At 45.7% G+C, this 144,179-nt stretch overlaps 2 protein-coding genes across 5 annotated transcripts in view; one reads left to right on the top strand and one right to left on the bottom strand.

The window, feature by feature from the left end:
• Positions 1-30,308: 30,308 nt before the first annotated feature.
• On the top strand, positions 30,309-73,319 carry CLIC6 (CLIC family member 6). Its single transcript, XM_027118387.1, has 6 exons — positions 30,309-31,643; positions 63,063-63,172; positions 64,039-64,164; positions 64,767-64,873; positions 65,434-65,615; positions 71,185-73,319. The coding sequence occupies exons 1-6, from the start codon at positions 30,309-30,311 to the stop codon at positions 71,344-71,346; spliced, it is 2,022 nt and encodes a 673-aa protein (XP_026974188.1). The 3' UTR covers positions 71,347-73,319.
• Positions 73,320-142,781: 69,462 nt separating this feature from the next.
• RUNX1 (RUNX family transcription factor 1) overlaps positions 142,782-144,179 on the bottom strand; it is a 244,355-nt gene continuing 242,957 nt past the window's right edge. For all 4 annotated transcript variants that reach the window (XM_027100709.1, XM_027100727.1, XM_027100736.1 and 1 more), the window contains one exon: positions 142,782-143,622. In XM_027100709.1, coding sequence (XP_026956510.1) covers positions 143,147-143,622 — 476 coding nt within the window. In that variant the 3' untranslated portion in view covers positions 142,782-143,146. The remainder of the gene's footprint in view (positions 143,623-144,179) is intronic.

Below are 144,179 nucleotides of genomic sequence, written 5' to 3'. Positions count from 1 at the left end.
GAAACCTTCCCAAACTTCTGTTTTCAAAATGTTCTCTCCCTAGCACACGTCCCTGACAGTGGTTACTTTCTCACTCATTGTTAGTTGTTGCCTTGACCATGAAGGTGCAGGTTAAGTTTGTTGATTGATTTATTTAAAACTCCCGCCAAGGCTCAGACTTCATAAATCGGCTGGTTGTTGCTCATACCTGGAGTGGAGAAGTGACAGCCCACCCTGTTCTGGTCCACCTCTGCTTACTTCCTTGGAAATATCTTCATGCCATTGTGTAGTGGGCACCTTTGTCCATTTTCACGAGGATTTGTTTAGTTAAAAACTAGATGAGATAGTCTGCAAATTCTTTTAATGGGAATTTGGGATCTTCAATAACAGCAAAATTCTGGAACAAGGAAGGTGTGAGGAGTGGCATCAACCCATGCCACCTGGAGCCCCAGATGTCCCATCGGGGTGCCTGGTGCACCCCCATGACACCTGCCATTCTGGTTCCTGCAGTGAGAGCGAGCTGGGTCAACCCCCATAGCAGATCGACAGACCATAATTTCCTTTCTTTCTTCCTTCCTTTTTCCTTCCTTCCTTCCTTCCTTCCGTCCTTCCCTCCTTCCTTCCTTCCTTCCTTCTGTCCTTCCCTCCTTCCTTCCTTCCTTCCTCTCTTTCTTTCTTGATAGAAACTAATAAAACAGAAGTCCTAATATTTTTCACACACCCCAGTGAGTGCCTTGAACCAGAAGGGCAAATAAACAGAAATGGACAAGACTCACCCAGGACAGCTCTCTCCACCTGGACTCTCTCTCTTTGACCCAGGATTGTGACCTTTGACCATGGGGCTTACTGGGCTTTACTGAGTTCTTCCCCCTTCACCCTCCCAGCTCATCACTGGGGTCCGAAACACAGGTTAGTATCCAAAGATCACTTCAAATTCAAAAGGCCAAAATAGAAGTCCTCACCTTTCTCAACGAACCTGCTCATCCTACTCTGCTCTCTTTTAATTTGTACCCTGCAGTCTGCCCGGTCAGCAGGGAAGAAACCAGGAATCCCACAGACTGCTCCCTCTGCCTTACACACGCACACACACACACACACACACACACACACCCCAACTGACCCGTCCCCCACTCCAGACCACCAATCACCAAGTCCTGTCCACTCTTCTGCTGAATCGTCATGTCGTATGATTAAAGTATTATGAACTTTAGTTAATAATAATGCATCAATATTGACTCATCAGTAGTAACAAATGTACCTCACCAGCACAAGATGTTAGCAAGGGGGGAAACTGTGTTGTTGGAGGGGCTGGGGTGATGAAATGATAAAAGGGAACTGTCTGTACTTTCTGCTCAACTTTTCTGTAAACCTAAAACTCGTCTGAAAAAATATTAATTAAAAAAATGCCTAATAATATGGCCACAAAACACCTGATTTAAAGCAAGAAAGCCAAGTAAACTTGACAGAACACAAGTTGCAAATTGTACCTCTCTGGGATAATATTGGAGAACATACGTCAAAGGAATGATTCGGTCTTAGAGTAGCTAATGGTGAGGGGGTTTCTCCCTCCTTAAACCGTGAGAGAACAAATTCCTCTGTCTATGGGGGCCGCTCCTAGCAAGTTGCAGGGTAAGGGAGGGGCAGCAAGCCGTGGAAACACTGCCACCTAGTGCTAGAAGACAGACTTTCAAAAACTTGGATTACAGCTTCGCACTGGTCAGACTCTGTGATGTTATCACTAACACTGGGAAAGGGCCCACATCGCTCTATAAAAGCTGGGAGAAAGAAGAAATGAGAGAAGGGCAAAAGAACATGAGAAGGAGAGGGAGGGATGGGATGCCCACGTGGTCAGATCCCTAGCATTTTCCATCAAACAGACTGACATTGGCAGAAGGATCAGATCTGGAGAACCCAGAAGGCTCCTACACAGATAAGAGTGTTGGCAAAGGCACTGCAGAATCTGTCTGCTTAAAAACATCTCTGCCACGTAATGTTGCCCATATGCTCCTATCGATGTCGATTCCCACAGGATGCAGAAGGTACAGCCAAAAGGCATGGCTACCCTTCATTCAGTGGGTCTCTAGTGAGCACCTTGTGCACCAGGCAATCCTGGGGGCGCTTGGGGGTATGTTATACCCAGAGACTTCCCATGTCATCTGGAAATAAGCAGCCTTCTAGCCCTCCTTCCTGGGTACCAAGAGATGTTTCCCTTTGACTTTAAAAGGGGGAGCAGGAATGGAAACTTTTGTGGGAGGTTCTGTAGCTCAAGGAGGGGACCCCAGGGCTCCTGGCTGAGAGAAAGTGCAGAGCGACGCCAATTACCAGGTGCAGGAGAGACCCGCGGAGTAAGAAGCAGGGAGGCTGCGAAGACAAGCGTTAGCCACGCCCTGACTTTGCTTCGGGCTGCCAGCATCCCCTGGTGAAACATTTTAGCTGGTGAATGGGTGGCCCATTCTAGGCCGCTTGGCTTTAACGGAGGAAACTTCCTATGATGAAGGCACTCCAGGCAGTGTTTCAGCCTCTGATGCTCCTTCCCAGATTATCGCGTATATCAGTTTCCGAGGGCTGCTGAAATAAGATACCACATACTGGTAGGCTTACAAAGTCACAGATGTACTTTCTCACAGTTCTGGAGGCCAGAAATCAAGGTGTCAGCAGGGCCATGCTCCTTCTGAAAGCTCTAGGGGAACATTCTTCCTTGCCTCTTCCAGCTTCTGGTGACTCCAGGCACTCCTTGGCTTGTGGCAACATCACTCCAATCTCCGTCTCCATCTTTACATGGCCTTCTCTTCTGTGTGTCTCTGTCTCTAAATCTCCCTCTCCTACAAAAACACCAGTCATTGGATGAGGGGCCCCTAACCAATACTCCCTCACCTTAACTTGATTACATCTGCAAAGACCCTGTTTCCAAATAGGGTCACATTCACAGGGACTGAGACTTAGGACTTCAACATGCATTTTTTGGGAGGGGGGGTCACCCACAACACCCTGCCTGAGTTGCTTTATAGAATAATCCACCAGGACCGACATCCTTTCCCTTTGTGCCAGAGCTGCATTTGGTTTGGTGTGTCTGTGACTTTGGGCTCCTTTTAGTTAAGGGGGATCTCTGCTCTGCTGTTTCTGCCCCAATAAAGGGCCAGCTGTTGGAAGTCTGCTTGTCTGCAGCCTGTTCTATAGCTCTCCTGATACATCATTGATAACCAGAATGGCTATCCCCCTCAGTCTGGGGAAAAAAGAGAAGGCTGTGTCACCCTATCTGAATCTAGAAGATTAGGACTCTACTCTTATGACCTCATTTTACTTTATCTCCTAAAAGACCTATCTTCAAACACAGTCACCTTGCAGGTAAGTGCTTCAATATATGAATTTTGGGGTGGGACACAGTTCAGTCCAGAGCATAGACTGTAAGCTTTTTGAGGGCTGGGACTGTGCCTCATTCATCACTGAGCTCCTGGTACAATAAATGGCAATAAATACTGACTGACGTACTTACTTACTGAATGAATGAGTGAATGAAATGAGGAGACTGTCAGATGGTGCTGGCTAGCTTCCTCCTAACGCCTCTGTGAGGTGGTGTGGCTGTTGTGATAGATCTCATTCATCTATTCCAACCCGCTTCCACTGGGTTTTCCTTTTCTGCAGAGGCTGGAGAGGCTAAAACTGAATTTGCCAGCCTGCCTTGCAAACAAGACTCCAGACATGATTCTGGAGCTGCAGAGGAGCTGCAGCCAGGAGAGACTTGAATTTGGAATGGAATTAAATGCACAGAGAGGCACAGTCGGGGGCATCTATTTATTTCTCTCTTTATTTGCCCGTGCAGATCTAATAGGTGTGGAGGGACCACTTCAGGTGTTCTGTCACTGCAAGCAGAGGTTCCCGGGCTGTGCAGCCTCCTGATTCCGGAGCTTTCTGCCGGATGTAGAAGAGGCAGCTCCCCTGGCGGGTTAGTTCTCTGAGTCATTCCTGGGAGCCTCATCTGCCGCCTGCTTCTCTGGCCCTTCTGAAGGTTTTGTAAGCACATAAATCTGATATTAGATCTATTTCTGCTTAAAATAACTAGACTGGTTCCTACAGCTGCAAGGGGATGCTGAAAGAGATGGGAACACTCACACCTCTTCCACAGGTGAGACTTGGAAAGATGAACAGCTATACAAAGCTTAGAGGTTGTAAGGGCCTCCCCTGGTGTCTGAACCCAGGTATGACCCCAGTGAAGAAGAGGCAGGACAGTGTAGGGGAGCATGTTTACACAGTGCTGTGGTCCCTGAAGACACAGTAGACGGGAGGATAAGTCAGTGAAGGGAAGACAACAGCATGAGGATGAGAAACCGTCAGAGGATAAGTGACCACAGGGCCTTTCAGGTTAGCAAGCTGACTTAGTAGGGATGGAATGTGAGGGCCTGCAGTATCACAGGAACCAGGGCTTGGAACGAAGCATCCCTCTGGGCCAGGCAGAGGCCTTGGGTTTTAGTGAGAGGCCTGGTGACATTTGCTCTGGCTTTCAGTTGGAATACTGGTGTAGTTTTTTGTGTTTCTGAGTTTCCCCAGGAGCTGGTGGGTGGGAGTGGTATGATCTTGCTGGAATATGGGGCCTGGCAGCCCTCTTTCAGAGACACACAGCTTGGAAATTCCCAGAGACCAGCAGTTGTGGGCTGAAGAGCACCGACCCCTACCCAGACCTTGGAAGAATTCACGGTGCTCTACCTGCAGGTTCAAGGACATAGAGAATGGATTCTGAAGCAGAACGTTCAAACCACCAGTACCAACTGGGAGCTGATGTAATAGGTCACAACACCTGAGGGCAGGTGTACTTGACTGTTCCCCTGATGGGGGAAGCTCAGGAGTTCTGTCACCCTCTGATGGCCCTAGGCCAGAAACCTCAGTTGCAGCTGCAACAGAACTCAAATGACCCTGAGTGTGAGAAGGGAGATGACCCCGGTTACGGTGCATCAGGGATTGGTGAAGGTAACCTCCTACAACACTGTATTGAGTTACTGGGGCCACCATGAGATTTCTAAGACTATGGTGATCATAGTGTTAACGCTGATGAAACTGGTGTTGTGATGCAAGTTTGAAAAAAATGAAGTAATAGCTTTTGACAAAGCACAATTTCTTCCCATCAGAAAATGAGTACCTAAGACAGGACTTATTGAATTGGATCCAGTGACCACATATGCCTGACTTACTGGACATACATGCTAAACACTCTGACTCCTGGGCTTAACCGGACTTACTGAGTTGGACTTTCTGGGGATATGCATTTATAAGAATCTAAGATGATTTGAATCACACTAAAATCTGGAAGTCACCAGTCTTAGGCATTCTGGTCATCAGAATAATACGATGACCAGATATTTTAATACCTGTCTCAAGCTGTTTTCCAAGGGATCTGAGGAATGATGGAATGGGCCCGGGCAGTCTTAACTAACTGTTTCCTCCAGGTTCTCCAGTGGGTCAGCTGTGTAGGACAGGAAGCACATCAGTCCTTACAGCCACACACCTGTCCACGAGCAACAGTACACCTTACGCTATCAGAGATCTTAGGGGAGGTATGTATGCATGTACTTATACCCCACCTTATTCCAATGGGATTTAAGATGTTGGGTTTATCACAGTAGATTGTATAAACTTCATTTAAAAAGAATAAAATCTCTGACCTACTTTTCTTTCCTTCCTTTTTCTCCCAATACCTTCATTTTGGATTTCTAGCTCCAGAATTCTGAGAAAATAAATTTCTGTGTTTCTTTTAACAGCAGTCACATATACCTAATATGTATCATTTTAACCATGGGTAAGTATACAGTCCACTGGCAGTAACTGCTTGCACGATCATCACCATCGTCTACACCTAAGTCTTTTCCCTCATCCCCAGCGTAAACTCTGTTACCATTAAACAATAAATCTCTCTCTCCCTCTTCCCCCAGCCCCTGATAACAGCTATTGTCCTTCCTGTCTCTGTGAATTTGACTCTTCTAGATACCTCATATAAGTGGAATCACACAATATTTCCAGCTGAAGCAACCAGGCATGATCCCTCCTTCCTCCACCTTCTATTCTGTTCAGGCCCTCAGCGGATTGGGAGACATCCGCCCACACTGGGGAGAGCCATTTTCGTTAAGAGTCCACCAATTCAAACGCTAAGCATCTGGAAAGCCCTTCACAGACACACCCAGAAATAACATTTAATCTGGGCAGCCCATGGCGAGTCTACCCACACATAAGATTAACCATCACAAGGACTCAAATTCTCCAACACTTAAAAAAATTTTTTTTTTATTGAAGTATAGTTGATTTACAATGTTTCAGGTGTACAGCAAAGTGATTCAGTTATATATACATACATATATATTCTTTTCCATGATCAGTTATTACAAGATACTAAATATAGTTCCCTGTGCTATACAGTAGGTCTTTGTTGTTTATCTATTTTATATACAGTAGTGTATATCTGTTAATCCCAAATCCTTGACTGTCACATCCAATCCATTGCTCTGTCCTGCCAATCCTTCCTTTGTCTGATTCCTTCCCACTGAGAGCACTCATTATTTAAGTCTGTGTAAGGTGGTTACCATAGGTAGCCTGGATGCTGGGGGTGACAATCACTCTTGGGGGTCTACATTGTAAACTCACCACATAACAGATGAGGGGGCTGTCTGTAGGTCCTCTATGGGGACAGGATCACCTCCCTCTTGAGACCTGTGTAAACCTTGGGGCTTCAGAATTTAAGAGAAAGCTGTGTAATATTTAAAACAGCCATAGAAAGAGACTGTGACCAGTATGGAGTCTAGGGGAAAAAAGAGAGGTGGTCAGGAATTGGAAGGTGCAAGCGTCTCGGCACCCAGGGCTGTGCAGCCAATGCCATGTCATCAGATGCCCCTTACGACCCGTGATAAACGCCTGTCTGTGCTCTGGTCCATGTTCACCAAGCAACCTGCTGATTCCTAGTCAGCACCCCAAGTACCTGGATGGAAGAAAAGCGGCGCCTTGAATGGTAGCCTGGAGTGTCCCAGGATGCTGCTGCAAAAGTCCATTGCTGAGATGATGATTCAAGATAAAAAAGCACCCCGAGGACTGGAGAGCAGATGTGGGACTTGCAGCAAGGTGTGGTCCCTGCCCACGATGGGCAGAGCTCGTTGATGGGATCCCAAAGCCATCAGCCACCTGCCTGCTCGGCCACCGTATCACCCCCATGGCGATATTTGATGACGCGAATCCCCACTTGCCCTGCATCAGGTCCTGATTCCTCACAAAGTCCAAGGGCCTCCAAGCCTCGGCCTGAACTGGGATTGAACCCAAAGACCCACAGACCTGAACTTAGTATTAAAGTCACAGAATCAACGATCTTTCTGTCTCTGTTGCAAGTCTTGGGAGTCAGAGGCAGTCACTAGAGCCACTGGCCTTGGGTCTTTCCCTGCCCTCACCCCTTACCCCCATCTTCCCTCAGCTGAGGCTGCCTATTCGCCTTGCCTGTGAGTGCAGTTTCCTGGGCAACCCAGAGGGGTCCTCAAACTTACTGACCCCCTGGTTGGTCCCCAGCTGGGAGGGAGCCCTGGGGTAGAGCCCATCACCTGTGCTGCAGGAAATGGACGTGGCTGGCTGCACAAGGAAACACAAATGGTGCAATGACACCTCAGCTGTAGTCCGCAAGCCCAGAGCCCTCAGGCCCATTCTGGGCGGGGATCTGCAGGGGCGGCAGGGATCTGCAGGGGCAGCAGGGTGTTGGTGGAGGCTGAAGGCCATGGTGAGTGAGGAGTTTCAGAAAAAACTCCAGCAATGGAAGATGAAGGGCTGGAAAGGCAGGTGGATGGACAATAGGAGACCTGAGGTTGAGGGCTTTGGACTTCCTTCTGCAGGCGCAGAGAGGAGCTGGGCAGATCTCCGAGGGGGAGGCGCTGAGTGCGGCTTCCCCAGCTCTGAACTGTGGTCTCTGCTGTGGTTGTTTCTTCCCCATCTCATCTCCCAGCTGCCTCTTGAATTTGTTTTGTTGTGAAATGTATCTTAGACATGAGAGAGCATAAAATATCTATGTCTGGATTCATGAATAATCAAAGAAGTATCCATGTAGCTACCACCCAAGCTAGAAGCTTAGAAGCTCCAGGGTACCCTCCTCTGTGTACCCACCTCCTACCCCAGAGGTGACCTCTATTCACAAGGCATAGACAAGGGGTGGGGACTGGACAGCATGGGGGAGGGTGGGGGCATGTGTAGCTAAAGGCCATCCTAGGAAAAGGATGACTTTCTTTTAGGCTTTTTGCTGATGGTCCCAGCATAAACCTGGCCAGGCACACCAAAACCTTTGGCCCCTGGGTGCTCACTTGTCTGGGGTGGCAGATGTGGGAGGTGTGTTCTGTGCCTGCCCCACATGGGTCAGTGGAAAAGAAGAGCCACCAATGGATGATTTCAAGACTTCAGGGGGGACAGGAATAGGAAGCAGAGTGCCCTGTGTCAGGATGCTGTTGGCCGTAAATAACAGAAAGCCCAGCGCAGACTGGCTTAGACAAGTGGCTTATTTACTGGCTCACCTAACTGCAAGTCAGACCTCCATGTCCCATGGTTCTCTTGGTTCTGCCCTTCTGCGCGATGGATGCCATGTTCTAGGTCTCACCTCCAGGCACAACAGCATTCGGAGGACCAGAAGGGCGTTTCCTCCTGTGGTTTTTTTCTAAGAGCAAAGGAATTTCCCCAGAGGCACCCCCCTTCCCCTGGCAAAATGGGTCTAATGGGTCCACCGCTGAACTAATCTTTGGTGCTTGAGTTCCAGAATTCAACTTTAATGGGGGGATGGGACCACCATGACCAGCTTAGATGAATGAGACTCTGCCTTGGACTGGAGGCCGCCATAACCATAGCCTGACTGTTACCCCTGGGAATTTATCCAGATGTTGGTGAGCACACTGGACTTCCCTTCAGATGCAAGATAGGGGGTTCAGGTCCATTTTAGGTTGCAAATGCTACTACAAAAGAATTGTGCATACATTCATTTATTTATCCTCGAAGACCATTTCCGTGGAGGAGCTTATAAAACCTCCCAAGCAAACAAAGCTGGTTGATAGGACAGATCAAACTCTCATACCCTCTCCTTTGAAGAGCTCTTCCTGTGATAGTTTGATAATACTCAAAGGAAAGCATCACGTTACCGTGATATCCATAACTAGATGGTTGCCCTAGGTGTTGGAATCCAGAGATAATGGTCAAAGTACACTACCACTAAGAAATTCAGGGGTTTAGAAATAGACTAGGAAAAGAGGAATCTCTAGGGGAATCCTAGAAGTCCTCTCCTCACTTGCAGGTCTCACCCAGCGTGAGGAACAGGTGTTATCTATTGATAAATATGAGTGTATTTTACTATTTTCTCCCTCTTGCTTTTTTCATTTAATATGATTTTCTGGAAGTCATTCCATAGCGGCATAGGAACTATTCCTCTTTCATTTCCACATCGTGTACCTGGGCTCCAGTTTATTCAACCAGTTTCTAACTTATTCAACCACTTCCCTATCGATGGACATTCGGGTTGTTTCCAGCCTTTTGCTCTTAAAAGCAATGCTTCTGTGAATGGCTGTGTGCATGTATCTCAGTTGCATTTTGTCAGTATACCTTTGGGAAAGATTCCTAGAAGTGGGATTGCTGGGCATATATATGCATATATATATATATTTGCATATATAAATTTGCTAGGTAATGCCAAATCCTCCTCTGTAGAGTTAGATCATTTGAATCACATGGTTTTATCTCTCTCTCTCTCTCTCTTGTGCTGTTAAACCATGTTGAAGCTCTATGTTGAGCTTATTGTCAAAGTGTCCCACTGAGTTAGAAAAACAAAACAACCCATCTCCTCCCTGCCCTGCCCCCTTCCCCCCCAATGTGTCTCCTTTACTTTCACACAGAACACGTCACTTCTGACACTTCTGGTCACCAAGTAGGTGGGTTTTTTCTCCCACACCAAGCATTTCTGTGATGCCAGCTGTGTCCTACACTTGAACTCAGTCCTGACACTACTGGAGAGAGTGTCAGATCCCACAGATTAGGGGCTCAGTCCCACAAAACTCCCCTCCGCCCACTTCAGATGCCAATAGCAAGACCACGTTGTCACCTGCGCTAGTGACCTAGCGGCTGTGAATCAGAGGTTCCCACGACCACCTCCTCGGGTTCACTTAATTTGTTAGAGCAGCTCACAGAACTCAGGAAACCAGTTTACTTATGTTTACTGATTTATTATAAAAGGATATGATAAAGGACACAGATGAGCACCCGGAGGGAAGAGAGGTGTAGGGCCAGGTGTCGGGGGAGGGGCACAGAGCTTCCACCCCTCTCCCTGGCACCCCCACACGCTCGCCAGCTCGGAAGCTCTCCGAACCCCTTACTGCTGGGACTTTATGGAGGCTTCATCATGTGGGCATGATTAACCATTAACTCCATTTTCAGCCCTTCTCCCTTCTGAAGAGAATGGAAGGCGGGGCTGAAAATTCCAAGCGTCTCATCATGGCTTGTTCTTTGTGGTGGCCAGCCCCCATCCAGGAGCTGTCCAGGAGCCCACCTATAGTTGCTTCCTTAGAACCAAAGACACTCTTATTACCCAGGAAATGACAAGGGTTTCAGGAGCTCTGAGCCAGGAGACCAGTATGTATATATACAGGTAATTTTTCCCCTATTACCTCACACCCACTTAAGAAAAAAATTACATTGACAGAACTAAGCTTTTAGTTCCCATTACAGGTTCTATTCAATGTGTCTGTGTATTGGAGTCTTTATTAAGCATGAAAACAAGCCAATTTGGCTACTTAGTGATCAGGCACTTACAAAGGTACCCTAATGCCCTGTTTCCAGTATTGATGGCTGTCTATTTCAGCATCATTAAAACTATCGCACTTTGAAAGTATTTCAATGAAAAAAGTTCATGCTGTCTGCTGGGGGAAGGATTCTGGTGTTAGAGTATCCCCTGATGGCATTACATGTCCCTCAGGTCTTCTAGAAAAGGGAAGCTCCCTCTTGCACTGGACGTTGAATCTCCTTCTGCAGCAAGTCCACTTTTTGTTTACTCCCATGGGTCCAGCCAGGACTCTGGATCCTCTTTGCCTCACAACACCTCCAAAGAGAGCCGGCCGAGGTGCAGCCCCTGGAAATGTGGGAAGGGTTTTGATTCCATTTATCTGGGCGTGGTGGAGGCATGCCAGCCTGTCTGATAACAGACAGGTGCGTCATAAATTCCATGGGCTAACCCCCTAATTTGGGGAATTTGGGCCCCATGATCTGGGGCTTTTGGTAGCAAGTCGAGGCTTCAAATTCCTTTGAAGATTGATCACCTGCCAAAAATCCCCTTATAAGTGAACGTGTCCCAAAAGGAGGGCTTGCACACCTCAGATACATGATCCACCTTCTTCATGAGCCGGTGGCCTCTAAAAAGGCTTGTGAAGGGATGGGGTGGCAGCAGTGGAAGAAAACAGGAACCTTGAGCTCTCAGAGCCTATGGGTACCAGGGAGGGATCAGGTGATCGAGTCATTCAAAAGCTTCCCTGTAGAAATAAACGCAGGTCAGTTCTGGAACAAAACAAGATTCATTGAAACCAGACCACTGTTTGGCTTCAGGAAAGATTAAAGGGAAGGTTGAGCCTTTTCAAAGAAATAGGGTGCACATCTGCTGTGTAAATTTCACAGGAAGTGAATAACAGCCCGTGTGATGTTTTGAGAAAGATGCCACTGATTTATTAAGAAGAAAGGTCATCAGAAAAATCCAGTCTTTGCAAATAAAGTTCAGAAAGGATAGACATTTGGAAATCTGAATTGCTAACCTCTTTTAAAAATAATTAATTAAATATTAGTTTTGAAGTGGCAACAATAATTTTTAATATTATCAGTTTTAAACATAATAAATTGAATGCAGGGGAATCAGTAGTCAAAGCCATACTAAGAAAGTATTCAGAGAAACGACTCACTCCCACCCTCACTCCCTCCTCTAGTAACTATATATTGTTATTTTTCCTGCCTTGAGACCACAGCCAGCCCTGGGAATGTGGGAAAGGAAAGAAGAGAAGGGCCTGATGAACAGACAATCCTTTGCAGCTCTGGCCAGGAGGCGGCACCTTTAATCTGGGCTCCTTTCCCCTCAGAGGGGGCAGAGGGGTCCCCTTAATTAAGTGCAGAGCAGAGCCTCCAGGCAAAGCAGAGGGCGGCCCTGGGACCGAGATGGAGCCAGACCCAGGCCAACTGTTGAAAACCAACCTCATTTGTACACTTGCTTCAAGTCCACATTTGCTGAAAAAGTTCCTGAGGGAAGAAGTTCAATTTGGGGAGGGTAGAAACCTTTGGTCTAAAAAAAAACTTTAATGCGTCGGAAGAAAATAAGCAGCCTCCCAAATCATCCCATTTCAGAGCGCACACTATCAAATGGGCTATCGCCAAAGCCAACAGTTTTTAATGGAACGGCCCCTATAAGCGCAAAACAAGTTTTTTGAGCCTGTACTCCCGATATCCTAATTTATGTAAATATATTAATTTAAAAATTTAACCACAAATTTGTATATTTATTTTATTCATAGATTTTATATATTAGTTACAGAATGTTACATTATAAGACATACACAAAAAGCAGGTATTAAGAGCATTAAGGGAATTCCCTGGCGGTCCAGTGGTTAGGACTTGGGGGCTTTCATTTTGGAAGGCTCAGGTTCAATCCCTGGTCAGGGAACTAAGATCCCTGCAAGCCGGAAGAGTGTTAATACCCAAAAAAAGTCTCAATATGTGCTTGTATTTACTTCCTTCGCCTCTAGGGTGTGGACACCCCACCCGCTTTGGGACCCCTTGACCCTGGAGGTGGGGGGATGGTGAGACGCGCCTTCATCTCTCTGTTCCAGACTCACAGGGAGGAGGGAGAAGCGGGGACAGGGCTTATGTTGATTGACAGTCTATCATGAGTCAGCACATCATCAACTCATTTTTATCCTGGATCCAGGGATTAGTGTCTCACTTATCAGACAAGGCTCCCAGGTGGGTGCTGTGTCATGCAGCCTCCACAAGCTGGACCAGGGTACGACCCCTGAGCAAACCTACTCCAGGGAGTCAGGAAGCTGAAACCAGGACTTAGAGTCCAGCACAGGGACATGCTAACTTATTTTATTTTGTTTATTTTTCTGCTGGGAGATTCTTTAAAGCATTGTTTTCTTTCTTTTGCTTTTTGAAGGTAGCCACTTCAGAGAGCGCTATTCCTCCATCTTCGTCCCACGGGACACTTGTTGTGACTTGTCCACAAGTTGCTTTGTTCGGGTCATCTGTTTAGCACAGGGTTTCCCATCGTGAGCACTGCTGGCATTTGGGGCTGGATCAGTCTTTGATGTAGGGGGCTCTTGTTCCTTGTAGGATGTTCAGGCGCATCCCTGGTCTCTACCCACTAGATGCCAGTGGTACCCCCGCAAGCTGGGACAACCAAAAATGCCTCCAGATTTGACCAAATGTCCCCCTCAGTTGAGAACTACTGGTGGAAAATCAGCCCCACAATTGGGTTGTTCCTTTCCAGAAACCCCTACCCCGCTACCCTTTGTTATGGAGCCCAGTGCAACCGTCCTACCCTTCGAGATTGGAGCCCCCACTTTCCAGGAAGCAGTTGCATGAGATCTGAGAGAGTGGTGGCCAGTGCCCTCTCCTGGGCCACAGCCACGTCCTCCTAACTCACCTCCTGCAAGTGCTTGCTCCAGATGCATAGCAGTTCTTATCACCCCTCAGTGGACAACGCTTTGGGGAGCCTCAGTGCTCTTCAGATAGCCCAGACTTTCTGACTGGCTCATGGGGTTCTTCTACGCTTGGTGTTTGCCTGCACCTTAAGGGAGATCCCCCTTTACAGCCCGCCTCCCTGAGCCCGTCCACGCTTTGCTCCATCCTCCCTGAGATGACTTTTTCCTGACATAGTTCTTGCCCTGGGATTTTTCCATGCTCTTTCATCTGCTGAATGCTATCTCCCACCTTTTTACTTTTTTTTTTCTCTCTCCTTTCCTTTCCTTTCCTTTTTGCCAGCTAAACTTCTATTCTTTTTTCAGGTGTTCCTTAGACCTGACCAAGACTCACTCCACATCTATCCAGCCCCATGTCAGGGCAGGGCGCTGCTCCTATGTGTTCCTAGCAGGCGGCCCTCTCCTAACAGAACATTTGCTGTCCCCGTGTTGTAATTGCTTGGCTAATTGTTTGAGGACTCCTGGGAGTGCGGCTCCATTAGGGCAAAGGCTATGTGCCTTTGTCACCCCTGTATCCCCGCGCCCAGCACAGTGGCTGGCACACCAGCAGGTCTTAGGGCATGCATGCACTGGACGGTGGCTGGCACCAGGTCCATGCCTCCCAAATATTAGGAAGTGTTAAGTTCATAGGATTAAGTTTACAGACTCTGGAGCCAGGCTGTCTAGGTGCGTCGCTGGACTGCGCTGTTTTCCAACTGGGTGCCCTTGGGCAAAGTACTTACCCTCTCTATTCCACAGCGCCTTCGTCTTTTGTGTAGGGTGGTAATAACAGTATTTACCTTAAGAATTATTATAAGCACCATATGAGTTAATATAAGTTATATGCTTAAAACAGTGTCTGGCAGAACTTCAGCGCTAAATAAGAGTTTGCTGTTAGAGTTTCTGAACACTTACTATAAGTCACCCACACTAAAGGGATAAGAGTTTTGATCTGAGGGAGACGGTAGGTGATTGGGAGGAAGATAGGGGGAGAGACAGGGTAGGCTCTGGAGTCCTCATGTCAGAAAAGGAGGAAACCAAGAGCCTGGAATTCTCAAGAATAACATCAGGACCTCGGAGAGGAGGGAGAAGAGGGGGGAAGGATTCCAGAAACTCACTCATTTTACAAGAATTTATGGTCTGTTAATTTTGGGTCCAGGAAAGAAGACTGAAACTCTCTTTGCTGATTCCTCCCCTGTTTGGCCCTCCCTCCCCCGGACTCACATGAGGAAGCATCTCCGGATACCTAATCACCATTTATCACAATGTTTCCATGAGAAAAATGCCTCTCAAGTTCCTCCCTTCTGACTTGTCAACACATCCATTAGAAAAGAGGGGGCTGCAGGTTATACAAAACCAGGGTGGTTTCTTGTTATCAAGCATTTGGCTGAAATGGAAAATTTAAATCTGCCTTGGGGGGTATTTCTAACTCTCCATATTTATGCCATTGGAGAGTTCACCAAAATCTGAAATCTTTTTTTGTTTTTAATTGAAATGTAGTTGTACAATATTACAAAACCCAAATCCTTCATCCACGTTTTCAGTTTTGCATTCACAGGTCTGGAGCCATAGAGAAATCACCTGGTGTGGTGTCAAGTCTGGGTTTTGGTGTCTAGAGGGGAAACGACTTCAAACTCCTGAGCAAGGTTATCACCACTTGAGGAGAAGCCGAGAATAGGAACATGTTCTTGATTCTTGATCCTGCGTCCATCAGCTCACACTGGCATTTACTGATTATTTGAGCTCAAGCAGTTGGGAATGCAATGGAAACAGCCAGATTATTTGGAAGCTGTTGAGTTAATTTGGCTGTTTAAACAATTACATCAGGCAGGCAGCTGGGCAGGCAGATTGGATATATTTGCCTGACAACTGTGCAAGGCACCTGGGACAAGGCAAGGGCGAAGGTGGCCTGTTGTAGAGGTTCCGAGGGTCACCTGTGCTGTCTGAGAGACCTGGGTTGGACCACTGACTCTGCTGCTTTCCAGAGTTATTTGTTACCCTGAATCTCAATCTGCTTATCTTTAAAATGGGGATGATAGTTTCAGGTACCTTGTAGAGCTCTGAAAGGATGGAGCGAGATAAGCCACCTGCAGAGTTGAGCACATTCATGCATTAGTTATTAATGTTACTGCCTCTGTTTTGTTCTCCAGCAGATGGAATGATCCTATCAGGGGAGAGAACTGATTAGCAAAAGCCGCCTGATGAGCCATTTTGGTTGGAACAATAGCTCTCAGGGAATAGGCAGATTGGGTGAGGAATGAAACAGAGAGATGGCTAAATCGCTTTATATGATAGATTATCGGGGATTTGGGAGTTAAGTGTAAGCCAGCTAAGGTGGAGAGGGAGAGTGGGACCCCTGTTACAGGTATAACCAATGAAAATTCTTGGGGCTGGGAATGGACTAAGGGCCTTAAGAATCTGTATGTCTACTGTTCAAGATTTTGGCATTTTTTTCTTCTCGTGGTTCTGATGTAACTAACCCCCAATCCACTACCCATCATTAGCCCTAAATCTTAAGTAGACACCTCCCACACCATGGAGCCATGTGTTCTAGATTGCCAGGACAATCTCATGGTTTACACTTGTAGCCTCAGCATAACACTTTCACTTTCAAAAGTGTCCAAGTTTGGACTATCGATTATGTCCCAATTATGCCAACTAAATACCTTCTGTGAGGAGGTATGTTTGAAAAACTAAGGCAAAGAGGCTGGGCTCACCTGCGCTGAGATGAGGAAGAGAGGGGGGAGAAGCAGGTAGAGATGGGACGGGGGTGGGGCAGACACAGGGGCTCGGAGCCAGAGGGGACCACGTGAGATGGGGCAGAGGCAAAGGGAGAGATGCTGAGTTGCCCTTCATGCTCAGATGGGGCTTCCAGCCACCTACCTCTTTAGGGAGAGCTGGAAGACAGGGGATATTCATGAAACTAGCACATGGGTTATTTTTGCAGCATTTTTAGGTAAATTAACATACACACTGAAATACAAAAATTCTATCAGCGCTCGAAAATCTCCCGTGCCCTTTGTCGGCAATTCCCGACTCTACGCCCTGCCCTTAGCCAACCACTATCTGTTTTCGGCTTGGATAAATAGTTTTGTGTAAAAGGAATCATGCAGTTTGTAGCCTTTTGAGTCTGGCTTCTTCCAGTTTTCATCATGCATTTGAGATTCATCCATGTTGTTGCATATTTCAGTAGCTTATGTCTTTCTATTACCGAGAAGTGTTTCATGGTATGTATGTGCTGGTTTCTTTACCCATTGCTCAGTTCAAGGACATTTAGGCTGTTTTCATTAACTGTATAATTTTTAGAAATCAATGCATCTGTGTAACTCATATCCCTGTTGAGGAGAAGCCAGGAATAGGAACATTTTAAGATAGACGTATAGGTTTCATTTAAAATACCACTGCGAAACAAATTCTGGTTCAAGGGTTCTTAACCATTTCTGAGCTATGTATCCCTTTGCTACTCTGGGGAACTCTTCTTTGAATATTGTTTTTAATGTATAAAATAAAATGCAGGGCTTCCCTGGTGGCACAGTGGTTGAGAATCCACCTGCTAATGCAGGGGACACGGGTTCGAGCCCTGGTCTGGGAAGATGCCACATGCCGCAGAGAAACTAGGCCCGTGAGCCACTGTGCTCCGCAACAAGAGAGGCTGCGATGGTGAGAGGCCCGCGCACCGCGATGAAGAGTGGCCCTCGCTCGCCGCAACTGGAGACAGCCCTCGCGCAGAAACGAAGACCCAACACAGCCAAAAATAAATAAATAAATTTATTCATAAATAAATAAATTAATTAATTAAATGCATAGGATTATCAAAGAAAGCCAATTACACTGAAATTCAGTTATCAATTATTAAGAAGAAATGTGTGCTTAAGAAGAAATATAAGAAGCAATGAAGGAATACATGTGTTTCTTTATGAACACATCAAATAAAATCCAGAGGCAGAGCTAATAACTACTGAAATTTTGAAGCAGTGAGGAGCACATGTGACACTTCAAGTCACGTCTGGAATGAGATCTAAAAATATCTGTGATTTTAATTGGGGACAGAGTCACAGATACAATTATTGCCATTTCCCTCTCCTTCATAATTGAAGGAAATGCTAAATTTCAATTTGATTTTCGTGAATATAACAATAGGCATTTTCCCTAGGAACCTCCTGAATTGTATCTCTGGGGACTTGGATTGCGGCACCATACTATAATTAGATCATCCAACTCATTTTGCTGCTACCACCTCAGAAAGGGGAGGAGGGCAACTCCTTTTTGCCAACTTCCACGTCCACAGAGATAGAGCCACAGTCTTTCTCTCTGCTGACTCAACTCTGCTGTTGATTAGTGTATAACCTGCTTATTTCCAGCAGGTACATGATCCCTGGTCTTTTCTGTGACTTCAGAAACTGTTCAGCTTACTAACAGCCATCTAACAATTATGCCTTCAAATCCCATGACAGAAACTTGAACAAAGCCCCCAAAGTCCTCAGGTAGGTGAAACATCTAACTTTATCTCGACCTAGGAGAACTGCCACCTGCATTTATAGCCGTGTGCACACACTTAGAGTAAAAGCAGGGAAAAAAAGGCAAGAAAAGTTTAGCCGGAGTAGAAAAATACAACCCATATTTTGTGAGCTCTGAGTTTCTATTGAAACATGAGCCAGTTTGATTCTGGGAAAATTCAACTTCCTGGTTTCAAGACAGGCTTACAAAAGAGCTTTCAAGTTTTACATGTATCAAATGCTTCTGCACTCACCCAACAGGATTTTTTAAAAATGTAATGAATATAAGTGCACCAGAGACATACAGACCAGTAATGCCTTAAAAAACCAATTAGACTTATAAGGAGAAATAAATATATATGAAAAAATCTCCAAGTCTTTTTCTCAATCCTCCAAAACAATCTAGGAATTTTCCCCCTTGCTACCATGTGCCTAAATTACTTTTAGGCTTACCAAGTTCCTTATTTACTCCTTCACTATAAAAACTCACATGGTTCAAATATACCTTATTATATTCTTTAGACAAAAGTCCCACCTAGGTTAACTTCAAGGAACTGTCAAAGATTCTCCACCTGAAAAATAGCTTTCTCACTTGATCTTGGGTACCTGTAAAATTTTAATGGGTGCAAAGCTTTTATTTCTCAAATAGAAATAGGACTTAATGTGCAAATATTCTCTGGAGTGGTAGTTCATTGATCCAAGTTCCCTTGAAGGTATAGATGTTTGATCCTTAGAGCAGTCTTTCTAAACCTGAAAGAGCACGAGACATTCCTGCAGAATCTATGGAACAGACACCAGGGAGTCAAGTCTGACTGATTGGAAAAATCATTTCTGGAGATGAGACTTAGGAAGTCTTTCTTTCTGACCTACTCTCCTGTCATTCTGATGCACAGCTGGGGTTGGACACCATTGCCTTAGTGGACTGAAGGTCTAACGAAGATGCCTTACCTTTGTGTGTCCACAGTTTATGGGTTCTGTTCACACATATGTCTTTTTTAGTCCCAAATAACCTTGCAAGAGCAGGACAGCAATCACTTCCCAAAAGTCAGGTTGGGAAGCCAAGGACTGAAAATGTTAAGGATTGCATCCAAAGACACCCAGATGCCCAGTGCAAGGAAAAGAGGGGGAAGGAAGGGCTGGGTCTGCCTTTGGATTGTTTTGAAATTTTGTTTAAAGGCAAAATCCTATATATTCATAAATGTCATGAGTGGCATCTGTGAAATCAGGGACTTAAATATGAAGTGCAGTTTTTAAAAAAGCTGGCTTTTGCTTACACATGTAGTTGGGAGCCTTCCAGAGGGGTGCCGCGCTGGATGTTAAGGGTGTGTTTCTTTCATTTTTCTTGGTGAGAGAAGCTGCCATCTACGTGTCAGCAGAGGAAGGGCTGGTCACTTATCTTGGACTCACCAAAAGACAGGTGCAGGGGGGTTGCCCTGGGTTACTGAGGAAGGGTAGAGTTGGGCTGTTTTTGTTTTGAGGGTAAAGAAGAATTTAGCCCACCCTAGGGGATGTAGAGTGGTGCTGGACTGCACCCTAACCTCAGGCTCTCGGGACCAGCTTGGGCCCTGGGTAGGGGAAGGGAGTGAAACCTGCTTGGGGTGGAACTGAGGGGGGACTTGCTGAGAGCTGTGATGTGGGAACTCCCCTGGGGGGAACTTGGAGTCTAGGAATATTGTTGTTGACCCGCGAAGCTTTAGCCCCTGGGGCTGTGTGGGGACTGGTATCAGGCGTCCCTGCAGAGGGGAGAAGGGCCCCTGGCTTGAGCATCAGCATTTGGTGAAGATGGGAAACCAGAAGAGTGTCTCACCCCTTTGGCATGAGGAAACTTCCGGGGTTCTTGGGCAAATCAAATGAGGGAGAGAGGCCCAAGAGGAAGATACCCGACTTCCTTTCAATGAGGCAAGTGAGTCTGTGAAAAGGAAGAAGAGGTGGCTGCATTTCAATGTTGACTTTATAGACAGTTCACATCCACCTGGGCAGGAACTGCAGAGTAACATTGCTAGTTAAAACACATTTGATGGCTCACTGACTGACCGAGGAGGACATTTGCTCCCTAAGAAAAAGCACTGGCTGTGCAAACAATCTGAAAACATTCGGTGGACTTGGATGGCAAGTCAAGCCAGTTCAGTCAAAATAGCATCATTCATATAACACACCACTATCAAGAGTCTCCTGTATGCCAGGAGCTGTTCTAGGTGCTGACGAGGCACCAGGAGATGAGAGGTAGGCTCCCTGCCCTCTTGGAGCTTCCTGTCTAGGGGGGGAGACAGAAGTCCAACAAATAGAACAGAGCTGAGTAAGAGAATGAGAGAGGGAGGGAAGGGGGGGAAGCTCTTTTGCACAGGACAATCAGGGAAGGTGACCTTGAGGAGGTGACTTCAGCAGAGATGTGAAAGAAGTCAGAGAGTGAGCTATGGAGAGACGGGCGTAGAGAGTTTCAGGCAGGGGGCCTGGTTTAGATCATGTGGGACAGTGATGGGGAACAGTGAGGCAGGAGACAGAGGTCATAGAAAGACTGGGAGATAACACCAGTTTACATAGACCTTCAGAGCTTCTAGAAGAGCTTCAGATTTAGCCCTACGTGTAAAGTGAAGCCATTGGAGGGATTTGAGGGGAGTGGTATTATCCAGTTAACATTTTTAAAGGGTGACTCAAATTGCCAAGTTGAGAATTCACCTGAGAGACAATCCTGGAATCAGGGAGAAGTGTTAGGAGGCTACTGTAGTGGTCCACGCTAGAGATGGAGGTGGTCCGAACTATCACGTGATGAAGGTGAAACCAATTCATTCTTTCATTGACATACAGACAACAAATTTCCATGGGGCTCCTACAACTAATAATCTCTGTTAACACCAAAACACTGACTATAAGAATTACAAATAATAATTAATTTTTAATTATTTAAAATTAATTTGCAAATATTAATTTTCAAATAATAATGGTTAAGTGGAGATGTTCATGAGGCTTTAGTCTGTGTCGGGCATCCTTCTAAGTGCAGTTGATTCTTGTTATTCTCGGTAGTTCTATAAAGTTGCTGTGAACACTGAATTAGCAAATACAGAGCCGTTGATCCTGGAGAAACACAGGGTTAGGTCCCTGCAAGTCTTTGGTCACAGCTCTTTCATCAACTGATCAATATATAACCTTGTTTAATGTGTGTTTCTTTCTAAAACACATTATTGTGCCTGAGCAAATCTTATTTAATGCATATATTTTCTCCAGCACATCTGTAGCCTTCTTACAAGTAAGAACACTAGACAGCACGTCAGCACTGCGCTTGGGGGCCATTTTAAACAGTGATGTCAGCAAAAAAGTGCAAAAACCTTGGCATTGAATAGACTGTGAAAAAGACACTTGTTTACAGCATGAGAGCTGAAATAAGGCAGAGTGCAGCCTTATTCAACTTCAGGTGGATGTGTATTAGATCATTGTAATTGTACACCTTAAACTTACACAATGTTATATGTCAATGATATCTCAGTAAAGCAGGGAAAAGAAGTGGAGCACACAATCTTATGTCATGACTGTCATGACATGGGAACCTACGCGTTGGGCGACTATTTTTTTGTTTTTTTTGCTGCTTAGCACATGTCTGCAGATGCCCACAAAAACCCCTGGAGTATTGATTTTGGGGTTACCAATATTTACAATGTAAATGGGGTTACAAATGCATACCAATAAAAAGATTTTTATCAAATCTTTGAATCTTCAAAGAATGCAGGTTGACTATGCTTTATACCCATTGACTCATAACATCCCTGCTAGTGGGAAAGAGGCACAGAGGGGTGAAGTAAGGCACAGAGGGGTGAAGTAACTCGCCCCAGTTACTCAGCAGCTTGTAAGAAAGAAGCCAGATTACACTCAGGTGCCCTGTGCTCCCCAAAACTCCACCTGCTCTTTTGACATGTTAAGAGCGCCAGGCACCACGGAGGCCTCCCCATCACTTGTTCTTCAAATTCTCCTGCCAAGAATATCTCTGGCATTGGCATCTTTCCAGAACATCTTTTTATTGTCTTTAGGGCTGCAGTGCAGGGTCTGGGGAAGGCACCGGGGCCTCTCATCACTGCTCACGGTGGGACAATTGTTAACAAGCTGAAGAACAGGACCTCAGATTCTGGGGCTACCAGTGGAAATAAATAAACAACAATAAAAGGAAAGCCAATTGAAAAGAGAACAAAATTTAGCAGCAGTATTTGGAAGGCTGGCAGCGGCGGAGCTGGGATTTGGGCGGTAGCCGTCATGGTCAACCTGCGTGATGGCTGTGACCCAAAGCCAGCCGTCTGCACAGAGACGGAGGCAGGCTCCCAAGACAGAGCTCGAGGTAAAAGTGGAGCCCAATCTCACTTATATGAGGAATCTAAAAAAGCGAACTCAGAGAAACAGAGAGTAGGTTGGTGGTTGCCAGGGGCTGGGGGTGAGGGAAACGGGGAGGTGTTGGTCAAAGGGTACTTTCAGTTATAAGATGAAAATGTTCTTCAGACCTAATGTACAGCGTGGTGATTATAATTAACAATACCGTATTGTTATACTTCAAAGCTGCTAAAAGAGTAGATCTTAAATGTTCCCACCATACCAGAAAACAGTAGTTATATGAGAGAATAGCAGGGTTAAGTAACCTCACTGTCGTAATCATTTCACAATATGGATGTGCATTAGATCATTGTAAGTGTACACCTTAAACTTACACAATGTTATATGTCAATGATATCTCAGTAAAGCAGGGAAAAGAAGTGGAGCACACAATCTTACGTCATGACTGTCAGGGATTATTAGCATGACTGTTATCTTCTTTTTTTTTTTTTTTGGCTGTGCTGGCAGCTTGCGGGATCTAAGTTCTCCGACCAGGGCTCGAACCAGTGTCGCCTGCAGTGGAAGCACGGAGTCCTAACCACTGGACTGCCAGGGAAGTCCCATGACTGTTATTTTTCTACAAGGTCCAAAAGTGATCCAGCTGTCCTCATGGGAAATATTTCAGAAGAAAAGCCATATTACAGAGTCAGTTTTTCACAACTCTTAATTTGATCCAGTTCAATTCCATGTTATTTCACTCTGTGGCATCCCCTGTTTCTACTGCAGGACAGTGACCACCTCCCAGGGTTGTTGAGAGTGTTAAATGATTTAAAAAGTAATACCTATGTGTTGAGAGCTTTCTTAATAGTGGCAAAATGCAAAACATTCTATTTACAAGAGGGAGCTGGACAGAACAACCTTTAAGGTCCTTTCAATATTTAATATTCTAAGAGAGGGTGAGATCTTTACTGAGCACTTGTTGTGGATATGACATGTGCTTATCCAGCAGAGCACACCTGCATAGAAAGTGTCAGGTGGAAGTTTAAGTGCTATCCCCAGGGACAGGGGATCTCTTCCCTTCCAGGGCCCTTTTGTCTCAGCGTTGGGATCTACTCATTGCCTTTCTTCTGTTTGACTCCATTGACGAGGAGTCTGCTCCCTGCCATTCCTGAGAAACCAACTTTAAATGAACAAGAACTTTGATCTTATTTCTGGCAACCACACCAGCAATAGACTTATGGAAGAATTTGAAACCTAATTTAGACTGCAGTAAAGAAAGAATAAAGAGGATAAATTACTGGGCCACGTAAATTTCTAATCTATGCAATTATGCCTTATTTTCAAGATGGGTTATTATAATATATAAGAAATAGTTACGTATAATTTGTTTACGTTAGGTTACTCTACCTGAAATATTTACATTTGGGGTTTTGCCTCAATAATATTGTGCTAATTAGTAAGTAAATATGATAAAATAAAGCCAAATATCTTTATCGTTTTTTCCCCAACATGCACAGTCATCAGTCTGCTTTTAAGATTTTTGTTCCTTGTTGCCAGGCATATAGGGCTCTTTATTTTCTTTCTTTCCTCCCTCCCTCCCTCCCTCCTCCCCTCCTTCCTTCCCTCTCTCCCTCTCTCTGTCTTCCTTCCTTCCTTCCTTTTTTCTTTCGTTCAATCCATAAGTCATTTTCTTGGTTCATTTGAGATGAAGAAGTAAACCTTATCAATAACTGAAGCTTGACTTCCCTCTTTGCTTTTAATGTAATCATTTGTTTCTAATGTGTTCTGGATTAAGACACCAGAAAATAGGTTAGATTGAATTTAGAATAAAGTCGTGGGCTCTGAATGAGAGTTCTGTTGCTCATCCTTGAGGAAAACACTCACGCTTTAAGAAGCCAACTCAGTTATATTGTTTTTGGCTCTGGGAGACCTTCTTTGCTCAATTCCTGATTCCAAGCTTTGTTCTGCTCTGATTAGTGACTTCTAAATACGTGAGGTGTTAGATCATAGATTACAGAGCTTGAGTGTTGAAGGAACCCAAGATCATTTCATCCAAGATGATGCCCATCAAATGAAAGGGATTTCCCAAGGTCACTGAACTCATAACTCACCCATTAAACATATGCATCCCCAGGGAGAATGTGCCAACAGGGCTGAGGCTCTCACCCAGGCAGACCCTCCTTTTCAGCCCTTATCTCCTTCAAGTCCAATCAGATTAAACCCAACCAAATTATAAAGGAAAATCCAGATGTTAGTAGTATTTTGGAGTGTAAAAATCATGAGCTAGATGATTTTTTTAAACTGTGTTAAATCAATAAATTTCAAACATTTGACTCCAAGTTTTTAAGAAATGTATTTCAATATATGAGCAGCAAAAATATTTTTACAAAGCATGGCCTTGGCATATTTGGGCTTAGAGGGTGTAGTTAAGGATCTTCAGAGTAAACAAATGTATAATCAAAGTTATTGATGAAGCATGGCGTGGTACACCAGCAAGAACCAGCGTGAATATGAAAAACTCTGTAGTTTAGTAAGCTTTTTCCACTCTGCAGAATTACACAGCAGGGAAGGAACCTTGTTTTGTTTACGTTTATTTTTACAACACTAGCTGAGGCTGTGTCACAAGAAATGTCCTCAGAAAAAGTTTGTGTGGTGGTGGATGAATGGATAAATGACGGGTGGGTGGATAGAAGGATGATGGATGGATAGATTTGGTGATGGATAGGAGGATGGATGGGTAGATTTTCTCAGTTCTGTGAGTAAAATGGAGATAGCTTCTCTAGATGACAGTTTTCATGACTACATCACATAGAGATGATAACCCAGTTTTGAGATGTGGTACATACTTTCTTTGTGGACCTGTAGTTACAGGTAGAAGGAAAAAAACAAAGGATTGGAAAGTCTAACAATGGCCAGCTTGTGTTTCTCCTGGCTGCTTAGAACTTACCTAGCTCCTGGCAGGTGACAGGTATTTTCTGGGTATTTAGGGACAAGACATACTCCAGTGCATCCTTTCTCTTTAGCTTCACCTATCGTTATCTTTTTTTTTTTTTTTTTTTTTTTGCGGTACGCGGGCCTCTCACCGTTGTGGCCTCTCCCAGTGCGGAGCACAGGCTCCGGATGCGCAGGCTCAGTGGCAACGGCTCACGGGCCCAGCCGCTCCGTGGCATGTGGGATCTTCCCGGACCGGGGCACGAACCCGTGTCCCCTACATCGGCAGGCGGACTCTCAACCACTGCGCCACCAGGGAAGCCCCATTTTCATTTTTTAAAAATTGAAGTATAGCTGATTTGCAATGTTGTGTCAGTTTCTGGTGTACAGCAGAGTTGATTCAGTTATATATATATATATATATATATATATATATATATATATATATACACGTATATGTATACATATATATTCTTTTTCATATTCTTTTCCATTATGGTTTGTTACAGAATATTGACTATAGTTCCCTGTGCTATACAGTAGGACATTGTTGTTCATCTACATCTATTTTATACACAGTAGCTTGTATCTGCTAATCCCAAACTCCTAATTTATCCCTTCCCCCCTTTCCCCCTTGGTAACCATAAGTTTGTTTTCTATGTCTGTGAGTCTGTTTCTGTTTTGTAAATAAGTTCATTTGTACCATATTTTAGATTCCACATATAAGTGATATCATATGATATTTGTCTTTCTCTTTCTGACTTACTTCACTTAGTATGATAATCTCTAGGTCCATCCATGTTGCTGCAAATGGCATTATTTCCTTCTTTTTTATGGCTGTGTATCTGATAAATTTTTTTCTGATAAATTTTTTCCGTTTCTGGTAAGGAATAGAAGTTTAGAAAATATGTCACAGACATTATCAAATATCCCACGACAAAATTGCCCCTAGCCGAAACCCAGCGTTCAAGATTAAGCTCTGTTCCGTCAGGTCAGCATCCATCACCATAGATTACAGGGTTCTGGAGGACTGGAGAGAAGAGATCACAAACTCAGGGTTTAAAAGACTTAAAAGAAACCCAACTTTCTAAAACTTGTAGGGAGCAAATACAGGAGATTGGACATTTTTAGAAAAACACCAACATGCTAAGAAAAAACTTTACAGATAGAGGTGAAAGGTTTAAAATTGACTTTCAGTCTTAATTTCTGGTATTGTTTCCATCTCCCCCAGGGTTGTTACTGATGCTGCTGGTGTCAGAAGGAAAGGAAACAGAATAAGAAGCTCAGACTACAGTCTCCAGGACCCAGAAACCAGCTTGGCAGGAGGGTTCCATACCCTTCCTCCCCTGCCCTTCTCCCTGGGCTGAACGTGTTCTATCAACATTCCTTCCAGGTTATGGGCTACCTTTCCAGAAAGGCTTTCAGCAGGTGGTTTGTCATAAAAATTTGGGGACTCCTCCCTCTGCCCCTCCTTCTCCTCCTTCACCCCTCCCTCCTCCTCTTTTTCTTGCTTTTTAAAATCTCTTCTATCATCCAAAAAGCATTTGTTCAAAATCTAGTTTGTTTTGGGAACAGTGCAAAATCACATGGAAAGAAAACAGAAGAAACGCTCACTAGCTAGATGAGTTCGTGGTGGAGTGACCATATAATTCACTGTCCAAACTAGGACACTTTCGAGAGTGGCAGGGGACGCTCTTATGATCATGCTGCCGAGACAGAAGGCATAACCTGGACCATCCCATGCTAAGTGGGACAAAGTGTCACCCTAGTTCTCCATGGCTCTTCCAGCCCTGTAATACACCGTTCTGTCAATATGTGACCGCTCTGTCCCCTGGGACAAGTACAACAGGGAGGCTGTAATGTTAACAAGAAGAAGCACTGTGCTGAGTATGACACATATGTTCTCTGATTTAAAACGCACAATTACAATGATCCTATTATAACACTGACTGTTCCAGATGAAAAACTTACTCAAGATCACACAGTTAATACGTGATAAAGTGGGATTTAAGTCAGGCAATGTGACCAGAGAACCTACTCGTTTCACACGACATTATTTGTGTTGGTTTGTGTGATGTTCTTATCGGCTTGCAAGACGCTCTATCCATGCACAATCCCTGCCTCCTAGTTGAGGACTATTCTGTGCCGATATCCTTCTCTTAACTGAACTATACCTTTACAGATAACAGCAAAGCCAGGTTTGGGGCCATTCTTAGGTGGGGAGGAAGAGCTTGAAGAGAAATCAGTGCAAGGGGGACTTCTGTTTGGCCATAAGTGCAGCCAGTGATCTGAATGTTCTAGACACATCATCATCCCAAGGGCTCTTCTGAAAGGAGCAGAGATCTGCCAGAGAAAGAGGGGATCTCTGTGGAAATGCGTCTGTTTGTTCTGGGAAAACAGCAAAAACAACAAACCTTTAAAACATTTATTTATAAGCCTTTGAGAGATTTTCTTTGTAATCCTCGAGTTACCCTGCTTCATGTTTCCTCGTAAAATATGGTAGGAAAACTCTAAAATCAACTTAATTATCAGCAGTTTTGACTCCCATCCCTGAATTTGTCACCTCTGTTCAACCCTCCTTGGTATTTAAATAGCTAATCTGGTGCTGGCTGCCCAGTCAACACTGTGCAAATCTCCAAGTGACTTCACAGTGACCTTCGCAACTCGATTTATTTGGTATTTCCTTTGTGTTCCTTTATAGCAATTGACCGGCCTTTGCTAATTATTAAAAGTATTTGCTGAAGTATTCACCACCGTCAGTAGATAAGAATTTCTGGGAACAGCCTGTCTTGTGACATTAGCTTGTCCCCCAAAGTATAAAACCAACTGAGAAAAGTCTTTTTTGAAAACTGGTTCACGTTGATCTATACATATATGAAAGCACGCATGCATTCATTCATTCAGCATATATTTATTGAGAGCCTACTATGTGCCTGGTCCTGTTCTAGGCAGTAACACACAAAAACTCCTGGCTTCACAGAACTGCCATCCTAGTGGGGTGGGATGAGGGAGACAGATAATGAGTACGTAGAATATATTACATGTCAGATGGAGATACCTGCTATGGAGAAAAATAAGGCAGAAGACGGTGACTGAGAATAGGAGCTGTGTTTTAAAATAGAGTGTCATACATCCATGTTCATTGCAGCTTTACTCACATGCGTCCCCTGCACTGGAAGGCGGACTCTTAACCACTGAACCACCAGGGAAGCCCCCCCCCCTTTTCTAAGGCTGAATAATATTCCATTGTAAGTACTGGGTTGGCCAAAAAGATCGTTCGGGTTTTTGTGAGATGTTATGGAAAACCCCGAACGAACTTTTTGGCCAATCCAATACCTACCATGTTTGTTTCATCCACTCCTCCACGGAAGAACATTCAGGTTGTTTCCATGTCTTGAGACATCCTGGTGATTGGCCAAATGTGTGACTCACACACTGTGATTGGCCCTATCACAGATGCTCCCTGATTTTTTAGTGATAATAGAACCCTCTGTGGACATGATAGACAAATGAGTCTCAGGGCAGTATCAAAGCTTTTGAGAGCCTGACAAGTTCAATCAGTCTTGATCTGGGAACCCTGCTGGCTCACATTTAGGCTGTGCCACCCTGGGCAACCAGCCCCTTACTGTCACCCACATGATCCAGCCTGACACATACACTGACTACATAATTTTCATCATAACTTCTTCTCCTTCTCCTTCTCCCCCTCCTCCCCCCTCCCCTCCCCTCCCCTTCTTCTCCTTCTCCTTCTCCTCCTTCTCCTCCTCCTTCTTCTTCTTTCTTCTTCTTCTTCTTCTTCTAAGAGGAAAGGTCTGTGATCCTGGGAGATTTCTAATCCAGTGATTTCCATAGCTCCCTTTCTTCAAATCTTCCATTTTCGTCTCCCCACCTTCAGCTCCCCAAGCCCTTAACACACAACTTTAAGGCGAAAGCCTTGAACATGGGTTTAGAAAATCTAGGAGAATCAGAAAGATAAGCAGGTTCTTGGCATCTTCAGGGACCAGGGAGATGCAGAATATAACCCCAGAGGGCAGAACCCCCAGTACTTGTCATGGAGAGAGTACAGGACCCATCCCTGGTCCAAGAAGGTCACCTGGCTCCACTTGCTCCTATATCGGGGCCTCTGGAACTTCTCAGCAGGGCCCTGGAGAAATTGGAAGGAGGCCGTGTGGCCTCCCCTTCTTTCTTTCAGGATTTACCCCTCTTGCTCTAGGACACTGAGGCACTACAGGGGCATCTGCAGTTGCACAGCTGCTGAGCTTAACGCCTGACCCTGGGAAGGTGGGAATTAGGTGTTTGGGTGTCGTGTGTGTTTGGGGGTGATTTTAATGGCTCTGGAACTTGAAGCCGTTCCAGAAAACACCGAAGCGGTCAGTAGAATCAGGATCTTTTCACTGAAACCCACAAAGGTCACAAGAAAGACTGTCATTGGCCAGGCTCTCAGGCCACTCAAATAGGCAGAGAAGAGGGGATGCAAACCCCGCCCAAGTCCCAGTGGGGATGGAGTTGGCACCGGGGACTTCTGGTCAACCCCTGGACAGAGGGCCAGGCATTTCAAAGGGTGCAGCAGCTAAGCAACCTCCCCAGCAGCGCACTGCGCCTCCGCGAGCGCGTTTCCAGGGAACCAAGGTCGGAATTAGGGTCCAGGTGGGAATCAGGCGCGCAACCAGCGAGAAGCACGAGCGGAGGAGGAATAGCCCAGAGAGCTTAAGCCCGGGAGAAGGGGCGCAGCGTTTTGGAGCGGGAGGATTTCGCCCCGCGCGCCCAGCGTACCGCCCAGGCGCCTCCAGAGTCCCGGGCAGGGGGTCCTCTCGCAGCTGGCGCAGCGGCCCCTGGCACCGCGCCCTTCGCCCAGCGCCACCTGGCTACTCAGCAGCGTCCAGGAAGGGTCTCTGGTCAAAGACAGGGATCTGCGGCCATGACCGAGGTCGCGGAGCCGGACGGGGGCTCCCCGGGTCCCCAGAGCCAGCCCGAGGGCTCGGCGCTTCAGGCGGAGAGACGGGGCGAGCCGGGGGCTTCCGGCCCTGAGGCGCAGAGGCAGGAGGCGAGAGAGGGCGCCGCGGAGGCGCCGAGGGGCGGGGGACCAGGCGCAGCCGCGACGGCCGAGGTGACGGAAGGAGAAGGGCCTGGGCCGGACGGAGGGCGCGCGGGCGAGGTGGCGCCGGACGCAGGCGGTGGCCCGGGGGCTGAGACGCGGGGCGCGAGCGGAGAGCAGGGCGAGGCCGAGGCGGAGAAGGGCTCCCGGGAGGGAGAGGAGCGGGCGAGCGGCGCGGAGCTGGCGGAGGAGGCGAGCCCGGGGTGCGGCGCGCAGGGCGAGGCCCCGGGGGAGGCCCCGGGGGAGGCTCAGGTGGAGCCTGGGGATCCCGCGGCCCCCGGGGCGAAGGAAGAGGCGGAGAGCGGGCCGGAGGAGCCGGGAGGCAGCGCGCCTGGGCCGGCGGGGGCCCGCATGGACGCCGACGGGCTGACGGGGGACAGCACGGCCGCCGAGGCGCCGGCGGGGGACAGCACGGTCACCGAGGGACCGGCGGGGGACAGCACGGTCGCCGAGGGGCCAGCGGGGGACAGCACGGTCGCCGAGGGGCTGGCGGGGGACAGCATGGTCCCCGAAGGACCGGCGGGGCTCCGCGTGGACGCCGAGGGGCCGACGGGGGTCAGCACTGTCGCCGAGGGGCCGGCGGGGGTCAGCACGGATGTCGGGGGGCCGACGGGAGAGGCGCACAGGGCCCAGGGTGAGCCCCGGGATGGAGGGGACAGCAGCCCGCAGACCCAGGCCGAGGCGACTGAGGCCGCAGCGTCGGAGAGCGCGGAGTGCAGCCCTGGGGAGCTTGCGGGGGAGCCTCCGGGTGCAGCGGCGGGGGCCGCGGAAGAGACAGGGGGCCGGGAGGAAGAGGAGTCGCAGGAAGCGGCTCCCGGGGGCGCGAGGGCAGATGCTGGCGAGGACGAGGACCAGGGTGCGCCCCTGGGGCAGAGAGAGGAGGCAGAGGAGGAGAGGCGAGAGCGGAGTACAGAGGGGCCAGGCGAGGAGGCCACAGCCGGGGGCCCGGACGAGCCCCTCGACGGCAGCGCGGATGGGGAGGTGGCCCAGCCGACGGAGGCCCGGGAACCCGAGGCCGAGCTGAGCAACCACCTGGCGGAGGGGGGCAGCACCGAGCGCGGCGACGAGACCGCGCCGGTGAACGGTGGCCAGGAGGACGGCGAGGTGTCCGAGGAGGGGGCCCCGGGACAGGAGCACGACATCACCCTCTTCGTGAAGGTAAATCTGGCTTCTTGCAACTCCCAGGACGCCCCCTCCCATCCTTAGTCTTGGTCTGTTGAGATCTGATCCCAGAGGGATGCGCAGGGATGAAGCTCTTGGCGCCCTGATGGTCACCGAGCACTTCTATCCGCGGGGTGGGGGTGGGGGGTGCGGGTGGGGGGAGAGGCGGGACAGCTTGGGTTTCAGGGAGAAGAGGTAAAGGAGCGTTACAAAGAAGAACCGAGGGTTTGGAAGCAAAAAGTTTGGGGTGAGAGTGGTGGGAGATGGGGATGCGGGTTCAGCGTCCCCCTGTCCTTTGTACTGAAAATCCTAACTAGCCCTTCTAGTCAGGAGGTTATTAAAGAATTCACTTTAAAAAACAAAAACAAAACCCCACCCAGCCCTGCTGATGTTCAAAGCAATTTCTGCCAAAGGAAACGTTAATACCTAAAGTGAATAAATGCAAACAGGTAGGTTGTCATGTGAGAAGTTATCTCCGGACTCAAACCTCAGAGACCCAGAGCGGGCCCAAATTTTCAGCTCCAGAAAGGTCTTCCATTTCTGTAGAATTGATAAGGTATGTTTGGGAGGAAAGTGGAAGTTTATTTAAATACTGTAATATTTATTGAACATTTAACATTTACTTTGGAAGAATGCAAGATGCTGACGACTTGAACATCGTCTGCCTTTATGTCCTAGTTTCAGCCTTACTTCAAAGGTTCAAAGAGGACAAGGATTCTGTAGAGACACAAGTGAGGAAGTTTTAGGTTGAAATAAACATTCCTACAAGACATCACAAATGAGGAACTAGGTTCCGGGGGCAGCTCACAGGAGGATCTTTGTTGAAAAAGCCCTTCCCAAAGACCTTTGGCCAGATGGGGAAAACAGCAGATAATAAGGTCAAGAATGTGCATTGTATGTTGAATCGTAATCCTTCCAAAATACTTTCAGGCTTATAGAGGCCGCTTATGACCTAAACCTCCTTGGGAGAAATATAAGCAAATTTTAATAAGCCAAAAAAAAAAAAAAAAAAAAAAAAACCAGTTCCCAAAGTGATTAAGATCAGAATTTCAGGAATTCTTTGGGTGGCAAGAGAGTTTGGGAAGAACAGCCTTGCGTTTCTTCACTGTGCTGTTCTGAGCAAATTTTAAGATGCTGAGACATTTTACGATTATGTATTGGGACATAACCTGAGGGTACAATCCCTAGGAGGGTCACTGGGAGCCAGAAGACTTCAGGGAAGTTAGGGGAGGGGGAAATCCGAGCACAGTGTTGCTGTGTGTGCCCCAAATCTGCTCCTTGGTTTAAGAAATTTCCCCTTGTTCTGGTCGCCTGACTACATAATTCCAGCCTCTTGTTACAGCTTGGAAACACAGCTTCCTGATAGTCTTTCTGCTTCCATCCTCGGCTCCCTCGAATCTAGTCCCTTGGTCATAGCCAGTGAGCTAAGAAAGAAAAGATCTGATCATTTTGTTTCCTAGTATAATCTTCAGTTGTTTATTACAGACTTTCAGATAAATCCACACTCCTTAGCCAGGTCACAAGGCTATCCGCGATGTGATTCCTGTCTAGTTGGCACTGCCTGAGTATCCCTCCCATCCAGCTTTGCTACCCATGGTACCGCTATGCCAGCTTTGTTAGACTACTTACTGGTCATAGAGGGAACCACATTCTTTTCGGCCTGGAAATTTTGCATGTGCTGTACCTGAATCGAGTTTCCTTCCCTTCAACCCTCCCGGTCTTCCCTGCCTGGCTCTCTGCTATGTGTCCAAGATTCAGCATGGCCATCATCTCCTCTGGGGAGACTTTTCTAACCCCAATTTGGGTTGGGTATCCCTCTGTCTAAGCTCCACTCACACATGGCACTACCTTCTGCGTGCTGTCTCCAACGTGGAGCACAGGTCTGGAACGTGAAGGTGTGTGTGAACGGGTGGCTGCCTGTGTGAGATAGTAGACTGTAGTGATCAACAGCAGAGTTTAGAGCCAGTGGGTCTGGGACCAAATCCTGGCTCTGCTCCTTTCTTGCTGTGTGACCTTGGGCAAGTTACTTGATCTTTCTGTGCCTTTGTTGCTTATGGGTAAAACAGGAACAATCATAGTTCCTACTCCATGAGTTTGTGGGGCATTCAAAATTAGGGTTGTATAAAACACTCAGAACAGTACCTGACTTGAAATAAGCCTGCTATAAATGTGACTTCTTATTGTTACATCTGCTCAGCTCTGATAAACTTTCATTGATTTTGCACAGGAATAATCCCTTTCCCATTCCATCCCTGCCATTTTATTTATATATTTATTTCTGGCAAATATCTCTAGTTTCCTAATTACCTCCATTTTCTGGGGAAAAGAATATTATGAAAGGTAAAAACAAGTTGTTTTCTCAGACTCTGCTCAGTAGTTTGTGAAGGCAGAGGCAAGGGGGCATGTCGTGGACTGCTTAACCAGAATGTTTGACTCTGATGATTGGTTTGGTGCTCAGTTGTTGTTTTCCTTTCTTTAAGGAAACAAATGGATCTCCAAACAGTGAAATTGGTTTTCAAGCAATTACTGCTTGATACAGCTTCTGAGGGTCACCTAGGATGTGCCCCGTAGGATTGTTAAGGCATATCTCACTTTCTTCTTCTTCTTTTTTTCGTTTTTTGGCCATGCCACACTGCATGCGGGATCTTAGTTCCCTGACCAGGGATCGAACCCGTGCCCCCTGCATTGGAAGCATGGGGTCTTAACCACTGGACCACCAGGGAAGTCCTTACTTTCTTCTTATCCTTCTAATCATTCCCTTGAAAAACAAAAGATCCCAAATCAAGCAAAAACCCTTTAGACTATTTTAGCTCTTCAGTTTGTAATACTCGATTTAAAATCCTTAATTTAGTTCAGAATAGGATTTCTTTGCCAGATTTAACCTTCTCTAGGTTCCTTCTTTGGGCTCCACTTTATCTGGACGCTGTATTCCATAATGGACGTCTGACCTCCTGGGTTTTGTAAACATGTCAGGCAAGTGTGTCTTGGTGGGTTTTTGATTCCATGATTGATGTGTAAAACTGTTCTTTAAGGAGAGAACATTCTCCTAGGCTTCATATGACAGCCTACTAAACACAATTATTAAAATTAACTAGCCCTCATTCTATTTGGAAACTTTTAACTTTTACATTTCTTCCTGTTTAAAAAAATAAATGTATTGGTTACAAATAAATGTATTGGTTACCAGAAAGTAATGACATACGACCCAGTAAAATGTAATAATAAAATCTGCTTCTAATTTTAGCCACCTGGTGGTTTATGTTCCCCATCTTTGTGAGAATTGTCATTTTATTAGTCATTTTGTTTTATTCTATACGTATGCAAGAATGTATTCTTGGATGTAAAAGCCAGGAATGTATAGAACAGGCCACAGGAAAGCCTCCTTGAATTACTGTATGGTAAATGAATTGCTGACTATGCTAATTTTTAGTTCTGTTTTCTCAAAGAAGTGTTCATTATTTACCATCTAATTATACGGCAACCCTGCAATATATTTAGTAAGAAAGATTCTTTTCTTCTTTGTTCGTGAAAAGGAAGGAGGACAACATAATAACACACCAACATAGTAACAACAAACGACAAACAAAATACTAACACCATAGCGTAAGGTTAGGACTTCAGCAGCTGTGGCGGTTTAGTCGCCAAGGAAGTCTCACTTACAGGTTCGGTTCATCTAATACTTTGAGGCAGTGTCTAGGGATGGGATAGTCTGAGATATGGATTTTCTGGCAAATTCAAATGACTTAAAAAATCTTAATGTGACCAGTGAATAATCCTGGGCCAGACTCTAAGAAATTCTTAAATTACGTTTCGGAGATCATTCATATAAACCACTAATACACAGCTAACGCTGAGCTTGAAAACTTGCATTTGCTATCACATTTGGGTTCTCCAGGGAGGTGAAACTGAGGACGGAACAAAGTAGAACTTGAGAAAGACATGGCCTTTGAGGATAACCAGCAAGGACCTACTACTGTACAGCACAGGGAACTCTGCTCAGTGTTATGTGGCAGCCTGGACGGGACGGGAGTCTGGGGGAGAATGGCTACATGTATATGTATGGCTGAGTCGCTTTGCTGTGCACCTGAAACTATCACAGCGTTGTTAATCGACTATACTCTAATATTAAAAAAAAAAAAAAAAAGACAAGCCTTTGAATGAGCATTGTCACCTGGAGATGCCTCCCCTCCCCAAATAAATAAGTAAATAAATCAAGCCTCCCAAGCATTGTCATATCACATGGGGGGATGGGAGTGGGGCGGGGGTCTGTGGGGACCAACATCTGAGGCGCTCCTGGTGGGTCAGAAGGCTGCAGCTGTCTGTGCATCTTCAGCCAGGTGTGAGCAGGCTGAGACCTGCTCTGTGAGGTTGGTCTCTGAAGAGCTTGAAAGGGAGATGTTATTTTCATAACTAAGTATGAATTATGTGTTTAGAAGGGAAATGAGCAAAAATGCACTTCAGGGACTTTAATGTTTCCCCCCAAATGACATTTTTTTGTCATTTGTTTTCTGAGTGTCAACACCACTTACTTACAAATGACGTCTATGAAATCATACAAGGTTCGTTGGGGTGGAAACCAAGGTGGAACATCATGCTTTGCTAACTTCTTACGCACACGTGTGCGCACAGTGCATGCGCATGAGATCCACAGGGTGTCCTTACTGCCTGGCATGGTGGTGGGCTCGTGGGAGGTCCTTAGTCAGTGATTTTTGGTAATGGTAGGTAAATAACCAGATGGATGGATGATTGGCTCAAGGTGACTTGGCTAGTGAGAAGCTGGACTCAAGCCCCGTTCCCCACTGCCCCAGTCTAGTGTCCCTTGTGGAAGAGCCAGAGACACTCTTCTCCCTGAAGATGTCATAGTCTGGCACAGGGTCTGGTACATAATGGGCATCCTGGTAATGCTGGTAGGAAGAGAAGATGGGATCAAGGATGAGTAGGACGCTATGAGAGTATATATAGGATGACCTGCACATACAGTGGTGGTCACTAAAGAGTTATTGATTCAGTTGTATTTGGGGAGACACAGAGAGTGGGACCCTTTGATAATCCCAGCACAAATTCTTCAAGATTTTCTAAAATAGGCTGGCTTTGCGCTAGCCATTTTCTGAGCTCCTTTGATATTCAGCAAAGAAAAGTTTTCTCTGAGAGTTGGGGAGGTGGATGCTTAAATCTCCTAAGCTTCTCCTTTTCCATCATTGATTTTCTCTGCTCTTTTTCTGACAGAGTGATGATTTGTAAACTGGGGTCTGTATCTGGGCAAAGTTGAGGGAGATATCTTCTAAAATATTTCAACTTTTATTTTACTGTTTTCTTCTACTTTATTTCAAAAGTTGAGTAAATTAAATTTTTTAAAAATTGAAATAAAATAGAGGTTAAAGATATTTATGCACAGTTTGGTCATTCATGTAATCCATGAGATTCTTTTGTAAAATGTACTTTTTTAAAAGAAAAAACAATATATTAGGATAAGAAAAACTTATAAAACAATACAATGTGATGAAAAAGAAATCTTCGTCCATGTCTGAGGCCCAGCCTCTCAGTTTTCTCCCTAGAGATATTCTGTGCATATTCAAACATATATGTAAGTATCCTCACTGTTTTAGTTACTTACTGCTGTGTAACAAATTACTCTGAGACTTAGCATCTTAAAACAATAAACGTTTATTATTCACAGTTTCTCTGCATCAGGAATTTGGGAGCAGCTTAGTTGGGTAGTTCTGGCTCCTGAAGTTGTAGCCAAGATGTTTGCAGGGCTGTGGTCTCATCTGAAGGATTGATTGTGGTTGGATCCACTTCCACAGTGGTTGACTCACATGGCTGTTGGCAAGAGGTTCAATTGCTCATCACTTGGACCCTCCCCATAGGGCTGCTTTAGTGTCCTCAAACATGACATCTGGCTTTCCCCAGAGCAGGGGGATCCAAGAGAGAAGAATGCCTTTTATGACCTTGTCTCAGAAGTCACACAGTCATTTCTGTTTTATTCTCTTAACTAGGTCCAGCCTTCAGGGAGATTGGAATTCCATCCCACCTTTTAAAGAGAAAGTCAAAGAATTTGTGAACATATTAAAAAAAAACACCACACCTACTTTTTTCTTTTTCATAAAAGTAGTACACTGGAAATACATTCGGTTATATCTTACATTCTTTACTTAACATCATATCTTAGAAATCATTCCCTATCAGTGCCTGTAGCTCTCTCACATTCTTGTTAAAAATTTTGCATTTTTCTAGTAATGGGTGTATTCTACAATCAGTTTCCCACTTCTTACATTGTATGAATTCCTGTTCAAAACAAAGCTTAACATGTATAGATAGCAGCGTCATTTCATACCCCACCCTGCTCCATCTGAAAATGGAAGGTATATCACTTTGATCTTGGCTTGCCGTCTTCCGAAACGGATTCGTGATCAGTAGTCATCTGCGATAAAGTGATATCAGTATTGTTTCCAAGGTTGTGTCTCCTAGCCAGATGTTCTTTTTGGATTCCATGCGTTGAAAGAATTGACCAAAATGTGTACAGATTGATCACAAATCCTATCTGTAGAGGACCAGTGAATTGTGGAAGCCTACCCATAGCTTATGTTTGATGAGAGGGAGGATGGAAATATACAAATATCAAAGATTGTTTGGAAAGATAATTTTGAAGCTTCTGGAAGGGTAGCTTTATGGAGAAACACAGACCATGTTGATATATATTTATTCAGTCTGTGAAGGAAAGTCTGATTTTATATATGCGTGCAAGATCATCAGATTAAAAAAATTCTCCATTTTTACCCGTTTTCTGGACTCTACCCCAACTTACTCTCTCTCTTTCCTTCTTCACTTGGTCATCCATCTGAAAGTTGAGTCTTGATATGGGGCAAAGAAAAGCTGCTTCTCAGTCTTTCAAACTACCAAGTGGTATTTTGGACCCAAGTAGGCTATTGAAAGGGAATGTTTATTGAGTACCCACCACGTACCAGACACTCTGCATGGGGCTGGGGGTACTACAGTGACAAACAGTGATGAAGACAGCTCCTGCTTTTCTGCAGCCTTAGCCTTAGAGAGTGATCCGGAAGGAGATAATTACGATGCTGTGCGAGGGAGGAGAACATGGCGCGGGGGAGGGGTTGGTGGGACAGGTGGGCAGAGCGGGACGGCAGCCCGGGTGCTGATGGACAGAAAGGAGAGATTTGGCCTCTAGATCTCTGACCGCAAGGGCTCTGCCCTTCTGCTGTACTCCCCTCTATCTGGAAGGTTGTGCTGTGTACAGTGCACGGATCAATGAATGATGGCAGTGAACAAACGTGGCTACTATATCAGGTGGACTGAATTGCGTGGTCAGCTGTGATTTTTATTTTTGATTTACAATGTTGTGTTAGTTTCTGGTGTACAGCAAAGTGATTCCGTTATACATTCACACACACACACACACAGTTTTGCATTCTTTTCCAGTGTGGTTTAGTACCGGATATTGAATATAGCTCCCTGTGCTATAGAGTACGTCCTTGGTCCTTGTCGTTTATCTATTTTATATGTAGTAGCTTGTATCTGTTAATCCCAAACACCTAATTTATCCCTCCTCCCTGCTTTCCCCTTTGTTAACCATAAGTTCATTTTCTATGCCTGTGAGGGCGTGGTCAGCTTTTAATGGTACATTTTGCAGAATGTAAATTTTATGATTTCGTAGATTCTTTCCATCTAAGCCAGCAATGCCTCAACTGTCAGATTGCATTTACAGACGTTGGCTTTTGTCTGAGCACGGTAACTGACCAACTATTAAAGTACTAGGCCTGTTAAAAATCATTTTTACCTTTCTAATTCCATGGCAGGAGACTATGGTAAGGAATACAGTTGACAACCAAAATGGGGGAGTGATGCAGGTCACTCAGCGGTGTTCAGCTGGTGAATGGGCTGGTCCCAGGGGTTCAAGACAGCTTCACACACTTGTCTGGTGTCTTGGCAGGTTGGCTGGAAGGCTGTGCAGCTGGGATGGTCAACTGGAGCGCCTACAGGCAGCCCCTCCAGTATGCTGGCCTCAGGGAGGGTCAGTGGACAAGGCAGAAGCTACATGGCCTTTCCCACCATATTCTAGTGGTTACCAAGTAGTCACAGAAGTCAGGCCACATTCAGAGGGAGGAGAATCAGACCACTTCCCAATGCGAGGAGAGTCAAAGGATCTGTAGCCTTCTTTAACCCACCACACTATCTGATTTCAGGGTATGCCGAAATGCTCACATCATTTATTTAGATCCAGGTCTTTGCTAACTTGAACTGGTTTAAGAACATTTTAGCAGTGCGTAAAGCACTGGAGTTATTATTATTTTTTATATTCAGTGATGAGCAGAGCAATGTAGCTGTAGTACTTACCACAACAAATCTCAATTCCATAACCTTAATGCACAAGCAAAGAGGGTCTCGAGCCCCGATCTGGGCCACTCCATATGCCCTTTTTACAGTCATTTCTTTGTCATATCTAAGAGACAGCCACTTATTGATACAAAGGAGAAGCAGTACGTGCTGGTTAAGTAGCTACTAGTCTCAGTGCCCCCTTTTTGTTTCGAGTGTGCAAGTTTAGAGCTGTTCTGGAGAAGCGAGAGATTGGGTTCCCTTTTAAACCGGTGAGATTCTGCCTTCCGGCCAGTGAGACTCTTTGCTGGGGAGGGTGGCCAGTAGGAAGCCCCTCATTATGCACACCTATCCATCCCCCTCCGGTGCCGCTAGCCCACCTCCAGCCACAGTGGGCTGTGGGGATGAGGATCAGGGTAGGGGGGCACCTGTTCTCTTCCCTGGCTGGGGGCACACGAGGGGTTCTGATGGGGCCCTTAGGACAGTGGCCACAAGCATGACCAAGACATGCAGCACATCTCAGCTGTCATGTGCTGTGAAGATCACCCAGCATAAAGGTGTTATTGGAGATCCGGAGACATAAGGCTTTCTTCCTAAATGAGGATGATTAACACTTTTTTTTTGGTGCCTTTGGTGTCAGGGCGTTGGACACGGTGAGTTCAAAGAATCTTGGAAAGATTTAATCTCTCCCCAGCTTTGTTCCTTTTGCTTGAACTCCATCCAGGCTGGATGCCTTCAACTCTCTTCCCATAAATGGTCAGAAGAGATGAAGTGTGGGTTGCACTCAATGGCTTTTTTGGTGTCGTTTAACTCTCTGAACAGAGAAATCCATGCTTAAGAAAACTCAGAGGTATTGACACATCAGATATGGAGGGAGACTTTTTTTGTTAATGCCATTTTAACCAATATATTATGATTATTCGCATCGTGGACAGCAGCAATAAAGGAAGATTACTCTGTTACTCTCCAGCTAGTGAGATATGCTAGTGCTCAGATACAGTGCTCTGCTCATCACTGGGTAATACAAAACAACACCATTGCTTTTAGGCACTGCTAAAAAAATTTTAAACCAGTTCAAGTTAGTCAAGACCTGGATCTATAAGTAAATGATTGGAGCATTTCAGCACACCCTGAAATCGGATAGTGTGGTGGATTAAAGAAGGCTACAGATCCCTTGACCCTCCTGCCATTGGGAAGTGGGGTCTGATTCTCCTCCCTCTGAACGTGGCCTGACCTCTGTGACCACTTGGTAACCAGTAGTGTATGGTGGGAGTGATGCTGTGTGGTTTTTATTACAAAAGGCTGTGCAGCTTCTGCCTTGTTCAGTGAGGCCCCTGAGGCCAGCGTACCGGAGGGGCTGCCTGTAGGCGCTCCAGTTGACCATCCCAGCCGAACAGCCTTCCAGCCAACCTGCCAAGACACCAGACAAGTGTGTGAAGCTGTCTTGAACCCCTGGGACCAGCCCATTCACCAGCTGAACACCGCTGAGTGACCTTGTCAACGTCACATGGAATAGAATAATCATTTAGGCAAGCCTTACCCTACCCAAATTCCTAACTCACAAATCATGATCTATAATAAAGCACACAACTTAGGCTGCTAAATGTGGAGTGATTTGTTACCGGGCAAAGGTAACTGGGACATGTGACTTATGACACTTCTAAGCCGGTGAAATCTGAGTGGGCGGAAAGATGGCCAAGGTGAGAGGTGCAGAGCGGGTTTAAGTAGTTCCAAGCGGGGTGGGGGGCAGTGCAGGTAAAAGGAGGGCCCCGTGTGGCCAGTTCTTCTGTTTGGTGCACGCGTTTTCCCCTTTGGAGTCACTCTAAGAAATGGAATACGCTCAGTCATTCAAGAACGTAAACCACCAGGGTATAGAGAAACAGGCTGCGTTATTAAGCTGGTCTTCCAGAACAAGGTGTTCCTTTGTTGTAATAATTCCTTGTGAGAATTTTACAAGGAAATAAGCTTTTCAACTCTGTGTAAAAGCTTCAGTTGGTATCAGGCCATATTATTAAATAAGGATTAAAAACAGGCCCAGAGTTTTTAAAGCAGAATTCATATAGGAGGATAAAAAGTAGCAAGTTTCATTTTGTTCGTCCGTGTGCTTCTTATGAGTTGATTCCACCCACTGTGACAATGAATGCCGACATAACTAAGCCTGTGGCCAGAATTGAAAGCTAAGAGCAATTGGGTTCAGTGATTAAGTTTGTGGGTCAAGGGTGGTCACCCACCTAATCCACCTCATAAGACATTGTTATGGCAGTCGAAAAGAATAAATACTATACTTTCTTGGGAATGAATTTAGGTTTCATAGGCTTTTTGAAAAGCTCAGATCTGTTTCAAAGTTTTAAGATCTAAAATATATTCGTTAGGATCTAGGTGTAATGAGGAATGAAATCGTCCCTGAGTTCTAAGGTTATGGAGGAGTGAGAAGAAGCATTTTTCAAGACAGAGCATAATCCCCTTTGTGGCCTGGACCGAGGACTCTAATAGACACATTTTACTGATAAAGGGCAGCAAAGCTTTCCCCTCCTTGGGTGTGCAAAGTCAGTCTAGAAAATGATATCAACTGTGTAGTCATTTATTTCTTTAAGAAGAAAAACACTCAATACTCGCTGCACTTATGATACATTTCTCCTTTATAGGCTTACAAGAAGTGTGATGCGTAATGTTTGTGTCATGGGATGAGCTAGTATGATAACAATAAACGATACCAACAAAGGTATGAAAATGAGGGCCACGATTCTTATCTGCAAGGAGCCTTGTTTCTGGTGCTGGGTTTTATTGGTTGTTGCTGTCCTCGCTGGCTCCACCAGAGGGCAGAAGAGGAACCAGAAGGGGCGCAAGTCCAGGGAGCCAACTGGGCAGTTTCCTCTCCAGTTAGCGTTCCCTCTGCGGTGCAGAAAAGTTAAAGAAACCGAGAAGACCTTCAGATGGTCTGTGCTACACAGTAGTCATGGTGATGGTACAGCTGGAACCGCTGGCTTTTCACCTGCAAGCAGCCTCTTACAGCCCTTCCTGTTGACCGTGGCAGAATAATGGGTGGTGATATGGGAGCCCAGCTGCGTGGTCCAGCTTTCTGTTCACCTGCCCACGGACCCTCGTGCCTCCTAACTGCAGAGTGTTCTGCTGTCTGGAACCACCCCACATGGCTCCTTCCTGCCCTAACCAAGAGGTGGGGATAAGACCAGTGGGGACTGTGCTGGCACAGACTATAGAGGAAGAAGGGAGATGATGATGCTGTGCTGAGAAAAGCCTGGGCAGAGGGTGCCGGAGGAGAGGTTATCGGACCTCAGTAAGTGGTGTGTCTCATGAATGTGGGTGTCCTTCAGTCTCTAAGGGAGACTCGCAAGTAGGAATTCCAGAATTTGAGCTACGATATCAAATTCCGATGACTGTCATGTCAGAATCTCCCCAAAGAAAGAAGCTTTCCTGCATTCCTTGCCCCTAACAGAAATTGTGAAATTAGTTAAGAATTTAATACTTTAAGGGACTCTATCACTTTTCCATTGGTTTCTCCTCATGTCATCTCTGTCACCCACTTAAAGGGTTTATATACCCTTTAGAACACTTTGTCTTTCATTGGACACTCCTCCCCCAATTTTGTAGTTTATTGGGCATTTCTACAAAAGTTATTCCTTTAGTTCTTGGCAAAGAAAATAATCTTCTCTTGTATCATTGTTTCCGTGGGAAAATCAGTGAATATATCAGTTCAACTCCATCATCTTTCCCAGGGCCACTTATTATGCACGTCTTTCCACCAAAAGGTAGCAGCGGGTGATATCTCAGTAACAGAGTTATGTTTTAATCTGCAGTCCAGATTTTCAGAACTATACCTTATTCTGGCAAATTAGGTGAATTGGCTTTTCAAGGTTTGTAGAGTATGACTTATTAAGTTCTTACTTGCTGCACCAATAACGTCAGAATAAAAATGGAAAGAGTTAAAAATCCCCTGAAGTTATTAAACCGATTCACAGAGAATAGTAATGTGAAGTGAGTTTACGGCTTTAAACTGTATCCACTGTAGGTGGGATTTCGGAATGTTCTCAACACAACGGGTTCCCCAAACTGGGTCAGGAATAGAGTAAAGCACGGGAATTCTGGAAGCTGACTCTTCTCTGGGGGGTGGGGTCTCTCCTTCTGCCACATTGTCGCCGTCCTGTCCACCTTGAGGATGTGTTGACACATCAGACACTGAGTATTTCTGTTCACAGTGCGGTGGAGTGCTGACTGTCAATGTCAGCGGGGCGGGGTCATGGATTGAGGGGGTCATGGATTGATTGATTGACTCATGGATTCATGGATTCAACAAACATTCTCAAGCATTCTTAAACATCCCAAATTCCATAAAAGGAAATCTTTTCTTTTATTATTTTTGCACAATTTTGTCTTTCAGAACGAGGTTTTGTTTCCTGGTTTGGGGCACCCAGTGTTTTGTGCCATGTTTACCCTCGTGCCAAACGAGATAGTGCCAAACCAAGCCCCCTCAGCTGCCTCTTCTCCTGGTGTTGTTGGAAGGTCTCTGTGACCAGGGTCTTGCAGACCATTATCAGTTAGTGTGGATTTGAACACAGATGGGGTGCAGGGAACCAGAGCAGGTCTGGTTTACATGGTGCCCGTGGATGGACTGGACAAGCATGGCATGTAGCCCCTTAGGATACCTAAGACCTAATAAGTCCTTTCCCTGGCCCAGTGAATCTCCTTGACTCTCTCATTTTCATATCTGTGTGGATGCCTTTATTTTGATGACAGATAAATGAGAACCCTCACAAAATCTTCACATTCTATTTTCTTCCTGAAATACAGAGCACGTCTTTTCCTATTTAGTTAATTACCTACAGGCACCCTAGTGTACAGTATTTTCAAGTTATTCTACATAAAAAGTAATATTTTGTTGTTTCATCTCTGAATCCCAGTTTTCCAAGCCTTACAAAACTGAAATAAGACACTCCTGTAAGAAACTGGCCTTGCCCAGATTGGATTTAGGATAATAAATGAACATCTTGAGAAATCCCCAGCCTCTTCTCCTGTGGTGTCGGTGTGTCCTTCTCCACAAGGCAGATGAAGGGATCCATTGCCCTGGAACTGGATTGCTGGGGCCACAGTAAGATTTGCAACAAATTAGGAACACCAGTTCCTAGCCACTTAGCATAAATGTCGTTTTTGAAAGCAGGAGCCCTTGAACTGTTTGCTCATTGGCTGGTTTGTGAACCACTGCGAAGCTGGCCCCCCCAGGGTCACTGTTTTTTTTGACCTAATAGGTCAGGGTTAGGGAAGCTTGAAGCAGGATAGCACTCCCTCTTTCTTCTTCCTCAGGGGTGAGGGTGGGGAGAGAGTTCACCAAAAAAAGCTTGTGGCACAGAAAAGACTTCTGTATAATAAAGCCAGGGCATTAGCCTTGGCCTTGGTCAGCCAGTTAGGTGTTTCTCCGAATTTGGAACTTGGCTGGTCCCTTTTGGTCTGAGACCACAGACCTTCCCCGTTGCGTGGGTCAAGCCAGGCCAGAGAATATAGTCATATAACTAACAGTGGGAAAGGGGGGAAGGTAAAGCTTCCAGATAATTCTGTAACGTCTGAAGTCTTCTAAAATCTCTCCGTTCAAATTGCTAACATCAAGGTTAACATCAAGGTTGGCACCTTGTAGTACCACTACAAGGTGGTACTGTGTGCCTCTGCTCACTGACAAAGAACTTTCAAGTTCAGCAAGTTAATTATCCATGACCTAGGAACCCCTGACCTTGTAAGAATTCTCAGATTACAAGGAAATACAAAATGAAATCTAATTGTTAAAATGGGAGTAGTTACCCTGTCGAGCACAGTTCCAGGACAATTTTGTGATTTTCCTAAACTCCATATGTTTTTTGGGGGGGGTTCTGACTCTGACTTTCCTACTTTTGAAGCATAAAGCCAACTTTTCCTATTTTATACACAATGTGATTTTATGTACTCCTGGTTGATTCTTTTGTCTCTTTTCACTGATACAAGATGACAGGCTGGTTTGAACCCAAACTTGTGAAACCTGAGGTTTCTGGTTAGTAATGCAGGCTTACCTTCAACTCAGTGGCCAGGAGAAAAGGGAGCAGTGGGGAAAATTAGCAAGTTGATGTAGCTTAGGTTTCTTAAACATGAAGATGTAGGTCTGAAATGAATAAAGTTGCATTTAAATTAAAAAGTGCCTTCCCACTATACCATTGATCTGGCATCTCCCATTGTGCATTACATAATTGCCCCTCTCCTTTACGAGAAGTTTTGTTTGTGCTGGGAGCTGTTCATTTGTTTGCTCTTCTTGTTGAAGTTGCAAAAACCATTTAGGGATAATTCCATTATTTCATTAAACAAGACACTGGCAGGAGAAACTGATTACCTGATCGACCAGACATTTCTGTTTGTTTTTTAAAATGAAGCAAAAATTTTCAGTGAGTATGTCATCCATGAGATCTACTACGAACTTTAATTTAGAAAACCAAATCTATTTAGTGCCTAAGGTCGCTACTTTTCAGTATACCTGATTTAATTAATTAATTAGCTTTTATTGAGGTATAATTGACAGACACCATTATATTAGTTTCAGGTGTACATAATGATTTGATATTTGTATTTATTGCAAAATGATCACCACAGTAAGTGTAGTTAACATCCATCATCACACAGAGTTACAAATATTTTTCTTTCTTGTGATGAGAACTTTTAAGATCTACTTTCTTACCAACTTTCAAGTCTGCAATATGGTATTATTAATTATAGTCGCCATGCTGTACGTTACATCCTCATGAATTGTTTATTTTATAATTGGAAACTTATACCTTTCGGCCCCCTTAACCCATTTCACCCCCATCCCCACCTCTGGCAGCCATCAGTCCATTCTCTGTATCTCTAAGCTTGTTTGTTTGTTTTTTCTTTTTTTTAAGATTCCACATATAAATGAGATCATATGGTATTTGTCTTTCTGTCTGACTTATTTCACTTAACATAATGCCCTCAAAATCCGTACATCTTGTCACTAACGGCAATATTTCAATCTTTTTTAATAGCTGAATAATATTCCTTTGTGTGTGTGTGTGTGTGTGTGTGTGTGTATACGTATGTATGTGTGTGTATGTGTGTGTATACATATATATACACACATATACATATACCACATTTTCTTTATCCATTCATCTGTTGATGGACACTTAGTTCGTTTCCATATCTTGGCTATTGTAAATAGTGCTGCAATGAACACGGGGGTGCATGTATCTTTTTGAGTGAGTGTTTTCATTTTCTTTGAATAAATACCCAGGAACGGAATTGCTGAATCAAACAGTAGTTCCATTTTTAATTTTTTGAGGAACTTCTATACTGTTTTCCACAGTGGCTGCACCAATTTACAGTCCCACCAACAGTGTGTGAGGGTTCCCTTCTCTCCACACCGTCTGCGACACTTGTTATTTTTTGTCTTCTTGGTAATAGCTATTCTAAAACAGGTGTGAGGTGATGTCTCATTGTGGTTTTGATTTGCATGTCCCCGATGATGAGTGATGTTGAGCATCTTTTCATGTGCCTGTTGGCCATCCGCATGTCTTTGGAAAAATGTCTGTTCAGATCCTCTGCTCATTTTAAAATCAGATTGTTTGAGGTCTTTTTGCTGTTGAGTTGTACAAGGTCTTTATATATTTTGGATATTAGCCCCTTATTGGATATATGATTTGAAAATATTTTCTGCCATTCAGTAAATTGCTTTTTCATTTTGGTGATGGTTTCCTTTGCTGTGCCTAGAAGCTTTTTAGTTTGATGTAGTCCCACTTGTTTATTTTTTCTTTTGTTGCCTTTTCTTTTGGTGTCAAATACAAAAATTGTCACCAAGACTGATGTCAAGGAGCTTTCTGCGTATGTTTTCTTCTAGGAGTTTTGTGGTTTCAGGTCTTGCATTCAAGTCTTCAATCCATTTTGAATGAATTTTTGTGTATGATGTAACACAGTGTCCCAGTTTCATTCTTTTGTATGTTGCTGTCCAGTTTTCTTAACACCATTTATTGAAGAGACTGTCCTTTCCCCATTGTATATTCTTGCCTCCTCTGTTGTAAGTTAATTGACTATACATGCGTGGGTTTATTTCTGGGCTCTCAGTTCTGTTTCCACTAATCTATGTGTCTGGTTTTATGTCAATACCATATTATTTTGATTACTATAGATTTGTAATGTAGCTTGAAATCAGGAAGCATGAGCTTCCAGCTTTGGCCTCCGTTCTCAAGATTGCTTTGGTTATTCAAGGTCTTTGGGATTAAATTTTATATTTTGAATTCCTTTCATAGCTATAGTGACCAGCTGTAGTAATTAATATGGCTTCTTAAAAGTGCCTTGAACTTTTTGGAATGAGATCTGACAAGCATACCTTTACAAAAGGAACTTTAACGACTTTGCCACTTCATCAAGCACCTGTAGGAAGGCGTAGAAAGTGTTGCCAAAATGGACCCTTTCATGCTGTGTATGAGGAAATGGACAAACAGTGCCAGCTTGTGGGAAGGTTAGAGGTTTCTGGGACTGGTGTCCTCCCCTGGGTTGGCCCTGGGGAAGACAAGAGTAACCAGCACCATTTCTTAACAGACAGTGGCTTTTTTTCTAGACAATTCTCTGAGATTCAGGCTTTTGTGGAAGGATGATGTGGGCATTTTTAGACAGGTGGATTCTCCCAACACTCACATATCATACCATACAGGTGATCCCTGCCTTCTACCTGGAAAGTTAATCACAAAGCCTCTGATTTCTGCCATCTTTCAACGTTAAAAGGAAAGCATTCTAAAATCCACAATGAGAATTCCCTCAAAAACCTTTAAGATATTTCTGATTAACTGACTAGTTTCAGATTGAACAAAAAATATTATAAAATTCCCAGTCTCCTCCTTCCCTGACCCAGATCTATACAACTTTCATAAGTTGGCCATTGAAACCAACATGAGTGTCTTTAAGGCACTAGACTTTCATCTTTGTAAGTAGATAGTTGCAGACCTTTGGCCTCCTTAAAACTTATGAACATTACAAAGAAAAATAGAGAGCGAGTTTGTTTATTTTTCAGGAAACTACATGTTTCTAAAGAATTTTGCGAAAGAGCTAGAGAATTCTGAACAAACTGAATCTGAACACTTTTAGAGAAAGTCAGAATTTCGTTTTCATGGTCTGCCCTGCCCAGAATATGGGGTGACCCTACTCTCCCACCCACCACGATGAGAGTCCAGAAATAATTTGCAGATCTTCAGTTGTTATTTTCCTATCATGAGCAAAGTGTGTTCAAGTCAGCTGCTGTTCTCACAGAGAGTTGCATTAGTAAAGGCATTACTGTTTGGGTCCCAATTGTGTTTGGTACCCGGTTATTGCAGTGCCAAGGACAGGAAGACAATGCCCTCTTTGGGTAGTTTTCCTGTAGGGTCTCAAGGGGGTCATGGGTATGGAGACCAAGGCATTCTAGTCTTTCCAGGACTTTCCTGGTTTGAAAACGGACAATCCTGGGTAGCAGGAAACCTGAGTTCCAGGCAAATTGGGAAGGTTTAGCCTCCTACCGGGCCTAAAAACTTATTTGTGACATTTTCCACCAGACCCTAATGAGGAATGGGTGTGTTTAAAGGGAAGGTGAGAAGTCGGAAAGTGCATCTCAAGACCACTAGGAGGCGCTAATAACTTCTTGAAGACCTTGCACACCTGACGCCAGAGTCCTTTTGAGAAGGCAGGTTCTAAAAACCATAGTCAGGAGCCAAGATTGAAAAGAGCAAAATGTCATCTTGAGAGGATGATCTGTAACTGTGCCTTGTCAGAGTTTTGGCCAGATGTATCCTCAGATCGGTTTTACCAAATTAAAAAATTGGGGGGAATAGACAGCCTGCTGAGTCAAGTAGTCAAGCCCCCTGCGTTAGGGGCTTGTCCGCCAGACTCTGTGGCCCCATAGGTGACGTGGAGGAATGAGCAGGCCTGCCCATAATTCAGATCAAAAAGGCTATTGTAATTCACAAGTCCACACAGAGGAGCTGTGGTCTTGCCTTGGCTATTGGTGGGCTCAATACAGAGCTTCTTCAAATGACAACATTGCAAATCCCTGGCACATGAGGAGAGGCTCATGCAGAAAGTTTCTAGAAACAGGCTAAGTGCCGCCTACTTCAGGGTTCACCCTTCTGTGTGACTGATGTGCGGTTGGTCCACTGCATCGTCTTAGGAAAAGGTTGAGGATTCCCATAGGGAATCATTAGCTATGTTAGTTTTCTATTGCTGCTGTAACACATTACCACACACTTGGTGGCTTAAACCAACTCAGATGTATTATTTGACGGTTCCGTTGGTCAGAAGTTTGACACAGGTCTCACTGGGCTAAAACTCAGGCTCCAGTGGTCCTCCATTTCTTTTGGAGGCTCTAGGGGAGGTCCATGTCGTTGCCTTTTCCAGCTTCCACAGGGCACCTACATTCCTTGGCTTGGGGCCCCCTTTTCTTCATCTGCAAAGCCAGCAACATTCATCTCTCTGACCGTTGTTCTCTAGTCAAATCTTCTCTGACCACAGCTGAGAAAGGCTCTCACTTTTGAGGATGCCTGTGACCAGACTGGGCCCACCTGACAGCCCAGGGTAGCCTCCCTATCTCAAATCCATAACCTCCGTCACATTTGCAAAGTCCTTTTTTGCCATTGAGGTAACATATTCACGGGTTCTGAGTATTAGGATGTGGGCCTCTGAGGGGCCATTATTCTGCCTACTGCACTGGCAAATAGACTTTGAACTTGTTCTTTCACATTCTGTCATTGTCACCCCAGGCCACGGCTAGAATGAGTTGAGGTCAAGCATAGACCTACTTGGAAAGTTAATTGGTGGTTATTTTCCTGGCGGCTTCTGAGATCGCCCACCGGTCCTTAACCAGTGCCTTCTCGGACTCTGAAATGAGAAGGGCAAGTCCTAAAAGTCCTTTTTCTACAGCAGGCAGTGGTCTTGCTTTGTGCTCAACACTCTGCTGTTTTTATTGAAAGCTGTTTATGGCCAAGATTAGGCATTTGGTTCTACCTGCCTTACAAATCCCAGACCCAAACTCTTTTGGCCACATGCCAAGGAACAGGCTACGTGGGCTGTGTTGGACTGGATTAGAGTGGTTTTGACAGGATCTTTCAAGGAGTACCTTGACGCTGCCTGCCCTGCTGGAAGAAGAAGTGGGCTGTCTGCACAGCTTTGCTGGACTCCCCAGTTCTCACAGGGGGATGCCAGCCCTGCATGGCTGCGTGCGTCTGGGAAGGGGGTGCTCTGTTGTTAACCTGGCAGGAAGACTGTTTGCCTCCAAGTGCGGGGCTAGGGGATGCAAGACAAGCTCACTGTCGTCTTGACTTCTAGCACAGGTTTCCTAGGGAGGGAACAGAATATGTAGCACCCAGCCAGAGGCTCCCTCCACGCCCCCAGCCCACTTGGCTACCAAAGTTGTCCCCCAGGACTGTGAAATGTCCCAAGCACTGTTTGTCCTTTGCACTTTTCACTTGCTTCTGCTGTGTTTTATTACAATGGATTCCTGCAAGTCGCCTCCAAGTCACCTTACTGAAAGGAGGTGGGGTAAAACAAACAAGCAGACTACCCAGCCAGTGCCCTTTGTGCTGAGGAGGGGCCCTGCTGGAGCTGGAGCCTCTCCATTTGGACATGGGCCAGCGTCCAGAGTGGGATGAAGAGGACAGCCTCTAGCTGATTCCTGGGCTCAAATCCGACTGTGAGACCTTCTCACCTGCGTAATGAGATAGTAATGGTACCTACATCTAATAGGGTTGCTCTCAGGATTCATTGAGTTAATAAAAGCAGAGTGTTTAGAACTACAGCTTGCAAAGAGCAAAGGCTATGTAAGTGTTAGTTGCTATCATCATCATCATCATCATTTCATAAAATAGCCATTTTGTTTCTAATGACATTTGTAAGTGACAGATCTGAAATCTGTGAACTTCTTAAGGCCTTAGGTGAGCTATTTTGAGAAGATGAATCTACTTATGTGTCTTCTTTTTCAGAATGAGAGGTGGGAGCTGAATTCCAAGCTGATACTTACTAATCACACTGATCTTTCCAGCCCTAAGTTCCCCAGAGGAGGTGTACACGCAAGTCTGTCAGGTTTTCTCCCAGCTGATGACCTAGGGGATACCTAGAAGGTTTTCCTATTTGACTGGGACAGAGGTTCTTGCTGTTCTTTTTGACCCAAAGGGTAATATGGAGGATCAAACAGAAATCGTGGTCTTTGTTGAGATCAAGTTAAGGATTTAAGGATGAGCAGGTCATGGTTTCTGGCCCACTAGCGCGGTGCCCTTTGGTCTGGAGTGTCTGTTGCACCCGGAGACGGGCTATTCTGGGGTGGGTTTGCCACCTGAATTGCACCACCAATTTGTAAGAGTTTTTCATCATTTTATTTCTTAGATCTCAGTGATACTCTGCCCTTTTCCCTCTCTCTGTGCACTTCATGGTTATGATTGTTAATCTTAAGGAAGCGCTATGCAAATATACGTATATCCACATGACAGTTTTTTAAAATCTCAGCTCTTTATTGACGATACTCAAATAAGGTAGGTAATCTGATAAGGAAAAAAAAAAACCAGAAACAAACCCCAAATCAAGCAAGAATACCGAAAAGAATTCAAGGTTTGCATCCTCTAACTTAAGAAGAAGGGGAAGGCACTTAGTCGGTCTTTCCTTTTGCTGGTGTCCAGTCTCTCAGGGCCCCCTCAGTTTTCTGAACCAAGCGCCACTAGAGGGAAACAGGAAGTTGACACATATTAATACATGAAGGTGTGGAAAGGTGAGTCTCAGCCTCCACACGTGGATGTGTTCTGATTTCATTTCAGTTTGCTTATTTTCTTTCTTACCTAGAGCTTCAGAGGCTGAACCTAACAGTGTAGAATCGATCTTGACTGAAATACTAAACGATTCTTCCAGCGGCTGTGGTTTAACATGGGCTGGTACTCAGCCTCCGGAGTATCCACAAGGGAGGACAGTTTCTTTCTTTATCTGTTAATTAATTTAAATTAGTTTTTATTTATTTTTAAAATGTTTAATTGAGGTATACTTGACAAACGTTATATTAGCTTTAGGTATACAACATAAAGATTCAATATTTGTGTATATTTTGAAATGATCACCCCAAGAAAGTGTAGCTAACATCCCTCACCACACATAGTTACGACATTTTCTTCTTTCTTGTGGTGAGAACTTTTAAGATCTACTCTCTTAGCAACTTTCAGTACAAAATACACTTTTATTGACTATAGTCACCATGCTGTACCTTACATCCCCAGGACTTATTTATTTTATAAATGGAAGTTTGTACCTTTTGACCCCCTTCACCCATTTCACCTCCCCCTGCCCCGCTGGCAACCACCAATCTGTTCTCTATAACTCTGAGCTTTGTTTTGTTTTAGATTCCACATAGAAATGAGATCATATGGTATTTGTCTTTTTCTGTCCTCAAATACCCTCAGAGTCTATCCATCTTGTCACTAATGGCAGGATTTCAATTTTTTAATAGCTTAATTATATTCCATTGTGTATATATATACCACATTTTCATTATCCATTCATCCATCAGTAGACACTTGGTCGTTTCCATATCTTGGTTATTATTGATAATGTACAATGAACATGGGGGTGCATATATCTTTTCGAGTTAGTGTTTTTGGGTCTGTCACACCCAGAGCTGGGCAATTCTGGGTTACAGTTGCTACCTGAACTGTACCACTGATTTTAACTGCTTCTCTTTCCCGAAGGTGGCCTGACAGCCGGGAGGGGAAATGCCGTTCCTGTATTAGCTGGCTCTGTGCAATTTGGGGAGTTTGCCAGGCTTGTCTTAAATTCCCGCGTCCTTTCCTCACCCCAGGAGGCCTCAGCCTCTGTTCATCTGTTCTCCCTCCCGGGGAGCTGAGAGTCCCAACTCCTCAGCATTCAGGAGATCAACTACCCAATCTGATCAATTGGTTATGTTCATCTGTGCTGTTGGTCTTCTGATGAAGGAGGAACAAAGCCCCACTTCTAGGTTACTAGGAGGTCGTTAATAATGTTTTTGACCCTCACAAAAAACAAAGCTCTCACCTGGGTGGACAGTAGGGTGACCAGCCGTCCCACCTTGCCTGAGACTTACTGGGGGGGATGAGGGATTTCCGACTTTAAAAATCACAGTCGCAGGCAAACCGGGTCGCCCAGCGATTGTCCTTTGGGGTGGGTGAAGAAAGCAACCCCAGGACAGGCAGGCTGGGGAGGGGATGGGGCCAATAAGGCTGGGCTTGCTGATATCATCCTCAGGGGTGAGGCGTGGTTTCTCTGTGTTTAAAGGAACTCCCCGTGACAAGGAGCTTCTTAGAACTTTTGAGAACAGTGACCATTGGCTCCACAAGGTGAGTTTTCCTGGAGTGACTTCCATGGGCCTGACTGTGCTGCCTGGGGAGCTGGAGGAAAATGAATGTGTCATGGGCACTGCCGGGGAAACGACAGTTCATCACTGGCTCTACAGAGGCTGATGCGGTCCTCCCTGAAGGGATGGAACCAACAGAAAATAATTAGGAGACAGTTTGGTACTAAACCAGGCAGTCAGTGAACTTCAGAAAAAGTAAAAAGAAATGCCGACCAGAGAGTCATAGAAAAGGATACAGAGCTGGAAAAAGTCACTGACCTGACCTGAGCAGGAGTGAGGTGGTAGCAGGTGGATAAGGGGGATTTCAGGAAGGTGACGTGGGATATGTAAGGACAGCATTTAAGAGGAGTAACTAACTGGCTTGACAGGCCAGCATCTATTAGATGGTGGAGAGGAGGGGAGAGGGAGGCGGGGAAGGCAGAGGAGGGAAGGAGGGAGTCAGAAAGGAAGGGAAGGGGGAGGCAGGTGGGGGGAGGGAGGAAGGAGGGAGGGTGTAACAATGCTTCCGCATGTCAGGCATCGTTCTGTGTGTTTTCTGCTTAATGTCTAATTCATTCTCACCCAACATGCAGGGGCAGGTAAAATTAACCTTATGGTAAATGAGCAAAGAGCTGTGCTGGAAGGTTAGGTACTCTGCCCCGGCCACACTGCTTGATAGCAATGTAGCTGGAATTTGCACTTGAGCAGCATTCCAGCAGAATGAGCTAAGGACAGTGGCATCCGGGTAACCTTATCCAGGATACGGGGAAAGATCGGAGGGGCTAGGAAGCCCAGGCAGAGAGAGCCGGCAGGAGGCTGCTGCAGGAATCTGGGTGGGAGGCTCGGAGACCCGGGCAAGAAGGATTTCAAAGGAGGAAGGCTGTGCTGGGGTCTGAGCGAAGTTCAGGAAAAGGGTGAGAGATCTGGTTTTCATCGTGAGGACCTGGAAGGAAGCTGGGCCCATTAACTGGATCCAGTTTACAGGAACTCGAGTGATCTTTGTTCACCTAATCCAGTTTGGGTTTGGGGGCAGGTTATTTATTAGTCTCTCTGTGCCTCAGTGTTCTCATCTGTAAAATGGAAGTTGAAATAGGACATCTTACTCTCCAATGGAGTTGGAGAGGATTGACTCTGATCACGTCCATAAATAGTTTGGAAGGGTACTTGAAATCAGAGTTGGTCCTCAAGAGGTGTTAGTTTTTAAAAATCACCTTCAAAATTGCTGATTTGGGAGGACATTTTCTTCAAAAACATTCTTATTGGACAAGGAAGAGATGGGATGGCTTGTTTCTCCCCCAGTTAGTTAGCATAGCCTTTCTCCACGTGGATCTGCAATTCCAGCGTGTTGAACGCCAAGTCCTGATGGAAGAGTGGTTGCTTTCTTCTCTCATTACACGGAACCCACTCTTCCCCAGGTGATCACAGACAAAAGACAGAGGCCTTTGGTGTCACTTCTTGAAAAGTAAGCAGCTTCCCTGGGCTTGTCAACCCTGCCATCGGTCAGGTGCACCCAGTCCTCCTGATGCCCTTTCCTCTGGACTTTTCCCCAAGAGGTCTGTGTAACTCCCAGACACGAATGCCAGGCCAGGGCCCTCCTATTTTGCCTCCTGGCTAAAGATCTGTTTGCTTTTGCAATTAAGAAAAAGACTTCAGTTGTTAATTTTCACTTGGAATAGATATAGGAGGTGTGAGGTTTTTGGGGAAAAAAAAATCAGTGCTCCTTTAAGGCCTATACGGTTTGGCATGAAAATCACACTAATTGAGCCTTGTTAAAAAGTACCCTAAGTCCAGGGCTTCCCTGGTGGCGCAGTGGTTGAGAGTCCGCCTGCCAATGTAGGGGACACGGGTTTGAGCCCCAGTCCGGGAGGATCCCGCGTGCCGCGGAGCAGTTGGGCCCGTGAGCCATGGCCGCTGAGCCTGCGCGTCCAGAGCCTGTTGCTCCGCGGCGGGATAGGCCACAACAGTGAGAGGCCTGCGTACTGCAAAACAAACAAACAAACAAACAAACAAAACAAAAGTACCCTAAGTCCCATAATTGTCTGTTCTGGGGCTCTCAGATTTGGAAGAGTAATGATGATGATGGAACAGCTGCCTTTATTGGGTGCCCAGGAGACTCAAGCGTATCACACAGAGATCTTGCAAGGCATAGGGATTTTTATCCCTGTTTTTTAAATGGAGAAACTGAGGCTCAGGGAGAACAAATGAATTGCCCGAGGCCACTCGATTAGTAAGTAGTGGGGCCCAAGTTCACACTGGCTCTCTCTGGCCCCGTACCCATTCCCCTGGACCATGTTGTCTCCAAGAGACCTCATGTTGCTCAAAATGGAAACTTCAATGTGTCTGGCAAGTGGCAAGAATTATACGTTTTTTTCAACTTACAGATTATTCAAAATCAGGAAGTCTCTGGGGCTTCCCTCGTGGCGCAGTAGTTAAGAGTCCGCCTGCAGATGCAGGGGACACGGGTTCGTGCCCTGGTCCGGGAAGATCCCACATGCCACGGAGCGGCTGGGCCTGTGAGCCATGGCCGCTGAGCCTGTCCGTCCAGAGCCTGTGCTCCGCAACGGGAGAGGCCACAACAGTGAGAGACCCGCGAACCGTAAAAAAAAAAAAAAAAAATCAGGAAATGTCTGACTGATTTAAATACCGCATTTTAAGTCAAACCGCTAGTCCAGAAGGCTTGGGGGAGACTTTGCTGCCCATGACTTGGGCCCTTTGGGCTCTCTCAACCATCCCCCCCACTCCTCTCCTCTCCTCCATCTCCATCCCCCTACCCTCCCCTCCCTTGCCTCCACCTCTTCCGCTCCCCCTCGCTCCTGCCCACCTTCTGTTCTTTTCCCTCCAGTTGGATGCCACTCTCCTTGGGTGATCTCTTAGTAGTGAGAAGTTGTGAGCTTCTAAAAGGGAAAAGTTCATGGACATTGGCTCAGCAAAGAAAGAGGAGAGAGGCCCAGGGAGGCACTTTCTGAAGTGGACCAGGCTCCAGGCGCATGGGAGCAACGGGGTTCAGGCCCTTAGTCATGCTTGGAGTGTTTACTGTGTGCTAGGAACTCCGCCAGGGCCGGCAGGAGCCGCCCGGATGAAGGAAGATGGGTCCCGGGCTCCAGACCCGTGTCGAGGGTTAGGGACATCCTGGCCTTCCTGCCTGCTTCCACATGGGAGCAAGAAAAGACCCAGGAGGAGTGTCCCCCACCTGTCCCACAGGCCTTGTCGCTGGGTTGGGACAGTTTCCCTGGTCCTGACCTGCTCCAAATGGCAGGCGGACATGGTGGGTGCAGGCTGGGGGGCACGTGCACAGACACTGCACCCACATTTCCCTTTACAAGCACTAGCTACTCCAGTGCCCTGAACTCATGGTGGTCCCCCTCCCGTCCTCCTGGGGTTGAGTTTAGAGCACACACATTCAACGAGAGGTGCTCATGCAACCCTGACGTCATCTGTAAAGAGGCGTGTGCATGGGAAGGACAGCATCTGTGGACCGGGGGTGCTGGCTGACTGCCCAGCTTGGAGGCCGGATCTTTGTGCTTGGCCGTGCTGGGCAGTTTCCATCGCCAGGCCCCAAAGCACGCGAGACTGTCGTGCTTTCTGCAAAGGACCCAGGAGGAATTCAGGGAAATGTGTAGGTGGGGCTCGGAGGGCGGGAGTCGGTCCCACCTGGTTGGCTGCAGCTGTTTCTCTCTGGCTGTGCTGTGTCCCGCCTTCAGCCGGACCAGCTGCCAACAGAGGAGCATTCTGGCCGGCCCTTTGGACCACATTGTTCTTCCTGGGGAAGGACTGATTCTGGTGGCTGCCCGTGGCCTCCCACGCCAAACTGTCTTCTGACTCTGGCCTCCTCAGATCAGCTACTGATTTTATTCAGCCTCGAGTCCCTCCAGATCATTGGAAACACACGGCCCATTATTACTCACCAGTTTTCTCTGGGTCCCTGGGATGGAGCCAGCCAAATTAGCTCTTTGCCCCCAGATCCCTCCTGCTTTTCTGCAGGGACAGGAACACTCCCCCGCACACAGGATGGACATCCTACCTCCTTGGTTGAAAGCCAGTTCTCAGAAAGGGGACAATTAGAATATTTCCAATTTATTGCCTCTTCCTTTATCCTCCCTCCATCCGCAAATCACTTTTTCATGACATTTACATAGAGTAGGGACAAATGCTTCCTTCTCAGAATGTGTTTACCATTTAGGCCCTCATGGAATTTTCTAGAGAGAAGGTAGGGACCAGAAAGAAGGTGGGGAATCAGGTGGTGGGTGCATGACCTGTTCTGGTGGGAAGGTCAGAGAGGGGTGCTAGGGAGCCACCAGGAGTATCTTGAGGGGGTCATCACCCCTTGGTCAGGTCTGGCGGGGGTGGGGGTGGGCGGGTCCCTTAAAGGGAGTGGCGAGTGGGAGTCATTTTAGTGGAAGGTGTGGTGGGTGGTCCCCTTCCGTGTAACTACAGACCAGCCCTGGAAAGGTCGTCTGGCGGAAACCGAAAGCACTGAGAGGAAATTTAAAAAAATGCTCCCCACTGATTCTAAATGGAGTGAGCGTGCAAAGAGTAGGTGGGAGAGGCTCTGATCTGAAGAGGATCTGCTGACCTTTGTAGCGACATTTGGACCTTTACACCTCAGGCCGTGAGTGGGGACCCAGCAGAATCACCAACGTTCTTGAACGCCGCTGCTGGGCTCAGTGGCGAACGGAATTTCTCAGAACTTGTCAGAGGCACCAGTGTTTTTCTTTTGAGAATGACCGTCGTCATAGGCGCTCAACAAAGTTGCATTTGAAAGGCAGACCTCCAAATCCAGGTTATCCAAGTGCCTGGGTCTTCACTGGAAACAAAAGACACTCTGATCTCTTAAACTGCCTCATTTGATTTTAATCAGAAGTGTATACATACAGAATTTCCCCGTAGGTTGAGAGCTCTGCTGAGAAATCTTAGCCCAGAGTGTAATTAGCCTGAGAGAATTAGCGGCATCAGAAAATAAAACTGCATACGATAAAACGTCCCGATTATGGCAACAGTGTTGGTTATTCACCCCTGATGTCTATGTGTGTACCCCATCATCTTGTCTGGTGATGACTGTGACCAGAGCGACACTCTCCCATTGTTGCCCAATAATGGGCGGTGGAGATGGTATATCTTTGCCTTTTGCTAGCACATCCCAGCACTGAAGCACATTAAAGTAATACAATCAGGCAGCAAGGCGTCCTAGTCACTCCCACCATGTTCCCGTAACCCCCACATGTACAACAGGCTGAGACAGAAAAAAATTTTATTTTAGAGCAATTTAAGATGAGGCAACACTGGTTATGTAAATCCTGTTTTATGGGCAGTCGTGGCAGCTGGCTAATTCTTCTAAACTGCCTAACAGCCTTCAGTCCAGCAGCTGCGCTGGCTTGGAACAATTCTGTTTGAAGGCCACACGGGGGGAAATGTACAATCACGGCTTTTATCACGATCTTCTGGGCTGTGGGCGCTATGGCCGTGCAGACCGTTGTCCCACCTTCCTGGCACCCATGTTAAGGACCAGTTGCAGTTCTGGGAAGGAGCCTGTTAAGAAGGCTAAGTTTTGATGGAGTGGATGACACAGGCCATTGGTATATTTTAAAATATGAATTGCTCCTACCCCCTTTTTATTTCTTCTAAAGGGATAGCTGCCAGGATTCAGGAAAAGGTGAGAGCAATTACAAGGGAAAACACTGGCTTGAGTTTGAGACCGTGAAAGAGACAGAGTGAGGCAGAGAGACCCGTGCAGAGTAATTATTCTCCAGATGCTGCTGTCCCAGGCACAGGGTTCTTGGTCAAGGTGAGTTTCATCAAGAAGCCCGGTGAAGAACGCCTGGGCTCAGCGGGGATCTTGCTGAATTCAGAATGAGTTATTCCAGGATTTCCAAGGTCAGAGACACAAGGCAGAAGGAGAAGAACAATTGCCCCACTCTGAAGAACTTATCTCAGACTTTGCTGAGCTTAGTGTAACTACTATAAAAATAAGAGGTTTAAAAGCTGCAGAACAAGTCAGGACTGGCCAAAATATGTGCCTTTGTGTCCCAGCGCTTTCATCCCCCCTTGGCCCCCTTCTTTGGCATGACTCTGCCCAAACCTACAGTGGTTAAGAAGGCACCATGATTTAGGAGGGCTCCCCGGCAGGAAGCCGCTGGGAGTTTTATGTAACTCAGCTCTGCGCTGGTTCTTTTTCCAGGACAGAGCCGAGGACGAGACAGGGCAGCCTTCAAAATGGCCATAAGGCTATGGGATCAGGTGGCCAGGGGGCCACCTGCAGGGCAGTTGTGATGACTACTTGGATGCTTGGGTCCTAGCTATGCACCTCCCCCACCCCTCAAGCTCCAGCAACTTCAGACTCCAGCTGGGGGTATTCTCAGCCCTTCCCTCTACTGGGGGGGAAGGGAGAGCTGGAGGGGTTGGAGGGGGTGAAGCAAGTACCCAGAGCTTAGGGGTCTCTGAAGTCACTTATCTGAATCTGTTGGTGCCTCTTCAGGTGTATTAAGTTCACCCTTTATCTTTACACTTATGCAGCTGTTTTTATCAACTAGGAGGTCTTGCAAGTCTTCTTATCAACAGATCATCCAACTGGGGGGTTTGAACCGTTCTGTCCTATGCATTGATCATAACACTGGGCCAGCCTTCCCTCTTGTCCAAGGTGGGGCTGACACCACTGACCACAAGCATCACATCACCTTGGGGGAGCTTGTTGAAAATTCAGATCCCTGGACCCCATGCAAGACCCACTGAATCTGACTCTGTATTTTTAAAATTAATATTTCTGCTTCTTTTTTGTGTTAAAATATAACATGCAGTAAAGGAAACAAACCTTAACTAAGACTTAGTCAATTCAGTATACCCACCGTGTAGCCACCACACAGCTCAAGCTGTAGAATGTTGCCACCACCCAGAAGCCTCCCTCTCAGCCTTTCCAGACAATACCTAGCTTCCAAAGGCAACTGCTCTTCTGATTCCCGTCACATAGAGAAGTTTGCCTGTGTTTGAACTTCACCTGCGTTGAATTATGCAGGACTATTTTGAGTCTGGTTTCTTTCCCTCCACATTATGTATGTGAGATTCATCCACATTGTGGCTTGTAGTAATAGCTAATTTTTTCCACTGTGGCATCTTGTCCTACCATATGAATGTACTATCATTTATGTATTCATTCTATTCTTCATGGTGTCTGAGTTGTTTTCAGGTTTCGGTTATTACACTAAAGCTGCTAAGAACATGCATATAAATGCTTTTTGTGTTCCTAAGCACTATTTCTGTTGGGAGTGGAATAGCTGTGTCATAGCATAAATGCATATTTATCTTGGGTAGATAATTGCCAAACAGTTTTCCAGAGTAGTTGTAGCAGTTTGCACTCTCAATGGCAATGGATGGGAATTCAGTTGCTCTGCATTCTTGTCTGCACTTGATATTGTCCGATCTTTTCACTTTAGCCATTCTGGTAGGTGTGTAGTGGAATCTATTTGTGGTTGTAATGTGCATTGCTCTACTGGCTAGTGATGCTAAGAGTGTTTTCATGTGCTTATTGACCATTTGGATTTTGTCTTTTGTGAAGAGGCTGATCAAGTCTTTTTAACATTGGGTCTGGGGTCTCTTATACTCTTCTTTTATAGGGACTTCTTGTTATTAACAACCTCTCCGGGTGACTTCAGAACTTAATGCCAGAGAACCACCTCTGAAGTTCTCTTTAAGTTGTCCAGTTTTCTTAAGGCATCATTTTCCTTTCTTCAATTCCCAAACCACAGCTCACCTTCTGCCTTGTGTCCTTCTGTTATTCAGGTTATAGATTCACTGCTTTCCTCTCAACTTTCCTTGAACTGCATGTGGCAGAAATGGACTTCCTGGATTAAATATGGCTGTGTTTCTGTCATCGCAGTCTAGCTGAGTCTCCCGGTCTTTCCGTCAGCATTTTGTTATCACTGTAACCTTGCCAGAGACACATGGGGTGGAGAAAGATGGGAAGAGAAAGAAGAGTGTGGGAACTCCCCCAGGAGGATGAAGCCCCACGGTTCCCCTCTCTTCTCCAACGCCTGCCTTTCTCCTCTCCCAGGAGCCCACAGGAAGGAGGATGTCTGTTCAGTAATTTTCTGTGCCTGTGTCTCAGGGATGTGTGTGTGGATGTGACCTGCTTAGGTCATCAGGGAAGCACTGTTTCCTATCCTTCCACCCTCAATGTCTACTGTGCAACAATCTACCATCTAAATACAAATGCTCCCCAACGGATGAGGGGACCTAAAATTTTTTACAGTGTCCGGGGGTCTAAGAACTCGTATAATCCAGCCTTCATTCTAGAGATGAAAATAGTAGAGAATACTGGGGATGGTGTCTCCGTGGGAGAACCTGCTGGTCTGTTTTTACGCATGATCATCCTGGAAAGAGAGATGTGTTCCTTCTAAAGAGATGGAGGGAGGGAAAGAGCATGTTTTCCTTCTTTGCCTTTAGTAGCAAAGGGGCTTCCCTCTTGCCACTCTTTGCCTCCTTGTACTGCTATTCAGAGGCACAGCATGGCAGGAAGTGGTGAGCTGTGGGAAGGAGAACAGAAAATGCTCAGCGAGTGCATGTGTGTCCTCCCTTCCCCTCCCCAGCTCCCACTTGGAGGCTGGTGGAGGGGGCCTCAGAAGGCTATTTACAGTATCATCACCATTAATGAAAATTCATCATGATTTTGTGTGCATTGCATAGCAGAGTCTGGCATTTCTAACTGTGAGACTGGCTCTGATAAGGATTTCTTTTTCCATTTGTAGGCTGGTTGTGATGGTGAGAGTATTGGAAATTGCCCATTTTCTCAGCGTATCTTTATGATTCTCTGGCTAAAGGGCGTCATATTTAATGTGACAACGGTGGACTTGAAAAGGTACGACAGGGTTTCTGCAGTATTGAAATAACTGTACCTAATTCCCTATACACACACACACACACACACACACACACAGATGGAGACACACACACAGAGACAGACACACAGAGACAGACACACACAGGCATACAAACAGACACACATGCAGGCACACAGAGACACAGACACAGAGGCACACACAGACACCGACACACACACACAAACACACACACACTTCTAGGACCCATGGGTGATATTGCAGGCACATCCACCCCGGGTCAGGACCCTGGATTGAAGCGGGAGTAGTGTGGGCCACACAGTAATTACAGAACGGGATCAGACGTAATCCAGGAGGAGTGGGGGTTGAGGGTGCGCCATGAAGAGCCTGCTCTGCCAGTTACCGGTCAGCTGTGAACCTCTCAAAAGCCTGTCCGAGGGCTTCCCTGGTGGCGCAGTGGTTGAGAGTCCGCCTGCCGGTGCAGGGGACGCGGGTTCGTGCCCCGGTCCGGGAATATCCCACATGCCGCGGAGCGGCTGGGCCCGTGAGCCATGGCCGCTGAGCCTGCGCGTCCGGAGCCTGTGCTCCGCAACGGGAGAGGCCACAACCGTGAGAGGCCCGCGTACCGCAAAAAACAAACAAACAAACAAAAAACCCCAGCCTGTCCGAGCACCACTCCTGGCTGGTAACACTGGGGAGAGTTAACGTTTCACCTCCGTCTCCAGATAAAGGGCCACACTTTCCTCACCAGTAGGACAGTTTGTAAACCCACAATCGCCTTTGAAATTCTCAAGGGTGGTTTCTCTTAAACTGGGGAGGACACAGTTCAGCCTTGGAAATGATCCAAACAGTGGCGCTACCAACGCTGCCCTTCCCTCCCACCCAGGAAACCCGCGGACCTGCAGAACCTGGCTCCCGGCACCAACCCGCCTTTCATGACTTTTGATGGTGAGGTCAAGACGGACGTGAATAAGATCGAGGAGTTCCTAGAGGAGAAGTTAGCCCCCCCAAGGTGGGCCTCATCAAAACCCGTGTTCACCACTCGCTTGTCACTTCTCCCCGTTCACAGACAATTCCGTGTGTTGGTTTTCTCTGGCCACGGTATCTACTTCCCGAGTTGTACTTGTGACGTGCCACAGAAGGCACAGCGAGATTAGAAACGCTGAGCTTAGGTGGCTCGGATTTCTTTGCTCCGCACCTGCGGTTTGGCAATTAGGGGTTGACGGAAGGAAGTGGGGAGGAAGTAGGCCAATGTCACGTGGGTGGGTCGCTTCTGCTGGAAGGTAAGGAGCGGGTGTTAGCACGCAGCATCACAGCGGGCTGGACCTGGAAGGGAACCTTCTAGTCCATTACCTCTATTTCAGGAGGGAGGGAACTAGACCAGTAAGGCCAGTTGGGGCCCCGCATCCCAGGGTGAGAACAGTCCGTCCAGTGCTTTTCCCCTGGACGGCGTTGCTCTCAACTTTGAAGATGGAAAGATTAGGCAAACATTCAAGGGGCAGTTTTCATGTTTATATCCACTCAGAGAATGTCACTTCCTCCCCCTGCCTCACATCGTATTCTCCTAACTCAAAGATGGCTGATCTGTGATACTCTCATTTTGAATTTTTCAAGGTACCCTAAGCTGGGGACCCAACACGCTGAATCTAACTCTGCTGGAAATGATGTGTTTGCCAAGTTCTCAGCATTTATTAAAAACACCAAGAAGGATGCAAACGAGAGTGAGTCCCTCCCATCTTCCTGTTTTCTCCTTTCTACTTGGACCTCTGCTCCGCCTCTAGTGTGGCTTCTTATAAGATCTTGGGAATTCTGACTCGTTTCACAGTGGGGAGGGACCTGTACATAGAAATGAGGAAAAAGTACCTCTGACCTTGACACGTGGGTTTCAAGAGATTGAGTGCTTCTTCTAGAGGTGGGGAGCCCAGAAAACCACATTTTTAGGGGAGAATAATCACCACCAGGGATTCCTTGCCGCACCACGGGACTCAGTATGAACGAAGCTTCTACTGCTGCTTACTTCATTGTGTGATTTCCATAAAGATTTTTGAAGAAATGAATGAGTTCTAGAAGTAGCAGTGTTGTGTAGATGGCAGAATTACTTTCCAGGGAGAAGTGAGTCCTTTATTCAGATCTCGTAAATCCACTTCTCTCTTTCCCAAGTCTCCAATGCTCACTGGCCGTGTCTCGGGAAGGAAGGGACAAACTCCTTCTTCGGTATCTAGAGAGAGGTGACCCTAACTCCCATGGCTCACGTTAGTCATTTTTTGCCCTTCTGTTTTAGTTTACGAAAGGAACCTCTTAAAGGCCCTGAAGAAGCTGGATAATTACCTAAACAGTCCTCTGCCTGATGAAATAGACGCCTACAGCACCGAGGAAGTTACTGTTTCTGGAAGGAAGTTCCTGGATGGGGATGAACTCACGCTGGCCGACTGTAACCTCTTACCCAAGCTCCACATTATTAAGGTTTGTCCTTCCTCTTACCTGAGGTGCTGAATACATGAATGGGGCTTTGTTTCATTTTGTTTTCACTTGTGTTTTTGCCAGACATCGAAACGATCTAAAATGCGGACTCTTGCATTTAAAAATCTAGCTTTTTGTTTGGGGCAGGCAAGCCCCAAGTTTTGTTTGGGGCAGGCAAGCCCCAAGTTTCAGATCTGTGGATGACATTCTCAGCTGGTCCTCAGAGGTTCTCAAGAAGCATCTGAGAACGTGGCTCCCATCCTTCCATCCTCACTGCTTCTCTTTTTGAGTCTCACCCCCGGAGCCTAAAGAAAAACTATGTGAAAGCAACTTGAGGGAATACATTGATTATACCTGGTGTTTCATGAAGCTCCAGGATTGGAGATGGTGTGTGGAATCTGCTAGTATTAAAATGTGAACTTGGGGAATTCCCTGGCTGTCCAGTGGTTAAGACTTGGTGCCCTCACTGTGGTGGCCCAGGTTCAGCCCCTGGTTGGGGAACTAAGATCCTGCAAGGCGAGTGGCCAAAACAAAACAAACAAATAAACAAACAAACAAAACAAAACCAAAAAAACTGAGCCAACCTGGAAAAAAAAAAGTGAATTCAGTCAATTGTTGGTGATGGGCAGGGTAAGCCAAGCCCTGTCTAGGGACAAGAGGGCGTTGGTTCCTATCACCGACCCCTACAGCTGGGGAGCAGCTGACAGCTCCTTGGCTGGACCTCTGCCAGGTTTGGCATCCTGTCTTCCCAGGTGGTTGACTTGGACTTGTGACAAGTCCACACTTGGACTCCTTAGTTATGGCTGCTCTCAGAAGTGCCCCAGCCTGTCTATCACTTACAGGTGTTAGTTGTTATTATCATTATCACTGTTGATATGTCCTTGGTCCTCAGTAGCCTCAGATGCCCCAGGAAGAAGCTCAACCCCTGTTCTGGGGCATCTTTATTATTCAAATCCTACCAGCTCCAGAGCTAGGTCCTTGGTATAAGCATAGGGGAGATGGGAGAGAAGACACAGGGAAATACAAGTCAAGGACCCTGTGTTCTAATAACACATTTAATTAGCACTTAGAAATTTACAAATTAGGTTCACACAGTCTGTGGCATTGATGTCCTGGGGGCTACTAGCCACCCCTGGTTACTGCAAGTCATTCCCTTGCCTTTCTCTTCCTTCCCTACTCCATCCCAGTCCTTGCTACATTTTTCTTCTTTCTTCTGTCTTCCTTGTTGCGCTCAGAGGGTACCAACTTGAAATTCCAGCCTTGAAGACACCGTTGATCCTGTAAGTGAATGTTCGTTTCCGTAGCTGTGCCAGTCCTCTGACACTTAAAATTAGCGAAAGCATCTCAACCCCTCAAACCTGCTACATTGGGGATATTCTAAATTGGACATTTGGGAGCCATTTTCCAACGAGTTATTTATGTAGTTGTGTTTGGCTTAGTCCCTTTACTGAATGTATTCTAATCATTGCTATGACCAGTGCGGCATGACAGAAGCACATGGAGGTTAGGGAAGGAAAGAGAAACACACACACACACACACACAATTGCCACTTATTTAGCCCCTATAAAAAAAGAGAGTTTAAAATGTCAGTAGAGGGGGTAAACTTCAGAGTAAAATAAAGCAGTCCAGGGCTCCAATATAAGACCTAACTGCAAAATCTTCAAAGCCAGTTAGCACTCAAAATACCAAGCAGCTCAGTAATCTTCCAGGATGGAGCATTTCTGAAAGGAAATGAGAATCAGTGTGAAGGAATTTATGGTAAAAAGACGAGAGAATAGAGGAATTTATCATTTATTCCCTTCCTGAAACCCAGCAAAAACATTATGAAGGACTAAAGCATTATCTCCACCTTTTATAAAACTAGATTTAGAAACTTCAGCCAGTGTGAGGGCTCACAGAGCCTAGGCATGCTTCTCTAGATCTTCAGCAAGGTTCAGATGTCCCTAAAAGTAAATATTACAGCCCTGAAATGCCCAACCCAGACTTCTTTGTTTGAGGACAGGGCACGGAGTGGGCCACGAGAGAGGCAGGACCATCCCTACAGAGCTGAGATCTCTGTGGAGGCAGAGTTGAAGGCGGAACTGTTCAGAGGCGCCATCTGTAGGTTCACCACCGTCCTCTAATGCAAAGGTACAGGGAGGGGAGGTGAAGGGGAGGAGAGAAGACAAGTGGCATTCTGCTTTGTGACTGCTGAGCGGAGAAAAGAAACAAGCTCTGAACAAGTCAAAAGAAAGACTGTAAATTATCTGAGCTCCACTTTTAGCCATGGTGACCGCTTCCTAATCTGTGAGCCTCAGAGTGGAGGATGCACTACCCTTGACTTTGACCCTGACTGTAGCCCTAACCCTAATGTGTCCCTGGGACAGAGTATAGAGCAGTGTTTGATGAGCGGGTATTTGGGGGTAAAATCCATATTGGTCTACCTGCTGCGCTGCCTCACTCCCTTTGCCCACCACACTGTTTTTAAACAAATGGTAGGTCCAATAGATCCGCCCATTAAAAGATGGTTAATAACCAGAAAGAATCCAAGTGGGATTTCTATGTGAACAGAGATGATCCAAAAGGAGGGGGGAAAGGTTAAAGAAAGAACAAAAGAGGAAAAGGCAGATGAGAAACACGTATCTGATAAAGATTGCTCCAGGAAACCAAAGAATTTTTCAGACAGATACTTCTCTGTGGCCTCAAAAAAAATGAAAGAGAACCTTTGGTGAAAACGCTCAAAGACGAGTCACAAGATACCAAAAAATATAATGTCACAAGGAAGGTGAAAATTAAGCTGGTAGAACTAAAAAACACGCCTAAAGAAAATAATTTCAGAAACAAAAGTGATGTTAGAAGTAGCAAGAAGTGGAAAAAGACATTGCAGAAATTCATCAGACATCAGAGGACGGACCTGAGAAGATTATCCCAAATCGGATGGAGAAGAAGCACGAGGTAAAGGGTCATTAGCGAGACCCCATAATCAGAAAAAAGAGAACAGGAAAGAAAAAAGAGAGAAATAGAAGGCTCAAAGGTAAATTATTCTGAACTAAAGGATGACCTGAACCTTTAGTTTAACATGCCATGATTAGAAAAATATTGCCCAGAACAATCAACACACTATCACATATTTGGTAAATTACTGAACTTTGAGGATAAAAAAGAACCCTTTGGGTGTCTAGATGATGATGATGATGATGATGGTGATGATGGTAATAATAATAGTAATAACAGTAATAAAAGATAAAACCACCTACACAAGGAGGGAATTCAGACTAGCCTCATATGTCTCTAGGACCACATTAAAACCCAGGAAACAGTGGTTTAATAGTTAAAGGATTAAAAGAAAGGTTGTGTGATGTAAGAATTTTATATCCTTGTAAATTGTTGTTTTTACCTAGACTTCTGGTTTCAATGAAATAAGCACTCCTGAGCCAATTTAAAAAATAGAATTGCTATATAATGAAATAATAAAAAATGATAATAAAATAAGAATCCAGGAACGGAGAAGGTGTGTGATATAGAAGGATTGATGCTAAACATAGAACCTATTTAAATCTAAAACCAGAACTAGCCTAAACAGCAGTGGGAACTCTAGCTACTGGAAAGAAACAGAAGGTAGTAAACTTGGCTGTTTTACACCATTGGAAGGAGGGTAAGGGAGCAGGAAAGAAGAGAAGTGTAGGTATACTAATTTCCTCATTTGTCATTATCAGGAGTAAGTAGAGATCATCTAAAGTGGATAAATCAAGAAATAAAGAATTCTTATTATTTAAAGTTATAGGAGAAACGACTGGAAGAGTTAAAACAGACCATAAACCTTCTAAACCAGCAGAAAGGGAAACCCATACACACACATGAACACAAAAATACTCACAGGAAGTTGGAAAACAAAGTATTACATTCATAAGATATAATACAAATACAAGCTTATGTCTGTGAAAGGCATATAGATAACAAACTTACTCAGAAATGCTAAAATAGAAAGAGGGGCAAAGCTCAGCCAGGCAAATGCAAACGAAAGGAAAGCAGAATTCTTGACATCAACATCAGGAAGTTTGAATTCAAGCAGAAGATGTTAAATTAGGAGGCTCGCTGAAAGTTCTGTGGTCTTGTTTTACTGCATCAATAGCTCCTGGCCTCCAAAATCTGAGAAATAAGTCCCGAAGTTCTTCTTTATTTTTATTTATTTATTTATTTTTTTGCGGTACGCGGGCCTCTCACTGTTGTGGCCTCTCCCGTTGCGGAGCACAGGCTCTGGATGCGCAGACTCAGTGGCAACAGCTAACGGACCCAGCCGCTCCGCGGCATGTGGGATCTTCCTGGACCGGGGCACGAACCCGTGTCCCCTGCATCGGCAGGCGGACTCTCAACCACTGCGCCACCAGGGAAGCCCCCAAAGATCTTCTAATTGGTGATACATTCCATGCTCACGCCATCAAACGTCCCAGGAGCCAATGCAATGGAAAGGAACAAAGCAGAATGGGCCGTTGTAACCCTGGGTCCTTGTTATGGGATGAATCATGTCCCCCCAAATTTATATGTTCAAGTCCTAACTCCCAGTACCTCAGAACGTGACCTTATTTGGAAATAGGGTCTTTGCAGATGTTATTAGTTAGTGTGAGTAGGATGGGCCCCCTAACCCAACATGACTAGTGTCCTTATAAAAGGGAATTTGGACACAGACACACCAGCACAGGGAAAACGCCATGTGAAGATTGGAGCTGTGCTCCCACAAGCCAGAACCTGGGGGTGGGACCTGGAACAGGTCCTTCCCCTGAGCCTTCAGAGGGAGCCTGGCTCTCCTGACACCTTGATCTTGGACTTCTGGCCTCCAGGACTGTGAGAGAAGAAATTTCTGTTGTTCCAAGCCACCCAAGCTTGTAGTGCTTTGTTAAGGCAACTCCAGGAAACTCATACTATCTCCAACAGTATACACCCTCTTTGTGATGAATTCCCCAACGGTACCCTTCCAGCCAGAGGAAACATCTCACATCATTGTGTTTTCATGATGTTCATTCTCAGCTACCCTGTCCGTACATCCACTATTTCCACGAGAACAAGAATAAGGATCTTTTGCACATGGTAGACCCACAGTGAAATGATCCTGTCCGGGGCAGAAGGATAGAAATCCACAGGAGTAACATACACAGCTGTTTGGGATTTCAGGAGGTGAGGCTCAGCAGATAGGAAAAAGAGAGGGCACTCCACAGTGATCCTGGCACAATCTAAACTGAAGATCCAACATGAACCTCAGGCACCAGATAACACGGCAGCAGAACACAGGGAGAGACAACTTCCAGCAACGCAAAGAGAAATCCACTGGAGTACGGAGCAAATTCATGCCAGTGCATCACAAGGACTGTGTGATACATTGGTGGGCACGGTCGTGTAGAGCCTCTGTTTTGAGTTCCACGCTCAGTATGCCCCGTGCAAACTCAAAATGCAACTCAGAGAGGCCCAAACGGCTGTAGGACGACATGGCAACTTGAGAAGCAGAATATATTACACGCCTCAAAAGAATGGATTGTCTGATCTAACTGCCTATGTTGGTGGGTTGTCCCTTTCTGACTATTTCCTCTTCATTTTCAGATCGTGGCCAAGAGATACAGAGATTTTGAATTTCCTTCTGAAATGACTGGCATCTGGAGATACTTGAACAATGCGTATGCTAGGGATGAGTTCACCAACACGTGTCCAGCCAACCAGGAGATAGAACACGCATATTCGGATGTCGCGAAAAGAATGAAGTGAAGTCGGGGTGTTTTCTGTCTCATCTCGGTCGTATGAGCTAGACTATGAAAAGAGTGTGTCCTTTGTGTTTCCCTCCCAATAACCATCCTTTGCAAAATAATACCCATATTTTAACAGTGCACAGGCCATAGCGTGATCCACTCAACACCAAGTGATACAGAGTCTTATAATTTGTCAACTCGTGTATCTGAATAATACCAGTATCTGTTGTTATACACACCAATTATCCAGTTTATATTCATCTATGTCTTTAACATTCTGGGAGCTGCAATGCATGCCCTGAATATCTGTAATCTACAATATTTAGGGCATGTGTTTTGCAGTTTAAGTTTCAAAGCAAACAAGGTTCGGTTCAATTCCGCCTTTATTTAAAAAATTGTATCTGTCTCTGATGGTTTTTAATCATGCATAGCCTATGTTTTTCTGCTCTAAAATAGTAGTTTAATTTTTTTCAGAACGAAAACTTTGTTTTTGTAATTACAAATTACACGCTTATTTTAATATTTTAAAACAATGTCAGAGGGTATAAAGAAGAAAGAAAAAAAATCACCTAAACTTTCACTACACTTAGATAACTCCTGATAACTTATTGGTGAACATCTTCCAAATCCTCAGACTCTCTCTTTCTCACACACACATTCACACCGCACATAAGTTCATGCCTCCGTGGTATTGTGTTAGTTTATTTTCAAGGACCGGTGAGGGGACCCCTTGGTAATGCCTTGATGGTCAGCCATAGAGGACCTAAAACAACAGATTCAGCAATGCAGAGCTCAAGAGGGCGCTTGTGACCAAGTTTCACAGGGATGGAGAACTGTAGGGTCACATACCCACAGGGACTTGCAGGGACAAGCGGGGACCGGAAGCCATGGAGTGTCCCCATCTGCCTTGTTCCTGCCTCCATGATGCCACTGCCCCTGGTTCCAGGGAGGGGATGGAGGAGGGTGCCGGTCAGGGGCCTTCTCTTTCTCCCCGCCTCTCACAGAGACCATGCCTTCAGGAGGACTCTTGACATCAGCTGTGTGTTGCAGAATCTCCGTGCCCTGTGTTGAAATGTGGACCAAGCACATCTTGATCCCTTCTGATGGCCGCTCTCTCCAAGACATAACAGCACTGCGCCTCTTGGGCCATGATGCCGTGTAGGGCTAGCTCGGATCCGGTTGTTTCTCTGCTCTCTCTAGTGTCATTTCGAGGTCAAGCAAGGAAAATCCAGAGAGATTAGATTCATGGCGACTCCTCTTGGGCAGTTCTGGCAAATAGTCATGCTGGGGAGGAAGTGGAAACTGCTGAGTCAAAAGAGTTTCTGGTTCATCTGTGACTTGCCCTGCCCCATCCGTGAGCCAGCCCCTCAGGCGCAGCTCCCCGTGGGCTGGGGCCCGGCTCCGAATCAGGCCTTGGAGCACAGAATGGGAGGCTGTTTCCACACTCATCGAGACTCACTGGGTTTGAGTGTCATCTGCCAGGCTGTGTCCCGTTGACATTTGTACACACCTTCCGGAAGATCTGCTTGTCCAGTAGGTGACAGCATGTGTGGTTGATGTTAAACGCTCGTTAGAAAAAAAATACATACACCTGCTCACCGGGCAATTCATTTGGAAGAGAGGAAAATGCATTAACAGTAACCCTTCTGGGATTTAGTGAAAGATGTCTAGTGAGAGAAACAAAGTCCTTGAGATGGTGGCCACTTTCTCTCCCCTCTTGCTGGACGCTAGGGTTTTCCCGGGGCGGCCGACGCCAGCCCTCCACTTGCTTTGTTAGCCGTGTATTTTTGGAGGTTGTGTCTAGCATGTGCCACCGTGATTCCTGTTTCACATCTGTTTAGGAGTCAGATTTTTAAGGTGCGTTTTACCGTGTTACCTTTAAACTTAGTAAATGAATTGACTACCTGATGTTACCAGTGCAAACTTTGTATTTTTAGAGGTTAAAGTAATCTACACAAACTCCGTGATGCCTTAAAAATTAAATGAATTATAAAAATGTTTACATGGAACCCATATCTTTGATTTTTCTTTTTTTTTTACTTTGCATTCTCTACTAAGATGTCGCGTGTGTGTGTGTGTGTGTGTGTGTGTGTATCGTTTCACCTGATCCCCTGCCTGATGGGAAAATGTGGGGGGTAAGTCCCAGGATATGATTTGCCCCAGGACACACATCACTAAAATCACCCTGATCCACGCCACCCTAGGGATAGTCCTGTACTATAATTCTCTTTTAAAAAGGTAGGATGGGATAGGAGTTAATACTTACAGGAACTTTAGAAAGGGGACCCCACTGAGACTTAAAGACATAAAATGAATGGGAATGAGCTTCTTTTAAAATGGCAAGAGCAACTCTGAACCAGAGATAATCAGTAGTTGAATTCGAGATTATCTGTATTTGAATTGTGACCCACAAAGACATTCTAATGGAGCCTTAAAGAGGTCTGAGAAAACACGTGTGACCTGTCCTTGTCCAGGTGGCTGAAATAGAAACCCTGCGGACTGTTCCATTTTTAAGTGTATTTGTAGGAAATCGGCTGGTTCCTGGCAGCCTTCCCCTCCCGGGGGCCCTGCCCCGCACACCCGCTTCAGAGGCCCCTACAAAACTATTCATATGTGGGAAGGTGGGAAATATTCCAGGGCTGTTCAGCTAGCTTAAAGTCTTTATTAGGTGTGGGTTTTTTCCAAACGACATGCATTTGTTCTTCCAAACATACCATGCAGAATGCAAATACAAGCTGTGAGTACAGCACTCCTCTGAGGCTGATCGTGGGACGGTTCTCAGGCTGAGGGGATTCTGTTCTTGCTTTTAGTTGCCCAAGAGGCTGGACAATTCAGAAAAAATTCGCTTTACCTCTGAACATAGAATCTCCAAATGTAGGCTAAAAAATAATATGTGTCACAAAGTTGTACTTTCTGGTCATGGTCCAGCAAGTAGGGCTGGAACGATAGAATTTAGCTCAGGAAAGAACTTTCAGAGACCAGAGTTCTCAGTAGGTCTCCTGTGATCAACGGGACCATCCCCAGGAATTCAATGTATGCCCAAGCGCTCCTGTCCAGACAGACACTCGTGCACATACTACATACGTGCACATTCACATACATACACACAGACATACTCTCATACACTCACAGTCACAGAGACACACATTCACATATACGCACAGTGACCACACGGCCACAGCACTTTCACACATGTCCAAACGTGTAGATATACATTCACACACATATACACAAACACATCCACATTCACACACGCAAACATACACATTCACGCAGTACACTCACACACTCACACACTGGCATACACCCATGTACCTACATATGTACACACACACACACACACATACACACAGCCTGCAAGGCGAGGTCTGGGCTCCCTTCCACCCCTCCTTCAATCACTGACCAGAAACACACTCTTAGCAATATTCCGCCCACGCCTCCACCCCAACTTCCAGTGGTTCATAGTTAGGCTTTGGAAAAAAAAATTAAAGAATAGCTTTTTTTAAATAAGAAAAACCCAATCTTTCTTTTACAGTTTAGAGAACCAAGATGCGTATCATTCTAAGAACATATGATTCGCAAAACCCTGGACACATAAAATGGATCAATTAAGGGATGTTTGTTTATGTTACAATTCTGAATTTTTCCATATGACCAGTTTCCCTTCACCTGTTTGATTTGAGCTTTAACATGTGAGGGCATTTTGGGGTGCCAGAAGACCAGATGCGTGTGGTGTCTCCCCGTGATTCGCCGGGGCCTCTGCAGGTGGTGGGCCTTCCGGGGGTCCCTGCCCCCTGCCCGTGGGCTCAGGGACCCAGAGGAGCGGCTGCCGGCCATACGGCCTGTGCTTGGGCAAAGTCACCCTCCCACTGCAGAGGGTACCAGCCATGTCTCCCTTGCCTTGAACAGGCCACTTAGTCAGGGAGAAGGCCTGAGCTGCCATTTTTGTGTCAGGCCACAGTCCAGGGGAAACTGTGTTCAGAAGCAGGGAGTTACAGATTTGGGGATGGACACATCTAATTAGGGAGTAAGGCCTGGTACTGGGTCTCCAGTGGACATTAGAGCATCTGCTGTTCATCTCTGCCCTGTCAGGGACCACTGCGCATGTTGCCCTGCCTCTCTCCCGCGGCCCCTGGACCTGGCAGCCATCCCAACAACCCTCTTGAAGCAAGGCCAGTTTTCTTGACGACACACCCACTTCCATCTTTTCCTCACTTCTCTTCAGTAAGGGGCTCCCTGTCATACCCCTGGATGAGTGGACCAAGACAATGGCCATCCGTGACTGGCCAGGGGATCACCCACGGCTCAGCTGACCTGCCGAGCTCTGTCCCCCGCAAAACCATCTCTCCAGGTGGCTGCTGTGAATCTGAATCAGGCCCCTTCCTGAAAGCCAGACCTTCCACTACTGCTACACACTTAACTAACACCTACTAGAACCCGGGGAAGCCGGTCAATATTTCAGATCCCCTCAGGCTCCAGGAGAATCACTCCAGAAGGAGGGGAACCATCCTCGCTCGGGTGAAAGGGGGTGTTGAAATAGCATGAAGGGTTTTCGCTTGCTTGCTTTTCTCTGACATTAAGTGCTAACAAGTTAGACATGTTTCTAGCCTCATCCCCATAAGGACTTTGAAGCAGTGGTGATGTTAAAAAAGAAAAAACAAACAAGAGGACACATAGGGTCCTAAACTGGCCCTCAGTACCTCTGACACATCTGAATGATCATTGAATCTCTCTGAGCCTCACTCTTCTCGACTGTAAAATGGGAACAATATCTCACAGTCGCGTAGAAATTGGTGTGTTTAGTTCTCTGTGAAGACTGCCAGGCAGCTGGCTGCATACAAGTGGTATTTGCTCTTACACGGGTTGTGTCAAAAGGGACAGAGCACGCGATGACAAGTTTACAGGACCTTGAACCTTTCTTACAGAGGAGGAAAACAGTTACACCCTGACTTCCTGGTTCCCTACAGTGAAGCACCACCTGGGGGATGGTGGTGGCTGACTGCCCAGCTCTCCCCTTTGGTCAGTCCCTGTGAGCTGTCCAGGGCTGGGCCAGTCCTCTCTCAGGCCCCTGTGAACTGGGTGGGCTCCACAGTGGACGGTTGGCTCTACTGGGACCCCTCCCATTTGGCTTGGAGACAGTTTTCAGCCGCATGGCATTTACTCGAGGCCCTGAGAAGCGGAAAGGCAGGTACACCCAGGGGAGCGGTCTGCAAGCCAGAGTCCAAAGCCCACCTGGGCAGGATGCCCCTCTCACCACTAGGGGGCGCTTCTTCCCATCTTCCCCCCCGGAATGGGGCTTCCGACGGGAACCTGTTGGGTTAACCACCCTGGCCTGAGGCAGATTCAGCCTCAGACCTTCATCCAAACCCGGTCCAGCCTTCTCCGTGTCAGCCTGGGGTGGCCCACGGGTCAAAGTGTGGCTTTTCCGGGCCAGAGAAGCAAAGTATAGAAGGATCCTGCAGGTCTCAGCCAGCTTGCAGGAGGTCCACACCCACGACAGGCTGTGTGTTCTGGTGCATCGAGGCTGTCATGGAGGGGCTCTGTAGCTTTCTGCCTTCTGTCCTCAAGGGCCGGAAGCTCCCTGTTACCGTACCTCAGGCACAACTCCCTCTAGATGGCCCCTCACCCATTTCCTGTTGGTGAAAACAGATGCGGGTGGAGGCGTGTCCTGCCTTGTAGACTTCAGGGGCTGAAAAGAGCCCTGGAGTCCCTCCTTGGCCTCCCCCACTCCCAGCGCATGAGCCCAATGCTCCGATGGCTCAGAGACGCACGAAGATCTTAAGGAAGGGCCAAGTCCCAGGATCCTGAGAGGCCGACAGTGGTGGAGGGTCCCACTCCCCACCTCGCAAGCCTGGGCTCCTGGAGCCAGCACACCTGCCTAGCAGACTTGTCCTCATGGCCCAGGGCCTGGAGGAAGGTGTGAGGACACCTGAATGGGTGGTTGCGTGGCCGGTAGGAGGATGCACTCTCCTGCCTCCATCCTGCGGCCGCATCCCCAGACATCCTCCTGGCCCCTCACCGGCCCCTGAGGGGAGGAGGGGCACCACATTGTGGGGTCGGAGGATGGGGAGTGAGGTTCCTGCTGCTGGTGGGAGCCCTGGGGTTACCGCTGGACGACAGCCTACTCCATCGCTCCTGAATCAACGGCCAAGCAATGGACAAATCCGTCCATTTGATTTCCCTGTAGGACTGTATTAAGAAGCAGCCGGGCAGTCTGGACATCTGACCTTTCTGCCCAGTCCACCGTCCTCAGACTGCTGTCCAAACTGGGCCTCAGGTATTTTGCTGCCGGAGAAGAAGAAAAAAGTAATGAATGTCTTGTGGCTCGTTTGTGAGTGTATTATTATGCCACGGAGCTCAGCTTCATTTGTCACCAAAGCCCACATCTTTGCTGGCTCTTTCTGGCATCCAAGTGGGTTGATGTCTTGAGTGTGTTCCTTCGTGAAGGAACCTGGCCTCCCTTCATCAAACCAGAAGGCGGCTGCTCACAACCCACAAAAAGCAGAAGATGGAGACAGATCTTGGATGTTCCTGGAAAGAGACTCAAGGGAAAAAGGGGCGGGCGAGGGCTGTAGCATACGCCACAGCTATGTAAGTACTTTCTTGTACCCACGGGCCTTTCGGGAAGCCCATGAAACTGACACAAAAACTGAGTTTAGCTGCAGCTACAAGCTGCCCAGTGTTGAGGTTTGTGACTTGGGGGGAGGCCAGAGGCCCAGAGCTGCCCATGAGCCCTGGGCAGTGTCATCCGACCTGGCCCTTGCTGGTCATATCATGTGCCAAAGTATTTGAAAGGTGTGTAGGAGTGTCTGAAACACTTGCACGTGATTTTCCAACGGTGTGGACTGCACTCAAAAAAGTATAAGGAACACACAGGTTATTCTAACAAGGTTTTTTGCCTCTTGGTTTTTAAATCTGGAACAAGGATGAGAGGCTTATTTGCGGGGTTCCCTTTCTTCATGATCTTGGGCTCTCCCAAGATTGGAGCCAAGAGGAAGGAGAAATGGACTAGGAAGGCACCTGGAATTCTAAGGGAGACCGAGTAGCAGGATGTATCCTGCCTCCATCAAAATTGTTCAACTTTTATTTTATTTTAGTTTTTTGCAGCTCACTGGTCCCAAAAGAGAATATTGTTTGAAAGAAAATCTTAGGGTTATTTGGTGGTGGTTCAGGTGTTGGGCAGGCCATTTCGGTGCATATTTTGGTATTTTTTTCCAGCTCAGGCAAGGGAACGAAGAATTTGTTGTATTGAGTATGATACTAGAATACACAAAAATTAAAAAGAAGTAAAAAACATGTGTCTTGCTTTTAAAGACTGTGTGATGATAATGACAAAATAGAACAGCAGCCAGAAAGATGCCCCAGAACATCTGGTACAATGGAAGCCAAAGGGGCAAGGGGCCAAAGTGCACACTTTTACCCTGTAGCTGAGGTGACGCTACCCCAAGTGACGTAATAGAGTGACCAAGCGCATTTGGGTAGCGCTTTACAAAGCCTGTAACAAGTGTGTGGTCCCATAAGTCATGGGTGTGTGTCGGAAGTTGAGGAGGACATTGTGACAGCAGCGAGGTGGCCGCCATCTTGCCTCGTGGTCCTGGAGAGGCCTTACTGGCGTACTGGGTTCTGTCAACTCTGGGGCCTTCTACCATCTAGAGGGGGCGAGACATTCCAGTCAGAGAATCGGCAGCTTACAGGCTTGGAGGTGGCAGTAAATGGAGGAGCGGGTGGAATATTGGCTAAAGTTTTGTTTGCCTCGTCTTTCACGTGAAAACTAAGGGGTGGGCTAGACTGGTAGGTTTCAACCTTGACTATGTAACAGAATCATCTGAGTAGCCTTAATAGCTACCAATGCCCAAGGCACACCTTAGATCAGCTTGAATCACAGTCTCTGGGTTTGGGCTTGGACATTGGTGTTTTTAAAATCTCCCCAGGAGATTCTCTTGTGCAGCTGGGATTAACAGCCACTGGCTAGATGCTCTCTGAAGTTATTTCCGGCATTAACTCTCTAATTTCTGGGTCCTGGGTTACACAGTCCTGGTGGGGGTGGGAGAGGGGGAAGAGTGATGGAGAGATTGCCCATACACATTATCTCTACCCTCAGGGCAGTTGGCTGAGCTAGCCATATAAAACCAGTGTACTAGCCAACCAGTGGTTGAATAGTGACCCCCCCCCGCCCCCGCCAAACTCTGGTCCACTTGGGGTCTCAGAATGTGACCTTACTTGGAAATAGGTTCTTTGCAGATATAATTGGTTAAATTAAGATGAGGTCATATGGGATTAGGAAGGGCCCTAAATCCAATGTGACTAATGTTTTTATAAGACAAGGAGGAGATGCAGAGTCCTACACAGAGGGAAGAGGCCATGTGAACATGGAGGAAGAGACTGCAGCAAAAAGCCAAGAGATGCCAAGGATTGCCGGCAACCACCAGAAGCTAGAAGAGGCAAGGAGCGATCTCCCCTAGGACCTTCAGAGGAAGCTTGCTTCTGCCGACCCCTTGACTTCCAACTTCTGGCCTCCAGAACATCAAGGGAGTCCATTTCTGTCCGTTCTTTTAAGCCATCCCCTTTGTGACTGCAGCCGCAGGAAACTTGTCTACCCGGTGAGGTTGGATCTCAGAATGGCTGAGTCACTTGGTCATTGCTGAGCTACCAGTGACTCGAGCTGATGGCACAGCTAAGGAGAGAGGCAAGTCGGCTCGTCAGGAGAGTTGGCGTCACGTTTCCAGCCGCGCAAAGACAGCCGGGTGCAGACTGAGCCGGGCCTGTTTGAGAGAGCTGGCGATTTAACCAACAGGCAACACTGGGGTCATTTTTCACTAGAGGCAGGGTGACAAGATGGGAAATTGTTGAAAGCCCTGAGTTTTGGTCCTGCCCCTGCTGTGTCTGGATGGAGAGCTTTGGGAAAGACATTTAACCTCCCAGGGCCTCCGTTTCCTTGTCTGTCAAATGCAGGGATTGGATGATATAATCTTCCATGTCTTTCCCAGCTATTAAGTTGTGAACACTGAGCCAGTGAGGCAATGGAGTGCCAGTCTTAATGCTTTGGGAACAGGACCCCTGGCACACACCAGCATTATGCTGCCTACAACCCTTGACCCAGGTCTGCGCTTCAAGTTCAGATCTGTTTAGCTATTTGCTTTAGGGATTTGGGGTGGGTGTTTTGCTTTGTGACGGAACCGCTCCCCAAATTTAGGATAGCAATGCAGTCTGACTGAATTAGCAATATCTAGTCATATGCTCCTGTAATAGGAAGGAAAGATTAATCCCCCACTATGGGTCTAAGAAGCTACCTTTTCTCAGAACACGTTCTACATGGTCAACCAGACCTTCAGTAACCCAAACAGCCAGGCGTAGAGATCTTAGGAGCTGCACCAGTCTTCACCCCGCCCCCATCATGCAGCAGTCTGCTTTGCCCTCATATAAAGTAAGCCCTGACTTTGAACGTTCACCTTGACAGGGAAAAGTGGGAACGGGAAACATGGATATGGAGAAATGATGGAGAGAACGTGGGCACATGTTCTCTCTGCAGTTCCTGGGTTGATGTACAGTCATCCCTTGGTATCCGTGGCAGGGATTGGTTCCAGGACCTCCACAGATACCAAAATCCTGGATGCTCCAGTTCCTTATATAAGATGGCGTTGTAGAGTTGGCCCTCCGCATCTGAAGGTCCTGCATCCGTGGATTCAACCCACCATGGACTGAACCCACGGATGTGGAGGGCCAGCTGTATTACTCTTTTCTGCTGCCTAACAAATTTGCACAATCTTAAGAGCTTAACACAACATATATTTATCATTTCACTGGTTCCATAGGTTAGGGGTCCAGGCATGGCATAGCTGGGTTCTTGGCTCAGGGTCTCACAGGCCGACATCAAGGTGTCAGCTGGGGCTGTGATTCTCCTCTAAGGCTCAGGGTCCATGTCTAAGCTCACTGGCTGATGGCAGAGCTTGGTTCCTTCCAGTTGTAAGATTGAGGCCTCCAGCCACACAACCCTCTCCTTAAGGCGCCAGTGTGCTTCTTCAAGGCCAACAGAAGAATGTCTCTGCTGCTTCAAATCTCTCCTACATCATCTCCCATCCCTGACCTCCAGTCCCTCTTTTAAGCAGCTCATCTGATTAGTTCAGGCCCACCCAGAATACTCTCCTTTGCAATTAAAGTCAACTTATGAACTCAGGCCCACATAGGATAAAGTCCCTAGTTGGAGTCAGCTGACCAAGGGCTCTAATGAAATATGTAAGATCCCTTCATCTCTGCCTTATAAAGTAACCCAATCCCAGAGGCCATATTTCATCATATCACAGGTTCTGCCCCACCCTAGAGGGCAGAGGGGTTATAAAGGGGGTGTACACCAAGGTCTGGGGATCTTGGGGGCCGTCTTTGGATTCTCCTGTCCCAGATGAGTTTGACGATCTGCAATGGCCGTTCCAAAGGAAGTCTGCCTCGCTGCACAGAACCCACGGGTTGAGGTCAGCTGAGATGCCTGGTATGATTGCCACACCGTAGCATTAAGTGTCTGCTGCCTGTGCTCTTGGCAAGCTGCCCTGAGACTCTTTTGCTTCTAATCGTTAGGCTCCAACACCTGGGGAGCAAGGCGGTATGGCGTTTCCGTGAAGTCCTCTGACTTGAGTCCCAGTTTCCTCTGACAAAGCAGGAGCCTGTTGACCTTCAATCCTGGCACCAAATGTACCTGTTTACTGAGGCTCTCGCCAAAGGGTGGGGAGACAGGGTGGAGCAGAAGGAAGGATTCTTTTGCAGTTGGTCAATGCAGGGCTTTGTTATGATTTTTTTCCACGGTGTACAGGTGACCAAGTGTCCCACGTACGAGGTAGATGGGTCCCCTCGCCAGCTCCACCCCGGCCTTCCCTGCATTCAGCCCAAAAGCCGGTTGTAAAGATTAAAAATAAGGAGGGAAAAAAGGCCACTGTTTCTCCTGTGGTAGGAAAAGCTATGTTTAGAAAGAAGTAAAGAGCCTGAGACGTTACACGGAGTTTGAAAAAACAAAACAAAAGATCCCAATTCTTCTCTCTTCTCTTTGAGCTTCGTTCTGTGTCACTTGTCAATGCCTGCCGGATGGTTTCACGTCTTGGTGCAGGTTTTATTGTCTGTTTGTCTCAGGGATTCTCCCGGTTTAGCCCTCCAAGACAGGCAGGCTTTCCAGTGAAAAGAGTTGTCTGGGAAATGGCTTTGCTTTCTCTTACTTGTGTCGTAAGACACTGGGGAGGCATAGGCCCATGGACTTTAAACCACGGGAAAATGAAATCTCTGTCAAAATAGGAACGCTGAGTTGGGGAGCGGAGGCAAAAGTGTAACCCTACGCTTGAGTGCACACAAGAATCAAAGGAGACCTCCCGGCCAATGGAAGGTCACGGACCACAGCTCACGTGGCTGGAACCCTGGTCCTCAGGCTTCAGGCTTACTGCCTAGGGAGGAATTTGGCCTCCGTCCTCTCCAGGTGCTTTTAGCAGTAAAATGCTCTGATTGTGTACAGCACACAATCTTCATTTAGTCTGTGTAGCTATGACACGGCTGTCCAACTTTCATAAGAAGCCACCTCTAAATAAATCATGACTATCTCACCCTGGGAAGAGCTGGAAGGTGACAGCTCTCAAGTTTGGGTTAGTTTGTTTGTTTGCCCTGAGGGATCACCTCCTCGTGAGAGATGTCGAATAACACGTCACAATTTTTAAAAATAAATAAAAAATAATTTTTTTTTTTTTTTACTATTCTTATTCTTGCATTTTCATGTTCTGGGAACAAAGTGATTTTTTTTTCTTTCGAGAAAGATTAAATACAAACAATCAAAACGTGCTGGTTTTGTTCTCAGCAGCTCTCTGATTCAGTCAGGTTGAATGAGATAAAAGCAGTTTCTCTGGTAAGAAATGAATATACAGTTTCAACCACAGACAAAATGATTTCTATCCTTATTAATAAGCACATTGTCTGAGGGCTCTGGGCTTCCCTGACAATGTGGTCTTTAGGGAGAAGCATGTTCCCGCCGTGTCCTCAGGACCAGATCCCGGAAATGCTCTCCATAAGCACAGGAGGGATTTGCCTTCAGTCTGTAAAGTGATTCCGGGGAGTAATCATCTCTAGAAGTGGAAGTGGCTGTGATGGAGGGGGTGTGGCAGCTTCCCCAGGAGATCTTTTTTTTTTTTTTTTTTTAAACATCTTTATTGGGGTATCCCAGGAGATCTTGACAAAGGAAACATCTCATCTCTCAGAGACATCTTAGGTGGCCCTGTCTGGCAGCAGAGAATGGTTAGATCTCCTATCAAAGTTACCCCAAATGTCAATGATATTACTGTTCTTGGTGTTTCTGAGAAGTCTGAAGATCCATTTCCATTCTGAAAGAGGAAACGTTTTTAAAATATGATAACACTTACACATAAAATTTGAAGTGCTACCTTGCAGGGACAACTACCTTAACAACACCAGCATATGGGCTTTTAGCACCTGGAAGACTGCCATGAGAACCCTGTGGTGTTTGCCTGGTGGTTTGGAGTTAGGTGGCACTGTATCGATTTGACACCCCAGGAAATTCAACCTTTACCTACCATGATCACAGGAAACCCTCCCAGTTTGCTCCATGGAGGCTGGCTGGTCCTGGCCCTCCTGCACACGGTGTGACCTCCTAATAAAGGAAATTGGGATCTAGAACCCAAAGCCTGGTTAAGGGTTAATGCCTGAAGCTCATTTTTGTGGAAGCAAGTAATATCAGGAGAAAGGCAACTCTTAACTACCCTGCATTCTCCTCCCCTCTCTTCCCTCTGAGGACTTCTGGGCTACCATTGGTATAGATACATGTGTGCACAGCAAGATCACGCAGACGTGGATTTCAGACCCACATCTTCATAAGGGGCGTGGAGGGGGAAGCTGGAGTGGATGAGAATCAAGGACCAGGGAGAGGGTTTAGAATGGGTGGGAGCCGCAAGATTACCCAACACTTGGATTTTTAATCAAGGGATTTTAGGAAAGAACAACATGTCCTTTGTTGGGCAGAAAATACAAATGCAAAACAGAAGCCAGTAGAGATTTAGTAAACAGACAGATCAGTAGGGCCCTTTCAGGGGAGCCTTGTCTCGGTGACGGCTTTAACCCTGCGGAGGTGAATTTGGGTGTCATGGTCAATGTCGGTCTCCTCTGGCATGGTCTTAAGTTGCCCCAGTGGTGAATGCAAGAAGCTTCGCGTTAATTTGGACACTGATTTTCACAAGCAGTAGGCCCCGGTATTTAATGATTTTGATGAACTTTTAAGATAATGGAAAGATTGTGCAGGGACATAGCGTTCTCCCTTTTTAAAATGCTTTCAGAAGGGACTCAGTTTACTTGGGCAAGGAACATAAATGTGTCCAGTTTGGGTACTGAGACTACCAACCACTGGTAGATGTTTCTTGAAGACCAGTCTCACACCTACCTTTTTCTTCCCCCATCAGCATACCCTCAGTCTGTAGTTTCTTTCTATGCTGGCCCCTCCACCTTCTTTAACTGGTCTTAAGATAACTGGGCAAAGAGCTATGTGGCTTTAGGCAAGTCATTTAATCTTATTGATTCACAGTTTGCTCATCTGGGAAAGACTTTTCCTACCCAGCTCCTGGAACTGTTATGAGAAAGTACAGGAAAAGGCATGAAAGGTTAGGTAAAAGCAAAGATTAATATGCTTTTTTCCTGGTTAAACGGACTAGGCCTCACAAGGCAGGGCAGCCTCATAGGCAGGGAGCTGGGATGGGGGTCAAATCACTCCACTGGTTGGGAGGCCCTGAAGAAGCCCCTTGTTCTCCCCAAGACCAATAAGGATCATACTTGTCCTTTTGAGATTACAGGAAAAAATGGAAATGAAATCATTTTGATTTTGTCTAAAAGACAGTGTTAAGAGGAGCTATAACACTCCAAAACATTTTTAATGTGAACTGCTTAGCTCTGTTCCAGCTGCCCTTTGTCCCTGAAGAAACTCCTCCAAAAGACCTCTTGACCTGGGATCCTGCAAGGAAGTCCCCTCTGGGTCCAGGTCACCTGTGAAGCCATAACCAAGCCCAGGGCCTCCACATCTAGTCTGATCACTTCCTGTAGTCAAAGAGGCATGTGGGGGACCTTGCAAAGTATCAATCACATTTCCGCCTTCCCAATTTTAGATGCTCCCATTCTGTCATCTAGACTGTGAGCCACCATTCAACACGACCCCGGATCTTTAGAGAAATCAATCACCACAGAGAAGCTAGGATTCCATGAGATAACTGATAGAAAAGCATTTGAAAACTGCAAGGTACAACGCAAATGTTCATTACGTTGATAGTTTTCTGGTTAGCCACTGATTCTTAAATCACTTTAACTGAGAAAAATTTTAGAGAGGCAGAGTTGAGATGAACAGTGTCTAAGAGAAAATGCTGAAGACCAAAGACCAAGCATCATACTTTTAACTTGCTCACTGATGTTTGAGAGCCATAACACATTCACCTCCCAGGGATGGATTTTTGCAAAGACGTGCTTTTCAAAAAGCGTGCGTCAGGAGCTCCAGGCCTGAAGGATGTTGACTTTTACTTATGAAGCGAGAGTGGCCAGCTCCTCAATGGTCAATGTCCCAAGAACAGCAGAGATTCAGTGTCGGAGGCTGGCAGGGCCGGAAGGCAGGAAGTGGCTGAAACGCTGGAAATTCTGACTCAACACAAAAGTGAAGTGAATATTTTTCTTTTTAACATCATTATTGGAGTATAATTGCTTTACAGTGGTGTGTTAGTTTCTGCTTTATAACAAAGTGAATCAGCTATACGTATTCATATATCCCCATATCTCCTCCCTCTTGCGTCTCCCTCCCACCCTCCCTATCCCACCCTTCTAGGTGGTTACAAAGCACCGAGCTGATCTCCCTGTGCTATGCGGCTGCTTCCCACTAGCTATCTATTTTACTTTTGGTAGTGTATATACGTCCATGCCACTCTCTCATCAAGTGAATATTTTATACTTGCCCTTCCCTTTGAGGATATGAAACCAGTCGTGGTAGTTCTCTCCCCTTGAAGACACTCAAGGACTGATACCTCTTCACATACTCAGTCACAGGTAGAAATACCATTTTTGAGAGAGACCCCCAAATTAGTGATGCCAAAAACTGAAATAGATACCACCTATCTGGGAAAGTTTTGATCCATCCTAAAAGCAGGGAAGAACCAGTTGACTATGACAGCTGGTCATCCTCTCTCAGGGCACTGGCCATTGAGCCAACGTTGGGCTCTGTGGAGCCTGCCACTCCAGCTTCCTAAGAAAAGCCAGCATCCTTTGGGGCCTGGAGCCCGTAGAGAGCAACCAAACTCAGATCAGGCTCTAATTCCTTAAGAAATCTGGTCTGGCTTCCTTGGGGCTTTCTCCACCCCTGTCAAATTCATAAGTCTCCATGATGCCTGGTCTTAGTTTCCACCTCTTTTAGCTTTTCAATGGAACACAGCATCATTTGGGGTTGAACTCTCATGGGTCCAAGTTTTGATAAGCAATCGTTGTTTTGACTAGTGCCTTTATTGCCTAAAATTTCATGAAGATTATAGCATTGTAGATGACACAAGGAAGGGTAATTTATACCTTTTGTACTCAGATAACATTAGAGCTAGAAGTAACATTAGCAATCATACAGGGAAAGTTTCCTTTGAGGAATCCCAGAGAACTTAAATTATTGCCCCAGGTCCCTCAGCCACCTATGGTAGAGCTGGGGCTAGTATCTAAACCTCTTGATTCATAGCTGAGGACCATAAACCAAGAAGATGCTTCTCAAGTGTGATCCTCAGACCAGCAACAGCAGCATCACTGTGAACTTGTCAGGAACATGCACTCTTGGGTCCTACCTTGAACCTACTAAACCAGAAGCTCTGGAGTCCGTATTTTAAGAAGCCCTGTGACTTCCCTGGTGGTCCAGCAGTTAAGATTCCATGCTCCCAATTCAGGCGGCCTGGGTTCGATCCCTGATCAGGGAACTAGATCCCGTATGCCGCAACTAAAGATCCTGCATGCAGCAACGAAGATCCCGCGTGCCGCAACTAAGACCCAGCGCAGCCAAATAAATAAATATTAAAAAAAAGAAGCCCTGTAGGGGATTCTGATGCTTGCTGCTAAAGTTGGAGAAGCACTATTCTATGGTATGCATGTCAAACCTTTTGGGGGTCAATTCAATATTTTTCATTATTTGTACACAGGTTGAGTGATGAGCAGCGATTTCTCTCACACTATCTTTTATTCATTTGTACAATCATTCTTGAGCACCCATTCCCATATTAGGTACCACGTGGATTGGAAAGACTTCGGACAAAGATTCTTTCTTCAGTTAGCTGATGGCAACATGGCATAGACAAAGGGAACTTTTATATTGAGATGTAAGGCAGAATATGATTAAATCCTTGAATGATACAGACATCAAGGGCAGGACAAGTTTGGGAACACTTTGGGCTGCAGAGGTAAGGTTGGGAACGTCGATGGGGAGAGAGAATTAGCAGTCAGATGGTGGAATTGGGCCTGGAGAGTCCTAGAAACAGCAACAGTAACCTGAGACCAGTCAGGCTAGGGGAGACTGCTTGTTCTGGGACGTTTCAAGATTGAATTTCTCCATTCCTTTGAGGACCCTAGAGATGATGACCTCCACAACAGAGGGCAGTGGGTGGCTGGCCTTAGGTCCATGGCTCAGTGACGGACTCTGCAACCTTCTGTCTGGGAGGATAAGAAGAAATATTTTCAACTCCACTGCAGTACAAGCCTTAAGCAATTTGGCATCACTCAGGTGATTGGGAAACAACTGTGTAGCCTCACGTGTCTCTTGAGCTGCCTCCTTGGGCTGAGCTGCTTTTTTTTTTATTTTTTAAAGCAAGAGCCTTTGGCTGAATCTGAACTTGGAAGAGAGTCCAGCAAACAGCGAGTGGACACAAAAGGTTGAGTCATGAGTTCATGCTTCATCAAGGCCCGTCTTTTCTTCTGAGCATGAAGTGGGATTGAAGTGGGATTGGCTTCTTCCATCATTTGCATTTTCAAATTGTAACTTCTCTGTGAGCGATTTCTCTTACCTGGATCACTCTATATACCTGTATATCTGCATATCTGCATGAAAATAAAATGGGTATTCATAATGAGGTGCCACTAGATTCCCAAGACCTGCTAGATTGTCCAAGAAAAATATCTAGTTGAGTGTCCAGCTTCAAGGAATTTTATTGTGCTTTAATTTTTAATTTTTTTTGGCTTCACCGTGCAGCATGTGGAAACTTAGTTCCCCAGCCAGGGATTGAACCTGTGCCCCCTGCAGTGGAAGTGCAGAGTCCAAACCACTGGACCGCCAGGGAATTCTCTGTGCTTTAATTTTTGAAACCTAATCATCCATTTGCCATCTAAATGGTAAATCTAGTTATCAGAATTTATTAATCAGAAAACATCGTTATCAACCAAATTTATTTTTTGCTGTTAAAACTACTGATATTTTTGAAAATAACACTAGCTGGCATTAATTTAGTAGACTCAGGCATTGGACTGCTGCTTTAAATTCATTATTGTGTCTCATACACACAATTATCCTATGAAGTAAGCATCATTATCGTCTCCATCTTACAAGTGGGCAAACTGAGTCACAGAGAGGATATGATATCTTTAGCATCCTGCAGCAAGTTGTGAAATCTGCATCACACACACCCCTGCCCCACACCATTCAAATCCTGGTGGGAGAGGGTATTGCATCTTGGAAAGAAGTAAGGATTTCAAGCTAAGGTCTGGTAATTGAGTTTTGACAGCGGAGAACCTTGGGGAAGCCAACTCTTAGAGTGTTGGTTGTCTATTCAATAACACAGAAAGAACCCCTTCCTCACAGGTTGGTTGCGAGGAAAAAATGAGAAAATACGTGGAAAAGTTCTGCTCTATAAACTACCTCCCCCTTTCCCTTGCCAACTGTGTCCACAAATTAGGTTTCTCTGGTAGGTCATGGATGTAGATGCAGCCTTAGGAGCCCTGATCCAACTCCCTCATCAACTTAAATGGGCTGATTCTGTTCCTAACCTGTCAGTCAGTTTAGTTCATCATAATCATCTGTCTGGCCAGGTGACCTGTTAAGGAGTCAATTAACCACCGGTTGAACACGGAGCTCTTTGGCGAGCCAGGGATGCTGACACAGACTTGGACCTGCTCAGTGCTCTGACAGATGGATGGCATGGATGGTGGCATCCCTAAAAATAAAGATGTCTTGTCTGCGGGTCTGTGTGTTCGGTTGCCTAGGCACTCTTCCACTCTGGGGAAGTCACATTTTCCTTTGCTTCACTCAGCAGCCCCTGCAGCTGGTGATTTAGGGCCCCCAGTGGCATGTAGACCTTTACATCCCTACTTTATCCCTTGCTCGGTACCTCAGGAACCTGCTAACTAACCTTCCCCCCAACCCACCCCAAACCTCCCTCTCACCTACTGTTGCTCTTCACCCACTGGATTTTAGCTTTTGATTAATTAGTGAAACACGTGTTCTTGTGAGCTCGTGTCTCTCAAGCGCTTATGAAAAAGCTTTATGCCTGGAACAGAAACGAATATTCACACTCCATCTTTCTAGAATGAGTGGAACTTGGGAAATATTTCTTGAAGTAAAAAATGATCTCCAAATGAAGGCCTGTGAAATTGGAAAGGTAGCTGTTATGATAGATAAGGTTTTTTTTTTAAATTGTGGTAAAATAGACATCACATAAAATTTACCACGGCATTAAGTACAGGCGCAATGTTGTGCAACCATCACCTCTATTTATTCCAGAACATTTTCTTCACCCCAAGAGGATACCCAGTACCCATTAAACAGACATATCCATTTCTCCCTCCCCCAGCCCCTGGAAACCACTAACCTGCTTTCTATGTCTAGGGATCTGTCCATTTTGGATATTTTCATATAAGCCTGATGAGTTTGTTAATTAAAAATTTTTAACATGCTATACGTTCACACTCAAAATATAAAAGTCTAAAATATCTTCCTTTTCTGTGTCTCATCCCCCAGGAGCCCTCGTCTCTCCCTTCCCCTCTTCTACGTCTTTGTAGATTCTTATCTATTCTTCTAGAATATGTGTATCCCTATACAAGCCAATATTTCATCCGCACGCTTTATCACACAAAAGGTAACATTCTATACACAACATTCTGTACCTTGTTTTTTAGTTACTTAACAAGAAGTCCTGGAAATTTGTCCATATCAGACCACAGAGAGCTTCCTTGTTCCTTTTCATAGCTGCATAGTTTGCTGTTCTGAGTTGTCATCACCCATGAAGCTGCAGTGAATCGTCTTGGACACATGTCATCTCTAAAGTGTCTCTGCAACACAAATTCTCAGAAGATGTGAGGCTGGGTGAAAGGGCATGTGGATTTATACCACTGTTCACTATCACCCAGTTGCCCTCTGTAGGGTTGTGCCACTTACACTCTCCCTGGCAACACAGGAGAGCTCCACAGCCCCCGCCACTGAATGTCACCAGACCTCTATATGTTCTCATTCTCAGTCAAATTTTCATTTGAGTATCTATTCATATGTATAAGAAATGGGGTTTATTCCTCAAAAAACTAAAAGTAGAACTACCATACAATCTGGCAATTCCACTGCGGACTATATATCCAAAGAAAGTGAAAACACTAATTAGAAAAGATGCATGAACCCCAATGTTCATGGCAGCACTATTTATAAGAGCCAAGATATAGAAGCAACCCAAATGTCCATCAACAGATGAATGGATAAAAAAAGATGTGAGATATATATACACATATATACATATAACAATGAATATATATATACACAATGGAATATATATGTATATATGTGTGTGTGTGTGTATATATATAATGGAATATTACTCAGCCACAAAAAGAATGAAATTCTGCCATTTGCAACAAAGTGGATGGACCTAGTATTATGCTTAGTGAAATAAGTCAGACAGAGAAAGACAAATACTCTGTTATCCCTTATATGTGGAAACTAAAAAATGAAACGAATGTATAAGACAAAACATAAGCAGATTCACAGATATAGAGAACAAACTAACAGTTACCAGTGGGGAGAGGGAAGAGAGGAAGGGCAGGATAAGGGTATGGTATTAAAAGATACAAACTACTATGTATAAAAGAAATAAGCAATAATGATATATTGTACAGGACAGGGAAATATAGCCATTATTTTGTAATCACTTTATTATTTTTCTTAACATCTTTATTGGAGTATAATTGCTTTAAAATGGTGTGTTAGTTTCTGCTTTATAACAAAGTGAATCAGCTATACATATACATATGTTCCCATATCTCCTCCCTCTGCGCCTCCCTCCCACCCTCCCTATCCCACCCCTCTAGGTGGTCACAAAGCACCGAGCTGACCTCCCTGTGCTATGCGGCTGCTTCCCACTAGCTATCTATTTTACATTTGGTAGTGTATATGTGTCCATGCCACTCTCTCACTTCGTCCCAGCTTACCCTTCCCCCTCCCTGTGTCTTCAAGTCCATTCTCTACATCTGTGTCTTTATTCCTGTCCTGCCCCTAGTTCTTCTGAACTTTTTTATTTTTTTAGATTCCATATATATGTGTTAGCATACAGTATTTATTTTTCTCTTTCTGACCTACTTAACTCTGTATGACAGTCTCTAGGTCCAGCCACCTCACTACAAATAACTCAGTTTTGTTTCATTTTATGGCTGAGTAATATTCCATTGTGTATATGTGCCACATCTTTATCCATTCATCTGTTGATGGACACTTAGGTTGCTGCTATGTCCGGGCTAGTGTAAATAGAGCTTCAATGAACATGTAATCACTTTAAATGGAGTATAATCTATCAAAATATTGAATTACTATGTTGTACACCTAAAACTAATATCGTATCGTAACTCAAGCATACTTCAATTTAAAAAAAAAGAAATAGGATTAAGAACAATTATTCTGTTTTTGTCTTCTTAAAGGAAAAAAATGTACTTGGCACCTCCCTGGTTGCCTGTTTGTCATGTCCAGTGAGATCCACCAAAGCAGCGTCTAGCCCAAGCCTGCGGACCCCTCCCCTACCTGGAAAGAACCACCCTGGGGAAGGTCTCTGCTTCCCTGGGCCATGGGTCATCTGAGCCCATCGTTGTTACCAAGTGATTTGGTATTTTCAGTACAGAAGCTGACAGCGTTCACTCCCTACTGCGTGTGTTTCCCATTTCCTCCTCGATGTCTGGGAGGGTGCGCTGACCCTGCCCTGCAGCCATGTTTACATCCCATCTCCCCCGGGGGACAGCTGAGGGGCGGTTTGTTTCCATCCTTCATTCCAAATGCAGGGAAATAAATTCAGCCCAAGCAAAGGGCGACTCCTCACTGAGGCCACCCACGTTCTCTGGTGGAGCCTGCATTCCTTCCCACCACATACCCCGCCCGGGAGCACTTCTGCCTGCCACGTTTCTCATGATGCTGAATGCTCCTTACGTAAGTGTTGAATCAGGAGCCCACTGGAGGCTTTACCCCAAAAGGCTGTGAGGCATGGACCCCTCGGCTTCCTGCATCTGCTGGTAAGTGTGTCAACTCAGTCCCCTGACCCCCATTTCCCCTCACTCCGTCTGCCTCTTCTCCCCCAAATACAACACCCCAACCTCTCTCCCCCATCCTCCCCAAGCTAACCCCAGACTCTGGGTCTCAGTGCAGGGAGGCCTTGGGAACAACAGAGGATCAAGTCCTGGCTTGGTCACTGACAGTCCGGCAGTACCTTAATGTTTCCGAAATCGTGTTTTCATCTGTGAAATGGGCTGACAATACTGCTGTCCAACAGCAATGGCTGAGGATTGAAAGGGGCATTTAGAAAGTGCCTGGCCCCCTAGAAAGCATGGTGGCAGCCATGAAAACGTGTCCCTCATGGTTGACAGCGACCACAGGGCTGCGCTTGGCATCCGCCAGTGAGTCTGCAAAGAGCCACGCTCCCGAGGCAGTGACCGAGCGTGACAGGGACACTGAGACAGGTGGGTCCTGAGAGCTGTGGGTTCCTCTGACAGACAGCTTTGGCCCCAGGACTTCCTGTGTGCATGGCTGGAACCTTCTCAGAACTGTGCTGAGGGAGAGACTTTGCCTCCGCAGGGTCCTGCCCTCCCCTCTCACAGGGTCAGAACTGCACATGGTCTGACGGCTCTCCCACCCTCTCTGGCTCCTTCCCCTTCTCCCTCACAGGTGTGCCCCCCTGAAAACCTCTTACGTGTCTCATCCCACCTTGCTGTCTGCTTCTTGGAGACCCCAAAGCAACACAGCACTCAACGCATTTTAGTGCCCTCTTTGCTACATACATCATCCCAAAGCCACGTAGAAGCATTCCTAATCTAGAAATCATTTAAAGGAATAATGATTCGTTACTTATTTTTAAATTATTTTATCTCAGCCTTGTGAAGCTTCCTGTAAGTGAGTCTGAGATCGTGAATCCTGGGGCTTCTTGAAGCATCAACACTTTGGGGGAGCTGCTTCTAATACAGACAAAAGTCTCAGGATGTTCCCTTGTTGATCAAGGCTAGGCATTACAAAATGTGTCTTTTTCCTACATGAGGATAAGAGAACAGTGTTACCACCTCTGCAAGCACCGTGCTCTCCAAAGCCAGTGTCTTTCTCCACCAGGAGAGTTAAAGCGGATGGATGGGAGGACCTCGAGCTGTGTGCACAGAGGGACTCCAGTCTTCCTGTGGTCTCAGCAGGCAGGACTCCTTTCCTCTCTCTGACTTGGCTCCATTTGATTTTTCTGTGCATCTTAGCTCCTTGGTGCCCATACTGGGGATGGAGCCTCTAACACTTATTCCTTTTCCCCTGCAAATCAGCCCAGGGGTCCTGGGCAGCTCAGAGTCATGAGACCATAAAAACATAGAATGACAGAGCATGGAGGGGCTTAGAGAACATTACATTGACCCACATCATTTGACAGGTGAGGGAAAAGGTCTGGGGTATGGCAGGAGTGAATACGCCCTTGACTTCCAGCAATCCATCCATCCACCCATCCATCCACATACCAATCCATCCATTCATCCATTTATCCATTCATCCATCAGTCCACTGAACCATCTACTAATCCATCCATCCATCCATCCATCCATCCATCCATCCATCCATCCACACGCCCACATATCAAGGCTAGGCCCTGAGAATACAAAGAAGGTTAAGATGTGGTCTCTACTCACTAAGTCCAACAACCTCTAGATTTCATTTCTTAAAAGGCCTCAGTTCAACCTTGTCTCTGAAATAGCCCCACTGTGTCATCCATCATTTAGCCTCTTGCAGTGGAAGCCTTTCAGATTTCATCAGCAACATTTTGGTTGTAGGTATGCAGGTCATGAAGAGCAAGGTCAGCAACACACACCTGCCCATTGCTTCCAGAGGAAGGCACTCCTGTGTCCGGGGTCTGGGCGCCAGGGAGCCCTAGACTTGGCAGACTCTCCCATTCTCTCAAAAAGTGGGTGCTCTCAAACCTCTGCTTCTCTCCACTCTTCTCCCTTCTCTGTCTTCCCCCACATTGTCCTGATAACCCACCTGTCTCCAGCCTGCTCCCCTCAAGCACATTAACTTTGGGGCCACCCAGAGATGGATTCCTTTTATGGTCCTGCCTGTCTCATTGCCCTTCATGTCAGAGACCCTTTCTTTCTTTGCGCAAATTCATTACCTTCTGTTATCAATGTCTGTAAAGAAGAGGCTCCGATGTATCGTGTGGGGGGCTCAGGAATGGGGGAGGATGGCAAGCACTTGAGCCTTTACCAAGCTTGCACTGCCTGCCTTGTGGCCGGGGATCCGGAACGTCCATTCAAAAAGAACAGCTTTTAAACAGGCCACTGATGCCAGTATCTTGCCTAAGAGAAGGGCAAGAGAGAGAGTAAATAGTGAAGTATCTGAAAGAGGCCAGGTACTCCCCCAGCCAGGGTTGTGGAGGGAGGCTGGAGCAACTTGACAAGGACTCCCCTCTGCCACCTCCACCAGCAGAGTGACTTGTCACACAGCAGCCCCCTCCCCATGCTCATGATCCCATTGTCATCTGGAGGCAAGGCCAGTTTCTGAGTAGTTGGCCTCCAGGTTACCAGCTGAGCAGTCTTGAACAGGTCACAAAAATCTCTGAAGGTCAGGGATTTCACCTGCAAAATAGGGATCAATAACAATTCCTGCGCCATCCCAGTGTAGGGATACTGTAGGACACAGGGAGACTTGTTATGGGTATCACCAGTAAAGGTGGCATGGGGCACCGCCTGGTGTGTTCTCACACAGCCACAAACACCACCACCCACACGTGTCAGAATATAGTTGGTACTTCCCTGGTTGTGATGGTCTTCAGAGGATGAGCTGCTTTCAGAACAGTGACACTTAGCTCCTCTGCAGGTTTCAACCCCCATGAAAGGCTCTCCTCAAAAATATGCACACACACCCAAGCACACATGGACTCCTGCAAGTGTCACCAAGGACGCAGGTTAAGAAGCTCTGCCTTAGAGGCAGGAAGGCAGCAGCCATGGAAACTTCCCAGGGTGGTTCATGTGAGATTCGGCCCCTAAGTCGAGCTGGTGCCTCAGGGTCCTGCCTGCCCTCAGCTGTGGGGCCCAGACCTTTCAGGGCTTTGGGGCCACCTCTGATTTCAAGACTGTAGAGGTCCAAGTCTGCGGTTGAAAGGTGAAAAAATCTTGGGACCATGAGCTGGTGGCAGCCCTGAAGTTGGCTTGATTTTGCTTGGAACAGAGAAGAGAGATCCAGGTGAGTCCTTGAGTGTTTGCTGATTATGGCCCAGCTCCAGCTGTGCAAGGAGGGTAAACAGAGACAACGTGGCTACATGGCTTGAGTTTACCATCTTTCACCACTTTCTTTATTACCAGTACGTGCACACAGCTCCCCCAGCCCCCAGGTGGGAGGAATCTAGTTCTTTCCCTGGAATCCATGACTCAGAATGGTCATATCTAAGCTGCAGATAATGATAAAGTAGGCAAGGTCCTGGGTAGGAACTCTGGGTCCCAGAGGAGGAGCATGCGGTCAGTCTGCTTCTCTTAACATCATCGTCACTCTCCTCTGCCATTCGGCTGGGGGCAGGATGTTGTGTGTATGTTGGGGGGGGGAGCTTTCTCCACTTTCAGCAAACCTGCTGATCACCAGGTAACACCCATCGTGTGCTTTGAGGACAACTCCTACAGCATCTGAGTGCACGAGGTTTCCTCTATAGCTGTAAAGCATGGCCACCAAGACAGGCAGATGCCAAGGTGATGTTGCCCATCATCTCACGACCCCTTCCTCCCAGCCCCTCTTGTAAAGAGATGCTGTGCCCTCTGGCGCATTTGCAGTGGACAGATGCCAAGCAAGGTCCTGGCTCTCGCCAACATTCTTGTGTCAGTGGCTTTTTCCAGCAGTGGGTGTGCCCCAGCATGAGCCCACAGACCCAGGGGAGGTTCTGGACTAGACCCCTTACTTTGGATTGGGGTTGGGAGCCAGGCAGAGCAGCAGGCTCTTGGCTGGCCCTAGAGCCCCAATCCCTACTTGCAGGAGCCTGGAGACATATACAACTGCCCTGATCCCCCATCATCTCCCCTCTCAATCCTCCAGCCTCCAAAAACATGGTGATTACTGGTGTCACTCATCTGTTACGAGACCTCGGCAAGTCACTTTATCTCCAAGAGACTCAGTTTTCTAATTCGAGAAGCGAAGGTCACCATCACATGGACTTCACAGGGTGGTTAGGTCGACTAGAGAAAGTTGTTTCTGTGAAAGTGATTTATTGAGAGCCTTACGCACATTCATTATTTTTATGACTGTGGACTATTGTCAGGGGCAACTCTCTATGAAAGGGATCCCACAGTGAAAGTGGATTCCAGGGTTCCGCCTCCCTAGGTCCTTGCCTAGAAGACAATCAGGCCACCGTCCCACGTCGCAGCCCAGGACGAGCCCTTGGAACTGACACACAGGAGCACCTTGTGGACACTTCTGCTCACCCAGCATCTTCTGCAAGTCACATGTCCTCTCTCCTCTAGTCCTCTCCACACCCATGGAGGTGGTTCTATGTGAATCCTCATCTTACAGAGGAAGAAACCAGAAAGGACTTGTCCCAGAGATACAGCATAGTTGGTACAGTAAGAATTCGAACCCAGGCTGGTGGTCCTTGCCCAGCTCTGAGTCACCATCAGCTGGATCTATTGGATGCTGGAAGTAGCTCAGGGAAAAACGCAAAGAGCCTGCCCTGCTGGCTTGTTCCCCAGAGAGAACACCCAGTGCTAGGTTCATTCCCAAGGTTGCCTTGCCACCTGCTACATCCCTGAGGCTTTCAGAAGGGACACATTGAGGGCTCCCTGCTCCAGGCACTCTACCTCAGGCCGCACCCACACCCACACCCAGCATTTCCCCCAGGGCCCATGTCTGAATCTGGGGAGTCTGGGACAAATCAGTCACCAGCTGCCCTAGTTTGCTAGGACTGCAGTGCCACAGTGCCACAGATGAGATGGCTGAAAACAACAGAAATTCATCCCCTCACAGTTCTGGAGGCTTAAATCTGAATCAAGGCATTGGCAGGGCTAGTTCCCCCTGAGGGCTGTGAGGGAGAATCCGGCCCAGGTCTCTCTCCCAGCTTCTGGTGACGGTCAGTAATCCCTGGTGTTTCTTGGCTTGTGACAGCATCATTCTCATCTCGGCCTCCGTCTTCACATGGCCTTCTCCCTGTGTCTCTGACTCTTTACAAGGCATTTTAAAACTAAGGGCACCAGTCATGTTGGATTAGGGGCCCTCCCTACTCCAGCAGGACCTCATCATAACTAATTACATCTGCAACAACCCTACTTCCAAATAAGGTCACGTGTGAGGTCCTGGGGACTGCAACATATCTTTCTTTTGAGGGGGGACAAAATTCAACCCATAACATCAGCTTTGGGTAACAATGGCCTAATAGGTATCTTGCATCTTTTCTAAATTTCCTTGAACTGAGTCAGTTTGCAGTGCCGTTGCAAGGTTACTCTGGACTCAAGTATCCAGAAGGGGCTGGGTGGAGAACAGAGAGATGTGACCCATGTCATCTGTGTCGCTCCAACCTGACAGGTGAGGATTTCTCAGAGGGTGGCCCTTAGGCCTCTTGTATCAGAATCCCTTTCGGGGGGTGATGGTGGTGGTAGAGCCTTGTTAAAAACACAGGTGAGAACCAGGGATGTGTTTTTCTGAGCAGGTCTTACGGGCTGAATTGTGTTCTTCGAAAAAATATGTTGAATTTCTAATCCCCGGCATCTCAGAATATGACATTATTTGGAAATAGGATTGTTGCAGATGTAATCGGCTAAGACGAGGTCATGCTGCAGTAGCATGGGCCCTGATCTGGTATGACTGGTGTCCTTATGAGAAGAGGACAAAAGGCACAGACACGTGGGGAAGATGGCTGTGTAAAAATGGAGAGATGCAGGGAGAAGGCCACACAATGGCTGAGGCAGAGATTGGAGTGATGCTACCACGAGCCAAGGGATGCCAAGGAGTTCCAGTCACTCCCGGAAGACAGGAAGAGGCAAGGAAGGATTCTACACAGAGTCTCAGAGGAAACCAACCCTGCTGACACCTTGATCTTGGACTTCTGGCCTCTAGGAATGTGAGAAAATACATTTCTGCTCTTGGCGCGCCACCCAGTTTGCGTTGCTCCATTACTGCAGCCTTAGGAAACGAATACAGAAAGCTTCCCAGGTGATTCCTGTTTCAAAATAATCTACAACCACTGAGCTGAAGAGTCTCTTGTGCCTTCCAGCTTGGAGACCATGGTGCCACGATGGATGCCTCTTTAGGTCTGGACGCCTCCTCTTCCCCAAACCACTGTCCATCCATACAGGGTCCTGATACCAGGGCTCTCCAGAAGAGGAAAAATGCCAAGGAGAAGCTTCTGAGGAAGATATTCATAACCTCGTCCCCACTTTGCAGATGGGAAGTGAGGAAATTTGTCTGAAGTTTCCTGGCTGGCGGGGGACTGAGCACGGCTTCCTACTCGGGTCTGGGGGATGCTCAGTTCTCTGCTGTGTCTGCCCTCCCGTTGTTTCTGGGTCTGATCTGGACAATTCAGCACATACCTTGAGCACCAGCTACCAAGGTAGGTCCTCAAGAGGCAAAAGTGAAACTCACCTCCACCTGCCAAGTGCTGCGGTGCAGACTTTTTTTTTTCTTTTAAATAAATCAAAGCTTTTATTTGCACAGCCAAGTATCATTTGCACTCTTTGCAACTTGACTTTAATACCCCTGTAACAGGTTCTAAGCTTCTGTTGCCCAGGGAATAAAAGCTGCAACAGGCAAACTCTCTTCAACAGCCACTCCTACAAAATCTAAACCTGAAACAGATGTAATGAATGACACCAGTGCAAACGGAAATACTAAGTTCCACCATTCAACCGTTCATCACAGCGTCTTTAGGGTTCAGCTGAAGAGGGGGTAAGTTCTAAAAGGAGGGTCACTGTCTTTCTCCCATCCTTTATAATATTGGTGGTTTTAATCCACATTTCTTTGCAACTTCTGTCTGGGATGGGCAGCATCACAGAGTGAGTGTAGGTAAGCCATCTCCATGTCCGATTTGGCCAGGTTAATAGCTTTGTTGAACATGTTAATGCCTTTCTCCACGTCTCCTCTTTGTACTTCAATAGTTGCCATGGTTTCACGTGCAAAATCACATTTATTGTCAATTTCAATAGACTTGCGGATAACCTCCAAATCTCTAACCATATCTGGGTGGCGCTTTCGGGCATCTGGGCTCTGCCTGCTGTCACCTTCTAAAGCCCAACAAGTGACACATTCCCCAAAGTTCGTTCTCTCTTGAAACCCTAAGGCAATGTAAAGAGCAGCCCCGACTCGGGTCCCGGAGAGATGCCCCCGTCTATCCTGCAGTGGACGTTGACTCCCTCAGTGCCTGGCGGCTTGCCGAGTGCAGCCGGGGGAAGCCCGAAGGTCCTAACATGACCTAATTCTGAAGGAGCTGTGAAGGCTACGGATTCTGCATGAGTTCCCAGAAATGCTCCAGACTCGGGCCTCAACATCATCCTGCCTGGGGCAGTGACTGTGAATCACACAGAGGGGCACTTGTAGGGGTCCCGGGGCCCAGCAAAGGCTCCTCCTTGGTCTGTGTCAGGTCACAGCGGGCTGACCAGCTGAGGATGGTTTACAGCTCACGGACCCTGGTCCTCTGCCTTGTGCCTTCCCATGTTCCGTTTATGGCCCTTAATTGTTCCACAGAACTGCGTGTCAAACTCAGCTGTGTTTCTCTTCTCTGCTAGCCAAATCTGATTTTTCTCTGGGCCTTACCTCCCTCCAGGAAATATGTGAAAATTAGCTCAGACCAGCTGGCACAGGCCAGGGCTCTCCGCAAAAGAACTGCTTTAAAAGCTTTGAGGTTCGCTGCTTCCTCTTTTAAGGCACAGTAAAGCCAGGCCCCTGCTGCAGCCCAGGGTAGCTTCCCTCCCATTTATTAAGACCTAACAAGCTCCAGTCTGTCAGACTAGCCTTTTACATAGCTTTGCTAATGTAGTCCTTGCAAACCATCCAGTTAGATAACCACTCTTATGCTTCCCAGTTTACAGATGCAAAAATCCAAAAGGAGGCACAGAGATGTCAAGTAACTTATCTGAAGTCACATAGCTAGTGATTTTCGGAAACTGGACTCTGACCCAGGTGCTACTGAGAGTTCATAAGCAAAATTCCACATGGCAGCTTGAATGTCTGAGACTGTGAGCGTGTGGGTGGGAAGATAAATAGGTGACAGATAGATGTTAGATAGATGGGTAGATAGATAATATGTAGATAGATAATATGTAGATAGTTAATAGGTAGATAACAGTAGGTAGGTAGATAATAGGTGGCATAAATAAATAATAGATAACATAGATAGCTTGATGGAAAGAAAGATAGAAATGTAGAAAAATGGATAGAGGATAGAGGAAAAAGAGGATAGATGAATGGATAGATGATAGAAGATATAGATAGATAAAAAATATGTGATTGAGAGATGATAGATGATTGATTGATAAATCAGTAATATAGATAGAGTGATAGAAAGAAGGAAAGATAGTTAAATGGATGGATGATAGATGATAGATGATAGATAGATAGATGATAGATACTCCCTATATGTAAGAGACTGGTAAATCCCACAGGAGATAGATATAATTTGTTGTTATCACATAGTTTTTCTAGTCAGTCTTCTGAAATTCCATGCAGGCACGCAGCCTCACAATGGCCATCTTCTAAAGGATGAAAGAAATGTTCAGAGGAATCAAGCTCGTCATGCAGGTGCTGCGGCCCAGAGGCTGCGTGCTGACCTGTCCCCAAGCACTCCCTGTGAGGGGGCTTCCTGTGGCCGTGCATCGGGGGCTACGGTGGGCAGCGGGGACAGGAGCCTCCGCCTTGGAAGTGAACTTGAGGCAGGGAGACAGGAGCAGCCCTAAAGATGCTACCTTAAGTCTTCAGGACCCTGGATGTTGGGAATGAGGCCTCGCCCCCAGGAGTGTGTGGGCCACATCCAAGCACAGTGTCTAAGAGGGATGTGCAGGCCTAGAGCCTCTCTGGTCCTGGATCCCCATTCGCCCACCCTGGGGTCTGCACCTGAAGAGGGTGCCCGGGTGTGCGAGGGGCTGGGGCAGGGGGATCCCAGCCCTGGGAGGCTGATCTGGAGCCAGACCTGGGGGTTCAGCCGTGCCCCACCACCTACCGTGAGAGCTAACCTCTTGTGCCTCAGTTTCCTCACCTGTACAATGATGACCTTAACAGTAACTGTGTCATAGAGAGGTTATGCGGTCAATGAGTTTCTTTGTGAAAGGTGGTGGGTAGAGGGCTGACCTTTGGACCCATGTGACAATAGCTTTGCCATGGCAGTTGCTAAGCCAGGCCCTGGGTTTGCCTTGGCCTGACGTGTTTCCATTTTCAATTGGAAATTGAATTTGGATAGACTTCACCCTGACTGGGTCTGCACCCTGGACCTCAGCCAGCCAGCTCTGAGTAACTGCAGAAAGGATGGGCTCACTGGGATTGGGTTATTGGATGTTTTCCCCCCTGCGGTTTTGGGCAGCCTGCTGCATGGCAGGCAGCTGCATTGTCTTAAGACTGGACTTTCCCGGAGGGAATTTGGATCACTCTGGGTATCGTTGGAAAGGCCTGTTCCTGGACAGACAGGGTCATCAGCTGTGCCGGAAGTTGCTTTCTTTTCACCACCCCTCAGCCATTCAAAGTCTGCGTGACACCGACTCCCACGGCAATTGCTCCATTGCAAGGCAACTGGGATCGCTGTTTCCATTCAGAAGGCATTGACCTCTCCTTTGTGACCATCTCAGTGCTTCCCTGGCCATAAGCCCCTTCTCCAGCCCCCTGACACCTCACCCATCTGGGCTCTGGGGGACGCAGAGGTAAGAAGCCCCAGCCAGCCATGTCCCTGGCCACCATGTTTCCCGCTCACCTCCCACCTTGAGGTCCCTTCCACTGGCAGGGATTCAGTCAGCTGGGCTGCTCTCCAGCTGTCCGCAGTGTGCTGACTGGGCCCCATCCCTCCATGCCCTCAGGAACCACTGCAGTCAGCTCCCATTGCCTATGACACCAGGATAGGATGAACACTGAAAATTCTGTGAATCTAAAACTTGAATGAAAAGAGTTTAGCTTGGGACACACAACTGTGCATGCCCCTCCCCCCCTCTCTCTCTGTTGGGGGCTTTTTAGTTATTAAAAAATTTTTATCTAGTGCAAGAAGTCCCTAGACATGCCAGCCCAGAGCCCTAAATCATGAGAGGCCAGACAGCCTTCAAAACATACAGACTGAAGACTCCCTGTGGGCTAAGCCAGTCTTCTAGGGGACTGAGCTGCCAGCAGCCCCCTGAGGTGACCGGGTTATGATCAATGGGGGGCGGTCCTGAAGCCCCGGCACTCTGCATCTTGTCAGTGATGTAGGAATGATGCTCTTTTCTGAGTGCTTTCTGAGGCTTTATACCAGGCAAGGCCATTGGCATCAGATGCAAACAGAGTCAATAAGTCTGCAAAAAGTCACCAGGTAATCTATCCCTTTGCCGCCAAGTCTAGAATTATAATCAGTTCTTGACTTCTTCAAAGCCTTCTTGCTGTGGATTTCCCAAATCCAAAATAAATATCGAGGGCAGTTACCTTCCCTTGGTCCTCTGATGTGTGAAGCAGTGTTCTCATCCATAAATTCAAGAACCCTCTCGTTTCATTCAGAAAGCATTGGCCCCTGGAACTTGTTAACTCAGTATGAACACAGTTTGTCTAGATGTTGAATAAAAAGAGAGAGGAATTATTGTGCAGGAAATATTTTCCTGTCTTGAAGAAGTCTTGGGCATGCCTGATACTCCTCAGATGAAAACAGCTGTGTTCTTCCCGTTACTGGATGCAGTGTTCCATCCGCCTGCTATCCTCAAAGCATCCTCAAGAGGGCAGCAAACTACAAAATCTGGCCGCGTTTCCGGGGCCGGGGCAGCCCCTCAACCCGCAGAGCCGATTTGGAACTTGTCAGCAGAGGGGGAAGCTTATTGGATTACTGGTCGCCTTCTCAGGCGTTTCTCTGAGCTTGACGGGAAAGCAGTTCTCGTGGAGGGAAAGCCAGAGCTCCCTCAGTCTCATTTTTAGAGATCTGTGAACATGACCAGACCTATTAATTACTTGATTGAGGTTCTGGGCTTTGAAGACGACAAAGCTGTGTTAAGGGGGGAGCTCTTTCTCAAGGCGCGTCTGAGTGTCTCCTTCAAGCTATCAGGTTCACTCTGGTGACCTTCTCCGGTGACACGGACAACCCACCCCACCCCTGTGGGTCAAGGAAGTGTCTTCTCCGGGAAGCCACTTGCAAGCTGCCCACAGAGTCCCAGCAAAGGGCTTAGTCACACTCGGTGTGTGTCCCTGTCACTCTGCTCTGCCCAAGTCACAGGCCCCCAGTGGTGGCTGAGAAGCTGCAAGGGGTGCTGGCTCATGAATGACTCTTTGCTGGGCTGAGACCAACTGACGCGGGAGTCCTGCTCGGGGTCAGAGGGTATTGGCCGCATAACTGAGCAACACCTCCAGGCACGGGGCCAGCTCTGCTCAGGTCCATCGTCCAGTGGAAGTGGGGAGTGGTGGTAATAATGGAAACCCTCGAATGTGGGGCTGAGGCTTCGTCTCCAAAGCACTTTCACAGCCGACATTATCTCCTGGGAGTCTCTGCAAGGTTCTGTGAAGTTGAGGATGTGCGTGGGAGGAGTAGGCAGGAGAAACCCAGAGCCGCAGAAGGAAGAGAGATGCTGGCGAGAGATAAGGACCCGGGAGCAGAGCCTCTTCCTTGAAAGCCCTGCTGCCCGGCTTCCTCTTTCCGATTAGATGGGACCGCCGATGTGGTCAGAAAGGCGAAATCCTAAAGGCCACCATCCCCAAACTGTGACCTCAGCTAAGATGGGAACCTTCGTGGGAACAGAATTTAAAATTAATCCCTTATAAAGCGGGACGTTTGACACTCTGCTGCTCTTAGTGAAGTAATTCTTGTAGATGCTGTGAATCGTTCTCCTTTGCATCTAGACCGAAGGGCAAGAGAAACCACTGAAGAACCTAAACAGTCCAGTCTCACTGCCAAGGGCTGGAGGGGAAAGAAGCCCTGGCTCCAGGGCGAGGTCTTTTCCTGCACGGGGGAGCGTGGTTTCTTCCCCAGCGCGGGTGTCCTTTCACCGCAGCCCACAGCCTAACCCAGCTCTGCTTCACTTAATTTTGGGGGAACCTGAACAACTCTCTTGGCTGGATTACTGCAGCCTCAAGGGCAAGACCTTGACCTGCTCCCCTGGAAAGGGCACGAAGCGCCCAGCACAGGGCCGCCTACGTCGGTCTTCCACGCACGCACGTGCTGAGGGCGCGGATGCGCAGGGGTGGGTGGGGTGAGGAGGGGAGACGCGAGGAGAGGAGCCGGATTCATTAACACGACTTTGTGGTCGTTGAGGTCCTTTTGGTTACAAACCACAGAAGTGGATTCTGGCTTATCGGTTTAATCAAAGCGTAACTAAAACTGGGGATGTACTGGAGGGAGACCCGGGTTTCTTGGCTCAGAGAGGGTGCTGGTGGGCGAAATTGTCCCTTCCTTGCGCAGCTGTCCGGAGAGATCAGAGGGATGACCTTGACTTGGCCGCCTCAGCTCCTGGTGTGCGGGGTCGCTGGTCCAACCTCCAACTCCCCGGAGCCTGGATCTGCTTAGATCAATGGGGTGTGGCTAGAGGGTGAGTGTGTGCCTGTGTGTGTAGGTGTGTGTGTGATTTTAGGGAACCAGTAGCTCCTCCAGGTTGTGTATTTCATAGCATGTATTTTCATGCATGACCTTCTGTAACCCTAGCAGAGGGGCCATCATTTTTATCTTACTGAATGCTAAACTCAGCAGGAAAGAGCCCTAATGTCTAGAATTTTCTTCACTTAACTCTCTGCATATTTCCTACAAGATAGCATATTTTCTTTAAGGGTTATCAGATTTTCTCTTCATAGGAAGTTTATAAAACAGAGAGAAGTACCAAGAACAAAATTAACATTGCTCATGATCTCACCACTCAGAGAGAACAATTGTCTCCTTTGGTGGATATCATATACGTATCATATATCACGTATGTAATAAAAATGTATATGTATTATAATGTATATAAATATAATGAGCACATTGTTTTGTGATCTTTCTCTTCATTTGCTGCATTTCTCATTCCATTAGAGAGTCTCTTCCATCATTTAAAATGGGTGTTTAATGGGTCCTATCACATACATGTAGCTAAATTTATTTACTCAGTCCTCCATTTTTGGACATCACGGTGCTTCAAATTCTTTGCTGTTATAAGCAATGAAATAAGCATCCTTGAAGAAGCATCTTTGTACATCCGTCTGATTATTTCCTTAGGATAAATTTCTACAAGTGCAAATGCTGGATTAAGAGATGGATATTTTTTAAGGTTTGCCTTTTTGTTTAAACTTGTGTGACCCTATTTTATTTTTAGTTTTTAAAATATTTATTTATTTTTTGGCTGTGTTGGGTCTTAGTTGCGGCACACATGGTCTTTTGTTGGGGCTTGCGGGCTCAGTAGTTGCGGCACGCAAGCTTAGTTGTTCCGTGGCGTGTGGGATCTTAGTTCCCCGACCAGGGATTGAACCCGTGTCCCCTGCATTGGAAGGGAGATTTTTTTCTTCTTTTTTTTTTTGCGATATGCGGGCCTCTCACTGTTGTGGCCTCTCCCGTTGCGGAGCACAGGCTCCAGACGCGCAGGCCCAGCGGCCATGGCTCAAGGGCCTAGCCGCTCCGTGGCATGTGGGATCTTCCTGGACCGGGGCATGAACCTGTGTCCCCTGCATCGGCAGGAGGACTCTCAACCACTGCACCACCAGGGAAGCCCTTTTTTTTTTTTGGAAGGCAGATTCTTAACCACTGGACCACCAGGGAAGTCCCTAAGGTTTTTTGATAAGTAGGATCAAATGCCCTTCTGAAATGTTGTACCAAGTCCTCCCCACGGTACTAAATAAGATAGTAACACTGAGTATTATTCATTTGCAAAATAGTTTCCTATTTTACAGGAGACAATGACATTTCATTGTGTCTTAATTTTTTAATATTTTATAAATAATTTTTATTGAGGTATAACCTGTAAACCCACACATCTTAAGTGGGCAACTGGATGAATTTTTATGTATAGAAATGCCCACGTAACCACTGTCAAGATCAGGGTATGGAACATTTCCACTGCTCCAGGAGGTCCTCTGTGCCCCCTCTCAGCTGATTTCCCCCACTGGAAGATAACCACTATTCTGCCCTTTTCCGCTTTAGACAGTTTGTCTGTTTGTGGCCCTCATATAAATTGAAACATACAGTAACTACTCTGTCCGTGAGATTCACCCATGTCGATATGTGCACCTGTAGTTTGCTTATTCTCACTGCTGAGCCTATTCCATGGTATGAATAAACTGCACTTTACTTATCCATTCGTCTGTGGAAGGGTATTTTGGTTGTTTTCAGTCTTGAGCTGCAATGAGTAAAGCTGCTATGAACGTCCTTTTAATGTCTTTTGGACTTGGACCTAAGCACTCACATCCATGGAGTCTATGCCCAGGAGTGAAGGGCTGAGTCAGAGAGCATTCGTATATTTAGTGTTAGTAGATCCTTCCAAAGATATTTTTCTAAGTGGTTGTATCAATTTAACTTCCCCCCAGACATGCATGAGAGTTCCAGTTGCTCCACACCCTTGCCAACACATAGTATATTTGTCCTTTCAATTTCAGACATTCTGGTTTAATTTGTATTTTTATTATTAGAGGTGAGGTTGATGATTTTTGGGGCCTGTGCATTGACCATTTGGATTTCTTCTTTTTTGAATTGCTTGTTCAAGAAGATTTCTACCCTTCCTTCGTATTGGAGTAACTGTATCTCTTATTGTTACTATAAGTTACAATAAGGTACAAGAGTTACTGTAACTCTTATTTTAAGAGTTCTTTGTATATTATTATTATTGTTATTATTACTTTAACACTTGGTCATACATGTTGCCAAGACCTACATGCTTTTAGATAAAATGGGGCTGATTGCAAACAAGTATAGAAACCTTATTATGGACCAGGCACTACTCTCAGGGTTTTATATATAATGTCATCAATCCTTATAGTTTATAGGAGAAGAAACTAAGACACAGAAAGGTTGAAGAACTTACCTAAAATCATACGGTGAATCATTACTGGGGTGGGATTCATATGTATGCCATTGCACACCAGATCACGACAGTCTACCATCTTATGAATTTGCACCTGGACCGCTAATTGTCAAGGTCACTGGCGGGAATTGTGGAGTCTTCCTTTACAATCATTTTTGGAGTGATGATTTCATTCCATGATGTGGCTGATTCTGTTTGAAGGGGGGTTTTGTGCTCATGACTGGAAGAGACACAATGTGACCAAGATTTCTGATGCCATTGGGCAGTAAGCAGCTGAGACTCCCTTGGTGGTCATCCGTCAGTCCTCAGTTCAGTCCATGACCCTGTATCTCCCACCCCCACCCCCGCTGATACCCTTGGCTCCTGCCGGACTGCGCTGCATGCTGTCTCCTGCCCACCGCTTGGGTTCAGGGCTGTCTAGCTCAGTCTTGTAAGTGCAGGGCTAAATCGTCGTTGGAGACATAGGTGTACTTAATTCTTTATCATCCTCCTCTCATGCCCAAGACACCTATACTCCCACTTTTGAGAAGTGATTCCTGAAATAATAGTGGCAGCCAACTCTACTCTGTTCATTGCAAGTACTTTATGTACAACACAGAAAAGTAGGTCATTTAATCCGCAATTTTTCTGAATAACAATCATACCTACCACAGGTGTCATATTGATACTTACCTGTGCACAGTGATATAAAGTGGAAATTATTATACAGTGATTTATTAAAATGTGGTATTTAAAATTTAAGTATTTTTAAAACTAACAGTTCAAAAATCTAAAAAAGAAATTAAGATGGAATACAGAACAGTGGGATTTGGACAAAGTTTTTTGGACACACACACACACACACACACACACTTCCTGGTCTTGGGAACTGTAGCCATCTGGGGGGTGTTGCCTGGGCTAGGCATTGGACAACCCTAGCTCTGCCCTGGGCACAGGCCACTGAATCCCTTGCAGTTGTGCAATCCCCGTCGCCAATTTTCTAGACCCTGTGTGGCAGGTCCCCTTCCTCTCAGTGGGGCTGGTGGCCACTCATCCCATCCTTGCTGTCATCACTCTAATCTCAGGCTTCCCCACTGGCCCCTTAATGACTCTTGAGTGCCTCCCTTCTCTGCCACTCCCTGCCAGATGCCCTCCCCAAAACCAATCCCCAAATCACTCCTAGATTCATCTAAAACCATTCATGTCAACATGTCATTATTCAAAAGCCCACAGTGAAGAAATGCATTTTAGACTGTGACCCCCTAGCTATGTAAGTGAGCACATATATACATGTTTGTATGCATACATATATGTGTATACACATGCACAGGTGAAAAACTCAAGACAAGATTCATGAAATGTGAATTTCCTATAGGATGTCCTCCCTGGCATCTTCTATTCCATTTCATTTTACTTTATTCTATTCCATTCATTTTATTTGATTCCACTTCATTAAAATTAATGCCGCTGGTGCCCCAATGCCTTTATTTCATGACCCCTTAATGGGTTGTCCCATTTTGACTGTCCCACTTTGACTCAGAGGGAAAGTTCAAGATTTTTAGCCTTGTTTTCAAGGTTTTGCCAACCTGCCAGCCCCAGGCTCCCCACTCCTGCCACCCGCCCCCATCACCCCTTCAGCTTTTTTTTCAGGACTCCATGTAGGAACTTTTGGTTTTATTTCCCCAAACTGGCCCACTCTCAGTGGTTCCTGACGCTCAAGGCTCTTTTCTGCCTGTCCCAGTGTGTCCCATTCTCTTCTTCATCCTGTTGGTCCTGTGGGCCCAGCTCAACCCCTGCCTCCTTCTGAAGTGACCCGGACCGAGATGCCCACACACCTGGCACCTAGATCAGGAGGATGGGCTCTGCTTTCATGACGCTTACTTTGTGAACAACCCACCACAAACAGATTGGTTCCCCGTTCAAACCATCAAGAAACACTGGGCCAGGAGCAGGACACTTAGCACTTCAGCAAGTTACTGGTGGCCGAGAATACCCAATCCCTCTTTCCCCAGAGCCCCTACCCTCAGGCTGCCCATGGTGTTGGTGAGGAAATCAGAATGTTTTGGTAACAAGTTGGAACCAGAAACCAATTTTCCTGCAGAGGTAAACAACACTACATCGGCAGGTGAACCTGAGAAAACGTTTTGAGTGCTGTGCTTAAAGACACAGGGGTACATAGGTTTTCATGAGCTAGCCAAACAACCTCTACTCGGAATATCGTTTTACAGGAAAATGCGTTACATCACATACATGCTCTAAACTGCCGACCTACCAACTTTTGGAATTCTGCCTGTCCTTGGATCAAGCATCTCTTGTACTACCCTGTCTCACCACATTTCCATGTGGGCGTGTCTTATCTCTCCAACTCAATGGCAAGCCTTGGAGCACAGAACGGTGTCCCCAGCCACCCTTCACTTTCTCCCAGGCTGAGCAGGGCGACACCTTGTTCTCCCAGCCTCCTCCGGCCACCCAGACACCTCAGCTCTGCCTTCATCTTGGTTCATTCCAGTGTACGTGGGTCCCATCTGTTGTTTGGAAAATCTTAAGGGATTCTTAGCAGGAAAGTGAGGACAAAGAGAGAGAGGAGACAAGAGAATAGGGGAGGAGAAGAAAGGAAGAGGGATGGATGGAAAAAGGGATGAGAAAAAGGGAGAGAGGTGAGAAGGAAGACACAGCAATGAAGAGAGGAAGACAGACAATGAAAGGGGAAAAGCAAGAGAAGAAAGGAAGAAAAATGAAAACAGGGAAAGAAAGAGATGAGAATAGAAAAAGAAGAAGAGGAGAAAATGGAAAGATAAAAGGGTGATAGAAAAAGAAAAAAGAAAAAAAATTCTACTAATCTTACCAGAAATTGTCTCCCTGCAGAAAAGAACAGGGAACCAGACTAGGTGAGGACAAAGGAGTGAGAACTGGATTCAGGATTCCCATCCTGGACAAAACGAGACAAAGGTGTACAGAGTTTCAGCTCTACAAGATGAAAAGGATCATGGAGATGGGTGGTGGTGGTGGTTGCCCAACATTATTCATGCACTTAACACCACTGAGCTGTACACCTGCAAGTGGTGAAGATGGTCAACTTTATGTTATCTGTATTTTGCCACAATGAAAAGAACAGTTTAAAAACTCCCCATAGATCCCCATTTGATCAAGCTCCCATTTGACGAACAATTAGGAGTTTGCACTTCGTATATGTACTAAATGTTATTGCATATTTTTAAAGTATAAAACAAATCCCAAGCTTCATACTAGATATTCAATAGAATTATTTATTTAAAATAAATAAGAGAAAGGCTCCAGGGTCAAGGTTTGACTGAAAAGGGAAATGAGGGAAACTTATGGGGTTTCGGTAATGTTCTATACCTCGATGAGGGGTTAGGTTACATGGGTGCATGCACGGACACTTAAGATCACAGATGTACATTTAAGGATTGTACATTTCCTTGTATGTAAATCTTACATCAAAAGAAAAAAAATGTAAATAAATATTTAACTCAAAAAAGAGAGGGCTTTGGACAGGTGTTTCTGACGGATAAGGAGCTAGATGACCTAACGGAATCAACAGCTGTTTCCCGACCCAGCTGAGCCACTGAGGACAGACTGCTCATTTTCCCAGGGCCTGGTTCAAGTCCCAGCCTCTTCAGTGTGAGGCATCACCTTGCAGCTGATGGGGCATCTTCCCCTCAGATTCCCTAGAGCTGTGGTCCTGCCTATCCTTGGAGCAGGAGGAGACAGATGTCAAGACCATGGAAGGTTCTGGAGGCTTTCAAATCCCCGACTGCTTCAAGGTGTGGCCCTGAGCACCCACACGAGGGACCAGTGCACACCTGCCTCAGACACAGCAGGCTCTGAAAAGCAAAGAGAAGTTAAGAATACAGAATAAGATGTGTAGGTCCACTGGAAGGCCTTTCCTCCAACCTCCTAAACTGGCCTGTTTGTGGCACTGACAATAGGATTTTGGAGGACAAGGGGAAACTAACCCTCTGTGCTTCAGTTCCAAATGCGCTCTCTTGACTTATAACATGTTTGTCCTAAGGAGGATCCTTGAGCTGCAAGGAGAAAAAAAAAAATCCGTTGTGGGCTACATAATAGAAAACAACTTAATAATGAGTTTAACTTTGAAAGGGTGATACATGTAATGTTATCTACTTTTTTGGTAAACAATGTGGGACAGAAAACTCCATTTGACAAAAACAAAAATAATAAAATACATATGTTGGCTTAATACTGAAGTTAGTTAAGAGGAGGCAAAAAGAGAAGGGGAGTGAGGATAGATGGAAATAAGAAAGATGGAGAGAGGCAAAAAAGAATGAGGCAGAGAAGGAGAATGAAGGAAGAGAGAGAGAGAGAGAGAGAGAGAGATGATTGACAGAGAGGGAAATAGAGACAGATATTCTGCATAAAGCACATAGATGCACGCAGGCAGAGACCATCAGAGACCAATCGAGAAAGATGCTCATGTGGGAGTGTACCTATAGGCAGGCACAAAGGCTGGATCCAGAAGAAACAGTTTCAACCTGAGGTCTTGAGAGTGGTCCCTAAAAGATAAATAAATCATGTTGCTTTTTCACATCTGCAGCACTGTGGAAGATTTCATCTGCTGCTTTCACCATGACCAGAGGCATTAAGCTAGAGGTCAGACATCAGAGTGACCATCTCTATTCCTGATTGACTTGGATGACACATGGGTCCCATTTTGGTGATAAGCTTTTTTATTTCCTTCCTCAGTGAAGACAGATTTTCAAGTACCAGTTATGCCTTTAGGATAATCTGTCATCAATTAATTTGGACATTAGATGAGCTTAATGACCCCTTAAAGATGTCCAGGTTCTAATCTTCAGAATCCATGACTAGGCTATGTTACACATTAAGGGGGAATTAAGGTAACAGATGGAACCAAGGTTGCTAATCAGCTGTTGGTGATTATCCTGGATTATATGAGGGACCAGGTGTAATCACAGGGTCTTTGAATGGGGATGCAGAAGAGTCCGGATCATCCTGAGAGAGACTCTATCTGTCATCGCTAGATTTAGGATGGAGGAAGGGGCCATGAGCCATGGAATGCGGGCAGCCTCCAGGAGCTGGAAAAAGCAAGAAAATGGATTCTCCCCTAAAACCTCCAGAAAGGAACGCAGCCCTGCTGATACCTTGATTTGAGCCCAGTGAGACCCATTTCAGACTTCTGACCACCAGAACTATAAGAGAATAAATATGCGTTGTTTTTAAGCCTCTAAGTCTGTGCTAATTTGTTACAGCAGCCTTTAGGAACCAAATATAGACATAAATCCCTTGAACTTCTATTTGAAAGACTTGAAACTCTTTGGTCCACGTGCAATGAATACCTCATTTTCAGACCGCCTCTGTATTGTAGGTGTGTTTGAAAATATCAACCCTGATAATCTGTCCTGCAGTTCAACAAGTTGACTGTTATTATTATTATTTTTTAATAGCTGTTCTTTGAACTCAATTGAGGAGTATTCCTTATTTTACCATTAGTTGGGAGTGTGTTTGTGTGTGTGCATCACCTCAAAACCCACATTACGCAGGAAATTTGAAGTGGCCCAAGCTCCAGAGAGCTGTGAAAGTTGATCATCTGGAGAAGCTGGGAGGATAGAGACCCTGGTCATTTAACCGCATTTGCTGCCTTCTGACATTGATACAAGCCTTAATTGTTCCCTTTATGTGGAGCTGAAACCTCCAGAACCACAAATCTTTGACTGAGAGGAGGCTTAGACTCTAGCTGCATGTTGGTACCACCTGGAATCTTCTAGAAATCCTGAGGGTCAGGTCACATGTAAATTGGAATCTTTGGAAGTGCCAGTAGGTATCAGTATTTTGTGCAGCTCCCCAAGTGATTCTGGTGCAGCCAAGATTAAGAACTAATGCTTTCACGGGACCTAAGGAGCAGATCTCCAGACCCTCCGGGGGCATCGAGCAGGCCTGCCTTCTGTAGACTGGCTGCACGGGTAGATGCAGAGGTGGGGATAGGGAAAGGTGTGGGGTGATTCAAGACTCCATGGCATAAAAAAGAATGGAATAATGCCTTTTGCAACAACATGGATGGACCTAGAAATAATCATATTAAGTGAAGTAAGTCAGACAGAGAAAGACAAATATATGATAACACTTATATATGGAATCTAATAAAATGATGCAAATGAACTTATTTACAAAACAGAAATAGACTCACAGACATGGAAAAACATCTTATGGTTACAAAGGGGATAGTGGCAGGGCAGGGGGCAGGGAGATAAATTAGGAGTTTGGGATTAACAGATACACACTACTATATATAAAATAAACAACCTACTGTATAGCACAGGAGAGAAGACTCAATATCTTTTTTTTTTGGCTGTGTTGGGTCTTTGTCGCTGTGCGCAGGCTTTCTCTAGTTGCGGCGAGCGGGGGCTACTCTTCCTTGTGGTGTGCGGGCTTCTCATTGTGGTGGCTGGGCTTTGTTGTGGAACATGGGCTCTAGGCACGCGGTCTTCAGTAGTTGTGGCTCGCGGGCTCAGTAGTTGTGGCTCGTGGGCTCTGGAGCACAGGCTCAGTAGTTGTGGCGCACGGGCTTAGTTGCTCTGCGGCATGTGGGATCTTCCCGGACCAGGGCTCGAACCCGTGTCCTCTGCATTGGCAGGCAGACTCTCAACCACCGCGCCACCAGGGAAGTCCCGAGAATACTCAATATCTTGTAATAACCTATAAGGGAAAAGGATCTGAAAAAGAATATATTTATTTGATCACTTTGCTATACACTTGAAATTAACACAACATTGTAAATTAACTATACTTCAATTTTAAAAAATGACTCCATGGCAAAGGCCTTACATGGTGTACCAAGTATTAATTAAGCCTGTATTAACATTTGCAATAAAACTAAGATGCCTTGGGAAGCGGTTCCAACAACTGCCTTACCCATATCAGCATCCGACCACGATGGTCTTCAGTTCTCAATCCTTAGCACAGGGCTTGGTGCTGATGGAAACCTGTGGACAAGCAGCGCTCACAGAGGTCAAAGTCTCGGAGAGGTTCAAGGTGGATTGACAACTTCCAAGCGGGTCAGCCTCATCCCTCTTCAGTTGCTGCCTTATCCTCCTTGGTGACAGGGGCCCCACCTGTCTCCTCACTTCTCTGCTTCATAGGGTTGTGGGAGATAAGAGGACGAAAGTCATACATGGGAGAGCAATGCTTTGGACACTCAGACGTCTGTGGAATGAATGAACAGCCCAATGTGGGAATGGAATCTCTGTTGGTGTTATCCTCTCTGCCCACAGGGGATCAAGGGGAAATAACTGAGTCCAAGGTGGTTCTTCCTTCTAAAGTAATTGTCAAAAGAAATCTCATAGATTTTTTAAAATTTTATTTATTTATTTTTCTCTGTGTTGGGTCTTCATTGCTGTGCACGGGCTTTCTCTAGTTGCAGTGAGCCGGGGCTACTCTTTGTTGCGGTGTGCGGGCTGCTCATTGCGGTGGCTTCTCTTGTTGCAGAGCACGGGCTCTAGGTGCACGGGCTTCAGTAGTTGTGGTGTGCGGGCTCAGTAGTTGTGGCACACGGGCTTAGTTGCCCAGAGGCATGCAGGATCTTCCTGGAACAGGGCTCCAACCTGTGTCCCCTGCATTGGCAGGCAGATTCTTAACCACTGCGCCACCAGGGATGTCCCTGAAAAGAAATCTAGCTGTAAAATTCTACTTTGCTTGTATAAATAAACAGGAACCTCATAACCCTGAGCCACTGGAAAGTTGGAAAGTTCTCTCCGTAAAAATTTGTAGGGACTAGGAGCTTTTAAAGAACTAGAATTTCTCATGTTCCAGTCACTGATACAACAGTAACGTCATTAATTTGGATCCTGCAAATTTGGAATCTGCAGTAATATATACTTGTCCAACTAATTCTCCTTGAAAAAATGTTCAAAATAATTTGTTCCCTTATGGAAAAACTTTGTACTTACCAGCTAAACTTTTGACTGAGTCCGAAGTTTGAAAGTCTAGGGTCAAATCTCAGATTGGCGATTTATTAGCTAAGCGATGCTGGAAGAGTAGCAGCCTCTGTGACTCTGTTCTGTAAAACCAATAATAACCCCCAGTTTGCTGTAAGCTTAAACGTGATGAAACCATATGGCAAACTGTAGAGTGCTTTATCTAGTCTTTTTTTATCATCTAAATCTAGTTGTCCATGAGTAGCTTTCTTAAACTCAAGAGATATCAGATTCCTTCATGGGGCTTCTGCCCGTAGACCTCTCTGACCTGGACCTATGGGCTCCTGCCTTGCCGGGGCTGAGCCTCAAGGTCTCGTGTGTGCAGACAGCACTGATGACCAGAACAAGCCGCATCTGGTGCAGGTCCTGGTTGCTTCATGGTACAGCCAGGAAACAACGACTTATTGATTGACCACTTATTATCCTTGTCGAGTTTGCAGCCCTCTCCTCATCTTCCATGGGACCGACAGGCTGGTTCACGGTTGGCACTAAGAATGAGAGGCTTACATTTTAATCAGGTTCAGGTAACAGGTGAGGACTGGTTCCCCAGCAAGGGGAAAAGCACAGCAAGTATTTTAGATTCAGCTATGTGTGCCATATCCTGCTGGAGCTTGCAGGCCCTTTGGAGGCTCTCAGACGGCTCTTAATTAATGGCTGGAGCCCAGTGGGGCAATCTTGTGAGGGCCGTTGCTTTTACTAATCTGATCCAGCGAGCACTCGGGAGGGGGGCGGGGCTGGCCTTGGATTGGGGGGAATGAGTGGGGCGTGGGAGGATCTCGCCCTAGGTGGTTGGGACAAAGCTTGAATGGCCAACCTGTTGGTCAAGCAAAGGAACAGACTTTCCCTTCTAGGCTTAGTTCCCTGGCTTGGAAATAAGGGACCTGGAATTGAATCCCGGCTCTGTCACTACGTATCCCTGAGACCGTGGGCCAATTAACCCCTCTGAGCTTCAGTGTCTCATCCGTACAATGAATACAGAACGACAACCTCGCAGGTTTTTGTGGGAATCAAATGAGATGAGAATGAGGCCATGTAACATAAGCCCGGGGTCTGGTCCTGCAAGGCTGCTGAGCAGCTGGGCATATGCCTGCAGCTAGAAGCTGTGCTGACCCTGCGGATGCGGATAGCGGAAGAGGTCTGGGTGTGCACATTTCCACGGGGTGCCAAGGGTTGGAGATTCTGGGGGTGGGAGCCTGCAGGTGCCAGGGACCATCTCCCTAACTCCTCTGCAGCAGGGCCAGCAGCTCCTAGGGAGCCTGGCAGAGCTGGACTTGGAGGGAGAGGTTCCTGCCTACCTGGTCTAGGCTCCCACTGGGTGCAAGGGGACCTTTCCCTTGGCCCTGGTCCTGGTGGAGCTCTGTTTTTGCTTTCACCACCTCTGATGTAGCCTGTGCCTTGGTCACCGAGGTTGAGGATTCCTTCTATATGCTCCCGCGGAGGGCCACAGCCTCCTGGAGAATCAGTGGGCTGGGCCTCAGGAAGGACACAGGTATAGCTGCACCTGCCACTCCTCCTGGACCATCAGTGGGCTGGGCTCAGGAAGGACACAGGTATAGCTGCACCTGCCACTCCTCCTGGACCCACACTGCCGCTTTAGTAATCCGTGCTGCTCCCCCACTCCTCTCTTTGTCTGGGACACCTTGCCCCATCACCCTTCTCCTGCAGGAAGTCTTCCCTGACCACACCAGAGAGGGACAAACTTTTTCCAGGCCCAAGAGCTCCCTGGAGATGTCTCTGCCATGACCTCTGACACATTCTGTTGCTCTTGTCCTTGTCTTAGCTGTCTCGTTCAGCCAGTCTGAAAGACTCCTGAGGGCAGGCTCTGGATCTCACACAGCTTTGAGTCTCCAGGATGGGAGCCACCTCCCAATATATATTTACGGAACTGAACTAATTCCTTTCTTTCTAGCGTAAGAATTGAAGCCACAAGAGGGATGGGGACCTCCCTAAAGTCTTGTGCTCATCAGCTTCTCAGGCAGGGTCAGACATAGCCTAGATTCTCATCGCATTCTTATTTGATTGAAGAATGCTATATTCATGACTCAATAGATCAGAATTAGTCAATCAGAAAACACTCCTTGAGCATCACAATGTGGAGGATACAGGTAGAGCAGGTAGTAATTGTTTATAAGTCTCAAACTCAGGTATGCAGAAATGCAACTTTATTTTTTTCTTAGTTTTCGATAGATCATATTACATATAAGCAAAAAATATTAAAAAGCTATAACTTAATGTCTTTTTTTCTATTTTACTAGTTGCTTGTGAATCCTTTGAAAGTAGAACCAAATGTAAATATTCTCTTTTTTTTTTTTTTGACCATGCTGTGGCTTGTGGGATCTTAGTTCCCTGACCAGGGATTGAACCTGGGCCCCTGGCAGTGAAAGCACTGAGTTCTAACCACTGGACCACTAGGGAATTCCCCAAATATAAATATTCTTATTCCTCCCTTTTTACATAAAAATGTAGCATATTGCTTGCACCTTGCTTTCTTCATTACCTTTCCATATCATTATTATTTCATAGCTATAGAATATTCCATTATTGATTTAAAAGGTCTCTTGTTGATGTTAGCTGTTTCCTATTTTTCTTTATTATAAACGAAACCGCAGCGAGTGACTATATGCATATGTCAATTTGAACAGGTAGGTCAAGAGGAGAAATTCCTAGAAGTGGAATCACTGGAATAGAGGGAAAATGTTTTTGTAAGACTTATAGACATTTCCAAACTCCCCTGCGCAGGGTTGTGTCAATTCAGCCAGCCCTGGAGAGAGCACCTGTTGGCCACAACTGCACCAACAGAGCATCATCAACTCAGTCCATGTTGGAGATCCTCTTTCTACCTAGTGATAGTGCCGTGGATTGAATTGTGTTGCCCCGAGTTCATATGTTGAAATGCTACCCTCACCCACTGTGACTGCATTTGGAGACAGAACCTTTAGGAGGTAATTAAGGTTAAGTGGGGTCATAAGGTTGGGGCCCTGATCCAATAGGATTGGTGGTCTTATAAGAAGAGAAAGAGAGAGACTACTCTCTCCCCACATGAGCACAAAGAAGAGGTTATGTGAGGACGAAGTGGCTACCCACAAGTCAGGAAGACAGCCCTTATCAGAAACTGAACCCTGATGGGCTTTGATCTGGGACTTCGAGCCTCCAGAACTGTGAATAATAAATATCTGTTTTTTAAGCCACCCAGTCTGTGATGTTTTGTCATGGCAGCCCAAGCAGACTAATGTAGGTAGAAAAATCTTAGTTACTTCAGGGTAAACTCATTCATTTTTGTGTTTTTCTTAATTGCTTTGGGATCACGGTTGGGAGTTTAAGAGTCTCTGCCTTCCCCTTGCTTCCAGGGTAGCATCTGGCTGAAATCATGGCATTTTGTCACTAACTTTCTCTGCCCTCCTTGGCTTCCACTGAGAGGTCTGTGATCCCAACATTCCTGCCTCCAGGACATGGTATGTCTTTATCAGCCTGCTTCTTTTTCTTTTTGTGGGTCTCTGATGTGCAGATTGGATTAATCATAACCCTTAGTTCATGCCATACTTTCATTATGGTCCACTTTTTTGTTAGTTATTTCTAATAATGATTAAAATAATTAGTCATTTTATGAGATTCCTGTGGTCCCACCAAGGTCTCTAGTTATTAGCCCATGACTCTGTTTCCTTTTTGTCCTGACTATGACCCCTTTGCACTCTCCTCTGTTGCTCTCTGAGCCTCTCTGGTGCTATCTCAGGCCCTCCCGTCTGGTTCTGCTGCCTCTTGCACTTAACTGCTTTGGAGGGTGGGGGGGGTGACTCTGTGAGGTCCCAGGCTCAGCTGTGCTGTTAAGTGTCTAATACCTGGCTCTGATGTGGGGGGAGAGGTGCAGAGAGGGCCCAATCTGTAGTGTTTACTGTTTTCAGGGGTGTGAAAACCCACACCCTGACCAATTTCAAGCTGCTAATCCCAACCAGTTCACAAAATTCCTGAAAATTTAACAGTTGGCTGCTGGAATGAGTTGGTTCCAGGTTCACCACTGGGATAAGGCACAGGGGCCTTCTCTAGACACCCACAACTTTCTCCTTTTCAGTTTGCATTCCCTAGCTGGGGCAGCCCTTCTCCAGTCTCTAGGGAAATGGTAATCTATCTCCCATTTGTGCTCTTTTCAACCCGTTACTTGACTGGGGTTTGGCATTCTTTGGGGGTTACCTTAGACAATTTTACTCTGGTCTCTGTCCTCTGTGTAACCCCTCTCATTCGTGTCTACAGGAACAAGGGAAGAGAGTTGTAGGGAGACCAAGGCAGCAAGGGGGGAGAGTGCACCCACTGCAGAAGGGATTTTGGTCTGTTTGTCTCAGTTGTCTTTTTGGTTGGCATATTGTTGATATGCCAACAATACATATCTAAAAATTAGTACATGTCTAAAAATCTTATCATGCTACTCAAAGACATAGAAGACATAGTCTTTGCCTTCATGGAGCTTACACTTGGTATAAGATACGGGATGAACAAAGATATGGAATGGCAAATGCCAAATTATGGTCCAGACCATGAGTTTTGGTGGTTGTCTGGAGGATGGAGAAATTGCCCTGAACCAGGATGCTCAAAGGGTGCTCTGTGGAGAAGTTGGGATTTGTACTGAGTCTTGAAGGATGCTGTTTCTGGAATAAGCCCAATAACTAATTGAAAGCACATAATTCAACTTTGACAGTATGTCAAGGTGTCTCATAGAAAGCCAGCAGAATTCTTCCTGCTTGGCCAAGAGATATGTACCCTGTCACCAGGAAGCAGGTTTGATGGGCGCACTCTTGAGACTTTAGCTCTCCCAAGCAATGGCCCAAATTTGAGAACAGTCACATTGAGTCAGGACCTGCAAGTATTGGAGGCATGGTCCTTATTCTCTAAGAGCTCCTAGTCTGATTAGGAACATCCTGACATGCTCAGTTGACAGGGACATGTGCAATGCCAGAGAATTATGATTTCCCTTCTTTTCCATCTGCATGGATTGCAAACTTAGGAAGGGGAGGTATGTAAGAAGACCATTATGAGGAGCTTCCCAGGTGGCCCTCCACACAGCCAGGACTCAACCTAACACCTTCCTTCCAGGCTGACCAGATGCTCAACCTGTTGTGTTCTTTATCTCAGGGTCTGAGGGTAACACCTACCTGGATGTGAAAGTGAGAAAACTTAGCAGCACCCTAGCTTGCTGCAAGGCATGACGTACGTCCTCGATCCATAGTCCATTTCATTCACTTATTCATTTAACTGTTCATTAATTAATTCAGCAAACAAGAGCTTACTCTGTGGGGAGGTAGTATAATGTATGGACCAAGGGCATGGGCTCTGGACAGAGATAATTTGGGTTGGAACCCTGGCTTTGCCACTTACTAGCTGTGTGATTGTGAGCAAGCTGCTTAAAGCCTCTAAGGCTCGGGTGCTTTTATCTGTGATGTGAAAATAATAGCATGCTTTTCATATGGTCATTTTAAAGATTAAATGAGATAATCCATGAAGGGTGCTTCATAAGCATTAGACATGGAGTTAATACTCAACACATGTCTGCTAGTTATTATAACGATTGCTAGCAGCACTACAGTTGTGTTCTTGTACTTTAGGAGTATGGATGATTATGACCCTGCCCTAGCGCCAGAGAAATTCTGTTGCCTCTTTTCTGAAGAGTGTACATTCCCCTTACCAAAAATGTGTGTGTGTGTGTGTGTGTGTGTGTGTGTGTGTGTGTGTGCTCCTTTTAATTAAATCACCCATGGGAGGTAGTGTCCACCGGGTGAACTTGACTTGAAGGGAAAATGTGAGCCCTACTTATCCCTTCCCTGTAGATCCATGTGTGGAAGGCCTCTATCTGCATCCTTCCCAATGCAGGGAATGGAGCTTCAAGTCCTACTTCAAATGGCGCTGTGACCGTGGGCTGCCGAATCCATGGCTGGATGGACTTCAGCTGCTTTTGTGCCTCAGCAGGTGCCCCCAGCCTCATTCCCAACAGTAGGATGCCAAAAGAGGGTCCCAGATGCCCTCTAAAACATCCACCTCTTGCTGAAGGGAAAGGATGCAGACACGCGCAAGAGGACAAAGACGTAATCATGAAGCCCAGTACCAGCCAGGATCAAGCCGATTACTCAACCCCAGGCTCTGTGGCAGAGGCAGGGAGGACAATGCCACACAAACCACAGAACACCCCATGTGGAGCCAATGTGGGCAGCAATGATTGCACCATCATACCATTCAGACTTACTCAACTGTGAGGTTGGAGACGGCTGGGCCACATGGGTGGATTCAGCCGCAGAACCCAGGTGAGGTGGCCACTAACCTACTGACACCTGTGGGGAGAGAGGGAGGCCTCTGGTCAGAGTCACCAAGGAAAAGGTGGCCTGGTGGGAAAATGGGTGTGAGGGGTAAGGTCTGAGAAGACAAACAGGGAATGAAGTTCAAGGGCTTTGAGATTCAGTAAGCACCTCAGGTCTAGTTTTCCTCATGACTTACACTAGGGTCAACCTCGTGCCTACTGAGAAGGCTCCCTGTCTCCAACTCCACATCTTCTTCACCGGCTTTCCCTTAACAAGGCACTAAGCCTCCTGTAATTCCCGGGGATACTTGAAATGCATATCCCGCCATAGCAGGGAAAAATAAAACCCGAGTGATTCCTAATCACACTAGCATATAAATCACTGGCCTGGGGTCTTTTTCTGATAAGAGGACATCAGAAAGGTGAAAAAAATACTGCCCAACTTGGAAGCCTCAACGGGGTGACGGAAGCAGTGGGAGGAGAAGGACGAGATTGCAGAGAAAGAGGCTTGAATGTTCAAAGACAAACCTTCCTTCCTTTGCCTCCAAATTAATTTGAATTCCTCCCTCCCTTCCTTCCTTCCTTTCTTCTTTCCTTCCTCCTTCCTTCCTTTACTCCCTCCCTCCCTCCCTGTCTCCCTTCCTTCCTTCTTTCCTCTCTCTTTCCTTTCTTTCTTCTATAAAACGTTTTTGAGACTCACTACATTGTTTTGGCACTAGACATATGAAAATAAATACTGCACAGACCCTGTCCTCTCTGAGTTCCCAAGAGAAGACTAAGGGTAAACTAGCAAATTATCACAATGAAGTGTGACCATGCACTACAGAAAGATGAAATATAAGAGGCAATGGGACAAAATGGGAGGGAGTGACTGCTTCTGTGTGGGGTTAACCCTCTATTTGCACAGGCTGATCTCGAGGGATTTCTATGAAGGTTGCACGTCTCACTCTTGCCTTCAGCTGGGATAAAAGCAGAAACAGAGGAAAAGAAAGGATGGTAGTGGTGGTGGTGTGGTGGTGCGGGTAGATTTATCTGAGTTTGGGGAACCTAGGTGGCTTTTAGACTTAGCTTTTAAGACTAGCTTGTGTCTAAGTAATGACCTTGAACAAGCCTGTTTGTCTGCAAGGGCCTCTGCTGGATTAGATAAACTTGGGTGTCCCTCTATGCCTTATTCCACAATTGTTTGAAGGGTTTTTGTGTTGATCTCCATGGGGCAGATGACTCACTTCCTTTACGAAGTTGGTGGCTGGGAGGGAGGGGTAGAACCGACCTAACTGAGCACCAGTTGCTTTCAGGCACCATGCTAGGCAATTTTCTGTGTCATCTAATTTACTCTTCCCTAAAACCCTATTGAGAGGCATGTTATTAGTTCCATGTTGTAGATTAGAAAAGCGATGCTTAGAGCAATGCAGTCCAACTTTATGCAGTAAACTTGTGACTCTACCCCCAGATCTGATCTTACTTCAAAATCTGTGTTCCATGACACAGTATGATCTGGCTTTTAAAAGCAATGGAAAAATGGAATCTGGGTAGCCATGTTCATGAATTTCATTAAATAAGCTTTGTGAAATTAGACTCCAAGGGGAAAATATGGTCAATCCTGGATTGCTCTGTTGCTATTAGATGACTTAGCATTGTGATAGTAGCTGTATCATCTTGGACGAGTCACTGAAATTTTCGTTAAAATGTTTCTTCATCTGTACTTGGGATAATAATACTATCGTAATACCCTATACTACCTTTGCTGACTGAAGTGAAGAGCAAGTAAATATAAATGCATGTTTTTAAATCGTAAAGTTATGCAATTTTGATTTGCTCTAACTTGGTTTACTAGGTCTCAGGTGTCCAAATGTCAGCTTTTGGTTCTGATATTCAAATCCATTTATATTTTTTTATATTGACCTATAAATAGATACAGAAAAATACACAAATCATAATTTGTGAATTAGCTTGATGAATTATTACAAAATGAAGCACTTTTGTGTAACTACCCATATCAGAGATTGAACATTATCGGTACTCAAGACACCCCTCTTATGCCCCCTCCCAATTACTATGCCCTTCTTTCTTCCTAGAGGTAGTCACTACGAAACAGATCAGGACCCTACGGTCCTCCCCCACTCCCCCCAAGTGTCCTCAGCCTATCTTTTGTCTGTAGAAAAACTTCAGGCAAAGAATAAGTTTCATCAGAGAAGTGAGAAAATGCAGAAGCAAAGGAAAGCAGTCAAGCAGGACAAAATAATTATAGTTTAGTCATTAAGCAAAGTCAAGGACCTTTAGTTCCTCTTCAAGGGCTATTGATAATATTCTGAGCCATATCCCTTGTGCTGTTTGGTAGATACTGAAACCTTCACCAGGTGGAAAAAGTTAACTACGTAATGACCAGACTGTAGCCATCACATAAGCTGCCACAATTCTGAGAACTGGCCTCAAAGGAATGGGAACAAATTGACCCTGGAACTGAAGACTAACTGTACTGAAAACAATCAAGATGATACTGATCAGACCACTGATGACCCATTTCAAGATGACTGTCAGAGCTGACTGTGCTCTTTCTGCATGTAGCCCCTCCCTCCACCTGTGCACCCCTGAAACTCCCCTTTAAAAGATCTTGCCCACGGATTATCAGGGGAGAGTTGTCGGCCTTTGGACATGAGTCCACTCCCCACCCCTTCGCCAGGCTGCAAAATAAAGCAAACTTTCCTTTCCACCAACTTTGCCTCTTTATTGGCTTTTGAGCGGTGAGCAGCTGGACCCCACTTTCAGTAACCACTATCCTGACCTAACCTTAGATCCATTTTGCCTAGTTTTGAACTTTACGTAGATGGAATCAAACAATATGTATTTTTTTCATTTCTTTAGCTTCTTAATTCAACCTTATGTTTGTGAGAAAGAAGCAGGTGTTTATTAATTTTCACTACTGCCTAGTAAACTATTGCCTAAATAGATCACACTGTATACTAATCTAATAGATTGACTGTTGAATAGTAAACCAGTTTGAATTCTTGGAATAAACCCAACTTGATCTGATGTATTATTCTTTTTTATATAGCTGAATTCCATTTGATAGTATTTGCTCAACCTTTTTGCATCTGTGCTTGTGAGTGAAACTGGTTCGTACTTTTCCTTTTTTGTTTTACAGTGTTCTTGTCAGGTTTTGGTGTCAAGGTCATTCTGGCTTCATAAAAAGAGGTAGGAAATGTCTTTTCCTTTTTCCTCTGAAAAAGTTTGTGTACAATTGGTACTATTAATCTTAAGGAATTAATAGCACCATTGTACACAAACTTTTTACCAATGAAAGACATGGGTTTGGAGTTTTGTTTATGGGAAGGTTGTTTTTTTTTTTTTTTTTTTTTTTTTTGCGGCACGTGGGCCTCTCACTGCTGTGGCCTCTCCCGTTGCGGAGCACAGGCTCCGGACGCACAGGCTCAGCGGCCATGGCTCACGGGCCCAGCCACTCCGCGGCATGTAGGGATCCTCCCGTACTGGGGCACGAACCCGTGTCCCCTGCATCGGCAGGCGGACTCTGAACCACTGCGCCACCAGGGAAGCCCCCTATGGGAAGGTTTTAAATCATGGATTCAATCACTTAAATAGACATGAGATCTATTTAGAGTTTTTATTACTTCTTATGTCAGTTTTGGTAGGCTATATATTTTTAGGAATTTTTTCATCCATTTAAATTTTCAAACTGATTGGCGTAAACTTGTTCTTAATATCTTTTATCTATTTAATATCTGTCGTATACTTCTTGGAGGATAAACCCTTTTACTACAAAATGTCATTATCATTATAAAATGTTCCTCTTTAGTAAGTCTTCTTGGCTTCAAAGTTATTTTGTTTGATATTAATATGGTTACATGCACTTCCTTTTGGTTAGTGTTTGCATGGAGGTATATCTATTTCCATCCTTTTATCTTAAATCTCTCTGTACACTTATATTTAAGGTATGCCTCAAAAAAGCAGCATATTTTTCTGTCTGGTCTGTTAATCTTTGTTATTTAATTGAAATATTTAATCTTTATACTTAAGAGTTTCTGATATATGTAGTTTTCAATCTGCTTTTTAAAAATGTTTTGTTTCCTATTTGTCTCACCTTCTATGATTTTTTTTCTCATTTTTTTCATGGTATTAAAATGGGTCCACAGGTTCTTTGCTATGTCATCTTTCAAGAGGTGGATCTTGAAAGTCAAGATCTTCTGAGATCTTGACTTTCAAGGTCACATTTCCCTGAGTGTGACTTAATGGTTCAATTCTATCAAATAGAATAAGGCATAAATGACAGTGAGTGATTTAAAAAACTAGACCATGGATGTAGCAGCCATGTTCTGAGGACACTAGAACAACCACTCATATGTAGTGAAGCACTGAGACCTCCTGCCAATAGCCTTAGGAACGAGTCATCTTGAAAGTAGGTTCTTCACTCAGTCACGCCTTCACATGACTGCAGCTCTGGCTGACATCCTGGTGGCAAGCTCACGAGATGCTCTGAGTTAGAGCCACCTAGCTACCCTGCTTCCAAATTCCTGACCCACAGAAACTGTGAAGCATCAAATGTTCTGTTGCTTTAAGCTGCTAAGTTTTCTTTAAGCTACTACGTTTCTTACTTTATTTGGAATACTTATCTCGTATTATTCTTCTATTCTGTTAGACATCTGTTGGTCACACATTCTTTTACATTTCTTACTCTGGGTTTTGTACACCTGTCTCAGCTTATGGCTAGTGACACTATCAGCTAGAAATGCCTAGGGACACTCATCTGGGTCCATGTCGAGCCCCCCACCCCCACCCCGCCCCGACAGACATCTTCCCTTTCAGAACCAATGTTGTAGCTGGACCAGCCCTTCTTATTGTGATTGCAAAATGCCCTTAGCAACAACTCCTTGGAAACTTTGAAAAAAAGAGACAAGGTTTATCACTCCCAGGTCTTGGAGGGTAGACAGCATGCCTGGGGCCACACAGTGAGGTGGGTGTGAGGGAAGAGAGAGAGTGAGGAAGCAGGCCTGGGGTTCTGCTTTTATTGGGGTCGAGAAGGGGGGCCTAGGGTTTGGCCGGTTCATTCTTTATTGGTGAATTGAAAACCTAAGAGTGAGAATTAAAGCGCGGGAAAGAATGAACAAATAGCCCAAATAGTTATCTATGCCAACCAGAGATCTTTAAAACAAAGGAAACTTCAGCGGTGGGGTGGCCTGGCTCTTTGTCTAGTCTCTGGCTGGCTATCTGTTTATTTGAGATAGCTGTCTTTGAAGTAGATGTCTCAGCAATCAAAAGCTTAAGAGGACACTCGCATTACAATAATAATAAAAAAACCCGACTGTCAGACACTTATATTCATGGTTACTCTAGCTTACAACATGCATCTTTGACATTACAATCTACTATAAATTAGTATTTTTTATCACTCATGAATAATGCAAGGATCGTAAGACACCTTAACTTTTCTTTTTGCCTTTAGTGTTATTATCAGGACATATTTTAAATTTCTCTATATATTTTAAACCTCACAAGACATTATTATCACAAATTTATACCCAGGTGTTTTACCATTTCCATTACTCTTCATTCCATTGTATGCTTCCATATGGAATCATTTTCCTTCTACCCAAAGAATTCTGTTTGTACTTGCTCTGTGCTGCAGTCCTATCTGGTGACAAATTGTTTTTGTCAGTTTGTCTAAAACTGTCTTTACTCTATCACTTTAAAATATATTTTGACTGAGTAAAGAGTTCTAAGATTGCATATTTTCTTTCAGCACTTGGAAGACACCACTCCGTTATTCTCTAGGTTTTGCTTTTTCTGTTTAAAAATTATCTGTCAGCTGTATGGTTGCTCTTTTTTTTTTTTTTTTTTGGTTGCTCTTTTGAAGGTAATATGTCTTTATTTCTCTCTCTGGCTAATTGTAAGAGTTTTTTGCCCTTTGTTTTTGGTTTTCAACAATTTTACTATTAAGTACCTAAGGATAGTTTTCTTAGTATTTATACTGCTTGCTTTTTTTGTTTTTAATTTTTTTTAACAGTTTAAAATCTGTGGCTTGATGCCATTGGTTGTGGACATTTTTGGTTGTCATCTCTTTGAACATTGTATCTCTCTATTTTCTTTTTCTTCTCCTGGAATTTTGATTACATGTGTATCAGACCTTTCACCATGTACCTTATGTTTCTTGTGCTGTGTTCTGTACATACTTTTTTTTTTTAACTCTGGATATTACTTTTGACCTGTTTTCCAGGTCACTAATCCTCTCTTCAGCTGTCTCTCATTTACTATTAAATTCATTGATTAAGTTCTGAATTTCAGTACAAGTACTTTTCAGTTGCAGAATGTCTACTTTTTCTTTTGCTGAGGATCAACACCATAGCCATCTAACTTTCTTGCATTTATTAATAACATATATTTTGAAGTCCATATCTAATAATACCTGTGGGACTATTTCTTTAATCTGTGATTTCTCTCGGTTTTCAGTTATTTGTTCACGTCTTTTGGTGCACCAAATAATATCCAATTGAACGCTAAGCATTGTGTATAAACATTTTTTGAGGTAATTTGAGGCTCTATATGGTTTTAGTATATTGGTTCCTTAAGTCCATGCTCCCTTGGCTTGATGTTCTCAAACATACACACACACACACTTGGAAGATTATTTTTTTAGTTCTTATCTCTGGGAGTGTTGATTTGCAACACACTAGTCCATCATTACTGGAGGCAGGGATCTTTCAAAATCTACTTTTCACCTACCACATGCATAAATCTTTTAACTTCAGGATAGGCAGCCTGGTATACTTCTGAGAACCAAGTCTTTGAAAACCGAAATTATATTTATGATGTCAGGAAAGGCATAAATTAAAACTGAAAGCTTCTGGCACTTATTAATCCTCCAATTTTGTCCATCATCTCTTTGTCTGTGTAAGAAATACTTCAGCTGTCCCAAAGTTCAGATTTGAACTCAGCGTTGAATGTAAAGATGTTGCAGAGACAACACAAGGTAAACATGTAGGGACCACGACTGGTAAGCAATGTGACCTGGTCCCCAGGCTGTACATGGCTTTGGAACCATTCTTTACACTTCAAGTTCTGGCAGCACCTAGCGAACTGGTGTTTTATAAGCTCTTATCTTTTTCCTGACTTTGTGATGGTTTCTTTTGTCAGTGTGACCAACCAATTTTTAATCAGAGTTATGGCATCTTCAGAATGATGTTACATATGGAGGTTCTGACCTGCACCCTTTAAAATTCAGTTTCATTAAAGGGAGGCTGGGCCTTTACACATGTTGGAAATAGTGTTGAATCCTCCATTAAAGACATTTCTTTACACAAACTGTAGGACTCAGTGTTAAGACAAGATGGGAAGAGCCTAATGGGCCATTCTGAAAGAACTACTTGTTAAAAGGTAAAGTACAGCATGTTGTAAGTGACAAGCCCAAGAGCTGAACATGACTCTTTGATCTTTAAAAGGGTCATAAACAGGGGCAGTGCACTTGCAGACCTATATTTATGTATTCAAATACTGGGAGAAAATCCAAGCAGAGTCTCAGGACTGCAGGAGTTTGCAGTTTAGACAAAAAGAGGCTGTGGGGGAGGGCAGTTACATCAAACTTTTTACAGCATGGAGCAAGCTTTCTTCCTTCCTTGTTAACCAATGAACTGGAATCTTGCTAAGAGCTTGTTTTTTAAGTGAGGTTTGAACCAATCATTACACAGACATGAGGTATTTGTGAAGAAAGAAAGAGACAATGGAAACCAAAAGAAGGGATGTTTTGTTTCTGAATTAAATCTGTGGTTGTTACCACCTTCTTTTACTTCAGTGAAGGGTGTCCAACTATCTCCTATCCATCAGTGCCATATATATAGATAGATAGATAGATAGATAGATAGTATAGATATACAGATATAGATATAGATAGATAGATAGATAGATAGATACCCCTTCTTTGGTATTGAAATCATTAACCACATATGGATGGAGAGTTAATCTATGGACAACATGCCTACTTCCTCTGTTTCATGGAGCAACTAGAGAGGGCTCATAAATAACTGCAGGGCCCCTGTCAGGGCTTTGAAGGTGGTGGTTGTTAGGAGACATTCAAAGGAAGTCAAGTAACTATGCAACTTACACTCATGGCTACTTTCAGTCTCAATAGCATGTTGGCGTTTTCTCTTCCCCTGACACAGATAGTCCATCCTTGAGAAGAAGTAAATTCTACCTTGCATAGAAGAACCACAGGCACTGGAATAGGGAATCTGAGTTGTGGTTCCAACAGCAGCCATTTACTCTTTTACCTGGTTCCCATGGTGATCACAGGTATGTATTTGTCACATGAGAGTTTGGTTCTAGGGATCCAAGGAAACCTTGGGCCAGAGCAAACTCTATTGAGTGAGTTCTGATCTCATTAGCTGTCTACTTAAACTAAGTTCTATGAATAATAAAATAAATACACATATTTACCACCTAAGCAAAGAAACAGAACATAACAGCATCCCAGAATCTCCTCAGTGTCCCTCCCCTTACTCACCAAATGTAACTGAGTATCCTGAATTTGGTATTAATCACTCCCCAATTTTCTTACGACACCTATGTATGAATCTCTAAAAGCTAATTATTTTGCTTTGCTTGCTTTTGAAGTTTACATAAATGGAATTATACTCTATATAGTCTTCTGTTTTTTTCCCCTATAGTTTATCTTGTTACATACAATGGTAGTTCATTCACTTTCACATATACAAATACTATCCCAGCTTAAGAATAAAACACAACTTATTTATTCATTCTTCTGTAGTGGACACTGGTGTTTCCAGGTTTTGCTATCACCATTGGTGCTGCTATTCGCATTTGTACACATCTCTTGGTGTGTATGAAGAGAATTTATGGAGTATGTTTTTACTGGTAGAAATGTTGGGACTTCAGGTAAGTAGGCATTCCGGTGTTTTGAGAGTAGCATCAACTTGTTTTCCAAACGTGGTTAAACTAATTTATTTTCCCAACTGCGAAGTTTGGGAGCTGTAGTGCTCTTCATCCACTCCGATGTGTTCTATTGTCCTTTTCATTTTTTTTTGCCAAATATATTTTTTATTCAAAATGGTTAAATGGTGCTTCCCTGGTGGCGCGGTGGTTGAGAGTCCGCCTGCCGATGCAGGGGACACGGTTTTGTGCCCTGGTCCGGGAAGATCCCACATGCCGAGGAGCGGCTGGGCCCGTGAGCCATGGCCGCTGAGCCTGCGCGTCCGGAGCCTGTGCTCCGCAACGGAAGAGGCCACAGCAGTGAGAGGCCCGCGTACCACAAAAAAAAAAAAAAAAAAAAAAGATTAAATGGACATTTTTATTTGTACCTTAACTGTGTGGATGCTGAAGCTTGTAGGTTTCAAGTCATTTGATTAGGTTTAAGGAACATAGATTCTGGAAATGTGTTATGTGTAGGAAGGCGATCATATTACCCTAAACCAATCCCTAGAAAGCCTCAATCATCTAATGGTCAGTTCTCTTCAAATTCACCTCTTTGAAAGTTTTGTATCTGTTTGGAAGCCCTTCATGTGAAACGAAATACAAAGCAACATTACTAAATAAAATTAAACTAAAAAATAAAAACCAATATAGCTTAACATTTGAGAAAAGGAGCTTTAGAATAAAAGCTTAAAAGTCCCACATTTATTCACAAGGGGAACAAAGGACACCCAATTAAAAAAAAAAAAAACATTATCCATAAAACACTTCAAGCTTGCTGACTGCTTGTCAAAGATTAAAAAAAGAAAGTCAGAATTGCCCTTAGACATATTCAACAGTTTAAAAACCAGGATGGAAAGTGAGGATGGGACATGGGAAAAAAATGCCAAAACCTTTGAAGCTGGATTGAATTTTAGGGTGACTTGATTCTCTCAGGCAAATGGATCACAGGCCAAGTAGTTTCCAACAAGATGACCCAGACACTTTTGAGTTGTTACAAACCCTAGGGCCGAGTTAGGGATGAGCCCTCCGTGAGGGCACTAGGCTGTTCATCACGGTAGTTTCTGGAGCCACCCTAGTACCCCCTCCCACTTCCTCATTACTTTGTAGTCCCTGAACACCCTGAAAGACCCTTGGTAACCTGGGAGGGACTAGAGTTTGGGAGAAAAGAAATCACTTTTTCCCCTAGCCACTGCTTCTGCTGGAGGTGACCCAGCAGAAACCATTTATGTATGTGTGTCAATTAGGACTGTTTGTCTGCGGTGACAGGAAACGCCACAGATGAGTGGCTTAAGTGAGAGAGAAATATTTAGTGTTCTTGGGTGTAGATGGATCCAGATGCGGGCAGCCCAGGGCTGGGATGAGGGCTCCACAAAGGCACTGGACCAGGCTCCTTCTAATGCCGGCTGCCCTTCTTGGGCTGTGGCCCTCTCCCTCTAACCATCACCTCCCCATTCTAGGCAGCAAGGCTGGGGAAGGGATGAAGAAGATATGCATTTAAGGAGATTTTCCAGAAGCTGCCACACCACACCTCCACTTAGATAACATTGGCCATAAATTTGTCACATGGGACACCAAACTGCAAGGGAGCCTGGGAGATGTGGTCTTTCTTCCAGGCAGTCATGTGCCCAAGGGAATCTCTTACTAAGGAAAATAGATTGGGGTAAGCAACTAGCAGGTTTTCACTCTCTTAAATTCGTTAATGGAAGGGAGATACAGGTATTTCAGCTCTGTGAATCCTATCGTTTTTGCAGGTTTTAACATGCAGGCCATTCTGTTTGGCAATCAAAATCAAGGCGCACAGAAACTTTGTGAAATTCTCCCTCCATCCTTGGGTGCCAGCTGGTTGGCATTAGAGGAAGATGAGCTAACGCTTAGGACACCGCTGTGGGGCTGCCTGCCTGTGGGCAGTAAGGCCAAAGGAAGAGGAAATCCCTCACTTATCAAAGTAGACCATGAGGACATGCAGAGGAGAGTTCAAGGGTCCCCCTTGTTTTGCAAAGAGTCAGCTCTAGATCATGGAGTACATGTCAGAAAATGGAATACAGCTTTCTTATCAAACCTATGCGTGTGGCTCTCAAGCAGCATTCCTAACAAGCAAGGTAGATCAACTTTTTTCATAGCTTCTCTTTCCACCTGGATGGATCCTTTATTGTTGGAAGAAATCTTGAAGAGCATATACAGTCCAGTCTCTCCTTCCCCTGCCCCACCATGAGACTGGGGTCCCTTGACAAACTCAATCTTCCCCAGATTTCCATCTCAGAGAATGGCTACATCATTCTTCTGGTTTCTCAGGCCCAAATCCTTGAAGGTGTCCTCAGATCCTTTCTTTCTCACACACCAGATCCAACCCATCAGCATACCCTGTGGACTCTACTTTGAAAATGGATTCAGAATCCAAACGACCCTTGCTACCTCTACTGTCACATCCCTTACCTACCTGGAGAGCCTAGCTGAGCAGGTGAACAGGAGCGGAAACCCAACCCTGCTTCACTCACTGAATCATGTGCTTTGCTCCAAGGCTGTCCATTTGGACAAGGGGCACCCTTTTCGATTTGCACCAAGATGCCCTGTAGACAGGCAACTGCCTCGTATGTTAGCTCATGTCACTCATCTGCTCAAAATCCCACAATAATGGCTGTGTGTGACCTGGTCCTGCTCCCTCTGTGACATCATCTCTTTTTACTTTGGTCACACTGGGCTTCTCAATCGATCTCAGATATACCACGCAAGGTCCTGCCTTGGGACCTTCGCACTTCCTGTCCCCTTTGCTTAAAGTCCCTAAAATGGCTCACTCCCCCTTTCATCCTTCAAGACATCTAATGTTCCGTCTTTGGAGCACACCATCTTCCTTACCCTCCATAGCTGTACCCCCATCTGCTGTGGGCTGAAAAGATGTGTTCAAGTTTTAACCCCCGGTACTGTACCTGTGAATGTGATCTTATTTGGAAATAGGATCTTCGTAGATGTGGTCCAGATAAGATGAGGTGATACTAGATTAGAGTGGATTTTAATCCAGTGACTGGAGTCCTTATAAGAAGAGGGAACTTTGCACACAGAAACACACAGGGAAGAACGCCTAATGAAAGAGGCAGAGATTCCAGCGCTCCATGTACAAGGCAAGGAACACCAAGGATTGGGGTAAGCATCAGGTTCTCCCTCAGAGTCTACAGACAGAGTCAACCTTGCCAACGTCTTGATCTTGGACTTCTGGCTTCCAGAATTGTAAGACTAAATATCTGTTGTTTGAAGCCATCTAGTTTGTGGTACTTTGTTACAGCAATCCCAGGAAATGATTATGCCCTCTGACATACAGTGTATTACTTGTTCATTGGTTTGGGGTCTGCCTCCCCTTTAGGAGGGAAAGGACTCTGTGCTTCACTGCCATAGGATACATTTTTGATGAAGGCAGTTATTCTGTAAGAGAGACACTGCAGCTTTTAACTACCTGCAGAAACCCTCATGTAATCAAGGAAGAAAGTGGTCTCATACAGTTATTTGTAATAACAAATAATCGTACTTTGTATGCGTGTAAGACTTTTCATCCTCAAAGCCCTTTCAAAACATTAATTAATCCTTACAACAGCATCAGTGAAATGGAAACGAGGGAGAATTTAAAGTATGCAAAATTTAATTTCTAATGTTAAAATTTGGCCCACGACTAATACTCCTCCTGCCTGGGCAGTAAACACATTCCATGCCATCTCCTCTCCCTTTGTAAAAGTGAGGTGGGAACTTAGTTCCGTAATATGTCAAGAAGGAGGCACACCTATTCCTGAGAAACCCCCAGGGGTGGGGACAGGTATTTGTGTATCAGAGAGAGGGGTGGATTCAAAGTTCCCTTAGGATGCTGGAATCTAGGATGCTGAGACCCTTCCTAAGGTAAGTCGTGGACACACGGTTTAGAACAAATATGTGGAGAATTCTGTCAGGGCATAAGACAAAGCTCAGCCAATGGTGCCAAACTGAAAAAGAAAAGAAAAGAAAGGAAAGAAAGGAAAGAAAGAAAGAAAGAAAGAAAGAAAGAAAGAAAGAAAGAAAGAAAGAAAGAAAGGAAAGAAAGAAGGAAAGAAAGGAAGAAAGAAAGAAGGAAAGAAAGAAAGAAAGAAGGAAAGAAAGAAAGAAGAAAGGAAGAAAGAAAGGAAGAAAGGAAAGGAAGAAAGAAAGAAAGAGAGAAAGAAAGAAAGAAAGAAAAGAAAGAAAGGAAAGAAAGAAAGGAAGAAACAGAAAGAGAGAAAGAAAGGAAGGAAGAAAAAAGAAAAAGAAAGAAAGAAAGAAAGAAAGAAGGAAAGAAAGGAAGAAAGAAAGAGAAAGAAGGAAGGAAAGGAAGAGAAAGAGAGGAAGAAAGGAAAGGAAGAAAGAAAGAGAGAGAAAGAAAGAAAGAAAAGAAAAAAAGGAACAGAAAGAAAGGAAGAAAGAGAAAGAAAGAAAAGGAAAGAAAGAAGGAAGGAAAGAAAGAGAAAGAAAGAAGGAAAGAAAGAAAGAAAGAAGGAAGGAAGGAGAGGGAGGGAGGGAGGGAAGAAGGAAGGAAGGAAGGAAGGAAAAACAAAAGAAAAAGAAAAAGAAAAATTGGTGGTGACCTCTTGCGGTCATAGGCCACATTTGGATACTTTGGTGAGGATTTTATCAGCATCCTCTGGTTGCCGGGGAGTGGGGGGAACTTGGCTTTGTCCAAAGTGGGCCCAAAGTGACAGGCAACAAGGAGATGCTTCTAGAGACCTGAACCTTTGGATTCTCTAGGCTGGGGGGGTGAAAGGGGGGGTGCACAAGCACTCAGAAGAAAGGGGAGCTGCCCATCCCCTATGGAGCAAAGAGAGTGCTTCATGCTGGGAGCATCTGGCCCTTGCATCCCACAGGGCTTGCCGCCTGCTGGTAGAGCTGCCCCAGCCAACGGAGGGAGAGCATCATTTTCCATTTCTTAAATGTGGCCTGTGTGTAGGGAGTTCATTCCAAAGAGTTCAGTACAGAAAGAGGGAAGTAAAGGGTGACTTTGCAGAGGAGAATCTGCCAAACACCACTCCCCACCAGCTGATCAAGATCAATGTCAACAGTCATAAGTCATGTTGATCGTACATACACTTGGTATGATATGGTAAGAATAGCATGGTACCTCTGTGATCGTCTTCCCCAAACCCATAACCCCAGTCAAGTCACAAGAGAAAACAGCAGAAAATTCTGATAGAGGGGCATCCTACGATACACCTGACTAGTACTCTGCAAAAGTATCATGACCCTCCTAAACAAGGGAAGTCTGAGAAAATGTCCCAGCCCAGAGGAGCCTAAGAAACCCTGACAATGAAATGTAATGCTGGACCCTGGAACAGAAAAAGGACATTAGGTGAATCCTAAGAACATCTGAATAAACTATGGACTTCAGTTAATAATGAGGTATCAATATTGGCTCACTCATTGTTGCAAATGTACCACCTTAATGTTTAAGATATTAATAACCCGGGAAATTGTGTGCTGGTGTCAGGAGGTATGTGTAGGGGTCGGGGAGATGGGAACTCTCCTACTATCTGCTCAGTTTCTCTGTAATCCTAAAACTGTCCTAAAAATCGAATTTATTAATTAAAGATAAATAGATAAATGGAGGGCAGACTCGGGAAGGTGTGGAGGACTCCTGCAGAAGCTTCCCCTCAGAGTTCACGGGGTCTGCCTGACATGCTCGGTCCTGCAGGGAAGGAGACTTTAATCTGGAACCCCTCCCCGGTCTCGAGCGCTGAGCAGGGTTGAACCATTTCCATGGAAGCCCTGTGGGCTCCAAGCCCTGCCCCCCTTTACCAAAAACCCTCCCACAATCATCTCTCCCTTCTGCTTTTCAGACTAGCAAGAAGCAGCATTATTTGAAGAGCCCGGCCACCCTTGAAGGTTTAGACAACTCTTTTGTCATCAAGGAATGTCTAGCGTCTCTCAGAGCTTCAGTACAGAAGAGTGATTAAGAGCAGGGGGTCCCGGGCTGGACTGCTGCTCCTCCAATAGCCGTGGGACCATGTGAATTACTTAACCTCATGGACCTCAGTCTCCTTATTTGCAAAATGGAGACAACAACAGGATCTCTCCCATGGGGCCAGTGTCAGAATTGAAGAAGCTAGCCTACGTGAAGCGCTTAAACCAGAGCCCGGTTTGTAGTAGGCACTTGAAAAATGTTTGTTGTAATTTTTTTCTTCAGGCCGACACTCCTCCTCTGGAACGCTTTGAGCGCTTCTTCAGAAGATCCAAAATCTCTCTGACACTAAGGTCTGGATTAAACGCCTGCTACAGACAGCCATCAAGCATCTACCTGGCAAGTTTCCGTTTTCTTCTTCCTAGTACAGGGCCCCGACCCTAGAAATCTAATTCAATAAAACCTTCCGAAACAGGTATCTGGAGGTACCTGTCAAAATGTAAAACTGTTTTGAACCAGCAGTTGCTTTTAAACGTACAAAAATTCTAGCACAAGGTGCTAAGATATATACAGAGAACGGTTGTCATAGCAAGATGTTGGGAGCAACCTAGATGTCCAGCAATAAATGAAGGGGTAAATGGATTAGTACAACCATGAAATGCTATGCAGTGCAGTCGTTAAAAAGAATGATGGAGATCTAAGCTGACCGATGTGGAAGGATGCACGCTGTATACATATTAAGTGAAAAATCTATGTAGACTGAGAGAGACAGAGACAGAGACAGAGACTATGAGAGACAGAGACTGAACCCCCACCCCCTACATTGGAAGGCAAAGTCTTAACCACTGGACCGCCAGGGAAGTCCCCGTGATTCCTTTTTTTTTTTTTTTTTTTTTTGCGTTACGCGGGCCTCTCACTGCTGTGGCCTCTCCCGTTGCGGAGCACAGGCTCCGGACGCGCAGGCTCAGCAGCCATGGCTCACGGGACCAGCCGCTCCGCAGCATGTGGGATCTTCCCGGACTGGGGCTCGAACCCGTGTCCCCTGCATCGGCAGGCGGACTCTCAACCACTGCGCCACCAGGGAAGCCCCGTGATTTCTTTTGATCGCACTTACTTAGGTTCCTGACATTCTGTGTGGCCATCCTGTAGGTCACTTCGGACCATGAGGTGGCAATGGCAAGACCTGGGAAGCAGCTTTAGCCCAGTCCTCGGCTGAGAGGTACATTGGATCACACAGAGCCTTGAGACTGAAGTACTAATACTCCTCTGCACAGGGCTGGTGGTGAGGGAAGCCCTTATAAACAACTTCCCATCACAGGCATCAGGGCTGACTCCTGAAATTTACAGAAATGGAGGCGGGTAAGGGTGTCCGGCCTCAGGTTCAACATACACCCTTTCCACTTTCTGTTTGAAAATCCCACTTAATTCCTTTATGCATGTTTCGGTGTTCCTTCATACCCACAGCAGCAACCCCAGGAGCCTGGGCTGTGCCTAGGCCGTGGTGCTGTCGGCAGCAGGAGGCCCTGGGAGGGAGAGGCACAGACTTCAGCTTGCAGACTATAAACTGCCCGTTGAAGGCGGTTTCCCGTGTGCTGCATGGGGCTTCAGTTGGCTTCCCAGCCCTCCATCTCAGAGAAAGACAAAACCAATGTGATATGGTGTACGTAGTTGCCAAACTGTTTATTTGCCATTCACTATTTATAATACTGGATTTACACAAGAAACTGTGGTACAAAGAAAGTAAGGCCCCGTGGTTCCTGGGCAGCAGCAGTCCAGCTGCCCTGCACAGGCTGGGCCCAGTGGATGCTCCTGGCAGAGGGGGCAGCCACTGTGACTACGTGCAGTGAGTGGAATCACGCACAGTGGAGCGTCTGCTCTCCTGCGCTATCTAGAAACACCTAGGAGAGGGGCTTCTGGGGTGTCCTCTCACAATGTATCTGGTTTAAAACTCAAGATTGGCAGTTCCCTTGCAGAAAATGTTCACTAGGTTAGTACGAGGGAGAAAGAAACCACACACAAATTTCCAGGATGCTTTGGGAACAGATCCAGTAAGTGCTACACAAATAGACACGAGGTGGAGCTTAGTCAAGTAGTGTGCATTTCCCATCGTTACTTTTTCAATAGATGTGTTATACTGTCATTGCAATTTGGAAGTTTATTTTTTTCCATTGATTTTTATACATCCAGAATAGCACAAATAACCAACAGGTTTTTTTTTTTTTGCACATTCATTTCCCCAGAACAAAAAGTGAACTTCTTAAAAAAAAAATTAGAACCATGCTATTAGCTCTTTACAAAAGTGAATAAAAAGTAGCTCGTTTTTAAGTCTAAAATAAACAAAGTAGAAAGAAGCGGGTTTTTTTTTTGTCTACAGTATTTAGCAAACATAAGAAATGTCCTTAGAAACACACACAAAAAATTGAAAAAAAATTATTACAGGTATTAACAATATTTTATAATGAAGCTTAAAATCTATTTACAGACATAAATACAATTAACTTTGTTGATGCAACTCTTCTGGAAGGAAAAAACAATGCCAAATGATCAGCCTTATCCATACTGATCTGGCTAAAGGGTGGGGAAAACTCCAAACAAAGAAACAGACAAACAAGAAGTCCCAAAAGACTGTATACTGCGGGTAAACAAAAAGGCATTTTGTTCAGATGTAAAAAATGTTTTCTGATATCATTGTTAAACCGACTTTTCATGTATAAAAGACCCCAAACATGTCATCCCCCAGAAAACAAAAAAACACCAAAAACAAAAATCACCAGGACAGAATGTCCCAAGGAAACAGGTATTTCAAGACAGAAATCCGCAGTCCTAAATCGCAGTACATTTGAGTGAAACCATTCATTTCCTTTCTAATCAGAGCATTTCTGTTTATCTGCACAGAAACCCTAGACAGCAGAAAGGCTGTCTGTTAAGTCACTGATTGTAATTTGCCCAGGAAGGCTTCTATTGCTGCATTTGGACAGCAAGCAGATCCCAAATGGTTGGCAATGTCTCCATTCTGCTGGAAGAAACCCATAGGCAGGAGAAAGGCTGACTCACTCTGTTCCTTTATGTAAAGGGAGGAAGCGTGTTTGGTGTCGGATGGGTGTGCGTGCTATCTCCTTACACAAAACTGGAGAATGGAGGAGGGAAGAGGTGGGATTTGGAGGAGGGACGGGGAGAGACAAAGAGGGAGATAATTGCGGGGGGCAGAGAGGGAGAAAAATAGAAGTATTTTTAGATAGTGAGAAAAACAAAAATAACTGAAATATGTCTATGTTGAAATGATAAATAAGGGCATGAACGAGCAGTAAAGATGGCTATTTAATCTTTCTTCTCCTGGACCAGTGCTCCCAGATACATCCAGTTATTACTTAATTGGCTTAAGGATCTACTTGATAAAAGGACCACCTTAATTTAACCTGAAGGCAATAGAATGGAATTCCTCAGGGGAAAAATGCATTAAGTATGAGACCTATCTCCAAAACAACTAAGGTTTGACTTTTTTTTTTTTTTTTCTGGAAAGATTAAATACTATACATGCTGGTAAGGGTCTGTGAAACTCTGAACGGCCAAACCTGTGGGTCCACGACAAAGTGACAAGCTCTCCTCACACATGGCTTTGAGAGTGAAGATTCAATGTGAGAGATTATCTGATTTCCCTTGTAGGGCATTGGGCTGATTTTGAGTTGGAATATCTTCAGGTACCAGAACTGAACTGAAAAGTATACATTTTTTTCCTTCATTTTTTTTAACCAACATTTTGTCAGGTCAGATAAGGCAACGTGCTGAAAAGAACGTTGATCATGAAAAGAAGGCTGATCATGAAAAGAAAGTTGAATTTGGGGCAAATGGGCTAATGGTCCTTTTCAGAAATAAAAAAGTTTTAAATTTACTGACATTTAAGGGTCATTTTGCTGTAAAAATGTAACATAGAATAAAACATGAAAATGTGTCATGGAGGGAGAATTAAGCCTAAAATGAAAATAAATATATTCTGAGTTTCTCCAAGATCTGCTTTAGCTCTTTTCTAGATAAGAACGACCTGACTGACAACACAAACTGCTTTACTCTTACCAAAGTGCTACTGCATCTGTGTATAACAAATAATATATATATATATATAAGAAAACTCAAAAACAAGTTGTTTTAAATAAGACCAGCTGTTTTGCTGCCTGCAGCCAAAGATCTTTCTAATTTGAATCCTTAAATTTATAAAATAAAAATCGAACACTGTTCTGAAGTCCTGCTTTCAAATACTCTTCAGAGTTGACCTGAAATCGTTTCAACTAATTTAAGAGGTACATTAAATAACAACCAGATCATTTTTGAGCACACATATGTCAAAATCAGCAGTTAGTATTTATGAGTTGTACAACAACTGCATTCTGACCAAATCCTCCAATAAAAATAGTGCCATAAAATTTACAGTGACATTGGGTATGTTTGGATTGTAGCCATGGGCAGCAGTGACATGAATCTTTCCTGTCATGCCGATGCACAGGTAAAAGTGCACACACCCTACGGGGTAGGGTCTCAGCCTAGTGAGAACAACACAAAGATGGGTGGTCAGTGAGCAGCATGGGACGGGGTCCTGCACAGGTGGGACGATGCTCTCCCATATGACTCCACTGAGGCACACGGAGGGGATTTGGCTTGTTCAGGCCTGCTTCTGGGCCCACCCAATGAAAACTGAGCTGGAGACCTTCAGCTGTCAAAGGCATCCGGTCTAGTCCCTTCCACTCCCAGCCTGGGGGGACAGCCACAAGTTTCGTTCTGCATCAATGAACAGGTACTCTATCAAAGAGGAATATTTTCTTGGAGCTAAAAAAATCTGAACTCTAGATTCAGATGATCTCCTCTCTTGATCTCCAGAATCAAGCAGTTAAGGAACCCCTGAATTCATCCACTCGGTTTCCATGTGGATACTGCTCCTCCACACAGCTTACTTCAGATTCATTCTGTTACAAAGCATGTCTGACATTAACAAGAGGCCATGGAGTGAGAAAACCCCTAGGCAGAAAATAAATCCTTTCCAGAGGTGCAATCATGGCATCTGCGTGAACCCTCTGGAACCAGATTTGACCTTCTCCGTTTGAAGGGAGGGAGTCAGATATGAGACCCTTTGTTGAGCTTGGCAGAAAATTCCATACTTTAGATCTTTGGAGTGACCCTCAGTATCTAAAAAGCCTACTGAAAACATTGCTGCGTTAGCTACCAACTCGTTTGATTAACATTAAAGGGAGTTTAATGTAAACAATATTTAGATAACCAAGTGATCACATTACCCATCCTTTTTTTCCAACTTTCTTCAATGTGATACAATTAACTTTGGCTACTATCAAAAACAAAAACTGTAGTACTTGATATTTTTCTTCTTAATATAAGTACATTTAAATAATAAAAAAAGTATCAACACATTAAGTAAGTGTCTAAACATCAAGATACATAAATATCTAGGGATTCCTTGTGGGAATACAGTAGTTGAAAATGACCCAAAGCTGTAGCCGTTTCTCAAAAAACAACTACAAAAAAAGTCCAAAAAAAAGTTAAATAAAACTTACAGAAAAAGGAATCATATTTCTTTCATTTGTCAAAGCAAGAAAGAAGCAAGCTCAAATTTATGTATATATAAAAATAAAAACCACCCCAAATGCAAATACGCATTTTGCAATTTATAAGGTGCTGCAGAAGAAAATTAAAAATATGAATTAGATGCCAAACAGAATGAGTTGCATCTCCCCACCCCCCCAAAAAAAACCCCCGAAAAACCCGAGTTCCATACTCTTTGGAATAAACAACTTGGTTAAAAAGTGAAGTCAAGGGTATAAAATCTTTCTTTTATTCACAGCATTGCTAAATCAGAAGCATTCACAGTTTCCCTCTGGGAATCTTTCTGTTTGCCTTACAGCGTGTCCACGGGGTGGTGAAGCGGACACCCTCAAGTTGCATCAGGTTAGAAAAATCTGAGATGGGCCAACGGCAATTGCGAACTGCACGGACTTGAGAAGCACAGGTGGCCCCGAGGCCCCGCCCGGAGCCACATCACCATGGCAGTTGGCAGCGGCGCGCTCCCCAGGGCCGGCGGCCGGGCCCACGCGGGTTTCCCGAGCACACGAGGCCGGAGCCCGAAGTAGGCGCTTCCGGGACGACGCCCGGCCGCACGGAGAGCGCGTGCGCAGCCTCAGTAGGGTCGCCACACGGCCTCCTCGAGGCGCGCGGCGGGCGCCATGTTGGTTGGGGAGTTGCTGTGGCTGCCCTCGGCCTCCACCACGTCGTTCTGGTTCGGGAGGCTGGGGTTGAGCAGCGCTGAGCCGGTGGAGGCGTTGGTGCAGGGCGGCAGAATGCGCGGCGGCGACCGCTCACCGCCCACCATGGAGAACTGGTAGGAGCCGGCTGACGCGCCGTAGTACAGGTGGTAGGACGGCGAGCTGGCCTGGAACGGGCCGCCCTGCGCCTGCGACGAGCCAGGGTAGGGCGGCGGCAGGTACGTGTGGTAGCGCGTGGCCGAGCTCATGGCCGACATGCCGATGCCGATGCCCGACGTGACGGGTGTCGGGGAGTAGGTGAAGGCGCCGGGGTAGTGCATGCGGGGGTCGGAGATGGAGGGCAGCGCGGAAAACTGGCGCGGGTCGCCGAAGGCTGTTAGGTCGGGCGCGGCTGCAGGGAGGGAGAGAAAAATATCGTGAGACAGGGGTTCAAGGAGGCCACGCCCCTTCCCCCGCCGGCCCGCTCGCGGGAGGATTACCCAGAACGTTGCTGCCCAGACAGCTGATACGATGATGATGGTAATATACGATCTCATGCAACGTAATACGGTATATGATATAATACTTGCTTAATATAACCGTATTTCTGTAACTCTGGGGTTGGCAAACCCACCTGCCAGATTCACCAGCTACCAATTTTTGTAAGCCCACAGGCTAACAATGAGTTTCACTTTTCTAAATGGTTGAAAAAGAAAAAAAAAAATCAAAAGATGATGTCCTGACATGAAAATGATACGGAATTTAAATTTCAGTGTTCATACATGAAGTACTATTGGAAGGAGCCTGACTCATTCTTTTATGTATTATCTATGGCTGTTTTTAAATCACCGCCGCAGAGTTGAGTGGTCATGGCAGAGACTGGAGGGCCAGACTGTAGGGCTCAGAATGTCTAAAATATTAAGAATCTGGCCCTTTGCAGAAAAGTTTGCCACCTCTCTATATAATCGA

The sequence above is a fragment of the Aethalodelphis obliquidens genome, unplaced genomic scaffold (genome assembly GCF_003676395.1).
Source record: "Aethalodelphis obliquidens isolate GAN/ISIS:26980383/991018 unplaced genomic scaffold, ASM367639v1 scaffold1, whole genome shotgun sequence".
NCBI classification, from domain to species: Eukaryota; Metazoa; Chordata; class Mammalia; order Artiodactyla; family Delphinidae; genus Aethalodelphis; species Aethalodelphis obliquidens.
The sequence above is the reverse complement of the archived record's forward strand: the minus strand, read 5'-3'. Positions and strand labels throughout refer to the sequence as shown.

Excerpts from the sequence above, each read along its gene's own strand:
- CLIC6 (XM_027118387.1), top strand. The coding sequence starts at position 30,309 with ATGACCGAGGTCGCGGAGCCGGACGGGGGCTCCCCGGGTCCCCAGAGC. Across the intron at positions 63,173-64,038 it reads ACAACGGTGGACTTGAAAAG|GAAACCCGCGGACCTGCAGA; the intron begins GTACGACAGGGT and ends CCTCCCACCCAG. Across the intron at positions 65,616-71,184 it reads CCAAGCTCCACATTATTAAG|ATCGTGGCCAAGAGATACAG; the intron begins GTTTGTCCTTCC and ends CTTCATTTTCAG.